At 42.0% G+C, this 104,183-nt stretch overlaps 2 protein-coding genes across 14 annotated transcripts; one reads left to right on the forward strand and one right to left on the reverse strand.

Annotated features, from left to right (window-relative positions):
• Positions 1-24,497: 24,497 nt before the first annotated feature.
• On the forward strand, positions 24,498-37,314 carry HNRNPH3 (heterogeneous nuclear ribonucleoprotein H3). 6 transcript variants are annotated; one of them, XM_066243972.1, is made up of 10 exons: positions 24,498-24,636; positions 29,506-29,640; positions 30,125-30,263; positions 30,746-30,930; positions 31,374-31,460; positions 31,750-31,865; positions 34,220-34,355; positions 35,703-35,798; positions 35,887-35,979; positions 36,096-37,314. In XM_066243972.1, the coding sequence occupies exons 2-10, from the start codon at positions 29,529-29,531 to the stop codon at positions 36,170-36,172; spliced, it is 1,041 nt and encodes a 346-aa protein (XP_066100069.1). In that variant the 5' UTR covers positions 24,498-24,636; positions 29,506-29,528; the 3' UTR covers positions 36,173-37,314. The 6 variants fall into 6 exon arrangements, with proteins under 6 accessions (XP_066100069.1, XP_066100067.1, XP_066100071.1 ...); XM_066243970.1 differs by having other exon boundaries at positions 24,523-24,655; XM_066243974.1 differs by having other exon boundaries at positions 24,523-24,655; positions 30,746-30,885.
• A 672-nt stretch (positions 37,315-37,986) lies between these two features.
• RUFY2 (RUN and FYVE domain containing 2) lies at positions 37,987-101,857 on the reverse strand. Of its 8 annotated transcripts, none has more exons than XM_066242671.1 (18): positions 101,762-101,857; positions 98,968-99,141; positions 95,610-95,727; positions 90,729-90,830; positions 80,954-81,077; positions 80,696-80,757; positions 77,739-77,804; positions 73,034-73,103; positions 70,219-70,320; positions 69,971-70,087; positions 67,457-67,624; positions 64,225-64,322; positions 61,301-61,420; positions 53,917-54,046; positions 52,942-53,036; positions 45,398-45,446; positions 40,156-40,233; positions 37,987-39,992 (listed from the first exon to the last, which is right to left on the reverse strand). In XM_066242671.1, exons 2-18 carry the CDS (start codon positions 99,095-99,097, stop codon positions 39,849-39,851), a joined length of 1,773 nt encoding a protein of 590 aa, XP_066098768.1. In that variant the 5' UTR covers positions 99,098-99,141; positions 101,762-101,857; the 3' UTR covers positions 37,987-39,848. The 8 variants fall into 8 exon arrangements, with proteins under 8 accessions (XP_066098768.1, XP_066098770.1, XP_066098766.1 ...); XM_066242673.1 differs by lacking the exon at positions 101,762-101,857 and adding an exon at positions 101,404-101,629; XM_066242669.1 differs by lacking the exon at positions 101,762-101,857 and adding an exon at positions 101,151-101,241.
• Between the last annotated feature and the right edge of the window lie 2,326 nt (positions 101,858-104,183).

Raw genomic sequence — 104,183 nt, forward strand, 5'->3', positions numbered from 1 at the left:
AAATTTGGCCTCAACTCAAATCCCATGGTTACAAAATTGACCCACCACCACTGGTTAAAAAGACTACGTTGATACTGAAACTTCCTAGGAATGAGCCTTCCTAGCACTGTGAGACCACACTAGCCAGCCAAAAGATTGGTCCTTTAGAATTACTTATGGGCGGGATGACGTCAGAGTAATGGCGGAGTAGGAAGCGATACCAATAAATCTCCCCCAAAACTCAACAAGATCTTCAACCAGAAACAGAAAAACCTATACTTGGAGCTTCCAGATTCTTCGCAATACACCCAAAGGTATGATTGAGTGAAAAATTGGCTAAATATATAACCAAACCCCGAAGGAAATAGGGAGTAAGAAATGCTCCGCCTTCCTCACTAACCTAAACAGGGCGGCTTTCTCTGGTAACTGTGAATATAGAAACTGAGGCGGGCAAAGGGGGTGAATAGATCCAGGCCGCCGCAGCAAAAACGGCCGAACCAGGCTGTGGCTCAGAGATCCAAGCCGAGGAAAATCTGATCCTGTGGCAACCCGGGCAATACAAGCTAACACTCGCGCCAAACCCAAACAAAGAAAGACAAGCGGAGCGGCCATTTTACCCGGTCTCCTGGTCGGTGCGCAGTTAGTGGAAGAGAGATTTCTTCCTAAGCCGCGGAAGTGGGTGCCCGTGTTGCCCCACGGAGAGGCAGGGTCAGAGGCCTTTCTGTGGGCTGAGGGCAGAGTCTCTGGGCAGCCCCAGCGCCCTGGGAAAGCCACGCACGGGAGGGAGTGAGAACTAATTCCAACGGTGGAGATTTTCCGTGCTGTAGGGTGTTTCACTCAGAGGGAACCGCAGCCGGCCTCATATCCTGGTTTGCGCGCGCAGATAAGGAGTGAGCGATTCCTCCGAGTGCCTCGGCAGTGCGCGCCCGTGTTATCGCACAGAGGGGCAGAGTCAGGGGCCTTTGTGTGGGCCAAAGCGGAATCTCGGGCCGCCCCAGCGCCTTGCAAAAGCCGCACACGGGGACGGAGCGAGACTCAATTCCAACGCTGCAACTTTTCCCTGCGGTTGGGGGTTTCACTCAGAGCGTGAGACTGCTGGCCGGATATCCTGGTTGCAGACAGTGAGTGAGAGTTTCCTCCAAGCGCCCCGGAAGTGGGCGCCCGCTTGTGTTACCGGATAGAGTGGCAGAGCCAGAGGTCTTCGAGTGGGAGGAAAGCCCGCCTGATTATGCTAGCAGCTCTGACTGACTGAGCCTTACCCAGAGCCCTGTGCTGAGTGGAAAAAGAGTGGGGAGTTGCCAGCAATTTGAGCCTCTTACTATCCAGGCAGAGGCAGCAGCAACCCCATACCTGGACTATCAGGCTACTAATTGAGGAAGGAAAGACTAGGAGAAAGGCTCCAGGAACACGGACTCTCTCACTGTCGGAGCCTATAAATGCTAATGAGCCTCGACTCCCAACGAGAATAAAGCACAATACATGACATTGCCATAGAGACTTATCAACTGCAAACCTCTACCTGAGCGTGCCAAAGGGGCAGAACCCGGGGTACAGAGTCACCGACCAGGAAGAGGGAGAGAATAGAATTACTTATGACCAAAAGGGAGAAGAGTGGACTGAAAAAGGATTTCTATGCAGTAGTGGCATTCAAATAATTTAACAACTTCTTCTCTGCCCTACTGACTTTTTTAAGTATAAAAAAAAACTGATATACCAAAAGGTAGTTTATTATTTCATGCATTTAATACTTAAATAAGCCTGACCTGTGGTGGCTCAGTGGATAAAGCGTTGACCTGGAAATGCTGAGGTCGCCAGTTCGAAACCCTGGGCTTGCCTGGTCAAGGCACATATGGGTGTTGATGCTTCCTGCTTCTCCCCCCCTTTCTCTCTCTCTCTCTCTCTTTCACAATCTCTCTCCTGTCTCTCCAAAAAAATGAATAAATAAAAAGTCTAAAAACTAATAAAAAAATAAAGATTAAAAAATACTTAAATAAAAAAATACTTAAATAAGAATAAAAGAGGTTCACACTGGATTGTTATTAGAAAGAGTTTTAAAATATTAATGAAAAAATATTAACTAATACCTGACAAAAAACAATAAAACTGTTATTTAAGAGATTTCCAATGACAGCTTGTCACCCCCTGGTTGTTTGGCACTTTTTCTCTTTACATTTTTTATTTGTTTACTGAAGTAACAAACGTGAGGGAATTCAAATGTAGTATTTCATCAGAAATATAATGAGTTTTATGAAATAAATAAAATACTACAAGCATAGTTTCGTCAAATTTTTTTTTACCTATGGATAGAATGAACATTACTACAGGCACTTAGACAGATGAACGGTAAAAAAGAGTAAGAAATGTAAATTTGTGATTTCCACATTGGGTGGCTGCCCCAGCGCCCACCTTAGAGAGAACCCTGATTACAAGTGCCATTTTAACAACTGGTTCCCTGAACTCAACAAAAAAATTAGGTATCGGTTCTGCCGAACCAGAGTGAACCGCCTGAATCCCACCACTGTTTCTATGGAAAGTATCCTAAATGGGCAGGTCATGGTGGGCAGTCATACTTCATATAACTTTTTTTTTTTTTTTTTTTTTGTATTTTTCCGAAGCTAGAAACGGGGAGAGACAGTCAGACAGACTCCCGCATGCGCCCAACCAGGATCCACCCGACATGCCCACCAGGGGGCAATGCTCTGCCCTCCCAGGCGTCGCTCTGTTGCGACCAGAGCCACTCTAGCGCCTGGGGCAGAAGCCAAGGAGCCATCCCCAGCGCCAGGGCCATCTTTTGCTCCAATGGAGCCTCGGCTGCGGGAGGGGAAGAGAGAGACAGAAAGGAAGCAGAGGGGGAGGGGTGGAGAAGCAGATGGGCGCTTCTCCTGTGTGCCCTGGCCGGGAATCGAACCCGGGACTTCTGCACACCAGGCCGACGCTCTACCGCTGAGCCAACTGGCCAAGGCCCCTCATATAACTTTTTAGTAAAAGGTTTGTTTTTGCCTTAAGCAAGTCTTATCCATTGTTTCTGTACATCTAGGTTAACACAACTTGATCTGGATCACTGAAGTCACTGGTGCAAAACCCCAGACAAGTCCAGTAAAGGCACATACGCAAAGCAACTATGAGTTGATGCTTCTCTTTCTCACTCCTCCCTTCAAAGCACATCTTTAAAAAAAAAAAAAAAAAAGGAAAAAGAAGCTATAACCATCCTCAAGAAGCTCTGGCTAGGTGGCTCAATAGTAGAGTGTGGACAAGTCATGGGTTTGATCTCTGGTGGGATAACAAGTTAATGCTTCTCTCTATCTCTCTCTATCTCTCTCTCTCCCCCACCCCTCCCTAACCAATGGGGGGGGAAAATTTAAGCACATATTTTTTTAAATTAAATTTTCTTGGGGTGACACTGGTTAATATAATTATACAGGTTTCAGGTGCCCAATTCTACAGCACATCTCCATAACCATATTTGTGTTCACTCCTCCCAAGCCTGCCTTCATCCATCATCATTTACCCCCACAACCCTCCTCCAAGAATGCATATAATCTTGTTAACTATCTTGTAATCCAATCCCACCTTGCTTTTTCCCAACTCCATGTAATCTTCACGTCCCCTCCTTAATTTCAAATGCATAAAAGCTGAAAAACTCATTCTGGGGAGCATTTGAGATCCTGCTACCCAGCATATGTCATCAGTTTGGCTCAAACTCTTATTAAAGTTCAAATAAACCAAAGCATGATGGACGGAGACTTGACTTGGGTGGTGAACACAAGGCAATGTACAGATGATGTACTATAGAACTGTACGCCTGAAACCTGTATAATTTTATTAACCAGCATCACCCCAATAAATCCAATTAAAAATAAATTTAGCCCTGGCCGGTTGGCTCAGCGGTAGAGCGTCGGCCTAGCGTGCGGAGAACCCGGGTTCGATTCCCGGCCAGGGCACACAGGAGAAGCGCCCATTTGCTTCTCCACCCCTCCGTCGCGCCTTCCTCTCTGTCTCTCTCTTCCCCTCCCGCAGCCAAGGCTCCATTGGAGCAAAGATGGCCTGGGCGCTGGGGATGGCTCCTTGGCCTCTGCCTCAGGCGCTAGAGTGGCTCTGGTCGCAACATGGCGACGCCCAGGATGGGCAGAGCATCGCCCCCTGGTGGGCAGAGCGTCGCCCCTGGTGGGCGTGCCGGGTGGATCCCGGTCGGGCGCATGCGGGAGTCAGTCTGACTGTCTCTCCCTGTTTCCAGCTTCAGAAAAATGCAAATAAATAAATAAATAAATAAATAAATAAATTTAAAATAAAACAAAAACAAAAGCCAAGCTCTACAGAGTAACATACAAACTCCTTCAAGATCTGGTTACTACCTATTCCTTTCATTGATTTTAGTGTTCCAATTGCATAGAGTTCACACTTCCAAGTTATTTCCTACCTCAGTGTTTTGGATCCTACTGTGTCCTCAGCCTTCAATGCCTTTTCTATTTTTCACAGACCAATCAAATTTTATTTATCCTCTAACTTTTAGCTCAGGAGTTATCACCTTCAGAAAGCTTTCCCTAAAGCCCCAGGTCGTGCTTATGGTCCTATTCCATGCTCCGCAAACACTCTGTTTTCTCTATCTGATCACTTGCTATATATAGTTAACTATTATTTATCTATGTAATGGTATGTATCTACATGCTCCTGAAAGTCAGAGACGGCTTCACTTTATGAACTTTCCTTTTTGTGGACTGAAACACATAGACTGACCTACTAGGAATTCAGTAATACCCTCAAATCAATTTCCACTTTATTAAGAGTAACCACACCTATCTCTATTGGAAAAAGAGGAATATATTACATGTGAAATATTACTTATTCTGTACACAGATGATACTTGATATTTATATGAGTTCACAGATTTCCCTGGAATAATTTCTCCCCCAACACGGTGCTTAAGACATTGTACTTACCAAATAAAATTCTATTAAATTCACTGTTGAAATGAGTTTAACAGGAACAAACCACATTTATTAACAATAGCATGACAAGCACACATGAAATAAGATGGGACTAGAATTATTATTTCAACTATTAATCTCTACCCTATATTACAACCTAACAGCCCATTTTAGTGGTTAAGAAACTGAGGTTCAGAAAAGTTAACTGCCTCAGAATCAAACAGCTGATAAGTAAATGTCAAACCCGGGTTGGAACCTAGGCCTGTCTGACTCTTTGATTATAAAAACAATTCTAAATTTTGCCATTGATGTTCTTCATAATCTTTGGAGCTTTACTTTATCTCCTGATTCTTCTGTTTCTTGGTCCACAACAAGAAATATGCTAAGTGATGGTGAAAATTAGTTACTTAAAGTGCCTCTACTCCCAACATGACCATTATTGTTTGTACACTCAAAGGTATAGGTACACATATTATTAAACCTATATTTCTACCTACCAGTCAGAAGCTTAAAATCATGTATGTGGAAGGGTGAGAAATGGCCTGTTATTCTATTATCTGTGCTGATTTCTAAGTTATTAATATGCTTATGACACATTAAAAGCAGTGCAATAATCTGATTTTAATTCCTTAAGCAGCTATCATTTATAGCTGTTTTCCCTGTTCTTTACATTAGTCCACTGCAACAGAAAGAATGTTCAATAATCATAATTATTTTCAAAAATTAGGGAGTGTGTTAGGTGTTTTTTTCCTTTTAAATTTCCATTTGCTAAAACCACATGTATATAGTCAAATAATTTTTGATAAAGGGGCCAACAACACACAATGGAGAAAAGAAAGCCTCTTCAATAAATGGTGCTGGGAAAACTGGAAAGCCACATGCAAAAGAATGAAACTGGACTACAGTCTCTCCCCCTGTACAAAAATTAACTCAAAATGGATCAAAGATCTAAACATAAGACCTGAAACAATTAAGTACATAGAAGAAGACATAGGTACTCAACTCATGGACCTGGGTTTTAAGGAGCATTTTATGAATATGACTCCACAGGCAAGAGAAGTGAAGGCAAAAATTAATGAATGGGACTACATCAGACTAAGAAGTTTTTGCTCAGCAAGAGAAACTGATAACAAAATAGACAGAAAGCCAACTAAATGGGAAATGATATTTTCAAACAACAGCTCAGATAAGGGCCTAATATCCAAAATATACAAAGAACTCATAAAACTCAACAACAAACAAACAAACAATCCAATAAAAAAATGGGAAGAGGACATGAACAGACACTTCTCCCAGGAAGAAATACAAATGGCCAACAGATATATGAAAAGATGCTCATCTTCTTTAGCTATTAGAGAAATGCAAATCAAAACGGCAATGAGATACCACCTCACACCTGTTCGATTAGCTGTCATTAGCAAGACAGGTAATAGCAAATGTTGGAGAGGCTGTGGAGAAAAAGGAACCCTCATACACTGTTGGTGGGAATGTAAAGTAGTACAACCATTATGGAAGAAAGTATGGTGGTTCCTCAAAAAACTGAAAACAGAACTACCTTATGACCCAGCAATCCCTCTACTGGGTATATATCCCAAAAACTCAGAAACATTGATACGTAAAGACACATGCAGCCCCATGGTCATTGCAGCATTGTTCACAGTGGCCAGGACATGGAAACAACCAAAAAGCCCATCAATAGATGACTGGATAAAGAAGATGTGGCACATATACACTATGGAATACTACTCAGCCTTAAGAAATGATGACATCGGAACATTTACAGCAAAATGGTGGGATCTTGATAACATGATACGAAGAGAAATAAGTAAATCAGAAAAAACCAGGAACTGTATTATTCCATACGTAGGTGGGACATAATAGTGAAACTAAGAGACATTGATAAGAGTGTGGTGGTTACGGGGGGGGGGGGGAGGAGGGGGGAATGGGAGAGGGAAAGGGGGTGGAGAGGGGCACAAAGAAAACAAGATAGAAGGTGACAGAGGACAATCTGACTTTGGGTGGTGGGTATGCAACATAATTGAACGACAAGATAACCTGGACTTGTTATCTTTGAATATATGTATCCTGATTTATTGATGTCACCCCATTAAAAAAATAAAATTATTAAATAAAAAAATAATAATAATACTGGCAATAGGAAAAATAATTTCCATTTGCTTATTTAGTGTATAATTATTTTTTTTTAGTGTATAATTATTAAAACTGGATGAGACCTTTGGATTTTCCTAGTCCCAGATGAACATTTATATGACTTAAAGAATTTAAAAAGTATTAAGAATGTTAACTGTGTAATTAAGCCTTGTCTTCAGAAATAATTTTGAATCATGACAAGGAAGATCACTTTTCTAAAGACAATAAATCAGCGGTTCTCAACCTGTGGGTCATGACCCCGGCAGGGTCGCCTAAAGCCATCGGAAAATACATAATGCATATCAGGTATTTACATTCTGAATCATAACTGTAGCAAAATTACAGTTATGAAGTAGCCACCAAAATTATTTTTTGGTTTGGGGTCACCGCAACATGAGGAATTGTATTGCAGGGTCACGGCATTAGAAAGGTTGAGAACCACTGCAATAAATAGACATGATATAAATCCAAGAGCAAGCATTTCATAAAACGTTAGTAAGACAGATTTAGAGTTCAAAAGACATTAACTACCTTAATGAGACACACTCCTAGAAACTTATTTATAAGTTTTGCTATGTTTAGCTTATATGCTTTTCATATAGGCAAAAAGATTATGTTAATCCAGTTTTCACATTAGTTTAGAATGTCACTGGGGGTATGGGAACAGCTATCTTAACCAATTTTTATTTAATATGCCTTCCCTTACGCAGAAGAGTAATCTCTTTTGATTTCTTTATCTTTCTCTTTCTCTCAGGCTCTGCATGGAATTTTCCTCTCCTGTGATCTTGAGGGTGTAATACATGATCACGTGTTCATTGTCTAGTTTTCCCCTGGGTGGTGTGAGTACTTCTATTTCCTTCACCTTTTTCATCTTTTCTCTCATAATGGCCTCTAACAAGATCCTCTCCAGGATCCCTCTGATCTCTATGTTAAAAGGAAAGCAATGAAATGACTGAAAGAAAGACACAGAGAAAAAAAAAATATCCCCAAAGCAGCTGGGAGCCCTAAGTTCCAGCCATCTCTATGGAAACAATTCCACAGAGCTCCATCTGGAAACAATTCTGTAGGGATCACCGGAGCCGTGGTGAGTGTGTCTCACCAAGACTTACAGGGTTCCGCTTGCAAATGGTGGCAGTAGTTAGACAGACAGTTTGTAAAAGTAAAATAGCAAGTCAAATAAAAATTAGTTTTACCCCTATATTGTACTTTAAAAACTCAAAACTTCCCACATGTTCTAATGATAAAAAGTACACTAAAGGAATACATGTACTAATTTCAAGTTCTTCCTAAGCATTCACACTGGCAAATTGCTGAGTGCACAATACAAAGAAATCATGGCCAAAGAAAACATCAAGGTGCGATGGTAAAAAGCATTACAATGTCCACAACCACACAAAGTAAGCATGTGGAAAGACTGCCAAACTCTATCAGGCAGTAAATAGATTGTTTGAATTCAGGCAAGGAGTGAAAGAGATTACAGAATTCCATCTGCTAACTCAGGTGGAAAGCCTGAAAGGATATGACTTGAAACGAGGAAAGAACTCCATCTAAAGTGTGAGATCTTGGAATTTTACTGATACAGCAATTATTTTTTTAAAAAGGGGGTGGGAGTGCTCAGTGTCAGTGACATCAGAATATCAAGTTTCAGGCCTGTTCAAAAGTCTTCAGCCAATAACTTGTTAAATGTAGATCTCCTGAGATGGTAACTCCAGTATTTGTTAGGGGTAGCAACTTTAATTGGCCTAAAATGATGTTTACTTAAGACCATAGCTCCTGAAGTAAAACCATATGGGTTCAAATTCTAGCTTCTCCTACTAGATACGTGACCTTGGGAAATTTCCACTAGATGTGTAACCTTGGGCAATTGTTTTTTCACTTCTCTGTAACTCAGGCACTGTATCTGTAAATTGGGAATACTAGTAATTACTATCATTCATGGTTGTTAGGAATCAGTGAATGGAGCACAGAACCTAGCTCAAGGAAGTTTTTAATATATGTGAACTATTGTTATTACATTGTCCTGGTTTTGTTTTTCTGGTTTTTGTTATGATGACCACACTGTACCTTCTCCCTTTTTCTAAAAGGTATTTTTGAGAGAGTGGGCTCACAAAAGGCAGTACAGCACTATGGCTTAGCCAATTCTTACCATCCCACAGTTGTTTTATGCAGGTTTAAGGATGAACTAAAACCATGAAATAGAAGTGTCCATTATCTGAAAATAACTGGCTTCCTGTGTCCACCCTACACACTTCAGATCTCATGGGAGGAGGAAATTTATTCAAGCTTCTCTACTGCTAACAACCCTTTGGTCCCTTATCCTAGTGGTCCCCAACCTCCGGGCCACGAACCAGTACTGGTCCGTGGGCCATTTGGTATCAGTCCACAGAGAAAGAATAAATAACTTACATTATTTCCGTTTTATTTATATTTAAGTCTAAATTATTTTTTTATTTTTAAAAAATGACCAGATTCCCTCTGTTACATCCATCTAAGACTCACTCTTGATGCCTGTCTCGGTCACATGATACATTTATCTGTCCCACCCTAAAGGCAGATCCGTGAAAATATTTTCTGACATTAAACCGGTCCATGGCCCAGAAAAGATTGGGGACCACTGCCTTACTCCACCTCCTATCCCACCTCTCAAGGCATCCTAATGTCTCTAGTACTAAGAACAAAGTCTGACTGGGTATTGAAGTTCTACAAGCTAGTTTTGCCCACACTTCCAACCTACAGGAACAACCATGTGCCCAAACTCACTTCCTTCTCTCCCTCTCACTTTATATTGATTCCTACATTTGGACTTATACTTGCATTGATTTCTTTACCAGTGCTGCCCTTGATCCTTCCCAGCTTCCATTTTAAAAAAATTAAAATAAAGTGATTAGGTGTCACTAGGAACGTCAGTAGTATGAGAGCACAACCACAAAATACTTATTACAATAGGTGTCACTTGTGAGGAGGGAGCAAGCCTTCTTTCTCCCTTGAGAGGGGAGAAACCAGAAGAATACAACAGAAAAGAGACAGCAGGGATAACTGAGTCAGCCAATTATAAATTAACTATAGCCCATAGTTGCCTAAATGGTTGCTTAGAGTGCTTGCAACACAAAGCAAGAGAAGCAGGATCTGTATGTAGCTAGACCATTGATCTAGAAACACCTTCCCCCCTGCTGACCCCAGCAAAACTCCCCCTCCCCTCTCCTTGAGTCCTAGAAAACCTTAAACAAAGGAATCACATGCCCATTCCTAAATACTGTAAAGATCTATAACCTGGAAGAAAATCTAATTTGGGGAGCTCGTGCTTTGGAGCTACTATCCTCACGTGCTCCACTGGCTACTAATAAATTCTCCTTCCTTCATTAATTAAGTTGTCTGAGTGTCTCCTCCATCAGGGTCATTTTCCTGCAACAGATTTCTCCATTGGCTGGGAAGCAAGGAGGAATGAAACCCGTGTTTGGTGGACTTTGGGTACCCCATAGAGGAGCCCCCTGTAGATGCGCCCGCTGGGTGTGCACCAGGGATTTCCCAGTGTGAACACCTCACAGGACAGAAGGAGAAACCCCATCTGCCAGTCCCAGCAAGGATCAGACAATGGAGGAATGAGAAAACGAGGGCACGTCAGAGCCATGGTAAGGCATACTGGGGACATGTTAGCTAGCTGAGGTCCTGTCCACCGGGCAGAAGGGAGGCCTGATCACCCTCTAGAGTACTGACTGATCACCCTCCACAGGTTAGGAGTGGTGACTGATCACTCTCCACAATTTAGTAGTGGTGACTTGTCACCCACCAGAGGTGTGGGGGGTGGGCCCCAGAGGTTAGAAATGGTGAATCATCACCCTCCATTTATTGTAGGAGGTTGTATGAAAGAAAGTGAGTGCAGAGTGAATGAGACAGACACTGAGAGAAGGTTCCAACTCTCTCCCACAAGGCTAAAGTGACTGTTGAGTCCTGAACCACAGTTCCGTATGGCGCCTCATACAGCTAAGAGGCAGAATTGTATGCTGATGGTTTATATCAGCCTGTCAAAAGCCAAGAGGGTCTGCTATCTCTGTAAGGGGAGCGGCTGGTGACGGACAAAGCAAGTGACATCCCCCCAAGTTTCCCCTACTTTACCCCCAATCCCTTCTTGTGGTGTGACTGGTGATTGTCTGGGAGGCATGGGAGGTTCACAGGGAAAACCTACTCCCTGGCCACAATGATCAAGAACTTTAAAAAGGGTTCTCAGGAGATTACAGAGTTACTATGTCTCCAGGGAAATTGGGGACCTTGTGTGAACTAGAATGGCCCACTTTTGGGGTGGGGTAGCCAGCAGAAAGGAGCCTGAATAGGTCCCTTGTGCAGAAAGTGTGGGAGGTAGTTACTAGAAATCCAGGTCACTCTGACCAGTTTCCCTACATAGACAACTGGCTCACACTGGTATCGCACCTCCCTCTTGGCTTAGAGGCCAGGCTTCCAATGTGTTAGTACCAAAGGCAGGGAAGCGTTCCACCAAACCTAGAGAGCCGCTGCTGCTGCCACCGCCAGTGCCAGAAATCTTAACCTCTAGTGAACCAGGCACAGCAAAAATGTTGGCTCCCCCACTTTATGTACCAGCAACACTTTATGTACCCTTCCATACCTGGCTCCCCGCCTACCCCAGACACTGCTGCTGACTCAGGCCCGTCATCACTGGATCTGTCAAGTCCCAGCATAAGCACACCGGAGCTGGAGATGCCTCCTACTGCCCCGCCAGAACCAGGTCCAGGTTCTCCTCCCCTAGCTGCAAAGTTGCCCTCAAAGGCAGTGTTCGGAGTACAGATGCCTCTGAGAGAAGTGAGGAACACAGTGATGAATGAGCAGGGGCACATGGTAGAATGGCAGGTGCTGGTGTACCAACCTTTCACCACCACCGACCTCCTCAATTGGAAGCACCACACTCCCTCTTATACAGAAAGGCCTCAGGCCTTAATAGATCTCATGCAGTCCATATTCCAGACCCACAATCCCACGTGGGCGGATTGCTATCAATTGCTCCTCTCTCTGTTCAACACAGAGGAAAGACGCTGAATAATACAGATGGCAATTAAATGGCTAGAGGGAAGTATTCCTGAGGAGCACCGGAATCCCCAGGAATATATAAGGGTCCAGATGCCAGGAGAGGATCCTAAGTGGGACCCGAATGTAGAAGGTCTGAGATGGCTCAGGAGATACAGAGAGGTTCTACTCCAAGACCTCTGGAAGGGAAGCCAGAAGGCCACTAATATCAACAAAGTGGCAGAGACTTTGCAAAGGGAGGATGAAAGTCTGGGTGACTTTTATGAGAGGTTATGTGAGGCCTACAGGATCTATACTCCTTTTGATCCAGAAAGTCCAGAAAACCAGAGAATAGTTAATATGGCCTTTATCAGCCAGAATGCAGGAGATATAAAAAGGAAGCTCCAGAAATTAAAAGGCTTTGCCGGGATGAACATTTCCCAACTCCTGGAAGTAGCCAATAAGGTCTATGTCAACAGAGAGGTTGCAAGCAGGCAGGAGGATGAGTGCCGAATGAAGAAGAAGGCTGAGCTCATAGCTGCTGCCCTTCAGCACAAGGGCAAAGGAAAGCCTCCCCCGTTTGAAAACAGAAAGAAGGCAGGCAAGGCAAAGAAAGAACAGTCAGGCAGGACACCCTGTGGCATGATCAGTGTGCCATCTGCCAAAGAACCAGTCATTGGAGAAATGAATGTCCTAGCAGGGACAAGGGGGAGGCGTGCTTGCCAGCCACTTCCAAAGGGGAAAACACACTGTTCAACATAGCTAGGGAATCCCTCTTGGACGGAGGGCGACTGGACTCAGGGACCCCAGATGAGTCTATGATCCATATGATGGTAGGGAGCCAACAGATAGACTTCCTGATTGATACAGGGGCTAAACACTTGGTGGTGACCCAGACAGTAGCACTGCTCTCCACCCATAGGGTGGACATTGTAGGAGCTATAGGAAAATAGGCAGAACAGGCATTCTGCCTGCCCTGTAAATGTACTATAGGAGATCATAAAGTTATGCATCAGTTTTTGTACATGCCTGACTGTCCGGTGACCTTGTTAGGATGCAATCTGCTAAGAAATTAAGGGCTACTATATCTTTTGCTGACAATGGCCAGCTAGACTTGCAGGTGCCTAAGCCTAGGCTCATTCTAACTCTGTCCCCAGAGAGGAGGAGTAGAGGATTTTTGCCTTTTTGCTACTGAGTCTGGGAAGCCACTCAGCCAGAGACTGACTCAGAAATGGCCCAGAGAATAGGCTGAGGATAATCCTCCCAGGCTTACAATAAACCAAGTGCCAGTGTAGAGAGAGTTAAAGCCTGGGATACTGCCTGTCAGCCAGAAACAATACCCAATTCCTAGAGAAGCCTTAGAAGGAATCCAGGTGCATTTACAGAGGCTCAGCATAATTATCCTGTGCCAATCACCCTGGAATACTCCTTTGCCCCTTCAGAAAACCGGGAAACAATGATTATTGGCCAGTACAGAACTTGAGAGTTGTAAATGAGGCAGCAGTGACTCTACACCCAACAGTGCCAAATCCTTACACACTCCTAAGCCTCCTCCCTGCCCGAGTCTCCTGGTTCTCTTGCTTGGACTTGAATGATGCCTTCTTCAGTGTAAGACTGGCTCCTGAGAGTTGGGAGCTATTTGCCTTCCAATGGGAGGACCCAGCTACAGGGGCAAAGGTGCAGTACACCTGGACTAGGCTTCCGCAAAGGTTCAGGAACTCTCCCACCATCTTTGGGGAGGCCCTCGCTCAGGACCTCCAGCGGTTTCCTGCACAAGACATTGGCTGTGTCCTCCTTCAGTGTGTGGATGATCTGTTGCTGGGTCATGAGACTCTCCAAGGATGTGCTCGGGAAACAGATGAGCTTCTACCCAATCTAGAGAAGAATGGATACAAGGTCTCGAAAAAGAAGGCCCAGATCTGCCAAAGGCAAGTAAAATACTCGGGATTCATTCTCCAACAAGCAGAGAGGAGGCTAGGAGTGGAACAGAAACAGGTTATTATTCAGAACATCCTGGTCCCCACCACAAGGAGATAAGTTAGAGAGTTTCGGGTGCAGTAGGATTCTGTCATTTGTGGATCCCCAACTTTGCAGTTCTGGCCAAACCCCTTATGAAGTTACAAAGGGGTGAGAAAAAGAGCCCATGGAATGGGGGCTGGAATAGGACTGTGCTTTTCAGACTCCTAACAAGGAATTACAAGTTGCCCCAGCAGTATGTCTTCCTAACCTAGCAAAACCTTTTGTGCTGTACATCTTGGAGAGGTATATCAGTGGGTATATTAACCCAGGACTTGGGATCATGGCCTAGACCAGTAGCCTAGGTCTTCAAACAGCTAGACAGGGTTGCAAAGGGCTGGCCACTATGCTTGAGAGCCTCAGCAGCCACAGCTATGCTGATACAAGAGTCAGACAGACTAACTTTGGGACAAGACCTAAAGGTGCGGGTGCCGCATGCAGTAGTGACTCTGATGAATGCCAAAGGACATCACTGGCTCACTAATAATACATACCAGGGCTTATTATGTAAAAACCCCAAACTGATAATAGAGGTAGGTACCACTTTAAATCCAGCAACACTGCTCCCAGTGAATGAGGGAAAGCCACAGCACAATTGCTTAGAAGTGTTTGATGCAGTATACTCCAGCCAGCCAGACTTACTAATCAACCCCTAAGAGAGCCCAACTGGGAGCTGTATGTAGACGGAAGCAGCTCTCTCAACTCAAGGGCAGAAGAGCAGGCGGGTTATGCAGTAGTGACTCTAACAGAGACTACAGAGACACGGCCTCTACCCCAAAGCACCTCTGCTCAGTAGGGCAATCTGCTCAGAGTTGATTGCCCTAACTCAAACCTTGGAACTCAGTTAAAGAAAAAGAGTAAATATCTTTATGGATTTTTGTTTTGCCTTTCTCAATCTCCAAGTACATGGGGCAATTTACAAAGATATAGGACTCTTAACTGCTGGGTGCAAAGATCTTCAATATCCAGGAGAAATTCTCCAGCTGCTGGAAGCAGTCTGGAAGCCAAAACAAGTAGTAGTGATCCAGTGCCAAGGACCCAGGAGGGAAGAACATTAGAAGCCCAGGGAGCCTGACCAGGCGGTGGCGCAGTGGATAGAGTGTCGGACTGGGATGCAGAGGACCCAGGTTTGAGACCCCGAGGTCGCCAGCTTGAGCACAGGCTCATCTGGTTTGAGCGGGAGCCCACCAGCTTGAACCCAAGGTCACTGGCTCCAGTGGTGGGTTGCTCGGTCTGCTGGAGGCCCGCGGTCAAGGCACATATGAGAGGGCAATCGATGAACGGCTAGGGTGTCGCAACACGCAATGAAAGTCTGGTGATTGATGCTTCTCATCTCTCTCCATTTTTGTCTGTCTGTCCCTGTCTATCCCTCTCTCTGGCTCACTCTCTGTCTCTATAAAAAATAAATAAATAAATAATAAAAAGAATCCCAGGGAAATGCCAGAGCAGATGCAGAGGCAAAGAGGGCTTCTATGCTGCCCTACCACCTTGCTTTTCTAGCCCCTTTCATCTCATGGGCTCTGGATCTTGCACCCAAATATTCTGAGGGGAAAAAAGGTAGATAGGAAAAAGGACAAAAGAATTGAAAGACGACTGGATACAGCTGCCAGATAGTAGAGTTGTCATCCCCTACCAATTGGGACTGGCAGTAGTCCAGGCTTTACACATTGCCACCCATCTGAGACAAGAAAAGACAGAAAAACTTCTATGGAGGTATTTCTCCATCCCTCTCCTAGCAACCTTAGCCAAGACAGTCAGCCTGCGCTGCCCAACCTGCCTCCAGAACAATGCAAAACAAGGACCTTCATTTCCCCCCATATCCAGTCTTACAGGGCACCCCCACTTTGAGGATGTACAGGTAGACTTCATCAAGGTACCCAAAATCCAAGGCTACCAGTACCTGCTGGTGCTAGTATGCACCTATTCAGGATAGGTAGAAGCCTCCCCCATTCGGACTGAAAAGGCTAGGGAAGAGACCAGGACATTGCTCAGAGAAGTTATCCCAAGATTTAACTTCAGATAGTCTCTGACAATGGTCCTGCCTTTGTGGCGAAAGTAGTGCAAGAGACAGCTCAAGTCCTGAACATCACATGAAAACTTCACGAGATATACAGACCTCAAAGTTCAGGAAAGATGTAATGCATGAATAGAACTTTAAAGTTAGGGCTTATCAAGTTATGTCAGGAAACAGGTCTTAAATAGGTGCAAGTTTTACCTTTAATTCTGTTCAAAATTCAGTGTATCCCATCCAAGAACTCTGGGTACTTACCTTATGAGAAGCTATACAATAAGCCTCTCCCAATATTACATAGTTTTCCGGGGACCCCCAAGAACTATGAGAAACAGAACTACACAGGCAATTAGAGGCTTTAGGCAAAGTAGCCTGTACCATATCCAACTGGGTACTAGATAGGGCTCCAATCAGTTTGTTTGCCCCTGTCCATTCTTTTTCCAAAGGAGACCAGGTGTGGGTCAAGGACTGGAATCCAGCTCCCATCTGACCCAGGTGGAAAGAAAAGACCCTACACTGTGATCCTGACCACTCCCACTGCTGCCAAGGTAGAAGGCATACCTGCCTGGATTCACCACAGCCAGCTGAAGCCTGCAGCCTCTGCAGAGATGCCCTCATGGACAGCAGAGACAGACCCCCACCAACCCCTGTAAGTTGACTGAGAAAGACAACATGCCCTGCTCTAGCCACAAACCAGAAGCTGGCTGATCCATGCACAGCCAAAGCCTGAGGAACCTTGCCATGGGGCTCCTTATAATTGGACTCTGGGAAGGGAGGGGAACTCGGGCAGAGGATTGTGAACTATGTATCCATATCACCAAGAAAAGTCAAAAGGTCTCCACCACCTTGCTTTTCAATAGCTTCTAGAAGTGTAAGGGAACTCAGAAAGGGACTGTTACCTATAATCAGTCTCAATATTCAGTATGTGACTCAGGAAATAATCAACCTTATTTTTTTATGACTCCACAGACCCTCTTACTGAAGTAGTGTTTGAGGTAAAAAAAAAAAATAGCAAAGAGAGGGAGGAGTCTAGGGTTAGAAAGACAGACCAGCCCTGGCCGGTTGGCTCAGCGGTAGAGCGTCGGCCTGGCATGCGGGGGACCCGGGTTCGATTCCTGGCCAGGGCACATAGGAGAAGCGCCCATCTGCTTCTCCACCCCTACCCCCTCCTTCCTCTCTGTCTCTCTCTTCCCCTCCCGCAGCCAAGGCTCCATTGGAGCAAAGATGGCCTGGGCGCTGGGGGTGGCTCCTTGGCCTCTGCCCCAGGCGCTAGAGTGGCTCTGGTCGCGGCACAGCGACGCCCTGGAGGGGTAGAGCATCGCCCCCTGGTGGGCAGAGCGTCGCCCCTGGTGGGCGTGCCGGGTGGATCCCCGTCGGGCGCATGCGGGAGTCTGTCTGACTGTCTCTCCCCGTTTCCAGCTTCAGAAAAATACGGGGGAAAAAAAAAAAAAGAAAGAAAGACCAACCATAGCTCAAAGTACAGTCAAAGGAAGCCCAGAACAAATCACCCTAAGGTTTAATACATGTGCCGCTATGGGTCATACAGAAAGGGGGTCCAGGTCCCCTGACTAGGAGAGAAGCTACAGGATAAATAATATGTATACACTGTATGTACTAAGAATGTGAGACTCTATTATAAAAAGAATTTCTAGAGTCTCAAAGGGGGGAATGAGAAGGGAACAAGCCTCCCTTCTCCTTTGAGAGGGGAGAAACCAGAATAATACAAGGGAAAGGAGCCAGCAGGGATAACTGAGTCAGCCAGTTATAAATTAACTACATCCCATAGTACCATAAATGTTTGCTTAGAGTGCTTGCAACACAAAGCAAGAAAAGCAGGATCTGTATGTAGCTACAATCAGTGATCTGGAAACACCTTCCCCCTTGGTGACCCCAGTGAAACTCCCTGTCCCCTCTCCTTGAGCCCTGGAAAACCTTAAACAAAGGAATCACAAGCCCATTGCTTAGATACTGTACAGGTATATAACCTGTATCTAATTCGGGGAGCTCGTGCTTTGCTACTACTAGCCCCGCACGCTCTGCCGGCTACTAATAAATTCTCCTTCCTTCATTAGTTAAATTGTCATTAGTTAAATTCTCCATTGAGGTCGTTTTCCTGCAACACTTGTAGGTGCAACTTTCTAGGATGCAAAGATCGTGAGCAGCTGATCAGTCACTCAGGTTATAGAGTGCGGGAGATGAAAGGCAGGAGGAATGCCAAAGCAGAGGAGAAAGCGAGGTCTGATTTGTAGAAATGTCGTAGGGAGGCAATCAATCAATAAGCCCCTACAAATGAGGCCTGCTGTGGGGGTGGCAGGCCCGCAGTGCAAGCACCAGAGAAGGGAGGAGCCCCAGCCAAAATTTGGGCTGGTGGGCACATTTGAATCTCCTCAGCATTGAAACACTCCTATTTCTCCTGCACACTGCAAACATTGTGGACAAGAAAAACCCTGTTTGGTGGCAGAACCACGTGGCACCTCTCCACGCAAGTGACCCTAGGGTAAGGGCGGGGCCTTCATGGAATTTGGTTTTGGTGGGACCGAGGACCAGAGAACTTTTCCAAACCATGATAGCCCAGTTCCTTCAACACATGGTGTCAGGACCACTGCTACCACTTTTCCTGCAAGAGAGACCAGAAAGGTGATAGACTCACTCGGAGTCCGAAAGACCAGTGTCACAGGCTTTACTGAGAGAAGACCTGCTGGGCTGTCTCATAAGGGAGAGCAGCCCCCAGTTATCTAACAGGTAGACTTAAATAGGGGATTTGAAGGTGGGGGTTGGTAGTCATTAAGGAAAAGTGTATCTTCCAGCGATTTATGTAAGATCAACTGTAAGTAAAGCAGGGGACCTTCCACAGCCAGGTTAGTCACCCGGATGTCCAGGGGGTCGTGACCTGAAACATCCAATTTATCAGTGTCCCTTTGTCCAGTTAAGGGAGGAGGGGGTCATGACCCCCACCTACAACTCTATCATTTCAGCCTTTTTTTTTTTTTTTCCTGAAGCTGGAAACAGGGAGAGACAGTCAGACAGACTCCCGCATGCGCCGGACCGGGATCCACCCGGCACACCCACCAGGGGCAAAGCTCTGCCCACCAGGGGGCGATGCTCTGCCGCTACCAGAGCCACTCTAGCGCCTGGGGCAGAGGCCAAGGAGCCATCCCCAGCACCCGGGCCATCTGCTCCAATGGAGCCTCAGCTGCGGGAGGGGAAGAGAGAGACAGAGAGGAAGGAGGGGGTAGGGGTGGAGAAGCAGATGGGTGCTTCTCCTGTGTGCCCTGGCCGGGAATCGAACCCCGGGGCCCCCTGCACGCCAGGCCGACGCTCTACCGCTGAGCCAACCGGCCAGGGCCTCATTTCAGTCTTTTGTTATATGATTGAGGGGTGATGATCATTTTTTTTTTTAATTTACTTACTTTTTACAGAAACAGAGAGTGAGTCAGAGAGAGGGATAGACAGGGACAGACAGGAACGGAGAGAGATGAGAAGCATCAATCATTAGTTTTTCATTGCACGTTGCAACACTTTAGTTGTTCATTGATTGCTTTCTCATATGTGCCTTGACCGCAGGCCTTCAGCAGACCGAGTAACCCCTTGCTGGAGCCAGCGACCTTGGGTTCAAGCTGGTGGGCTTTTGCTCAAACCAGATGAGCCCGTGCTCAAGCTGGTGAGCTTGGGGTCTCGAATCTGGATCTTCCGCATCGCAGTCCGATGCTCTATCCACTGCGCCACTGCCTGGTCAGGCGATGATCATTTTTTTTGTAGCTACTTCCTGCTGGTAAGGGGATGCGAGTCACAGGAAGGGACACTGGCCTCGGGCTGCTATGGCGAAGTACCGAAAGTCGGTGACTTGGAGTAACAAGAGTTCATGGACAGTCCAGTTAGTGAAGGCCTTTAGGGGGTCCTGGAGGAAACTAGAGAAAAGGTGCAGGAGACAGAGACTACATGCTAGAATGACAAAAATGAGAGTGAGTGGACCAATAAATGGTAGTAGCTTTATAAAGGCAGCATTGATAGGTCTAGATGGATTTCGAGGTTCGTCCGGGTACCCTTTTGTGGCCTCATAGAGTAGTTTTGCAAGGAGGCTGTAATTGGGGATCCATGATTGGAGGAAACCAGCAATTCCTAAGAAAGAGAGGAGGTCGGTTTTGGGACAGGTATTGATGCTATGAGGCCTTTTCGGTCTGTAGTTATTTCCTTTTCGTTGTGAGAGATTTGTACTCCTAGGTAGGTTACAGTGGGTTGGGAGAGCTGAACTTTGGAAGGGGATACTCGATAGCCTTTTCTGGCTAGGAGATTGAGAAGGAGAGAGGTGTCTTGTAGAGACTGTTTGAGGGTAGGGCTGCAAAGCAGGATGTCACCGACGTATTGGATGAGGGAACTGTGGGGTAGAGGAAGTAGTTGGATGTCTGCAGCTAACGTTTGGCCAAAGAGATGAGGACTATCACTGAAGCCTTGGGGCCGAACAGTCCAAGTTAGATGTTGGGTATGCATAGTATCAGGATCAGTCCATGTGAAGGCAAAGAGATTTTGACATGTGGATCTAGAGGAATGGTGAAGAAAGTGTCTTTAAGCTCTAATACTGTGAAGAAGGAGGACGAGGAGGGGATTGAGGATAGGATGGTGTATGGCAGTGGTCCCCAACCCCCGGGCCATAGACCGGTACCGGTCCGTGGGCCATTTGGTACTGGTCCGCAGAGAAAGAATAAATAACTTACATTATTTCCGTTTTATTTATATTTAAGTCTGAACGATGTTTTATTTTTTAAAAATGACCAGATTCCCTCTGTTACAGCCATCTATGACTCACTGTTGATGCTTGTCTCGTAAGTTCGACAATTATATTTAAAAATACCACAGTTTTTACGCCGGTTGCATAATTTTATTTTGTGCATTTATCCATCCCACCCTAAAGGCTGGTCCGTGAAAATATTTTCTGACATTAAAGCAGTCCATGGCTTTAATGGTTGGGGACCATTAGGTTGGGGACCACTGGTGTATGGGTTTGGAATGGCTGGGGTAATGGGTAATGCTGCTGAGTTAACAGCCCTGAGGTCTTGCACTAAGCGACAGGAGCCATTGGGCTTTAGAACAGGGAGTATGGGAGTATTGAAAAGGGAATTGGTTGGTTTTAGTAATCCCACCTGGAGGAATTTCGAGATTAAGGGTTTGAGACCCTTTAGATGGGTTAGAGAAATGGGGTGTTGGGGAATAAAGGGTAGGTGTTGGGATTCTTGAGATGAATAAGGATGGGAGTGTGATGTTTGACAACTGAGGGTTGGGAGGTGTCCCAGATTATGGGATTTCCCTCCTCTGAGAGAAGTGGAAGAGGATTGTGACCGAGTCCGTGTCTGCCGCCAGAAACAGGAGAATATCGGCTGAGGAATTGCTATGTGTAGTCGTCAAGGTTAGGGTCGTTTGGAATTTGGAGAGGACATCTCTACCTAGCAGTGGGGTAGGACATTGTGGGATGACTAAGAAGCGGTGAGTGCATTGTATGTCCTCTATAGTGCATTGAGTTATTAAGGGATTGGTTTTAATTCCCGAGACTCCAATGATTGCTGTGTTGGAGGTGGTGAGAGGGCCGGAAAATTCAGGGAGGGTGGAAAAGGTGGCCCTGGTGTTCTACAAGAAAGGAGATAGGCTTACCTGCCACACGAAGTTTTACCCTGGGCTCGCGGTGTGTGATGAGAATCGGGGCCAGCTGCCCAGGGCCCCTTCACTCCTCTGTCGCCAGTCCCAGAAAATCTATTAGAGATCCGGGTGTGGGATTTGTTATGGGGAGGCCCTTTCAGTGTCTGGGACAATCTACCCCCCAATGTCCCTCAAGGTGACAGTGAGAACAGGGACCTGGAGGGGGTTGGGGATTAGGGCAGTGCTTAGCCCAGTGGCCATGTTGTCTGCATTTAAAGCAGGGCCCCGGTGGGTCTGAAGAAATTCCAGAACACCCCTTCTGCGGGGTTTTTGAGCCTGCTGGAGGGTGTCCTCAGAGGGCCTTCGGTTGCATGAGGTAGTTTTCCTGATCTCTCCTCTTCCGGTCCTCCCTTTCCTGTTCCTCCCAGTTATGAAATGCTTTAACTGCAAAGTTTAGGAGATCCCTTTGGGGTGTTTCCGGCCCATCCTCCAACCTTTTAAGTTTTTCCGAATGTCTGGGGCGGATTGAGATATGAAGTGGGAGTGTAAGAGAACCGTGCCGGCCGGGGTTGTCAGGTCTACTCTAGAATATTTTTAGAGAGCCTGGGATAGGCGTTCAAGGAATTCTCCAGGGTTTTCTTGGGGGCGCTGGACAATTTCCTTGATTTTTGTCATAGTTTACAGCCTTATTCGCTAATTTGTTTAATGCTTGGAGGAGGTAGTCAATCATAAGTTTTCTAGCTGTCCTATTTTGGTGGTCTGTTTGGTAGCTCCAGTGAGGGTCTGTGTTAGGAACTGCGGTGGTACCTATGGGATTGGGATTATTTCTAGTATGGGCCTCATCTGCGACTTGCTGGGCAGTAGTCCAGACTCGGTCCTTATTGGAGGGAGTGAGGGAAGAGGTTAGGATTGTGCCATGTAAGGTCATGCGATTGTGTAAGGTATTTGAATTCTTTTATGTAAGTGTCTGAGTTGGAGGAAAAGGAGCTGGAGTTCAACTTCGGATACGTCAGAGAGAAAGGGATGGAGACTCCAATGATGCCTTCTGCCTCCGCCACCTCGCATAGTGGATAGAAACCAGCCAGGTGTGGGGTTTGAGAGGAGGGTTGTGCACGAGGTTGATCAGGAGGTCGAGGGTGGAGGTTAGGAGGGGGAAGCGGAGGGGAGGAGAAAGCTGGGGAAGTGGTTTGGGGCTCTGTGTCGGGGTTATATGGGGGAGGAGGTTGAGGTGCTGGTGATGGCACCACGTGGTCAGAGGGGTCAAAAAGATCAGAGTTTAGAGGAGTGCTGGAGGAGGATGGGGAGAAGGGCTTCTTGCTAAAAGTATTTGGTAGGTTGAGCAAGAGGAACAGGGGGTAGGCCTGGCTTGTGGTGGTGCAGTGGATCAAGTATAGACCTAGAACACTGAGGTCACTGGTTTGAAACCCTGGGCTTGCCTGGTCAAGGCACATATGGGAGTTGATGCTTCCTGCTCCTCCCCCTTCCTCTCTCTCTTCTCTAAAACAAAAAAATGAATAAAACCTTTAAAAAAAAAAGAGGAACAGGGGGAGGGTAGAGATTGGAGAAAGAAGAAAGCCTGCACATAGGGAATTTATGAGGCCTTCCCTGTCCGGTGGCAACAATTATTGAGATCTTTGAATGTATTGTAATCGAAAGTACCATTTTCTGGCCATTGGGAACCATTGTCTAGTTTATAGTGGGGCATGGTGGTTTGGATTGAGAGGTCCCCATGGTAGATAAAGGAGGTAGACGGGAGTTGGGGAGGAAGAAGGAGCATCCCCCTTCTTCCTCTTCCAACCGTAGGGAAAGGAAGGTGAAGAATTGTCGGGTCGCACCGGGAGAATTCAGTCCCAGTGAGAAAGAGGTTTCTTGCCAGGCGCCTGGACTTCCAAAAATATAAGTCCGAGTAGACAAGAAACCCCGAGGTCTACCTCCCCAGATTTTTAGGGTGAAAAATTTGGAAGAGCTCCTACTGGAGGGAGGAGAGGTGAAGAAGGATCCCTAATCCTGGTCCCGCAGGGGTTCGGAACAGGGTCACGGAGCCGGCCAACCTACCCCCACTCCCAGGACCAAGCAGAATCAGGGAGTAAGCCCAGAACGAGCTGCCGCTGTCCACCCGCCGCTTTCCTGGTAGCAAGCTTGGGTGAGAGCTGGGGGATCGTCCAGGCAACCGGAGCCCCGTCCGGGGTTTGGCACCAAATGATAGAATCAATCGGAGTCCGAAGGACCAGTGTCACAGGCTTTACTGAGAGAGGACCTGCCAGGCTGTCTCGTAAGGGAGAGCAGCCCCCAGTTATCTAACAGGTAGACTTAAATAGGGGATTTGAGGGTGGGGGTTGGTAGTCATGAACGAAAAATATATCTTCCAGCGATTTATGTAAGATCAACTGTAAGTAAAGCAGGGGACCTTCCATCCCGGGTTGACTACCCCCCGGGTGTCCAAGGGGTAGTGACCTGGAACATCCAGTTTGTCAGGGTCCCTTTGTCCACTTAAGGGAGGAGGTGGTCACGGCCCCCACCTGCAACCCTATCAAAAGGTGGGCTCTGAGAATTTGATAGCTGTACCTTCGCCAAGAAGGATGGAACTTTCCACCTCTCTCTCCGAGCCACTACCGGCCTCTCTCGACCAGCGCGCAAGCGTACTCTCGCGGCCCGCGCCAAGCGGAACCGACTCTCGCCTCGCGAGAACGCGCCGGCCGCTCTCCGTTGCTCTCGCCCCACCCACCCCTCGTCGCTCGCCCTCTCCCATCCCCCCCCCAGCCAGTCTCTTTGCTGCGCAGCTCCCTTAGCGGTTGCCTCCGGCCGGAGACGGTTGGAAGGACCGTTGTGGGGAGCACTGCACGAGGCAAGCGACTTCTTCCTTCGATCCGGACCCAGCGAGCACCGGACTCGCCGCTGCTGACGCTCGACAGGGTATCTGAAGTAAAAGGGGGTAGGTTGGGCCGGCGGTGTCAAGAGCGGAGTCGGGAGAAGGACGAAAGAGATGGGGCGGGGGAGGGGGGAAGTGTGGAGGTCGCCGCTCGGAAGCGGCCAGGCTGCGCCTCGCAGGCGATCTCCCACTTCAGGGGGCGGCATGTCTGGGGGAGGACTCGGTAATGTGAATCCTGTGAACGAGCCGAAGTGGGGGTCAGCCAGCATTTTCCCTTTCCCTGCTGGCTTGGCCTCCGCCATTTTGGGTACGGTGGCGCGGCCACCTCGGCTTCCCGCCCTCCCTTTCTCCCTACTTTTTGTCCCTCATCTTCCGAAAGCTGCATAGAAGGCGGAGGGTGGTCAGAGCGCCCCGGAGGGTGAGGGTGGGAGCGGGGCGAGCAGGGAGAGGCCGGGCCGCGGGGCGGGGGCGGGGGCGGGCCCGGGCTGGCGGGCGAGCTCCCGGTGGAAATGGCGCGGGACGGGCCGGCCTCCCTTCCTCCGCAGTCTGCTGGTTTACCTGGGCTGGCGAGACTGCGAGCGGCTTCTGACGCAGATTCTCAAGATGAGTGAGGCTGGAGCTGGGGGAGGAAAGCCAATGGCGACGAAGGCGCTCAACTCCCCAACCCAGGACAAAGGAGAGGGCCTCCTTTGTAATCGCCGCCCGGTGGCGAAGGGTTTAGGCCGGGCTTGGCGGCCGGGCGGGGAGGCGGGGGGAAGGGGCGAACTCTCCCTAGCTCTCTGGTCTCTAGGGCAGCTAGATAAACGAAAAGTCTCCGGGGAGGAATAAAGGACGCTTAGCCGGCCCTTATATTCCAGATTTGGAACTGCGAAAAGAGTACGTACTCATTTTCCAAAGAGTTATTTTTTCTTTTTTTCACGCTTACCTTAAACGTATGTAAGGACTTTGTGGGTAATTGTTTTGTAAGCAGATAAGTGGGTGGCTTATTTCAAATAGGAATGTGAAATGGGCATATTTCAAATAGGTCGTACGGGCCCAGTGAAATAAACTGTTTATGTGATACGGCTTTTTGAACCTGGGGGGGCGGGGTGTGATGCTTGACAGTGGTTTGGGGTAGTTTGGCCCGTATTGGGTTAGAATTTGGGCGTTTTACATTTGGGGAAGAGTTAATACAGCCAGTGATGGCAAAATGTGTGTGTGTGGGGGGGGGGGGAATTTCGTTACTGTGCGAAGATTCTTTTGGTACTAGGTTGTAGAAGTAAAATTACTTAAAAATACAATTGGGGGTTATTTTCTTTTGGCGGCTATGCGTGTTTTTTATTTAGTGTAGGACTATGCTACTTTCTGACCAAGAACATAGGCCTACTCAACAGAAAGAAACTGAAAGCCAGATCCATATGACGTGACGATTTTTGGTCCTTAGAACACAGGAGAATTGGGTTGGTGATGTTCACTGAAGACAGTAGGAGTGGGACAGGCAAGGCCTGAGAATAATTCGTATCAAATTTATTATTGGCTTTTCCAGCTTTAAGACGCCAACAAAATCACAAAAGTAACAAAAAAGGCAAGCCAGAGTTTATAATGTAGTATATGATATAACAGCATTCCTAATTGGTTGTCTTAGAAATCTTTTTTCTGCCCTCATCTGTATCATACCCTGGAAATCCATGTAATTGCACTTAAATTTTTAAATAACCATATTCTTTTTTGGTGTCCTCACTTTGGTAAACAAGCAACTGAATGTGATAACTTTGTTTTAGAAAAGAACTCATTCATAATCCTTTTCAGTGAACTTAACCTCCTTTAGGTATTAGTGGTGTGTGTTTTTTTAATTGAGCAAGTAAGTACATTGGAAGGTGGAATGATTAAGATTTTCCTGTTTGGTTAAACATCACCAATATTTTGCCAAAATTTGAATTTCGGTCTCATTTTATAGGATGAGTGGGCTATCGTTTAGAAAATTATTAGGAAAAAAGTTATTTACTGAAGCATCAAAACCTTTACATAGCATACTTAAGAAGATAGTATAGTGTAATCTCTTAACAAAGGAATTTTATGTTTCATTTGGCCGGTTAGATGCTTTGTCTAACAAACTAAAGTCACCATACAAGACTGACCAAAGTCCAGATATTTCAACTGCTGATATTTTTAATTGGTGCTAACGCTTTGAAAAATTAAAATAATTGTGATTAGCCATGATGCTGTTGCAAAGAAATGGTGAGATGGATTATCCTAATTAATTAGTAAGAATATTTAGGTAGTTTCTTGGACCACTTTAAGATATTAAAGCAGATTGTCTTTTTGTATGTCTTTCGAGTTCGTCTTGATTTTGTTTCATAAGTAGAATTCTAGGCTCAAAGTTTGGTGCTTTCTTTTTTCTTGTGTTCTCTTCACCCTTGGGATAGGGAATCGCCCTATTAAAAGTTTCTGATGAATCTGGCTAACTTTTCCCTTTAAAGTTGTAAATTTAGCAGGGTTTTGTTTGTTTTTTATAGATGTAATACTTTGTTGTTTTTCTACAGGTCTGGTTCATATAGGCTGATCTGAGAAAACTAGTTTGCTTGTTAGTTCCTTCAGTAAAGATAATTCCTATTTTTTTTGTATTTGTTTCCAAAACAGTATCTTCGTATTGAAAATATGTGCGAAATGATAAAAAGCACACCACATAATTCACAACAGATTAGATTGATTTGCAAAGTTTTTAAATTTTTCATGAAGTAATGAATGTGTCATGTTAAATCTCCACTTTTTTTCCTATTCCATCTTTAACACCCTTTCTAAGAAACAGCTACTATTTAAGTTGGTGCTATTTTTTATAAAAAGAAAATGGTAGATCTTCAAACTGTTTAACTTCTTCCCCAAAACTGATTTGGGGCCTACTTTCAGGGCTACTAGAATGGTATTTTTAAATCATCTAGCTAATAAATACTATATAAGCATTTCCAGAAAGGCTCTCTTTTTCTGTCTGGCTTCCACAATTTCTAAAGAAACATGAAAACTTGTAACAGTGTTTATTTCCTTTTAAGACTGAGACTACTTTTCTGTCTTTTAAGATTCAGTTATTATGCTTTTGTACCTTTCATTAGTTCTAATTAATAGCTTTAATTCCAATAACACTGGCCACCACTGAATGGTTACAATGCCACAGATGAAGAACTGAATGATTCTTAAAATGGTCAGCTGAAGTCCAGGCACCACTGCTTGTATTTTACAGTTGGACATAGCAGCTAAGTAATTTGCTTATATTGTGTAGCCAGTGAGCGACAGACTAGGGATTCATACGCAGTTTCTTTTCTCTTAAAAGTTCATACTAGTTATTTGTATGCATAAAGAATTAGTTGTGCCCTGGCCAGGTTGCTCATTTGGTTACAGCTTCATCCAAATACACCAAGGTTGTGGGTCCAATCCCCAGTCAGGGCACATACAAGAAACCATCAGTGGAATGAATAAATAAAAGTGGAACAACAAATTAGTGTTTCTTTTTTTTCTCTTCTGTCCCCTCTGTTCCCCCAAATCAATAATTTTTAAAAGAATTAATTGTAATGACAGATAAAAATGCATATTCTTGCATTTTGAGATCTCGTCTAGAGTGGCACCTAGGATTTTTGGTTTAAGATAAAACAACAGAACAGGTACCAGAGTTAATTTGTACACAGAGATGATTTGATTTATAACCACATTTGGGAAATTCTACATTAGCTTATGAATGCGTGAATTCTAGAAAAAATAAAATTTTACTCCTTGCAAATGCTGCACCTAACAGCTGCACTGGTAATTCGATTATGTGAAATTTAAATATTAATACTGTTGGTATGAAATATAATTCTTGAGCATAAAGGAATCAAGTGAACAACCTGTTTTGTTTACAGGGGAGGAGGTGGTGAGGGAAAGTTTTGAAATAATCAGGTGAGTAGGATTCCTACAGCTGCATAATGAAATTTATATGCTCTGGTAAGTTTCTGCAGCTGAAGGACTTCTGCATTAGCCTCTTGAAAGTGTTTTGGAATCTTAAAAGGAAGGATGGTTGTCTAGGGAAGGGAATTGGGTGGGTGGGTTCTTTTTGGAGGGGAGAAAGGCCTTCTGACTGTACCCTAATATTCTTTTTAATGTGAATGTATTGTCATTTTTTTAAATTTGTGTCTAAAAGTAAAGCAGTGAGTAAACTGATTTTTAATATACTATCTCCAATAACTTCCCAAACAGGTTACTTCAAAAAACACTGAACTTTGAAAAGCGTTCGCTTTATGTGGCCTTTCTTCCTCCATTGTAAAATTTTACCTAATTTAGTCATTTTAATCTTGGGAAGTGTTTGAACCAGATTTAGTGAAAATAGAGATATGAATTGCCCCCCTCTTCAAAAACAATTTGAATATGTTTAGAATTCTAGTGCCTCTGATAAATTACTTTTGTGATGCCATTTTTTTTCTAAATCACTTGGGCTCTTACTGTTGGGGACAATAGTACTTACTATGTGCAACTTTTGAGTAGTCAAGTTTTAAAGACTGCAGAACTATTCAGGTGAATGATGAAACCTGGAAAATGTGAATGGCATTTTGAGAGATGAGGAAGAAGCAGAGTTGATAGTAAATGATAAGATTGAGAAATCAGGAGAGTTTGAAGACTTACAGTGAAATTATGTAAGTTTTCTTAATATTAGGCGATATATATATTTGATCCTTTGCAATTGAGTACTTTTTGTTGGGAGGGGTCGGGTCTCACTGCCTTTTCCCAATCTTTTTATGCCTATCCTGAAATAGAAAGGTGTTGTACCATTGTATTGTAGCATTGTCCCTGGAGTCATTGAGCTGTATAGTATTTCACATTTCCTGTTGTGCACTACTGAGGGGTGTTTCTTCAATACTTCTGACAAGAGTATATTTTGATTAACTTCTTTATGTGCTTATTTTTTATAGCATTTAAATCAAACGGTATTGAGATGGATTGGGTTATGAAACATAATGGTCCAAATGACGCTAGTGATGGGACAGTACGACTTCGTGGACTACCATTTGGTTGCAGCAAAGAGGAAATAGTTCAGTTCTTTCAAGGTACCTCTAGTATTAGTCAAAGTTTAGTAGTATTTTAATTTTATAGTTTATAATAATTTGCAAAACTCATTTGTTTGGGGGACTTTTTAATTAGAGTATGATGTCTTGGTTAATATATAGCTAGGAAATTTGCTCCAGTAATATTCAGTACAGAATGTGTAGAATGTAAAGCCTAACTAATGTGAAGTAAACTTGAGAGTAATTATATATGCTGAAATGAACCATGAATAGCATATGGAGCATAAATTTTGAGCTTTTTAAAATGTAATATAGGTGGGGTTTTGAGTGTAATTTAAAGACACTGGTTGCAAAAAGTATGTAATCCAGTATTTAGAAAAATCTTCCGTTTGTATAATGGGGTGATGGGGAACTAAGCATTTTGTTTTGTTTTATTTAGACTTGTTTTAAATATTTGATTCAGATGGGAATGTTTCAGCCTTTAACACTGTTCCCCTTGATGGGGTTATTTGTCCTTGGGTTAAAGGGTTGGAAATCGTGCCAAATGGGATAACATTGACGATGGACTACCAGGGGAGAAGCACAGGGGAGGCCTTCGTGCAGTTTGCTTCAAAGGAGATAGCAGAAAATGCTCTGGGGAAACACAAGGAAAGAATAGGGCACAGGTGGGGATGGAGAGTTTGGGATGGTGTTAAATTTTTATTTTTGGGGGTTGTGGGTCACTGTTGCTTAAATGGGGGGGTAACAGTAACATTTTTCTGGGGTCGTTTAAAAGAATTGATAAATTTAACTTGGAAACTACAGATTTGGGTGGGGAATTAATGCTAATAGTTTGCTTAAATTAAAATTAGACTGTTTCCATTTCTCTGTAGGGTGTTGTTATGTGCTTTTGTATAATCAACTATTTTCTCTAAACACCTATCATGTACTTAAGGGAACGTGTTAAAATTATATTTCAAATGACTAATTTGTCTATGTAAAATTTAAGTTTATAGGTGTAAAAAAATGTTAACTTTATGGTGTATTTAGGCAATTTAAATTGGGTTATGTATCTAGATATAGAAAAATTTACTGTATTTTGCCCAAGAATCTTATTTACTCTAATACATTCCAGCTGAAACCTGTACCTTAAACCATTTTTAAATAGGTATATTGAGATCTTCAGAAGTAGCAGGAATGAAATCAAAGGATTTTATGATCCACCAAGAAGATTGCTGGGCCAGCGACCAGGACCATATGATAGACCAATAGGAGGAAGAGGGGGTTATTATGGAGCTGGGCGTGGAAGTATGTATGACAGAATGCGACGAGGAGGTGATGGATATGATGGTGGTATGTGTATCTAATGAACAAAGGTTCTGTTGTCATTTTCTTAATGTTCCTGACACTTTGTCAAGAAATACAGAAATGGCATTAATTTCAGTACCTACTAGGTTTTAAAACCTGTTCATGAAAATAACAGATTCCATGACCAGCCATGGGACTTGATTGATGCACATATTGGCACCTGGATAATGTATACAGAAATTAAAATGAAGATATTGGGCATGTTATGACATTCTCTGTTTGGTATCAGGGTGAAAATTCATTTAGGTGTCTAAATGTATCCTTTTGAGGTTTTTTAACTTCTACCCAGTGTTAACTGCTTTTTTCACATGCCGGAAGTTGCAAACATAATAATTGAGCCAAACTGCTTACTGCTAAGTATGCTTTTGTAAACTGTATTATAAAATTTATCTCTTTAAAGTGTATTTATGTGTTCTCAAATTACACAGGTTATGGAGGTTTTGATGACTATGGCGGCTATAATAATTATGGCTATGGAAATGATGGCTTTGATGACAGAATGAGAGATGGAAGAGGTAAACTAAATACTAAAGACACTCATTTGTAGGTGAATTTTAGTATTTGCCTTACAACCACTTTTAGTGGTAATACAGATGACATAAAGTCAACTCAGGCATATATTACTGTATTCCACATAGAGTTTTGTACAGATACTTTCTGGTAAATTCTCCATTTGATGTTTAGAACAACTAGTAAGTGTGACAATCTTGGGGTTGCCAGAAAGGTGTAAATAGGAAAAGATGTGTGTAGGGGAGAAATGCTTTTCTACATGTATCTGTTCATAATCTGGAAGTGTTTCTTTAGGTATGGGAGGACACGGCTATGGCGGAGCTGGTGATGCAAGTTCAGGTTTTCATGGTGGTCATTTTGTACATATGAGAGGATTGCCTTTTCGTGCTACTGAAAATGACATTGCTAATGTGAGTAATTTCAGTAATTAATGGTTTTATACTAATCCTGCTGTCTAAATTTTGAAGCATTCTCTTTTTAGCGAAAGAGGGACAGACAGACAAGAAGGAAGAGAGATGAGAAGCATCAACTTGTAGTTGAGGCACTTTTTTTTTTGGTTCATTGATTGCTTTTTCATACGTGCCTTTAACAGGTGGCTCCAGTCAAGCCAGCAACCATGAGGTCATGTCTATGATGCCACACTCAAGCCAGCAGCCTCGGGGTTTCAAACCTAGGTCTTCAGTATCCTAGGTAGACACTATCCACTGTGCCACCACCTGGCCAGGCTGAAGCATTTTTAATATTCTCATCTTTATGGTTTCAATATCAGAATCCCTTTAATGTGAATGTGTTTCAAGTAGTTGATGAATATTTTTGTGTCCATTGTATGCTGACCTACATGGGATTTTAGCAAGTCAGCCTGACCTGTGGCAGCACAGTGGATAAAGCATTGACCTTGAACTCTGAGGACCTAGGTTCGAAACCCTGGGCTTACCTGGTCAAGACACATGGGAATTGATGCTTCCTGCTTTTTTGCCCCCTTCTTCTTTCCTCTCTCTAAACTAATACAATCTTTGAAAAGAAAGAAATTAGCAAGCCTAGCCTCTGGGAGCTCAGTGGCTAGAGCCTTGACCTGAAACCTTGGGCTTGCCTGGTTAAGGCACATACAGCAAGCAACAAGCAAGCAATGAACAACTAAAGTGAAGCAACTATACTTCTCGATCCCCTCACCCTCTGTATCTTTACTAAAAAATTACTGAGCCTGACCAAGTGGTGGTGCAGTGGATAGAGCATTGAACTGGGATATAGAACCAGCTTCAAAACCCCAAGGTCCCCAGCTTGAGAGAAGGGTCATTGGCTTGAACGAGGGGTCACTTGCTCTGCTGCAGCCACCGGTCCATCGTGTCCCATGTTGGACCCCCCTATCAAGGCACATACAAGAAAGTAATCAATGAACAACTACGGAGCCACAGTGAAGAATTGATGCTTCTCGTCTCCCTTCCTATCTGTCCCTCTCCTCCTCCTCTCTCCCTCCCTGCCACGTCACAAAAAGTTTAAAAAAAATTAGTGACTGATCAGCATAGAGTGGGTGATATATATATATCTCCAAAGTGAGAATTGGGGGAGGGGTCAGAGTCCCTCATGTGTTTTAACAGGGATCCACCTGGCATGCCCACCAGGGGAAGATGCTCGCTCTGGGGTGTTGCTCCATAGCAACCAGAGCCATTCTAGCACCTGAGGCGGAGGCCGTGGAGCCAGCCTCAGTGCCCGGGCCAACTTTGCTCCAATGGAGCCTTGGCTGTGGGAGGAGAAGAGAGGGAGAGTGTAGAAGGGTGGAGAAACAGATGGGCGCTTCTCCTGTGTGCCCTGGCCGGGAATCAAACCCAGGACTTCACATGCTGGGCCGACGCTCTACTGCTGAGTCAACTGGCCAGGGCAAGTGCGTGATTTTTTAAAGTATAAATATGTTAATGAGAGAAAAGTTGAAGTAGTTTGGTTTGACTTCTTAGGTTTATGTGATGAGCTGAAAATAGTGCAAGTAGGTGCTGCTATTGATTTGAAATTGGTTCGAGAATCAGCAAACTTCAGCCCATGAGTCATCTAGTCGCATGCATTTACTTATTGAGTAGTTGGCTCCCAGTGGCCTACAAAGCCAAGAGTATTTACTGTCTATCTCTTTTGGGGTGGGGGAGCTGACAGAGAGGAAGGGAGAGAGATGAAAAGCATCAACTGGTAGTTGCGGCACCTTAATTGTTCATTGATTGCATTCTCATATGTGCCTTGACTGGGGGGCTCCAGCTAAACCAGTGACCCCATGCTCAAGGCAGCAACCTAGGTCTGTGAACCTGGGTCCTCAACATCCCAGACTGACGCTCTGTCCATTGCATCACTGTCTGGTCAGGCTAGTATCTAGCTCTTAAAGAAAATTTTTGCTTTTTCTGGGAACTAATTGGTCTAAGTTCCTGGTGCTTTTTAGGATCACTTAAACCTGGTTAACTTGTGATTAGAACTAAGTGATATATTTTGTGAGTCATCCATCCATATATAGCTGGTAGGTTTATTAAACCTCAATCGTTCTGAATCATGAACCCAATTTCAAATACCTTTCTTGGGAGTGAGGGTGGGGTGCTTGTTCTTCCTCTCAGTAGTAGGTTATGAGACTTTCATCTGTTTAGGGTAAACATTCTCTAGCTTAAAAATATTTTCCTTCACAAATTTAGCTTTACAGCACAGGGCAATAGAGGGTTTGTTTTAATGGATAAGGATAAACAAAAGCATGTGGTAATTTCAGTAATGTAAATATAACAAGCTTTCCTTTCTTTAGTTCTTCTCACCACTAAATCCAATACGAGTGCACATTGATATTGGAGCTGATGGCAGAGCAACAGGAGAAGCAGATGTAGAGTTTGTGACACATGAAGATGCAGTAGCTGCCATGTCTAAAGATAAAAATAACATGCGTAAGTAGTAATGTTGGCGTGAAATCCTGTTTCCTAGGTGTGAACTTGTTTCTCATAGTAAGTTCAGACTTTACTAAAGCATTAATTCAGACTTTTAATACTTGACAGATTATTATAGGGAGAAATGGTATGTTACATGTACTTGCCTGAGTTCCCCTGCCCTTGAAAATCAATACTTCTTAACCTGTACATTGATCAACTTGGATAAGTTATTCCTGCATGTCTTCAGTTTTTTGTTTTTGTTTTACAGGGACAGAGAGAGGGATAGATAGGGACAGACAGGAACAGGAACAGAGAGAGATGAGAAGCATCAATCATAAGTTTTTTGTTGTGACACCTTAGTTCATTGATTGCTTTCTCATATGTGCCTTGACCGCAGGCCTTCAGCAGATTGAGTAACCCCTTGCTCGAGCCAGCGACCTTGGGTCCAAGCTGGTGAGCTTTTTTTTGCTTAAGCTGGCGACCTCAGGGTCTCGAACCTGGGTCCTTCCACATCCCAGTCTGATGCTCTATCCACTGCGCCACCGCTTGGTCAGGCTTATCTTCAGTTTTTAAGCCATTAGATTTCACCTCAACCAGTGATTCTCTAATCTGGCTACACATCAATCACTCGGTACTTAAGTTTTCCTGGACACTACTCTTAAGATTCTAATTCAGTTCTATGAGTGGGCCTGGGATTTTTAAGAAGTATATACCAGCTGGTTTTGTAATAATCAGTCCTTTTTATAAATGAAGAAACTCAGTCTCCAAAAACTTTCTACTTGTTCCAGGTTACACAGTTTGAATTAAACCTGGATTTTTTTTTTCTTTTCTGTATTTTCCTGAAACTGGAAACGGGGAGACAGTCAGACTCCCGCATGCGCCCGACCGGGATCCACCTGGCATGTTGTCCACTAGGGGGCGATGCTCTGCCCATCCGAGGTGTCGCTCTGTCGCGACCAGAGCCACTCTAGCGCCTGGGGCAGAGGCCAAGGAGCCATCCCCAGCACCCGGGCCATCTTTTGCTCCAATGGAGCCTTGGCTGCAGGAGGGGAAGAGAGAGACAGAGGGGAAGAGAGAGCCAGAGAGGAAGGAGAGGGGGAGGGGTGGAGAAGCAGATGGGCGCCTCTCCTGTGTGCCCTGGCCGGGAATCAAACCCGGGACTTCCGCACGCCAGGCCGATGCTCTACCACTGAGCCAACCGGCCAGGCCGTAAACCTGGATTTTATCCCTGTACAGCATGCAGTTTTTTCACTCCCCTTAGAATCTGTATTTACCAACATACATTTAGGTTGATACTAGGTAGTCAGCCTTTTAAAATTTGATCCATCTTTTCTTTCTCCCGATACTCTTTTTTTTTCCCTAAAGAACATCGATACATTGAACTCTTCTTGAATTCCACTCCTGGAGGCAGCTCTGGAATGGGAGGCTCTGGAATGGGAGGCTATGGCAGAGATGGAATGGGTATGTAAAGGTTTTTGTTGTTTTTGTTTTAAATAAATGTAGTTAGATACTTAATGATTGACCTCAGACTTCTTTTTTTCCCTTTAAGATAATCAGGGCGGTTATGGATCTGTTGGAAGAATGGGAATGGGGAACAATTACAGCGGAGGATATGGGACTCCTGATGGCCTGGGTGGTTATGGTAAGTGTCGTTGGTTACTCTGGTTCAGTTAGTTAGTCCCCCTATGTGGTACAGATTTATCTTCTTCTAAGATTTATCTTCTAACTAAATGATTCTTAATGTTTTTTTTCCCTAAGGTCGTGGTGGTGGAGGCAGTGGAGGTTACTATGGGCAAGGTGGCATGAGTGGAGGTGGATGGCGTGGAATGTATTAAGAGTTTAACCACCAACATAATAGTCCTGACAACAGCATCTGGTCTACTAGACTTTCTTACAGATTTAATTTCTTTTGTATTTTAAGAACTTTATAATGACTGAAGGAATGTGTTTTCAAAATATAATTTGGTAAAGCAACAGATTGTGATGGGAAAAATCTGTTTTCTGTAGGTTTTATTTGTTGCATACTTTGACTTAAAAATAAATTTTTATATTCAAACCACTGGTGTTGATACTTTTTATATACTAGCTACTCCTAAGGATGTGCTGCTTTCATAAGATTTGGGTTGATGTATTTTATTAGCTCTACAAGAAATAAGTAGTACAGTGTAATTTTAGAGGACGGTGATTCACCTCTGCAAAAGCTGTAGGTCTTAATAAGCAGACACCTGGATAGAGCCTGGAAAAGAGTTTAACTCTTGTTTTCTCTTGGACAGTACTGTAAACATAAAGCCTAAAGATGACTTTAGATGGTTTGAGGAGTATACATTCTGCTAATTCTATATTAGTCTTTTTCAAATGTCACTTATTAGGCACAGCTCTGAAGTGATGAACAAAGTGAGAAGTATCTGGATTTCTGAATATTCATAATTGTGTTACCCATGGATGGGAGTGTTAGAACTTTACATTCTAGCCCTAGATTTTAGAATAAAATCCCTTCAGCACTTGACTGAAGAACCAAAAAATGTCCAAAAAGTGATCATTGTAAGTTATCTCAAAAATGTCTCCAACTAGGTTAAGATTCGAAGTAACATGAGAATTCAGTACAAAGGTATTTTTACTGTGTTTATTTCTCAGAGATGTATTTTTATTTTCAGCCCAATAGTTAAAGCATATGTTTTCTTAACTGTATAAATACCTTTAAAAATGTAAGAGGCAAGTCCATGTTGTCTTAATGAAAATGAGAATCCTACAGTTGGATTTTGCATCTGATATCTGTTTGGAGTTTTAGAGCTGTTGTGTTTAAAAATACTGTATGTAGCAAGGAAACGGTGCTTTTTACTTTTAATCCCTTTGATCAATATGGCTTTTTTCCAAATTGGCTAATGGATCAAAATGAAACCTGTTAATGTGAATTCAGTTATTGAACTTGTTTTTGCTAGAAATGTTAATATAATAAACATCATTGTGGGACATAATAGTATGGTGTCTGTCCTGGAATGCTTTGTGTCAATCACTGGTTAAATGCAAGGTACTAAATATTGATGATGAGACAAGTAAGTCCTAAGAAGTGATTTCTGCTTTAGAGAAGGTAGCTGAGAAAACCTAAGTGGAGCAACTACAGCAATGATTTCTGTACCTACTCCATTAATTACCCATTTAAGTGCTAGCCTCATACCACTTACATTTTTAGAGATAAAGTGCTTTTATTTTTCCCATGGGTTTTTTTTTTATTTAATTTTTTTGTATTTTTCTGAAGTTGGAAACGGAGGCAGTCAGACAGACTCCCACATGCGCCCGACCAGTATCCACCCGGCATGCTCTGCCCATCTGGGGTGTCGCTCTGTTGCAACCAGAGCCATTCTAGTGCCTGAGGCAGAGGATCCTCAGCGCCCAGGCCAACTTTGCTCCAATGGAGCCTTGGCTGCCGGAGGGGAAGAGAGACAGAGAGCAAGGAGAGGGGGAGGAGTGGAGAAGCAGATGGGCGCTTCTCCTGTGTGCCCTGGCCAGGAATCGAACCCAGAACTCCTGCATGCCAGGCCGACCCTCTATCACTGAGCCAACCGACCAGGGCCCCATGGGTTCCCTATTATAATCTCTAGGCAGTAAAAACCTAACATGTTATCAATGAAAGTTGCCCTTCTTAAGCAGGTTAACTTTATAGATCTTTTATTTGGTTTATAAAATTGATAGTTAAAACATTGCAGGGGAGAAGAATTACAATCACAATTCCTTGGCACCGTGATAGCATTATTGTACCGGCTGGAGGAAGAAATGTATGTGAAGTTTATTGAGATACTTGTGAGGACAAATCAGACTTGAAAAGTAAAAGTGAAGGTTCACAATCACAAAATACAAATTGAAAATTTTTAACATAAACTTCCAAATCGGTATAAATTGCTTTTTAAAAAGAACCAAACTAAATGGAGCAAGTTGTTTTGCTGTCATAAAAGCCTGCCTACAAAAATCTCAAAGCAATTATATGTGAATTTTTAATGGCAAAGAATTTAAAGGGGTAGACTAAAAGTCATGGGTAACCAGCCTTGGAATTTAAACAAAAATCACATTTTAATGTTCTAAGCACAGTAATAAAAAATACCTAGTATTTGAAATTTTTCCTTTTTGCTTATTCTCATTTTCATCAATCATAAAAATGTTAATCCGTCCCACCAATACAAAAGTTTCAAGAATATAATTTCTCTTGAATATTTCTATCAGCATTCAAGAAAGACCACCTAAAAATCTGTCAGTTCTGAAGACCTCAAGTTGGATTATGGAGAAAATCTTCAAGTAAAATATTAGTTTCATACTTTGGGAATTTAGAAAAATAACTTTTAAGTTTAATGAAAGTATGTGCTCTGAGGAAAGGATCCCACAGAATTAGAAACCCATCCTAGGGGGTAGGGAGATGGTTATGATTAAATTCACTAAATGTAATGCTCCTAGGAGTAATGTAAGGTTATTCTAATATATTTGAAAGATTCACAGGTTTAAAGTGCATGGCTAAAATTTAACTTAAGAAAAAAATGAGTCCCTAGTGGTGATGCCATTGAAGTGATTGTGTACAAGGAAACTTGCTTTTTACAGATTAAATTCTTGGTATGCAATTAGCAATATAACGAGATTAGTGTTCAATCTCATGCTTGAAGTGGGTGGTTCAAGTATATATTTCATGGCAGGGCTGAAGACCACGTCTTCATCTGCTAATTGACCCTGGCTTAGAGGTGCTTAGTATATGGTGAATTTTTTATTCTATACTACAGCATTAGACCACTACTTGCAAAGTTAACTGGAAAGATCTTCAAGTAGCAGCTTAAGGTAAAAAGATGATGGTTTTACTTCCTATCAAAATAAAAGGAAGCCCAACAACCTCTTTAACCCACTGTATGAAAGGTATCAGCAACTACAACACTGATTTTAGAAGAGGAACAACCAAAAGGCAACGTTATAGGGTAAAATTTTGACCATTTCTAATGTAAAGTGGACAAAGGAAGGAAACAGGAAAGGGCCAAATAAAGAGTTGACATCTTGCCACGCTAGTGGAAAATGTGTTGAATTGAAATATTAACACTTGTAAAAAGTTCTACACGTTTCCAGTCTTTTCTCTAAGAACCATGAAGCTTTAAAGTGCATTAAGGAAATTACAGGCACCATCAAATACCAACTTGATCTAGAGAATAAAACAATCTGAAGCCCTGTTTTTAAGAAGGCCTTTATAAAATAAGGCAAATGTGTGTTAGCTATGCTGTCGGCCTTTCAATGTCATTTGTTACATGATCATTACAAGAATTAAAGTTATTTTAAAGCATGCCCTGTTGAAAATTCTTTTTTGAATAATGGGAAGGAAATGCCACATTATACAATTTAGTAATTCCCATGAATTGAATGTGAAAGAAAACTAGTACCAATATTGTCTGAGAGCTGCTTCAGAAGGGCTGTCTGAGTATGTTGTGCATGTGTTCATAACATTTCATGGTAGGTACTTTAATACAATGAGGATTTAGTTCTGTAGTCTTACGGCAAATTAGATGAGCATCTCTGAATCAGCAACGCATGGCAAGAATCACAAACCCGTACTGGCTTTGGTGAAGAAGGCAAAGGCAGTTCGTTGTCAGAGCAAGCATTACAGAAAATTTCCCCACAGTTTCTACAGTGATGCTATTAATTGGAAAAAATAAGAGAAAAAACACTATGAATAAAATTAAGTCATATTTGCACCAAAACTTTTCTGTCGTGCCTGGAGGGATGAAAAGGGGGAGAGTTTTAAGTGGGGGAGGGTTAAGAGTTCTGCACCAAAACTTGAATTTTCTACTTCCCTTACCTTTCTCTTAGAGAGTGAAAATTCCTTTTCACACAGCTTACAATGTGTTGCTTCTTTGTCTTTCAACCAAACCAGTCCCTAGAAGGAGTAAAAGTATATTAATACTCAAATTTAAAATTACATATGGGGCCTGACCAGGCAGTAGCGCAGTGGACAGAGCATTGGACTGGGATGAGGAAGGCCCAGGTTTGAGACCCCGAGGTCGCCAGCTTGAGCCCAAGATTGGTCTGCTGAAGGCCCATGGTCAAGGCACATATGAGAAAGCAATCAATGAACAACTAAGGTGTTGCAACGTGCAACGAAAAACTGATTGATGCTTCTCATCTCTCTCCATTCCTGTCTGTCCCTGTCTATCCCTCTCTGTCTCTGTAAAATAAATGAATTTTTAATAAAAAAGAACTGATGCTCCTCATTTCTCCCTGTCTGTCTGTCTCTATCTGTCCCTCTGTCTCAAAAAAAAAAAAAAAAAAAGAATATATATATATATATATATATATATATATATATATATATAAATAATTAAAATTACATATGGGAACATTTCACAGGAATACATAAAAAGTCAAAAATGAATCCTTTTCCTGACCAGGTGCTGGCGCTGTGGATAGAGCATCGAACTGGGATGCAGAGGACACAGGTTTGAAGCCACTGTTACTAGCTTGAGTGTGGGCTTACCAGCCTGAGTGAGATCATAGACATGATTCCATGGTTGCTGGCTTGAACTCAAAGGTCACTGGCTCTCCTGTAACCCCCCAAGTCAAGGCACATATGAGAAAGCAATCAATGAATAACTAAGATGCTGTAATGAGGAACTGATGCTTCTCTTTCCCTGTCTGTCCCTCTCTGTCACACACACAAAAAATCCTTCTGTCCTCCCTGACCAGGTAGCTCCATTGGTTAGAGCAGGGGTAGTCAACCTTTTTATAACTACCGCCCACTTTTGTATCTCTGTTAGTAGTAAAATTTTCTAACCGCCCACCTGTTCCACAGTAATGATGATTTATAAAGTAGGGAAGTAACTACTTTATAAAATTTATAAAGCAGAGTTACAGCAAGTTAAAGCATATAATAATAATTACTTACCAAGTACATTATGTCAGATTTTCCCTAAGTTTGGCATAATAAATCTTGATAAAACAACTTACTATAGTTAAATCTATCTCTTTATTTATACTTTGGTTGCTCCGCTACCGCCCACAATGAAAGCTGGAACACCCACTAGTGGGTGGTAGGAACCAGGTTGACAACCACTGGGTTAGAGCATGGTCTGAATATACAAAGCTTGCTGATTCAATCCCCAGTAAGGGCACACTCAAGAATCAGCCAATGAGTACACAGATAAGTGGAACAACAAATTTATGTTTCTCAGCCTGACTTGTGGTGGCACAGTGGATAAAGCATCGACCTGGAATGCTGAGGTTGCCGGGCGTCAAGGCACATATGGGAGTTGATGCTTCCTGCTCCTCCCCCCTTTCAGTCTCTCTCTCTCTCTCTCTCCTCTAAAATGAATAAATAAAAATTTAAAAAAAAAAAACTTAAAAAAAAATTTGTTTCTCTCTACCTTTCTCTAAAATCAGTAATTTTTTAAATGAGTCCTTTTTCTCTGAGAGATACTGAAATAATTGTAGATAAAATGTGTGAACTTCAAAATAAGGGAGAGAAGGGATATGTGTATGTGTTGAATTTAAAACAAAACTGCCCATACACTGGTAAATATTGATACTTGGTAGCGGTTTGTTTTACTTTCTACAATTATGTGTTTGACTATTTCCATGATAAAATGTTTTTAAAAAATAAAAATGTATTACAGGTGGGAGATTTTTTTTGGTTTTTGTTTGTTTTTCAAGAGGGACAGAGGAAGAGAGAGATGAGAAGCATCAATTCTTCTTTGTGGCACCTTAGTTTTTCATTGACTGCTTTCCCATACGTACCTTGACTGGAGGGGGAAGAGTGGGCTGCAGCAGAGCAAGTGACCCCTTGCTCAAGCCAGCAAGCCTGCAGCTCAAGCTGATTACCTTGGGGTTTCGAACCTGGGTCCTCAGCATCCTAGGCTGACACTCGATCCACTGCCACTGCCTGGTCAGGTGGAGTTTTCTTTAAGAACTTTAAAAATTATCTAGTCCAACAACATTTCAGGATAAGTTTTCACTATGTGTAATGCATCTGAGTTGGGCATTAGGTATACTTTATACACAGTAATTCCCTAAAACTTGATGAGAATTTGGAAGTCAGAGTTAAAACCTCACCATAAATTCAGTTTTACATGGCCATTCATTTCCCTCAAGTTCTATAATTCACAAATTTAATAGCTACTATGTAAACTACTTCAGTAAAGATATATATACATCTTAAACAGGTGAGAGTTAACTTGGTATCTAAAATTTCTAACTTAACTTCCACCCCGTTTTTGTTTTTGTTTTTTAGGGAGAGAGCGGGGAGGAGAGAGATGAGAAGCATCAGCTTGTAGTTGCATCACTTTAGTTCACTGATTGCTTGTCATAGAGCTCAAGCCAGCGACCTTGGACTCATGATGATCCCTACTCAAGCTCAGGAAGTGGAGGAACTGTCACCTATAAAGTACCACTGGGGCATAGGGATCTTCATCAACTAACTAGAGAAAAATTAAAGCAAAAAGCCCACAGATAATGTTCCCCTAAATCTTGAATTTCCTTAAAAGACTTCTGACAGAATTGTTTGAAGAATGAGAAGAAGAATTTACAGGAAAAATTACAAGGTTAACTTCAGGTAGTTTTTGTTCTACAGTCTTAATAACTGGCACCTCTTTTCTCATAGCAGAAGTAAATGGTATTGGTTTAATGCACTGGAGATAGTCTAAGTTATCTTAGAACAAAGGATTATAAGAAGTGAATGTTTAAAAAAAATCTAGATAGTTCAGACAAACACCACTTGCAAAGAAAGAATCAAATTATTTGAATCAAGGAATATATTTTTAAATCAAAATGTGGGACCCTAAAAAATCCAATCCAACCTGAACACCATAAAAAGGGAAGTGACTTGCCCTGGCCAGTTGGCTCAGTGGTTGAGCGTCGGCCCGGCCTGTGGATGTCCCAGGTTTGATTCCCGGCCAGGGCACACAGTTCAGAAGCGCCCATCTGCTTCTCCACCCTTTCCCCTCCTTCAGCCAAGGCTCCACTGGAGCAAAGTTGGCCCAGGCACTGAGGATGGCTCTGGTTGCAAAGGAGCAATGCCCAGATGAACAGAGCATCGCCCCCTAGTGGGCTTGCAGGGTGGATCCCAGTCAGGTGCATGTGGGAGTCTCTCTGCCTCCCTGCTTCTCACTTAAAAAAAATACCAAAAAAAAAAAAGATTTTATTTATTGATTTTTGAGAGAGGAAAGAAAGAGAAGGGGCAGGGGAGTAAGGGACAGGAAGCATCAACTCATAATAGTTGGTGGTAAAACTTTTAAAATTACATTTTGATTAAAGTTATTTAAAAGAGAATCAAATCAGCCTGACTAGGCAGTGGCATAATAGATAGAGCGTCGACTTGGGACACTGAGGACCCAGGTTCAAAACTCGGAGGACTCTGGCTTGTGCACAGGCTCATCTGGATAGAGCATGGGGTTGCTGGCTTGAGTATGGGATCACAGACATGACCCCATGGTCACTGGCTTGAGCCCATAGGTTGCTGGGTTGAGCAAGGGGTCACTTGCTCTGCTACAGCCCCTGGGTCAAGGCACATATGAGAAAGCAATCAATGAACAACTAAGGTGCCACAGTGAAGAATTGATGCCTCTCATCTCTCTCCCTGTCTGTCTCTCTGACTGTCTCTCTGTCTCTGTCTCTGTCAAAAAGAAAGAAAAAATAAGAGCAAAATAAAGGCATATGCAGATATGCAAATTCTTAAAATCTTTATCTTTGTTTATCATATTCCAGGAAGCACTGGAATGGGGATGCATTGACCAAAACAAGAGAGTAAAACAAGAAAAGTTATGGGGTTCAGGTAATAGGAGCTCTAACACATGAGAAGTGTAAAGGGAATTCTAAGAATGGCAGCAAAGGGAAATGTCAGGATGGGGTGACCAGACTACACAGGAGTAGAAGAGAGCAGAATACAAGAAGGATGACTCAAAGGACAAAAGAGCTAGCCAATTACCTGATTCATTTACCATGTGCAAAACTTATATCAAGAAGCATTTTATAGAGGTATAAGAAAACACTGACGTTCAAATACAACTAAGTTTAAAAAGTAAAAGGCAATTAACTCCAGAGGAAATAAGTAGTTGAAGAAAATATAATCCCAATATACTAGTTGGCCCAACAAATAACAATATTTAAATAGTCATAACGAATAATATACATTAAATGAATTCCACAAAAACTTCTACTTAATTATACTGGGAGGATAGTTAAGAGAAGACACCGATGAGAATGAGCAAACCTCATCCACCATGTTAACTCCTCACCCACCATGCTAACCACCAATTGATAGGACTGAAATAGACAGGTCTTAAGTCAAGAGCAAACTGTATTACTGTATATTGTCTAGAAATAGGGTGATAAATGTCCAAAGAAACAACTAAAAGAACTGAAAGTAGCTCCCTTCAGGTAGTAGGAACTAGGGTGAATATGGGATAAGAGGATGAAGAACAAAAGACTACTACCATTATTTAAGTTTCTAGCACTATTTGACTTTTTAAATTACTTTCATGTAACACTTTGATAAAAAACAAAATTGGTAGCTTTGTTCAGGAGGAAGCCACTTGTCACTGAAGTACTCACAGAAACTTTCTCCTACATTATAAAAGGCAGTCTTGCATCCAGATACATTCAGAACTATATACTGATAAACAGTACCTGTCATATATTTGAACCCACCCAATATACAAAGCAACCCTATGCAAAATCATAAACCCATTTCAGAAGAGGAAACATTTCATGAGGACATGTGCCTGAAGGTCAAAGACTGATGAGTAATATACTAACATAGGAACTCAAGGATTCTCCAATTCAAAGGTAATTTCATTCTATCATGCCACTTTGTAAAAAAGCGGAAAAAATTATTTCCAAGGTCATTTCAAACACGAATATAATTAAAATGTGATTCTAAAGGTAGGGAAGAGCTGGATTCCCATCACCCAGGCTCCTCATTCAGTGTTTCTGCCTCTATCAGTCCTAGGATTTGATAATAATACCTTATATTTATATAGGGCTTTACCTCCTAGTGAAGAATTTCACATGTATCTATACTTTTCTACTTGAGGAAAACATTTTCTACTCACCTGCAATGCTTTGTTGGCTTCTTTTATATCTTCTATTTTAAGTTTTGATCTAAAAAGATGACAGTTCCAAATTTCAGTAATTCATTAGAAAGATACTGCTTTTATACAGAATATAAAATTGTACATACCACATGATTATAATGATCTTTGGCTAGTGGGATATTTTATATCTCCTATATTTTCTAAATGTCCAAAGGCAAAAATGTTTTTAAATTTAAAAATTGCTTTTTTAAGAATATTGGCATTTTCATGTGATTATGACAATATTAATAATTGCTTTCATTCGTTGCCTTATGGTATGCCAAACACAATGCTATAAACTTTGCACACATAATGTCATTTAATCTTCCAAAGAAACTACTTTAAAGATGAAGAAAGGAGAGTTTTGATGAGGTTTAGTCACTTGTAACAGGTCACAGAAGTGGTAACTGGGGATTCAAACCCTGGTCTGTGTAACCCAAAACCCACATGCTACCACAATGCACATTTGTCTACTAGCAGATGCAAAAGTGGAAAAATTAAGATACAGTAGTAATACTTTTTCTTTTTTACATTAAATGTATTGGAGTGACATTGAATAAAAGGATCATATAGGTTTCAAGTGTGCAATTCTATGACATGATCTGTATATGTACTATGTGCCCACCACCCAAAGTCAAATCATCTTCCGTAACCATGTGTTTGATCCCTTTGACCCTTTACTACTCTCCCCCCCTTCCCTCTGGTAACCAAATTCTGCTGTCTGTGTCTATGAGTTTCAGTTTTATGTAATACTTTTTCTTTTGAAAATACATGTTAATGAACATGCCGATTATAAAGAGCACTACAATCCCACTATCCAGAGATGATAATCTCTACATGTGTGTTTCAAATGTAATCATTATTGACAGTTTTCCATAACCAGCTCTTTTCACTTAGCATATCTCCTAAAATGCTAAGAGCTACCAACTTATTAAGTATCTGCCACTAAATGGTTACATGTAAGTAATTTATGTAATTACTCTTGAACTTTCAACTTGTTTCAATTTTTTCTGTCATAAAAATTATTCATTAAAATTAGAATTACCAGAACATTTATATTATTTTTCTTAGAACAAATTAGAAATGAAACTACTGGTTCAAAACGTACATAAATAAATACTTAAAGTCTCTGCTACCACAGCAGAACATTAGGACCTCGCTTCACTCTACAAGTGCTCTTTGTTCCAAGACATACAACAAAGTGTGAGTCTTTTATCTGGCTTATACTGACTCTTACATTGAGAATAATCAGTGTAAAATTACACAATGTAAAAATATTAATGGAATAATCAAATTTGCTTAGCTAACTTAACTACAAAATCTGCCCAAAGACCACTGATGCTGCTGGGAATAATGGCCCAAACAGTAACTGTGCTATATTAAAAAAAATTGAATATGGCCCTGGCCGGTTGGCTCAGCGGTAGAGCGTCGGCCTAGCGTGAGGAGGACCCGGGTTCGATTCCCGGCCAGGGCACACAGGAGAAGCGCCCGTTTGCTTCTCCACCCCTCTGCCACGCCTTCCTCTCTGTCTCTTTCTTCCCCTCCCGCAGCCAAGGCTCCACTGGAGCAAAGATGGCCCGGGCGCTGGGGATGGCTCTGTGGCCTCTGCCTCAGGCGCTACAGTGGCTCTGGTCGCAACATGGCGATGCCCCAGAGGGGCAGAGCATCGCCCCCTGGTGGGCAGAGCATCGCCCTATGGTGGGCGTGCCGGGTGGATCCCGGTCGAGCGCATGCGGGAGTCTGTCTGTCTCTCCCTGTTTCCAGCTTCAAAAAAAAAAAAAAAAAGAAAAAGAAAAAAAAAATTGAATATGGAATGAAAGTAGCTTACTGGCATTTGCTACAGAAACACTTCATGCAAATTTACAGGTGTTATATTGCCAGTTAAAATATCTTCATTCACAAATACGGACTCTAAAAACCCTACCCCTCTCTGATACAAACTGCCAAATACCACTGACCAGAATCCACTGACCAGGGGTGGTGCAGTGGATGGAGCATCAGTCTGGAACACCGAGGATCCAGGTTAGAAACCCCAGTCACTGGCTTGATAAGGGGTCACTGGCCCCCGTCAAGACACATATGAGAAAACAATCAATGAACAACTAAGGTGCAACAACTATGAGTTTGATGCTTCTCATCTTTCCCCCTTCCTGTCTGTCCATCTGTCCCTCTTTCTCTCTCTCTCTAAAAAAAAAGAAAAGAAAAAGAAAAAGGATAGAAAATAAAGGTTGTATCAGTTACAAGTCCAAGAACACCTTCTTCTTCTCCCAGACAGGGGGAAAGACAGATATCCCTATTATTCATTTTAAATAGCTTTTGTTTAGGAACATGTATTTAAGTGTGTAAAAATATCTGACTATGGCATGAAAACAGCATAGAGAAAGGTACAAAAAACATGAGGCACCTTCCCCCTCTGGAGCACGCCCGGCCTTTCCCTCCTCCTCTCCTTCCCCTACAGGTGTGCACCTTCTAAATTCTAAGGAACCCCTTGAGACTTGCAACCAAAGGAGCACTGGGCAGTGGCAGCTCATCCTGAGCTAACCCCCTGAACCTGTCCCCAAGGCCCCCCTTTCTCTCACTCTCTGGTGTCCTGACAGCAGCCCCACCTCAGCTCTCTCCTGTTGCTTCTTCCGTCCTAAGCTCTTCATTCACTGAATGTCCCCAGATTTAATAACATACTCTCAAAATTAAAAAAAGAAAACATGAGAATATAATAAATGTAATACAATCAATTATGACACTGTAGGAAAACATCCATAAATTATAACAAGCCTCGCCTGACCAGGACGTGGCAGAGTGGATAGAGCGTCGGCCTGGGACGTTGAGGATCCAGGTTCAAAACCCTGAGGTCATCGGCTTGAGCGTGGACTCATCTGGCTTGAGCAAGGGGTAACTGGCTTGAGTGTGGGATCATAGACATGACCCCCTGGTCACTGGCTTGAAGCCCAAGGTCGCAGGCTTGAGCAAGGGATCACTTGGTCTGCTGTAGCCCCCAGTCAAGCCACATATAAGAAAGCAATCAATGAACAACTAAGGTGCCACAACGAAGAATTGATGCTTCTCATCTCTCTTCCTTCCTGTCTGTCTGTCTCTATCTGTCCCACTCTCTGACTCTGTCAAAAAAAAAAAAAAACTATAACAAGCCTCTGACAATCCTGAAACCCCTGCTTTTGAGGGAAAGAAGTATAAATGGTTTCTTTATACAGAAAGAGTAGTATTAATTTAATTGTTCCATTTACTTGTGCACTCAGATTGCTTCTATGTGCCCTGAGGGAGCAAGTGAGGGGTTGGCAGACCCGTGACCTCTGGTGTGCCAGGTTGATGCTTTATCCACTGAGCAACCTGGCCAGGGCCAAAATTCTCTCTTGATAAGAATCTTTCAATAGGAAAACATAAGTAAATATTGCATTACTAAAGTATAGTATTTTTCTAGCTTCGTACAGTGGCAGTATCACGGCCAATGAGGTTTATCCAAGGCGCAATTATTGCTAAAAGTATTTTTCTAATTAATCATTTACATTTAAAATCAGAGGATCAGAATGTAAGCATGGGAGAGTAATTTTCAAATCCAACCTGCTCCCCTTACAGACAATATTCTGGTTGCTGTGAGGAAAGGCACTGTACGAGGTGCGAGGTACTTTCACTTATTCTCAATTAGGTGTTTTTTGTTTGTTTGTTTGTTTGTTTTTTGTATTTTTCTGAAGCTGGAAACGGGGAGAGACAGTCAGACAGACTCCTGCATGCGCCCAACCGGGATCCACCTGGCACGCCCACCAGGGGCGATGCTCTGCCCACCAGGGGGCGCCCCTCTGGGGCGTCGCTCTGCTGCGACCAGAGCCACTCTAGCGCCTGGGGCAGAGGCCAAGGAGCCATCCCCAGCGCCTGGGCCATCTTTGCTCCAATGGAGCCTTGGCTGCGGGAGGGGAAGAGAGAGACAGAGAGGAAGGAGGGGGGGGGAAGCAAATGGGCGCTTCGCCTATGTGCCCTGGCTGGGAATCGAACCCGGGTCCCCAGCACGCCAGGCCGACGCTCTACCGCTGAGCCAACCGGCCAGGGCCTCAATTAGTTTTATAACTCTAATTTTCAAAGAGAGAAATGGGCTTAAAGAGGTTAAATAAATGACCCTAAGTCACACAGCTGGTAAATGGTAGAGGAACACTAATTCTGTGACTGACATTAATGAATATTAATTTTTAAATTTAGTCATAACTTGAAAGTGCAGATCTTGAACGGTAAGTTTAAAAACTTCTGAAGTATTAATTTTCCTTTTAACAAAATTAAATGTTTCATATTCTTGTATATGACCTTCCCTTACCACTCCCCATTGTAAATAACACCCAAACGGTTTACACAAGTCTAAAGCCAATTCTGGTAAATTAGGAGCAAAGGTTAAAAAGTACCACTTGGGGTGGAGAATGCACAGTGCACTATTACAGATGATGTACTATAGAACTGTACTCATGAAACCTGTGTCATTTTATTAACCAATATCACCCCAATAAATTCAATTAAAAACAAAAGGTTAAAAAGTATTGACCCAACTACAGGTCTTCATCAATAACAAATTTTTAAAGAGATATCCATCCATCATCTTTTGTATCAAGGAGGAATTTGTATTTATTTAATTTCAGTCTGGTAACATGAATAATCATAGGAGAAGGAGGATGAAGACGAGGAGTACATCAGCAGCAAAATGGTACAATCTGAGAAAACTCAGGGCCATTGGTCCTTCCTCCAATCCTGATTAAATTCTTGTCACCGCAGACAAGAACTAAAGTTGATAAAGTTAAAATATGTTCTGATTCACAACTGGCCCTACCCATGTCTTAGGGACTGTGGGTCTCAGAATTGGGAAAAGAAAACTACTAAAGCTGCACCATAAAAATTCAAACTTTAGCAAGGAAAAAAATATATATATATATCATAAATGAAGTAAAAAGACAAATGAGACCCTGGCTGGCTGGCTCAGTAGATAGAGCATCCACCTGGCATATGGCCATCCTGGGTTCAATCCCTGGTCAGGGCAAACAAGAAAAGTGACCATTTGCTTCTCTCCCTCTTCCCCTCCCACAGCAAGTGGCTTGATCGGTTCAAGTGTCCACAAGGGTGCTGAGGAGAGCTTAGCTGGTCCCAGAGTCAGCCTCAGGAGCCTCAGGTAGAACCTGGTCAGGGTGCATGAGGGAATCTATCTCACTATCTCCCTATTTCTCACTATAAAAAAATGGGGGGGGGGGCTATCCAGGTCCTAGACGGATAGCACAGGTGGTTAGAGCATCATCCCGAGGCATAGTGGTTGCTGGTTCAATCCCCGGTCAGGGCTCATACAGGAACAGCTCGATGTTCCTGTCTTTCTCCTCTCCCTTTCTCTCACTAAAATCAATAAAAATTAAAAAAAAAAGACAAATGATAAACTAGAAATAAAAGATATACGCTGTGTACAACAATTAATTTACAAAGGTCCCATAAGAAAAAGATGAGATATCCAACCAAAAAATGTGTCAAGTATATGAACAGGCAGTTTACAGGAAATAAACTGCAACTACAAATAAATATAGATGTTCAACCCTTCTAATGAGTAAAGAAATACAAATCAAACAATATTTTCAGCCTGACCTGGCGGTGGTGCAGTGGATAGAGCATCACACTGGGACGCAGAGGACCCAGGTTCAAAACCCCAAAGTCACCAGCTTGAGCGCAGCCTCATCTGGTTTGAGCAAGACTCACCAGCATGAGCCCAAAGTCACTGAGCAAGGGATTACTCAGTCTGCTGTAGCCCCCTAGTCAAGGCACATATGAGAAATCAATCAATGAACAACTAAGGTGCCGCAACGAAGAATTGATGCTTCTCATCTCTCTCCCTTCCTGTCTGTCTGTCCCTATCTGTCCCTCTCTCTGACTCTCTCTGTTTGTCACAAAAAAACAACAACAATATTTTCAATTATCAGACTGTCAAAAACATTCTCTCTTACTTCCAGAAGGGATCTAACATTAGAGATATAGAGCAATTTGGCACTATAAAAAATTGTTAAAAAAACATTCTTTTTGGCCCAGCAATCGCATATAGAAACTTACTCTTTAGATATACTCATTAAAGTATATCAAGCTATATCAACATACACATATAATGATGTTCACAGTACTGGTTATTTAAAAAATTAAAAACAATTTTTTAAAAATTAGAAACAGTTTAAATGATAGCACATTCATCCTAAGGAATACCTTTATGTACTGATATGGAAAAACCTCTAACACATATTCTTAAGTAAGAAACCCCACAAACTTCAGAAAAACATGCACATAAGGGAGTTACACAGGGATTAGATATGCAGTCAGTTTACAATGAAAAAATTTAGTAGTCAAAATAATTCTTGAAAATTCCTTAAATAGCCCATAACATTCAGTATAGTCTGTTGGGTGTATCTGACATTGAGCAGTAATTTTCATGCAAACTAAAGTTTGAGAAACAATGAACCAGACTAAAGGAAAAAACAAAAGTCTGGACAGTCAAAACATCATGCTTTTAATAAAACTATAAAATTTCCAGTATTGAATGAGAGATGGGTGAAAAGTAATACATATTCCTTGTTTTACTATTTTAATCCATTTTAATATTAAACCTTTATGATCTTAATAAATGTAAATATATTAATATATTTATTTTTGTTTTGGGAATTGTTCACTGTTGAGTCCTAGCATTTAGAATAGTGCCTCGCACATAGCAGAACCTCAACAAGTATTTGTCAAATGAATGAGTGGGAAATAAAGTAACAAACACTTAGCACAGGCTCTGGCTCAAAGTGCTCAGTAAATGAATGTCAGATTTTAATTGAAGTCTTACTTATCAGAATCATAATGCAATTGTTCTGTAAATTTGTAGAAATAAAAACTGTTATCTCTTTGAAACTGATGTTTTCTTTTGCGGTTTTAGTGAACTACTCTTTCCTCTGCCCTTGGAAACTGGTCTCAAGACTTCTTAATGGAATCCTATCTTTAGCAAAACACAGACCATATGAACAAGGAGGAATATGTGAGACAAAACACCATTTCTCTTTCTTGTCTTTATAGGAACTCAACACTTCACTGCAATAGAACCAACCACACTTGTATGAAGCTAAGCTCCTACTCACTCCAGATGGGATAAAACACCCTTCACTTCTCACAATGTTGGCTCCTTCTCAAAACACTCTGAAAAAGCTGTCTCCAGATATTATGAAAATATGGCTTCTGTTTTTCTGAGAAAAATATATTAAATTAAGTCCTGAATACTCTGGTTTAAAGAAATTAAACAAGAGTCTTAGCTTTCATCTCCTAAAAAACATATAGAGCTAAGATCCAATAAAATGAAAACTTTTAACAAAATCTCTCCAGCCTACAGTCTTACTTGATAATCTTCAAAATATTTTTTGTTTTGTTTTTAATACTTCATATCTTTCTTTCCTATATTTAAACTTTTCTGACTATTTAGTTTGGCACACTTTATAAAAGTCAATGACTACTTAGTTGAAGGAAAAAAGAGAAATTACTCGCTAAGTTTGTTGCCAAGTTCTTGAAGAGCTTGCTCCTGTTCATGATATATTTTTTTCAACTGCTGATTTTCATCCTGGAGGTTAAGGAATTCCTTCAAAACAATAATAAAACAGAAAATGTAATTTGAAAGAAACAGACTGTATACATACCATTAATTAGGAACACAAATCCTTTACTTTTTATAAAAACAGAATTATTTGTCCAAAGCTCTTTCATAACTGCTCTATCAACTATTTTTTATTCTATTAATCTTCTGACATTTTTAAAGATGACTAGTAAATTGTTTCCTTAGTACTAATGCAAATTATGATTTGATTCTTTTAATTTTTTTTTTTTTTTTTTTTAGAGAGAGAAATACAAGAAGGGAGAGAGATGAAAAGCATCACCTTGTAGTTGCAGCATTTCAGTTGTTCACTGATTGCTTTCTCATATGCGCCTTGACCAGGGGGCTCCAGCTGAGCCAGTGAACCCTTGCTCAAGCCAGCGACCTTTGGGGTTCAAGCCAGTGACTATTGGACTCAAGCCAGGGATCATGGGGTCATGTCTATGATCCCACACTCAAGCTAGTGACCCCATGCTCAATCCAGATGAGGCTTTGAGCAAGCCAGAGACCTTGGAGTTTCAAACCTGGGTCCTCAGTGTCCCACGTCGATGCTCTATCCATCCACTATGCCACCATCTGGTCAGGCTGATTTAATTCTCTTTTAAATAACTTTCATCAAGATGTAATTTTAAAAGTTTTACCACCAGCCTGACCTGTGGTGGTACAATGGATAAAGCCTCAACCTGAAATGCTGAGGTCACCAGTTCAAAACCCTGGGCTTGCCTGGTCAAGACACATATGAGAAGCAACTACTATAAGTTGATGCTTCCCTTTCCTCTACCGCTTTTCTCTCTCTCTTTCTCTCTCCCTTCTCTAAAATCAATAAAATAAAATCTAAAAACAAAACAAAACTTTTACCACCATTTACTTTTTTAAGACTAATGATTTGTTGGGTCTCATTTCTAAGATGAGACAAGGCATCTTTCTCCTTTTGAAGATCTTCCTGCAAAGTCTGCCTCCATTCCTTTTCAATCTTCAAATCAGTTTCCAACTGCACCCTTAAATGACAAAAAATAAACAGAAGCTCAATACTACTGTTCACATGACAGTGATGTGTGTTCTTCAATAAGAGTATCTTTTTGGTTGATTACTTCTGCCTTTATAAGTCATTTCTTCATATCTTTTTTCTCATAAATATTTTTTTGGTAAACAAATTCAGCAGCACAGAGTTTTCTGATCCCAGAATACCAGTTTCATTGTCAACTACAGAAACTTGCTAAACAATAATCTGTCACTTATTAATTCTGTATACATAAATGCTGTATAAGTATATAAATGCCTGGAAGGTCACTACAATATTACAACTGGTCACAGTTGACTACTACAACTGGTTATAGCCTGTACAGAGAAACACGGGGGTTGGTTTTAATTATTTATGTACGGAAAAACGTGGGGGTTTTAACTATTTACAATTCTGTGCCATGAGAAAATTTTACAATAAACTAATGAAAAGTACTGTCCTGATATAATAATTACAGCAACCACTAAATCAATTTAACATTAGTAATAGAAAAATTAATTCTGGTGCAGAGAACTACTTTTCAGATTACTGCTGGAAGCTGACCAATTACAGGACAGATGTGACTAAGGAGACACTCGGGGGAAATCCACATTGCCTGGAAATACCAGTTCACATCTGAAAGCACTATTTCACCATTCTACCAACAGGCAATAGCTGGCAACACAAAAGTAGTAAAATTCCTACATTTAAGGATGACCAAAAAAATAATAATTTCAGGCCCTGGCCGGTTGGCTCAGCGGTAGAGCGTCGGCCTAGCGTGCGGAGGACCCGGGTTCGATTCCCGGCCAGGGCACATAGGAGAAGCGCCCATTTGCTTCTCCACCCCTCCGCCGCGCTTTCCTCTCTGTCTCTCTCTTCCCCTCCCGCAGCCAAGGCTCCATTGGAGCAAAGATGGCCCGGGTGCTGGGGATGGCTCTGTGGCCTCTACCTCAGGCGCTACAGTGGCTCTGGTCGCAACATGGCGACGCCCAGGATGGGCAGAGCATCGCCCCCTGGTGGGCAGAGCGTCGCCCCTGGTGGGCGTGCCGGGTGGATCCCGGTCGGGCGCATGCGGGAGTCTGTCTGACTGTCTCTCCCCGTTTCCAGCTTCAGAAAAATGAAAAAAAATAAAAAATAATAATAATAATTTCAATAATTATTGCTTATAAGTAGGTATAACAGGAGAGGTATGTGCTAATAATGCTACAGTTTCTAATTTTTTTATATTTTAATTGCAATATATCATAATATGGAGAATATTACATTATTTCAACATTTTGTTAATATTTTTATGACTTGTGTTTCCTCATTAAAATTAGCATTTCCATTTACAGCCACATTCTTTTTTTACTATTTTACTACAAATTTAAAAGGAATACAGATGGACAGGTATAATGTTACTAACATTCAAGTAACCAAAAGTACAGAGTGCCTTGCTGAGTGGCCTTATCATCCAGAATCAGAAAAAATTGAATGAAAAAGCAAATATAAATTTTTATTTTTAAGTTACTATAAACATATTGTCATATGTTGACAACCAAAGGCAGAAAATCATATGCCTAACCAGACGGTGCCGCAGTGGATAGAGCGCTGGCCTGGGATACTGAGGACCCTGGCTCAAAACCCCAAGGTCACCGGCTTGAGTGTGAGCTATCCAGTTTGAGCAGAGGGTCGCTGGCTTGAGCATGGGATCATGGTCATGACCCCATGGTTGATGGCTTGAGCCCAAAAGTCACTGGCCTGAAGCTCAAGGTCGCTGGCTTGAGCAAGTAGTCACTGGCTCGGCTGGAGCCCTGCCCCTACCTCCCCACCCATCAAGATGGAGGAAGCAATCAATGAACAACTAAGGTGCCGCAACTATGAGTCGATGCTTCTCATCTCTCTCACTCCCTTGTCTGTTTGTCTCTCTCTCTCAATCTCTTGCTAAAAAAAGAAAAAGCAGAAAATCATAAAAAAAATAAAGGGGCAATATAAAGATTTTAAATTTGTAAATAAGAAAACCACTATAAACAATGTTTAAAAATTAATAAACCTTAGAAAACATTTTCATTATATGTTAAAAACCCAGAGTAAATACATAAAGAGCTCTTACCAAAAAAAAAAAAAAAGCTGAACACAAGAAAGGGAAAAAATAGATATAAACTGGTAATTCACAAAATAAAGAAATGCAAGCTATCACTCACAGTCAAAGATATGCTAACTCAAACAGAAAGTACAATTTTTCAGGCTAAAGGATCTGTTTAGGTTTACTGTGATATGATGGTGTGTAGACCTGTATTAATTGATAGGACACAATGTCCACGATGAAGTAAATACGTAAAACAAGTGACTAAAAAGCATGTAGCATGATCCTCTTTCTAAAAAACAATATCTACGTAATATCAGTATAATGTAATACCAAAAATAAATAAATAAATAAGGATAGCCATCAAAATGTTAACAAAAAAAAAAGTCCCAACAGCCCATCTCTACAGATGGCTTCTATTTTTCTGAGCCATCAGGGATCCTCCTGATCTCCAAATTGTTACCATGTTTATGATCACCAAAATGCACCGAGAGAGAAAATTACTTTCACAGTTTCAGGAGGGACAGACATCTCTCTGCAAATAAACCCACCTCTTATTGACTAGGTCAGCCCTATAGAAAAGGGCCAGATCTCTATAGCATTACTTAGATCTTCCTTTTGGTAGCTGCATCATTGCAGAAAAAATATATATTTGTCTTAACTACATGTTTGTCAACCTCTAGAAAAGTAATTCAGTAACACAGAGAACCAGGGTTTCAAGATTGTATTCTAGTTATTGGCAAAATGTCCTAGTCTGGCATTTCCTGTTTTTCATTTGGCAAGGCACAGGGACTTCAAACAAAACTCTTGGCATCACTAATAAACCTGTTGACTTAAATGCTTCCTGAGATTTTTGTTGCCAAGGGAGCCCTGAAAGTACTGGTAGTCCTTTTGTGAACATCTTAAAATTAAAAGAAAATGCTTGCTGAGTGTTTCTGGGGGTTTTGTATTTGTTTGTTTATTTGTTTATGAGGGGGAGGGGTTGGTTTCACAATGTACAAATGTGCAAGTTTTCAACAAAGGTAATATTTCCTGCCCTAAAGCCTTATTCTATATGCCAATTTCTCCAAATGTTATTTCTGTGATAATTAAAAAGAACTGAGAATCCTGGTTCTAGACAAGACAGAATAAACATATTTCCTGCAACGAAGTACAGTTAAAAACCCCAGACATGGCCCTGGCCGGTTGGCTCAGCGGTAGAGCGTCGGCCTGGCGTGTGGGGGACCTGGGTTCGATTCCTGACCAGGGCACATAGGAGAAGCGCCCATTTGCTTCTCCACCCCCCCCCCCCCCTTCCTCTCTGTCTCTCTCTTCCCCTCCCGCAGCCAAGGCTCCATTGGAGCAAAGATGGCCCGGGCGCTGGGGATGGCTCCTTGGCCTCTGCCCCAGGTGCTAGAGTGGCTCTGGTCACGGCAGAGCGACGCCCTGGAGGGGCAGAGCATCACCCCCTGGTGGGCAGAGCCTCGCCCCTGGTGGGCGTGCCGGGTGGATCCCGGTCGGGCGCATGCGGGAGTCTGTCTGACTGTCTCTCCCCGTTTCCAGCTTCAGAAAAAAAAACCAAAACAAAAAAAAACCCAGACATGCCTGACCAGGTGAAGGCATAGTGGACAGCGTGATGACCTGGGACGTTCCAGGGAGGGAGGGAGTCAAATTGAAACCTAAGAACTGAAATATAAAATAATCTCACTGGATGGGCTCACGAGGAGAATGATGAGGAGGAGGAAAGAATGAACATACTTCAAAATAGAAAAATAGAAATTACTTAATCTGAACATAAAAATTACTTAATCTGAACAACAGAGAGAAAACAGACTGAGAGATAAAAACAGTGTCAGAAACCTGTGGGACTATTGTAAAAAAGATCTAACATTCATGTTAGTAGAGTCCCAGAGGAGAAAAGAAAGCAGGTGGAACTCAAAAAATATCTGAATGGCAGCCCTGACCACATAGTTTGGTTGGTTAGAACATCATCCCGAGGCACAGAGGTCAGGGTCCACACAAGAACAGCTCAATGTTCCTGTCTCTCTTTCTCTCTCTCTTCCTTCCTCTCTCACTAAATCAATAAATTTTTTACAATTTTTTAAAAAATCTGAATGGCCAAAAGTTTTCCAAATTTGGCAAAGATAAACGTAAAGATCCACAAAGCTGACCAAAGCCCAAACAGAATAAGTCAAAGAAAGAATCTTGAGAATAATTAGAACAATTCAAATGACAGTTTATTTTTCACCAGAAACTATGAAGACTAAAATAAAGTGGCACAACACTTTTCAAGTGCTGAACAAAAAGAACTGTCAACTCAGAATTCTAAGGATATCTTGAAAAATATCCTTCAAAAATGAAAATGAAATCAAGATGTTTTCAGATGAAAAAGCAAGAAAACTTGTTACCAACAGACCAACCCTCAAAAAATGGCTAAAGGAAGTTCTTCAGACACAAATAAGGAAACTTGGAACATCAAAAATAAAGAACAATAAAGAGAAAATTTTCTAAATAATGTTTAAAGGTTGAAGCATAAACTATAACATTGTCTGATGTGCTTTTCAGTATTATGTAAAGGAAATATATAAGCAAATTATATTATAAGGGGAAGAGAATATAAAGTGGAGGTAAGGCTTCTGTACTTCACTCAAAGTAATAAAATGTTGATACCAGTATACTGAAAAGTTTCAAATACACAATATAAAATGTAGAACCACAAAAAATATATATACAAAGAGACTCTGGCCAGCTGGCTCAATGGATAGAGTGTCAGCCTGGTGTATGGACATCCCAGGTCTGATTGCTCGTCAGGGCACAAAGAGAAGGGACCATCTGTTTCTCTTCCCCTCCCTCTTCCCCTTCTCTCCCTCTTCCCCTCCCACAGCCAGTGGCTCAATTGGTTCAAGCGTTGGGCCCCAGGTGCCAAACATAGCTCAGTTGATCTGAGCATTGGCCCCAGAGGGGGGTTGCTGAGTGGATCCCTGTCAGGGCACATGCAGGAGTCTGTATCACTATCTCCCCTCTTCTCACTTAAAAATAATCTGTATAAAGAAATATACTAAAAAACACTACAGATAAATCAAAAAGGAATTCTAAATGATATTCAAGTAACTCAAGGGAAAGCAGGAAAAGTAAAACAAGAATAAAAAAGAGAAAAATAAAACAACAGACTTAAGCTATAACATAAAAACTATTTCACTAATTATAAATGTGCTAATTACATCATTAAAAGAGAGACTGGCAGATTAGATAAAACCAAAATTTTAGAAACTACTTCAAATATTAATATAATGACGATTGGGCTGAAAGTAAAAAGATAGAAAATGAGAATATTAATCTTTTGTCTACTATATGAAAACACTAATCAAAAGAAAGCAGAAGTGGCTATATTAATTCAGATAAAATAGGCTTCAGAGCAAGAAAATTACCAGACAGAGAGGCTCATTGTATAATGATAAAAAGGTCAGTTTACTAAGAACACATAGCAATCCTAAATGTATAGACACTATTCAACAGAACTTCAAAAGGAACAAAAACTGTTAGAACTGAAAGTAGAAATACCTAGGTCCACAATTATAGTTGGAAAACTTCAACAAATCCTCTTTCAATACTGATAGAACTACTAGACAGAAAATCAGTAAGGATGGAGAAGAATTTAACACCTCAAACAACAGATCTAAAGCAGCTTGGCAAGTTACACATCATATGTAGCATGTGCTCTTGTTTAATGATCTGTTAAACAGACTACAAAACTAACTCTATTGTCTTTTTATAACAGAAGTGATACATATTTACTGGGGAAAATATTGATGTTTATAAAGTAAAAATTAAAATATCTCTGTCAAGCCTGACCAGGCGGTGGTGCAGTGGATAGAGTGTTGGACTGGGATGTGGAAGGACCCAGGTTCGAGACTCCAAGGTCGCCAGCTTGAGCGTGGGCTCATCTGGCTTGAGCAAAAGCTCACCAGCTTGGACCCAGGGTCGCTGGCTCCAGCAAGGGGTTACTCAGTCTGCTGAAGGCCCACAGTCAAGGCACATATGAGAAAGCAATCAATGAACAACTAAGAAGTCGCAACGTGCAACGAAAAACTAATGATTGATGCTTCTCATCTGTCTCCATTTCTGTCTGTCTGTCCCTGTCTATCCCTCTGACTCTCTCTCTGTCTTTGCAAAAAAAAAAAAAATAATAAATAAAACTGTTTATTTAAAATATCTCTGTCAATCAGCCATCACTCCCCTGAAATAATCATTCCTCAGAATCTGTATTCTTTGAACTCTTTTCTATGTATATGTAAGTATATACATATTCAGTTTTAATTTTATAAAATATAGGATCATACTTAGCATAGCATACTGTCTGAAACTTGCTTTTGTTTTCCAACTCAATGACATGTACTGACATCCTTCCTAGTTGGCTACATATCTATCATATGATGTACTCATAACAATGTTCTCAGAAAACATCACGTTAATAACAGATGTTCCTTTTATCTATTTTACTTATATATACATGGAGTTACAAAGGCTCATTATACTTAGAATTTAGAAACATAAATGCCAGATTAATGTTAAACAACAGAAAGAATTACTCTCCTTGAGCAAAAAGATAGCAAGATAGTTGAAAGTGCTTTATAAATAAAAAAGGTAGTAAAACCATAAGTTTACATCATAAGTATGTTTTCTAATTTTTTTTTTTTAAGCAAGAGGGGGGGGGGGAACGGAGAGGGAAGGAGAGAAGAGGGACTGACAGGAAGGGAGAGAGATGAGAAGCATCAACTCATAGTTGCAGCACTTCAGTTATTCATTGATTGGCCTTGACTGAGGGGCTCCAGCCCAGCCAGTGACCCCTTGCTCACACCAGCGGCCCTGGGCTTCAAGCCAGCAGCCTTTGGGCTCAAGCCAGTGACCATGAGGTCATGCCTATGATCCCATGCTCAAGCTGGTGACCCCAAGCTCAAGGCAGATAAGCTGACGCTCAAGCCAACGACCTCAGGGGTTTCGAACCTGGGTCCTCAGCATTCCAGGCCAATGCTCTATTCACTGTGCCACTGCCTGGTCAGGCTAATTTTTTTTTAAGGCGAACTACACAATCCAGGTGGCATCATTAAATAAATGAAAATATAGGTATTTTACCAGATGTGTAAAAGAAAGGGGGGGCAGGTAAAAATTATGTTAATAAGTATATTTTTCCAAGAATGGAATACTCACAGCTGTTTCTCTTTTTGAGAGATCTGTTTCTGCAGACTGTCGGATTTACTCTGACACTCCTGTAGGTGTTTCTTGTCCTCGTCTTCAGCTTCCATTTGCTCCTTCTCTGCTTGCTGCAATCTGGTGTAATTCAAATCAACTTTGGGTAAAACTGAGGCTAGAACTAGGGTGTAAAAGGGTGAAGAAGACAAATAAAAGAAAAATGGGGAAATAGAAACATTTCTAAATGAAAACAAAGTTTGAGGGAAAACTCACAAACTCAAACGTGAAAGAGCCACACAATGTCTAGAAATTGTTTTGTGATTTTTTTCAATATAACATATAATATGCCCAAAATACTATCTTCAAATTTGTTTTATTTCTTGTTCATAATTAACAATGCAAAGCAATACAGCCTTTACCACTTTTGTAGAGCATAATGAATCAACTTTCAAAGTAGAATAGGTGTGCTACTGCCTTTTTACAAAACCATGAAAGGCATAGTACCTGCCTCCACTACGTGAAGAAGCCGCATTGCTCTATATTATGTTAGGATGTGTATGCCAGGAATCAAGTGTGCTAACAAGGCCAAGAGCAAAGACCTGCAATTACTTCAAATAATCGCCTAGTCCTCCCTATAGGATCATTATGCATTTATTAATTATATCAAAGCTTTATTTATACATGTGTGTGTTTTAAGATTTAAAAAAAATTAGTACTAGATTCTATTCTCTAGAGATTATTTTTGTTCCTTGTCATAGAATTTTAAAAGTTAGCTGACAACGTGATTTTCATTTTTTCTGTTTATACATCATTGCTTCTCCCTGTGCTCAGCTCCACTCCCTCCTCCTATGGCCATCTAGGATTTCTTAGATTTAACTTCAATATTTTTATAAGAAAATAGCTCATGGCCCTGGCCGGTTGGCTCAGCGGTAGAGCGTCGGCCTAGCATGCGGAGGACTCGGGTTCGATTCCCAGCCAGGGCACACAGGAGAAGCGCCCATTTGCTTCTCCACCCCTCTGCCGCGCCTTCCTCTCTGTCTCTCTCTTCCCCTCCCGCAGCCAAGGCTCCATTGGAGCAAAGATGGCCCGGGCGCTGGGGATGGCTCTGTGGCCTCTGCCTCAGGCGCTAGAGTGGCTCTGGTCACAACATGACGACGCCTAAGATGGGCAGAGCATCCCCCCTGGTGGGCAGAGCGTCGCCCCATGGTGGGCGTGCCGGGTGGATCCCGGTCGGCGCATGCGGGAGTCTGTCTGACTGTCTCTCCCTGTTTCCAGCTTCAGAAAAATGCAAAAAAAAAAAAAAGAAAATAGCTCATAAGTATTCAAGAGACATGAATTCCTTGTAGGGAATCCTAAGAGAAATTTCTATTCAACTAACCAAAAAAACTGCCTCTTCTTTTCTTCCTTAAAATCATACCAATGGGGGCAATCCTCACATATTTCAGAAGTATAAATGCCACTTCCAAGTAAAAACGAATAGCTAAATTTAAAATACTAACGTGGGGGTGGGGGACCCAAGTGTTTTCTAATGTTATAGAAACTAAAAGAAAAGTTAGAGTGAGGTAGGCCTTGAAGCTGTGCTGTCACAGAAGAGAGCTCAAGGAAACTGGAAACGTGAGACGCTAAAGCACAAGACAATGGCCAATATGGGTTACAAACTATTTTAAATATATTTTAAAATTCATAGAAGAGCCATTAAGCAAAGAGTGGACCAACAGCGGAAAAGAAATCTGTGCCAACACATTGTGAAACCAAAGGTTAACTTATTTTTAAACAATTTTTATATTTTCCATCAAAAAGTAGCTAAAAAGATAAAACTGCATTTTAAAATTCTGACCTCCGATGGTCAATACTCAAAATCAGCCCATGTGCACAAGGTTTGAGGGATGTGGTTTTGGAAATCTAAGTGCACCCACTCTGCTTCACGTCAGTGTATTAACCATAGCAGCTGATCAAGAAGTGTACAGGGTCCCTAATACCCTTTCAGAAGACCTAATAGCATAAATTCCTTTCTATTTAACATATTATAAAATTGTTGATTCTCTTTTAGTCTATTTAAATACAAGTGGTTTTTAGAAAGATATATCTTTGACCAGCTTGTACTGGTCCTGAGTGTCACTGCTGGCACTTTTCACCAATGACATTGCAATTGTCCTAGTTTGAGTTAACAAATCATTGTCACTTCATAATGGAATGGACAGAAATCAAAGACAGAAAAAGGTAATAAAGATGTCCAAAATGTAAAAATAGGGATAAAGAAAACAAAAAAGAAAAAAGAAGAAAGAGGATGTCAATAAAAGAATATTCATGTCAATAAAGCAGTAATAGTTATGTTTTTCATAAGTAGAGTCAAAGAAAGTAATGATAAGACATATGTTGACACCAACATGACAGGTCAATGGAAATACATTACATTTTCCAACAATAAAAGTGAAAAATGCCAATATAAAACAATTCAATTTAAACAAAATTATTTCTGGGGTTGGGTTAAGGGTCCTAGCGCAAAGAGGAACAACTAAACTGTCAACTCAGGAAGCTTGATTTCAGATAAAGAGATGGTGAGTAACAAAGAATATGACAATCAATAAGCATGGAAATCAATCGAGGATAAGTCCACCATGGATTTAGTTCATTTTACAATTTTTCAAGGTTTCTGTTTGTGTATTTCTTTTATGTAATGTAATAGATTGAACATAAAATTGCTGATATTAGGCCTTTAAAAAAACACACCATAAAACGGCTCAAATGAATCAGCCCAATATAGAGCAACTTGATTCCATGCAACAACCAAAACAAAAAAGGCAAAATTCTGCTGGGCTTAAAAAAACCATGACCTAATTAATCTGAGTTTCCCTAATGGTTTTTGCAGCAGGTGTCAGAGTCGAGTGAAGACAAGGGGAAGGAAGAAAGGAATAAAGGAACTAAGACTGGAAATGCTGTACCTTTGTTCCAGCTGCCTCATGGCTACAGTGATTTTACTGGTTTTTTCTTCTAACCGGGCAATTAGTTCATTTTTTTCTTTCAAACTATCTTCGGAACCCTATTTAGAAAAACACAAAAGCTATAGTGGTTTTGATTTTTAAATCTGAATATTTGTAAGTTTTGTATACCATTTTGCTATGAGACTGTTACTTAGAAATGAGCAGAGTTAATTTGTAGATTAAAATACTACCATGATATAAAGCAGTAATACTATTAGATTTCATTTAAAATATAGTAAAGGAAAAAAGCCCCACCAGCCTTTAATGTTTTTAGAAGACAACAAGATCAGTTCTTATCAAATATGCTGTTTCTCAAATTAAATTTTAAAGGGATTTTGGCAACAAGTGTATTTTAAAATGTCACTATATTAGAGAATTCATAATCATTACAGTAGAGCATTTCAATCAAAATTATATCTTTCTCAAGTCTACCATATTTCTCCATGTATAAGACCCTTCCACGTATAAGATGCACCTCAATTTCAGGGCTTGAAATTTGAAAAAATATGTACAGTGGTCCCTCATCTGTCGAAAGGGTTAGGTTCTAAAACCCCCCGTGATAGGCAAAAATCAGCAAAACAGAGACTTTATATTTATTTTATTATTTATATACCATATTTTCCGCTCCATAAGATGCACTTTTCCCCCCCAAAAGTGGAAGGGAAATGCCCGTGCATCTTATAGAGCCAATGTTCATTTTTTTAAGTTGCTGCAGGGCGCTGCACCAGTAAATATATGTAGAATGAGCGCCAGCAGGAGCGTAATCATATCCGCCACAGCATCGTGCAGAACCCCGGCATCTGCTGAGTGATCTCCTGGTTCCAGTTTCCACAGTTGCATGCAGCACAGGGGGAAGGTGAGCCACGTTGTGTGGGCGCATTCACCTGGCATCACGAGGGCAGACGTGAGAGGAGCGCTGCAGGGGTGGAGGGCTGTGCTGCAGCTGCTGGGCTCTGTGTGAAGTGCTGACGTCACTTACTGCCCTATTAGTGCTCGACCAGTTTAGAGCACATATTAGCAAAACCACAAAAAAAAACTTTAAAAAAGTGAAGACTCATCTAACTGTAATTCCTGGGGTTCTTACCAGCCAGTTGCAACCTCTCAACGTTTCCATCAACAAACCGTTTAAAGTCTTTATGCAAGAAGAGTGGAACAAGCCCTGGCCGGTTGGCTCAGCGGTAGAGCGTCGGCCTAGCGTGCGGAGGACCCAGGTTCGATTCCCGGCCAGGGCACACAGGAGAAGCGCCCGTTTGCTTCTCCACCCCTCCGCCGCGCTTTCCCTCTCTGTCTCTCTCTTCCCCTTCCGCAGCCAAGGCTCCATTGGAGCAAAGATGGCCCGGGCGCTGGGGATGGTTCTGTGGCCTCTGCCCCAGGCGCTAGAGTGGCTCTGGTCGCAACATGGCGACGCCCAGGATGGGCAGAGCATCGCCCCCTGGTGGGCAGAGCGTCGCCCCTGGTGGGCGTGCCGGGTGGATCCCGGTCGGGCGCATGCGGGAGTCTGTCTGACTGTCTTTCCCTGTTTCCAGCTTCAGAAAAAAAAAAAAAAAAAGAAGAGTGGAACAAATGGATGGCTGCTGGTAATCATGATCTGACACCAACTGGGTGAATGAAGAGACCCTCTATCACTCAAGTTTGTGAATGGGTGAAAACATCATGGCAGTCAGTGAAGAATGAAACCGTGGTACGGTCATTCAAAAAATGTGGCATTAGCAATGCTTTAGACGGCACTGAAGATTGCATCATACATGAAAATAACTTCATGAACCTGAAGCACCAATTGTGTCCTCCTTTGAAATCAGTAACTTCTTTTTCATCAGCAATTCTTCTTGCCTCATGCTGAACCATATTTGTGGACACGGGAATTCCAATTGTCCTTTGCTCTTCAATCCATATCTTCAATTCCCTCTCTAAATCAAGCCATTTTGCTGACTTTGTTTCGTGGCCTTCTTCTGCCATGGTGTTTTCAGTAGGGTTTCTTCTTCCTATAGCCAGTCTTGGATTGATTTCTCAGTTGAAGGAGGACCAAACTGACATTCAGCAGCACAATTTCCATTCACTTTTGCAAACGATCCCTTTTAACTTGAATTCAGCACTGTACGAAAATTTTTTCTGAGCCATTTCAGGACAGAATGTGGCAAAACGTAACCTACCATAATATACTGGTAACAAGTGCAAAACAATAAGTACAAAGACAACAAGCACACACGCAAAAAACCCCAGAAAATGCAAGTAAAAATATCTACACCCATTGTATAAGACACACCAAGTTTTTTTGTTGTTGTTTTTTTAATTTTTTTTTTATTTTAATTTTTATTTATTCATTTTAGAGAGGAGAGACAGAGAGAGACAGCGAGGAGAGAGAGACAGGGGGGAGGAGCTGGAAGCATCAACTCCCACATGTGCCCCGACCAGGCAAGCCCAGGGCTTCGAACCGGCGACCCCAGCATTTCCAGGTCAACACCCTATCCACTGCGCCACCACAGGTCAGGCCCACACCAAGTTTTTAGACCCCAAATTTTTCAAAAAAGGGTGCATCTTATACATGGGGAATATGGTATACTATATAAAGAAGTTCAAAAAAATGACTGGTATATTTAGATTGAGTTTTCCCAAAAGATTTAACCTTTATACTGTTAATCTTTCAGCATTAAAAAACAAAACCAGATAGGTGATTGTTCTTTTATACTTTTGTCATTGCTATATTTCTTAAGTTTCCATTTAGGGGGGAAAAAAACCTCACTGCTTTTTTTTGTTTTTGTTGTTGGAGAGGGAGAGAGAGCAACAAGAAGGGAGAAGCACCAACTCTTAGTCACTTTAGTTGTTCACTGACTGTTTCTCATACGTGCCTTGACCTGGGGCTCAAGTCCAGCCAGTGACCTCCCGCTCAAGCCAGCAACCTTAGGCTTCAAGCCAGCAACCCTGGGCTTCAAGCCAGTGACCTTTGGGCTCAAGCCAGCAACCCCGGGCTCAAGCCAGAGACCTTGGGATTTTGAACCTGGGACCACAGCATCCTAGGTTGACACTCTATCCATTGCACCACCAGTGGTCATGCAAAATACTCACTGCTTTTTACAACCAATACAGCACAGTTAAAATAAGTAAGTTCATCTCTTAAAAACTAAATCCTCTATACAAATACTTCATTTTCAACTTATATAAAAAGAAAATCTGAGAATTTAAGAACATTCCTTACCTGCAACTTTTGATACATCTCTATGTTAATTGCTTTAACTTCCTCTAGTTGTTGTCTAAGGCCTATCAGAGTATCTTGTTTCTCATGGATATCTTTTTCCAGCAACTTCATGGCAAGTTCAATCTCATGTTTCATACTAACTTGTACTGCTAGCTCATTCTCCACATCCTGTAATTGCAACATAACCACTATTCATATTCCTTTACAATGTCTAAATCAGATACACAACAGTTAAATGAGACCAAGAAAATGTTTCTATTCAATATGTAAACTACTCCTTTTGATTTATAAGCACCACTAAAGGGAATCAAGCAGGCCCTATAACAACATTCTAAATATTTTCAAATGCAAATTTTGCTAAAATGAAAACATTTAATAGACTGTCAATTATCACTATTCTACTGGCTAAAGAATGAAGCATTTTGGCCCTGGCCAGTTGGCTCAGTGGTAGAGCGTCGGCCGGGCATGCAGGAGTCCTGGGTTCGATTCCCGGCTAGGGCACAAAGGAGAGGCGCCCATCTGCATCTCCACCCCTCCCCTCTCCTTCCTCTCTGTCTCTCTCTTCCCCTCCCACAGCCAAGGCTCCACTGGAGGAAAGTTGGCCCAGGCACTGAGGATGACTCCATGGCCTCCACCTCAGGTGCTAGAATGGCTCCAGTTGCAATGGAGCAACTCCCCAGAGCAAGAGCATCGTCCCCTGATGTGCATGCTGGGTGGATCCCAGCTGGGCACATTCGGGAGTCTGTCTGTATGCCCCCCCTGCCCCGCCCCCAACTTCTCACTTTGGGGGTAAAAAAAGACAAATAGCAAAGAGGATGAAAAGGCTGGCAATACTCTTCTTGACTCGAATGATACTGAAATGGGTATAATTCATTAAGATATACAATTGTATTTCTCTTATTTTTTAAAAAAAAAATTTTATAAAGATTTTATTTACTGATTTTAGAGAGAGGAGAGAAAGAGAAAAAGGTAGGGGGTGGAGCAGGAAGCATCAACTCATAGTTGTTCCTTCTCGTATGTGCCTTAACGGGGCAAGCCTGGGGTTTCCAACCTGTGACCACAGCATTCCAGGTTGATGCTTTATCCACTGCATCACCACAGATCAGGCTAAAATTGTATTTTTCTGTAGGTATTATATTTCTTTCTTTTTTTTAGCGAGAAAGGCAGAGACAGAGAGAGACAGACAGGCTGGAAGGGAGAGAGATGAGAAGCATCAGTTCTTCACTGTGGCACCTTAGTTGTTCATTGAGTGCTTTCACATATGTGCCTTGATGGGAGAGAGGGGCTACAGCAGAGCGGGTGACCCCTTGCTCAAGCCAGCAACCTTGGGCTCAAGCCAGCAATCTTGGACTTCAAGCCAGAGACCTCTGGGATCAAGCCAGCAACCATGGAGTCCTGTCTATGATCCCATGCTCAAGCCAGTGACCTCACATTCAAGCCAGATGAGCCTGCACTCAAGCCAATGACTTTGGGGTTTCAAACCTGGGTCCTAGGTCCTATGCATTCCAGTCTGACACTCTGCCCACTGTGCCACTACCTAGTCAGGCCAGTAGGTGTTATATTTCATAATTCCTTTTTTTGTAAATTTATTCATTTCAAAGAGGAGAGACAGAGAGAGAGAGAGAGAGAGAGAGAGAGAGAGAAGGTGGGGAGGAGCAGGAAGCATCAACTCCCATATGTGCCATGAACAGACAAGCCTAGGGTTTCAAACTGGCAACCTCAGCATTCTAGGTTGATGCTTTATCCACTGCGCCGCATGTCAGGCCATAATTCCTTTTTTTTTTTTTTTAATTAAGTGAGAGGAGGGAAGGCAGAAAGACAGACTTCCACATGTGCTCTGACCAGGATCCACCTGGCAAGCCTCCTATGGCGATGCTCTGCCTATCTGGGGTGCTGCTCCCTTACTCAGCAACCAAGCTATTTTTAGCGCCTGAGGAGGAGGCCATGGAGTCATCCTCAGTGCCCAGGGCCAACTTTCTCAAGCCAATCGAGCCATGGCTGCAGGAGGGAAGAGAGAAGAGAGGAGAGAGAGAGAGGGGGAGAGAGGGAGAGAGAGAGAGAGGGAGAGAGAGAGAGAGAGAGAGAGAGAGAGAAGTAGGAGGGGGAAGGGTGGAGAGGCAGAATAGTCACTTCTCCTGTGTGCCCCGACTGAGAATCGAACTTGACACATCCACAAGCCCAGCAAATGCTCTACCACTGAGCTAACCAGCCAGGGCCATATTTCATAATTTAAAGGGGTAAAAAAGAAGGTTAATTTAAAATATGATTTTACTAATATTTGAATACATCATTCTATTCTATTTCCTTTTCTGTAATGCTGGTCACAAGCTATTCATTTCACAAATACAGATTTTAAGTTTAAAAAACACATACAGTGGGAGCTTAAATATTTGAGGGAATTAGGGAATGAGATTGATAGCTACCCCACACCAAAGAAGAAACAGGCTGAAAGAGACTTGAAGTAGTGCTTGCTTAAGGGTAAACTGTTATTATTATTTGCTAATGTAACTTTACCTGTCTTAACTGAGATTCATCTCGAAGCTGCTTTCTGGCTTCATTGTACATTTCATCTAGCCCCTGCCGAGAATGCTTATATGTTTGAAGCTCAGTTTCCACATCCACTTTGGTAACCTAGGAAGGAAACTTTTTATTCTATAATAGCTACTATTAATACAGCATAGAAACACCCAGTCATTACAAAAGACCCAAAAAGTAACAATTTCTGACACAAGACAGTTTTTTTGCAATCAATCTATACTTACCTCCAGATGCTGCTGTGTTTTCATTAAAATCAATTTATTCTCACTTCGTAATTGATGATTTTCTTCTTGGAGTTTAATGATATTATTCTTTGCTATTGCTAACTAAATTATGGAACAGGAGCAAGAAAAACATTTTAAACATCTTTATTTATACTTGCTTTATAGGTTATGTTCATGGATACCAATAATAGAAATTAAAATTCTAAAACTAATAAAAATGTCTTACAACTACAAAAACTTTCATAAGAAATATGTGCTCCTATTATCCGAAGATACCAATAAAAAATTTACTAATTTCTCCTATTTCCTTCTGTTAGTTGATATATATTCTGTTAATCAAAACATACTATGCCTATCTGGTTTACAATATGTCCTGAATACAAAGTGCCTGAGTAAGCGTATAAAGAACTATGCGTTAAACAATAAAACTGTAAAGGTGGGTAAAAACAGAAACATCTACAAGGAAGAAAAGGTTTTGCTATTACTGAAAATGACATTCATGATAACCAAATAATACCCTGTGAGAAATGGCACATTGAGTGACCATCGCAAATATGAGACTGCTCTCATCATCAGTTAAACATGAATGGTTAAGTGGCTTGGCTCTGAGGCCCAGAATAAAAAGAAGGGTTAGGAAAGGAAAGTAGGGACCACGCCCCAATGCTGGCTTGCAAATAAATTTCTGAATAATTTATCAAGGAAACAACTTGAAATTAACAGTGTGCCTAAGGCCAAAAAGAGGCACAAACCAGTAAACAGCTCTCTCTAATGGTCCAAAACTATTCAAATGAAGGTGCATTCTTTTTCCCCCTTTTTTAAGGTTGGAAAAATTACTTTATGAAGACGTAAGAAGCACTGAGTATAATTAAACTGTAATCCAGAGTTAGATACAATTCCAAAATAAGCTATCATAGATGAGACCATGAAATTTCCTAATACTTGATTTTAATTACATTGAGCTAATTTTCTAAAACTCAGAGGAAGCAATATTTATGGTATGTGGAGTAGTTATGAAAAATCGGGCATCAGGTATATCATGTATGTATATCTGTGTTTGTGTGCACACACACCTATCTCCCAAGAGTATATGAACTAGGAAACAGGTGATGCACATATCTCAGCATTACTAGAGTGCAGAGTTTGAGACTGGGATTTATATATGCTTTTCAAAGTGTGGGGTTTAGAAAAGAAGACATGTTGTTTTCAAAACCTGAAGGTTTTCTCAGGACTGAAGTCAAAACTGTAACTGCCACAAAAGAGAAAAAGAGGGAAGCTTTTCTTTGTCTGAAGATGCATTTTTTAGAAATTTATTCATTTTAGAGAGAGACAGAAAGAGAAACACAGCGAGAGAAGGGGGGGAGGAGCAGAAAGCATCAACTCCCATATGTGCCTTGACCAGGCAAGCCCAGGATTTCGAACCGGCGACCTCAGCGTTCCAGGGCGATGCCTTTACCCACTGTGCCACCGCAGGTCAGGCCTGAAGATGCATTTTTAACTGCAGCCATAAAATCATGTGTTCCCTGATTTTAAAAAATTGGGCGAGTTTTAAAAGAAATAAGAATTTTAATTAACATAGAAAATAGGGTCCATAGTACTAATAAAACAATTTCTTCCTCTACCCTAAATTAGTCTGAATATAGAAAGCAATACTTTCATGCTTTCATGACAGGTTTTTAAAAACTTAATGTGCTCTGGCCGGTTGGCTCAGTGGTAGAGCGTCGGCTGGGTGTGCAGGAGTCCCGGTTTCGATTTCTGGCCAGGGCACACAGGAGAAGCGCCCATCTGCTTCTCCACCCCTCCCCCTCTCCTTCCTCTCTGTCTCTCTCTTCCCTTCCCGCAGCCAAGGCTCCATTGGAGCAAAGATGGCCCGGGCACTGAGGATGGCTCCATGGCCTCTGCCTCAGGAGCTAGAGTGGCTCTGGATGCAACAGAGCAATGCCCCAGATGGGCAGAGCATCGCCCCCTGGTGGGCATGCTGGGTGGACCCCAGTCAGGCACATGCGGGAGTCTGTCTGACTGCTTCACCGTTTCCAACTTCAGAAAAATACCAAAAAAAACCCAAAAAAAACTTAATGAAAAAGTAGTATTAAAAAGAGAGCTAATGCCTGACCTGTGGTGGTGCAGTGGATAAAATGTCAACCTGGAATGCTGAGGTTGCCCGTTCAACACCCTGGGCTTGCCCAGTCGAGGCACATACAAGAAGTAACTACTATGAGTTAATGCTTCTTGCTCTTCCCCCTTCTCTCTCTTTCTCCCTCTCTAAAATCAATAAATAAAATCTTTAAAAAAAATTTTTTTTAACTTTCAGTGTTTATAAAAAAAAGTGAGTGCTAAAATAAGTTTCTGGTTCTGGGACTACCAGATAGCCACTTTGACAATGCAAGGAGCCAGAGCACATGGGATGGATTTTCCACATGGGAGGGTGAAGGAAGGGTGGGTCTGATCTTGCTTCAAAAGAAAAGCAAGCTGAACAATGGAACAAGTGAGAGAGTGTCATTTTAGCAGAAAATTCTAACTACAGGTGATTCCACTATTGAAATTCAGGTTATCCAGATTTGAAAATGAGAAGCACAGCTTATTCATAGAAGAGTATGTATGAGTTTCATCTTTGAGGCCCATTTCTAGAAGTTGAGTACCTTGAAACTATTCAGATTTACCCGAGATGTGTGGTTTCTCTCAAACTTCTCAATTACAATTATATTACAAGTATTCCATCATAATGATGAAATGTATGTGTGTGTGTGTGCTATAGATGAAAAAGGATTGCAAATATTAGGTCCATAAAAGACAATTATACATGGCTGGATGACAATACCTCTTCAATCAGCTTCGTATTTGACTTTTCTAATGAGTCAACTCTTGAATGGAGACTGCTGACTGTGCTGCTGAAATTAATAAAGAAAAAACTCATTCAAAATCACACGAACTCACAAAGGCAAGAAAAACTGTTACCCTAGACTCTATGTTGAGTGACATGCACCAACTGCCCTGTCTGAATTTTTGGGTGTGGAAAATATCAAGTTGGACAGCTTTAGCCAGAAAAACAATAAAGACTGTAGCTGCCCTAGCGGTTGGCTCAGCGGTAGAGCGTCGGCCTGGCATGTGGGGGACCCGGGTTCGATTCCCGACCAGGGCACATAGAAGAAGCGCCCATTTGCTTCTCCACCCCCCCTCCTTCCTCTCTGTCTCTCTCTTCCCCTCCCGCAGCCAAGGCTCCATTGGAGCAAAGATGGCCCGGGCGCTGGGGATGGCTCCTTGGCCTCTGCTCCAGGCGCTAGAGTGGCTCTGGTCGCAGCAGAGCGACGCCCCGGAGGGGCAGAGCATTGCCCCCTGGTGGGCAGAGCGTTGCCCCTGGTGGGCGTGCCCGGTGGATCCCGAGTCTGTCTGACTGTCTCTCCCTGTTTCCAGCTTCAGAAAAATACAAAAAAAAAAAAAAGACTGTAGCAAGAGAGTCAATATTTCTATTAAAATTTCATTTGATGCTGCTCAATATTTATCTTCTTAAGATTCCTTTTATAGCCTGACTTGTGGTGGTGCAGTGGATAAAAGTGTTGACCTAGAATGCTGGGGTCACTAGTTTGAAACCCTGGGCTTGCTTGGTCAAGGCACATATGAGAGTTGATGCTTCCTGCTACTCCCCCCACTTGTCTCTCTCCCCCATTCTCTCTCCCTCTTTCCTCTCTAAAATGAATAAATAAAATCTTAAAAAGAAAAATAAAACAAAAATGGCCCTGACCGGTTGGCTCAGTGGTAGAGCATCAGCCCACCATGTGGAAGTTCTGGGTTCGATTCCAGTCAGGGCACACAGGAGAAGCAGCCATCTGCTTCTCCACACTTCCCCCTCTCCTTTCTCTCTATCTCTCTCTTCACTTCCTGTAGCCAAGGCTCCAATGGAACAAAAGTTGGCCCGGGTGCTAAGGATGGCTCCATGGCCTACGCCTCAGGCACTAGAATGGCTCCAGTCGCAATGGAGCAGCTGCCCAGATGGGCAGAGCATCGCCCCCTAGTGGGCATGCTGGGTGGATCCCAGTCAGATGCATGCACTTCTCACTTCAGAAAAATACCAAAACCCCCCCAAAAAGATCCCTTTTATATTTAAATTATAATTTTTAAGAAAATTCCACACAAAGATTACTAAATACTGTTTAAACTAAATTTAAAATTATTTTTTAAAGGATGAACTTCAAATGTCCATTTTATAATGAAGTGGCTTAATGAAACTTATAAACAGTGTTCATCAACAGAAGCCCCATACTGTTCCCCCTCTCCACTTCCATAATAACTTAAAGACCTTCAAAGTCACTTAGTGTTGAGAAGTGTGAATATGAGATACCTAATATCAGGTACCCAGTCAGCCTGAGGCTAAGCAAACACCCCATCTTTCAAGGATATAGTCATGTCAGGTTATACCACATGAACACAACTGTTTTTGCATTTTTGTCTAAATCAATCAAGGCTGGACATCATTGCACATTTTACTAAGTCTAATTTTCAAGGCCTGCTTGATTTTACCATTCCAAACTTTCTCTAATAAAATGTAGTATGTTGTATACATTATAGTAAAAATGTGTAACAGGTTTAACATATTTGATACCAGTCTCAGAAACAACTATTGGCATAGTAGTTGAGCTGTGAAACAAGAAAAATGTTTTCTCATTCATATTAAATAATTTTTAAATATAATCATTCTTAGGCAAACAACTTGAGTTTTTCACAAATAGCCAGGGTATCCTGATATGAGATTAACGCACTAGAAGATCAAAGACCAAGATAATATAGTCCCTGCGTTTCTACTTTCTAATTGTGTCACCCTTGTAAAACCTTTTTGAGCTTCAGTTTCCTTACCTATAAAATCAGACAATAATACCTGCCCTACCTTATGTGAGAATGAAAAAGTAATCAAAGAAAGCACTTTTGAAAAAAATAAACCCTCAACAGTGGTTTTCTTTGAGTGAGGGATATCAGGTGAATTCTACTTTTATCTGCTTTCTATACTTTCAAAATATTATAAACATATAAGATATATAATCTACTTAGAAAAACAATGAAACTTTTTAATACATAAAATATTCAAGGTAAGGCCCCAGTATTACAGTCATTGATTAACATACACATAATTTAAGAGAGACTGAGAAAGTTCATTTGCCAAATGGAATAGACTCTAAGACAGACTGTTGAGTAAAGTACAGAATATTGAAAAAAAAAAGTATATCACCTTATGTGTAAAGAACTGGGAGAAGGTGAAAAATATAAGAAACTATATGTATATTCTTGTTTATTTGCATAAAGTATCTGTGAAGGCATTCATCAGAACCTGAGAGAGAAACTAGATGGTTGGCCATTATGGAAGAAGGAGACTTTTCCTTTAATATTTGTTTTAAAGTTTAAACTATGGGGAAATATTACCTGTTCCCAAGAAAGTAAATAAATCAGCAATACAAGGTCACACTTAGAAATACAATGTCAGAAATACAAACTACAAAATACACATGTATATACCTATATATTTCCTATGATATCTATTATTAAAACTCCTTGATTAAAAAAAAAGACACTTGGCCCTAGCCAGTTGGCTCAGTGGTAGAGCACTGGACTAGTGTGTGTGAATGTCCTGGGTTCGATTCCCAGTCAGGGCACAGTGGAGAAGCAACCATCTGCTTCTCCACCCCTCCCCCTCCCCCTCCCCCCCCTCCTCTCCACTCCCCTCTTTCCCTGCTGCAGCCATGGCTCAATTGGTTTGAGTGCATCAATCCCAGGCAGTGAGGATGGCTCTGTGGAGCCTGCACCTCAGGCACTAAAAATGGCTTGGTTGCAAGCACGGCCGCAAATGGGTAGAGCATCAGCCCAGATGGAGTTACCAGGTGGATCCTGGTTGGGGTGCATGCAGGAGTCTGTTTCTCCATCTTCCCTCCTCTCACTTGGAAAAGAAGAAAAAAAGAAAAAGAAGAAGACACTTGTCTGACCTGTGGTGGCACAGTGGATAGGGCATTAACCTGGAATGCTGAGGCCATTGGTTTGAGATGCCAGGCTTGCCCAGTCAAGGCACTATAAAAGCAACTGCGAATAGATGCTTCCCGCTCCTTTCTCCCTCCCGCCTTTCTCTCTCTTTCTCCTCTCTTCAAAATCAATAAATAAAATCTTAAAAAAGAAATGACTCATACAAGATCTCTTCTTTCTCTCCAACTTCAAAGGGAAAGCAAGAGATCCAGTTTATTAGTTTTTCTACAATAGGAAAATGTTGAATTGTATTTCTTTTATTGTAATACATGTTTTTTTGTTTTGCTTTTTAAATTTTTTGACACAAAGAGAGTCAGAGAGAGGGACAGATAGGGACAGACAGAAAGGAAGGGAGAGAGATAAGAAGCATCAATTCTTTGTTGCAGCACCTTAGTTGTTCACTGATTACTTTGTCATATATGCCTTGACCAAGGGGGCTACAGCAGAGCCAGTGACCCCTTACTCAAGCCAGGGACCTTTGGGCATAAGCTAGCGACCATGGAGTCACGTTTGATCCCACGCTCAAGCCAGCGACTCCGTGCTCAACCTGGTAAGCCTGTGCTCAAACCAGATGAGCCCACACTCAAGCTGGCAACTCAGGGTTTTGAACCTGGGTCCTCTTCATCCCAGTCCAATGCTCTATCCACTGCACCACTGCCTGGTCAGGCCTGTACTACATGTTTATTATGTAAAATTCAGAAAGTACAGAAGAGTATAAAAAATAAAAATTATTCATAATCCCATTATCCAGAGATAGCCATTTTTTTTTCATTGTTCCTTTTAACTAATAAAAACAGTCCATTCCTAACTATGTAGCAAATATTCACTATATATGTTACATAGTATGGTAGCCATAAGCCATTTGTAGCTACTAACAAACACAATGTGACTAGTTGAAATAGAAATGTACTGTGATATAAAACACATATTAGATTTTGAAGATAGTACTAAACAATTAATATAAAATTTATCAATAATTTTTATATTGATTACATGTTGAAATCATAATATTTTGGGTATTTGGAGTTAAATAAAGTATATTTTTAATTAATTTCATGTTTCCTTTTTTAACCTTTTTAATGAGGTTTACCAGAAATTTAAAATTACCTATATGACTCACATTATACTTCAGAACTGCACTATAGTATTTTACAAACAGATCTTAGAAATTCTTCCCAGAGAGAGTATTCCCTGACAGTTTTAACAACCAGGTGACATTGTAGGGAGAGAACTTCCACCATGGAAGATGAAAGCTACATTTATACATAAAGCCCTTTGAAGTAGGAAAAATGAATTATTGAACCATCAAAATGATATAAACCTCCACCCTACCTAGCTTTTTTCTTAAGGATACAGGGGTAAATTTGAAATTATATTTCTAAATTCTCTGAAGATTCTATTTAAAAATCTGACTCTGAAAATGAATTATTTCCAATAATTCTCTATAACCTTAATTTTGATTTTCTTTATCTCCTCACCCTTTCTCAAAGAGGTGCAGAAGGAATGGGGTTCACAATACTTACTTCAGTTGTCTATTTAGTTCTTCAACATAATTCTTCTGGTCTAATATGGCAGCAATTTGAACATTCCTAAAAGGAGGAAAAGTAGTTTTGTACTAATTGGAAAGGTCTTGAATGTTAAAAATGTCTAAATAATCTAAAATTACTGTAAAAAATATCTAGGTCATTTAAAATTGTTCTAAAACCATTCTAATGAAACATTATTTTGTGCCCTGACCAGAGAGCTCAGTTGATTAGAGCATCATCTTGAAGTACCAAGGATGCTGGTTTGACCCCTGGTCAGGGCACATAAAGGAAAAGCTTGATGTTCCTGTCTCTCTTACTCTCCTTCTTGCTAAAATCAATAAATAAAAAAATTTTTTTAGAGCCTGACCAGGCGGTGGCACAGTGGATAGAGCGTCGGACTGGGATGCAGAGGACCCAGGTTCGAGACCCTGAGGTCGCCAGCTTGAGCGTGGGCTCATCTGGTTTGAGCAAAGCTCACCAGCTTGGACCCAAGGTCGCTGGCTCGAGCAAAGGGTTACTTGGTCTGTTGAAGGCCCATGGTCAAGGCACATAGGAGAAAGCAATCAGTGAACAACTAAGGTGTCACAATGAAAAACTAATGATTGACACTTCTCATATCTCTCCGTTCCTGTCTGTCTGTCCCTATCTATCCCTCTCTCTGACTCTGTCTCTGAAAATAAATAAATAAATGTTTTAAAAACCTACACATTATCTTGCCTTTAAACTAAAATTCAACAATCTTTATAATCATGTAGTAATAAGCTGTATACTAAATAATTATAGTCCTCATTAAGTAAATTACTTGCTAATACTAGCTCCATTAATATATTTAAAAGATTTTTGCATCAGTATGATTTTTATTAAAGTATACTGACATATAACATTGTGTAAATTTAAGGCATACAATACATTGATTCAATAGTTTTATATATGATATGATTGCCACTGTTGCAATAATTATAGATTAAGTATATTTTAATTTTAAACACAATAGATCTTAAAATAAACTAGCATACATAAGCTTGTGAATAAGCTTCATCCCTTTTATCATGAAACACAGCTAATTAACTTTATTTATTTTTTAAGAGAGAGAGGGAGGGGGGAAGGGAGAGCGAGCGAGCGAAACATCGATTTTTTATTCCACTTATTTATGCACTCATTGGTTGATTCTTGTATGTGCCCTGACCAGTACTGAATCCACAACCTTGGCATATTGGGACAATGCTCTAATTAACTGAGGTACCTGGTCAGGGCCCACAGCTAACGATTAAAATGGGTCTTAGGACACCGTGGCTAGATAGCTAAGTTGGTTGGAGCATCGTCCTAAAGCACAGAGATTGCAGGTTCAATCCCCAGTCAGGGCACATAGAGGAACAGATCTATGTTCCCCTCTCTCTCTCTCTCTCTTTCTTTCTCTCACTTCCTCTCTCACTAAAATCAATAAAAAAATTAAAAATAAAATTTAAATGGGTCTCAGGAAATACAGGTATAACCGAAGTTATACATCATACAAAAGCTTCCTTCCAAGTGGTTTTTGCTTTGTAAAGTTTGTAAATAGAAGTAAAAACTAACAAAGCAAGAACTACACACAAATTAAGGAAATAAAAACCACATTGTAAATAGATAGACCTCATACTGATTTATAAAGAGCTTCAATAGTTTGACCTGTGGTGGCGCAGTGAATGAAGTGTCAACCTGGAAATAGTGAGGTCACTGGTGTGAAACCCTGGGCTTGCCTGGTCAAGGCACATATGAGAAGCAACTGCTGTGAGTTGATGCTTCCCGCTCCCTCACAGATACACTTCTCTCTCTCTCTCTCCTCTCTTTAAAATCAACAAATAAAATCTTTTTTTTTTTTTTGAGAGAGAGAGAGAGAGAGCTCCAGGGGTAGCCAAACAGGAAGGGAGAGAGAAGAGAAGCATTAACTCATAGTTGCAGCACTTTCACTGTTCACGGATGGCTTTCTCATATGTGCCTGTACCGGAGGGCTACAGCCAAGCCAGTGACCCCTTGTTCAAGCCAGCAACCTTGGGCTCAACCAGAGACCAGCTATTATCCCATGCTCAAGCCAGATGAGCCCATGTCAAGCCAAGCAACCTTGGTGTTTCGAGCCAGGGTCCTCTGCAGTCCCAGGTCAATGTTCTATCCACTGCACCACTACCTGCTCAGGCTAAATAAAATCTTTCAATAGAAAAAGAAAGCAACATTAAAAAAATGCATGTGAGCCCTGGCCATTGGCTCAGTGGATAGTGTCCGCCCGGCGTATGGACACCCAGGGTTTGATTCCCAGTCAGGACACACAGGAGGAGCGACCATCTGCTTCTTTCCCTGCCTTCCTCTTCCCCTCCCATAGCCAGTAGCTTGATTGGTTCAAGCATGGCCCTGGGTGCTGAGGAAGCTCAGTTGGTCTGAGCAGGTCAGCCTCAGGTGCTAAAAATAGCTCAGTACTTGAGCATCAGCCCTAGATGAGGTTCCTGGGTGGATCTCAGTGGGGGCACATGCAGAAGTCTGCCTCACTATCTCCCCTCCTCTGACCAAAAAAAAAAGGCTCTGACCAGTTGGTCCAGTGGTGGAGCATCAGCCCAGCGTGTGGATGTTCTGGGTTCGATTCCCAGTCAGGGCACACAGGAGAAGCACCGATCTGCTGCTCTATCCCTCCCCCTCTCACTTCCCTCTCTTTCTTTCTCTTTGCCTCCTACAGCCATGGCTCAACTGGAGCGAGGTGGCCCCGGGCACTGAGGATGGCTCAATTGCCTCACCTCAGGTGCTAAGAAGAGCTCAGATGCTGAGCAATGAAGCAATGCCCCAGATAGGCAGAGCATCGCCCCCTAGTGGGCTTGCCAGGTGAAATCTGGTTGGGGCACATGCAAGAGTCTATCTCTCTGCCTCCCCTCCTCCTCTCACTAAATATATATATATATAAATGCACGTGAAATAATTTAAGAAAATCATACCTTTCTTTATTTCCAATTTCATCTTCATTCTTTAAGTACATGGAAAAATCAATCACTCCAACCTGAATTTATAAATAAAGTTATTTCTATTAAAAGGGGAGAAATATCAGAAGTACCTTTAACATGCAACAGAATTTCATTCTCAACTTATCTTAACTTTTTAAGAGCACTGTTTACAACTCAGAGTAATCCCTGGATCAAAGAATAACAGTGCAAATTTAAAACATTCTACATTTGATACTAGTCATTTTTACTTACTTGTGAGTCTAAATCCTCTCCTTTTACACACAGATTAGCATCTATCACATTCAGGCCAACCAGCAGCCCAACTATTACTGCTCCTTCTTCTTCCATCATTAGGGCATGATACTCATAAAATTCACTGTGAAAATTAAAATAATAAAAACCTTAAATCACAAATTTATTTCAAAAACTAAATTTTCAAATCTCAGCTCCTTATTACAAACATGGAACCGAAAAATATTAGGTATCTTCGACCTGTGGTGGCGCAGTGGATAAAGCGTCGACCTAGAAATGCTGAGGTCGCTGGTTCAAAACCCTGGGCTTGCCTGGTCAAGGCACATATGGGAGTTGTGCCAGCTCCTCCCCCACTTCTCTCTGTCTCTCCTCTCTCTCTCTCTCTCTCTCTGTGTCTCTCCCTCTCCTCTCTAAAATGAACTTAAAAAAAATTAGGTATCTTCAAATTAGCCCTTCTATATTGAATCATTTAAAATTTTTGAGATTTACATGTCTATACAGAAAACGTCTGAGAAAGAGACTAAAGGAGATAAAATTGAAAAAAAAATGTTGAATGAGAAAGAAGAGAAGCAAAGAGAAATTAAAAGAGAAAGAAACATCACTGAGACCTGGGATGTTTGTGACCCTCAGAAGACACAGTAACTATTACTGATCTGATTACAACACCTTTTTTAATGAAGTTTATTTTATTAATTTTAGAGAAAGAGGAATGGGGGGGGTGAGAGAGAGAGAGATGAGAACATCAACCTGCTCCTGGATGTGCCCTGACTAGGTATCGAACCGGCAACCTCTGCTCTTCCCGACAATGGTCTAACCAACCAAGTTATCCAGCCAGGGCTGATTATCCTTTTTATTACAGTTGACTTTTCAATTCTAGTACTTATTAAGACCCTTGGCATAAAGACTAAGGTGAGGAAATGAACATATGAAACATTTCAAAACCTACAGTCAAGTCAGTGCATTTGATATATGTATTGATATGTTACCAGAAAACCAATAAAAGATACTTATGGAACTCTATATTCTAAGAAATGTTCAAATAAGAGACATGTGAAAGAAACTGGACAGTTTAAAAACTAATACTTCAATATTCATATTAAAAAAAAGTTATCACTATCATGCCTTCCCATAAACTTCCATGTATAGTATTTAATCACTTCAGTTAACCTTTAGAATATTATTGAGAAATTGCAAGTGCTTAAAGTATGGTCATTCTCATTTTAAAAATAGGAAAACCACCCTGGCCGGTTGGCTAGTGGATAGAGCGTCAGCCCCAGCATCTTGATGTCCAGGGTTCAATCCTCAGTCAGGGCACACATGAGAAGTGACCATCTGCTTCTCTCCCCCCTCCCTTTACCCTTCTTTCTCTCTTCCCATCTCACAGCCAGTAGCTCAACTGGTTAGAACTAGGGCCCTGGAAGCTGAGGATAGCTCAGCTGATTCCAGCTTAGGCCCCAGAAGGGGGCTGCCAGGTAGATACTATCAGGATACATGTAGGAGTCTGTCTGTCTCTCCTCTTCTTTAATTAATTAAAATAAAATAAAACATAGGGCACTCCCGTGAAGGAGAGGCAGAAACCACAGCAACAGCCCCAGAGGACAGGCACAGAAAACGCCCATACCCAAACTCCCTAGGCAGCAACAGCAGAGGGGGTGGCTGGCCTGCAGACAGACCACACCTTGGGAACACAGAGGCCACACCCAGTGGACTCCAGTGGCCAAAACCTTCTTTTACACAGACAAAATGAGAAGGCAGAGAAATGCAACACAAATGAATCAAGAGAAATCCCCAGAAAAGGACCTGAATGAGTCAGATAAAACCATTACCAGATGCAGAGTTGAAAATAACGATTGTTAGGATGCTCAAAGATATTAGAACAACAATAAATGGTCATTATGACCATTTAAATAAAGAGATAGCAAATATAAAAAAGAACATTGAAATAATAAAAAAGAATCAGTCAGGGTCCTGGCCAGTTGGCTCAGTGGTAGACCGTCAGCCTGGTGTGCAGGAGTCCTAGGTTTGAGTCTCAGCCAGAACACACAGAAGAAGCGCCCATCTGCTTCTCTACCCCTCCCCCTCTCTTTCCTCTCTGTCTCTCTCTTCCCTTCCCTCAGCCAAGGCTCCAATGGAGCAAAGTTAGCTTTATGGCCTCTGCCTCAGGTGCTAGAATGGCTCTGGTTGCAACAGAGCAATGCCCCAAATGGGTGGAGCATCGCCCCCTGGTGGGCACGCCGGGTGGATCCCGGTTGGGCGCATGCGGGAGTGTGTCTGACTGCCTCCCCATTTCCAACTTCAGAAAAATACAAAAAAAAAAAAAATCAGTCAGAAATGACAAATACAATATCAGAAATGAAGAACACAATGGAAGGAATTAAAAGCAGGATGGATGAAGCTGAGAATCGAATCAGTGAGTTACAGGACAAGATAAATGAAGCACGGAAGCAGAGCAGAAAAAAGAAAAGAGACTCAAAAAGTCTGAGGAAACTCTAAGAGGGCTCTGTGACAACATGAAGAGAAATAACATCCGCATCATAGGGGTTCCTGAAGAAGAGAAAGAACAAGGGATAGAGACTTTGTTCAAACATATCATAGCTGAAAACTTCCCTCAATTAAGGCAGGAAAACATCTCACAAGTTCAAGAAGCACAGAGAACTCCATTAAAGAGAAACTCAAAGAAATCTACACTAAGACACATCATAATCAAAATACCGAAGTTAAGTGATAAGAGAAAATATTAAAGGCTGCTAGCGAAAAAAAGACTATCACCTAGAAAGGAGCCCCTATAAGGATGACTTCCAACTTCTCAACAGAAACACTTGAGGCCAGAACGGAATGGCAAGAAATATTCAAAGTAACACAGAAAAAGAGCCTACAACCAAGACTACTTTATCCAGCAAGGCTATCATTTAAAATTGAAAGAGAAATAAAAAGCTTTCCAGACAAAAAAACACTAAAGGAATTCACTACAACCAAACCAATGCTGCAAGAAATGCTAAGGGGCCTGTTGTAAACAGATCAAAGGAGAAAAAGAATATAGCAAAAGAAGAATACAGTTTTAAAGAATAAAATGGCAATAAACAACTACATATCGAAGAAAATAATTTTTTTTTTAAAAAAATAAAATAAAAAAAAAATAAACAACTACATATCAATAATAACCTTAACATCGGCCTAGCGTGTGGAGGACCCGGGTTCGATTCCGGCCAGGGCACACAGGAGAAGCGCCCATTTGCTTCTCCACCCCTCCGCCGCGCTTTCCTCTCTGTCTCTCTCTTCCCCTCCCGCAGCCAAGGCTCCATTGGAGCAAAAATGGCCTGGGCGCTGGGGATGGCTCTGTGGCCTCTGCCTCAGGTGCTAGAGTGGCTCTGGTCGCAACATGGCGACGCCCAGGATGGGCAGAGCATTGCCCCCTGGTGGGCAGAGCGTCGCCTCTGGTGGGCGTGCCGGGTGGATCCCGGTCGGGCGCATGCGGGAGTCTGTCTGACTGTCTCTCCCTGTTTCCAGCTTCAGAAAAATGAAAAAAAAAAAAAATAATAATAATAATAATAACCTTAGGCCTGACCTGTGGTGGCGCAGTGGATAAAGCGTCGACCTGGAATGCTGAGGTCACCGGTTCGAAACCCTGGGCTTGCCTGGTCAAGGCACATATGGGAGTTGATGCTTCCTGCTCCTCCCCCCCTTCTCTCTCTGTCTCTCTCTCCTCTCTCTCTCTCCTCTCTAAAAATGAATAAATAAATAAAAATTTTAAAAAAATAATACCCTTAAATGTAAATGGATTAAATGATCCGATCAAAAGACATAGGGTAGCTGCATGGATAAGAAAACAGGATCCATACATATTCTGTCTATAAGAGACACACCTTAAAACAAAAGATGCACATAGACTGAAGGTAAAAGAATGGAAAAAATATTTCATGCAAATGGAAATTAAAAAAAGCTGGGGTAGCAATACTTATATCAGACAAATTGGACTTTAAAACAAAGGCTATAGCCTGACCTGTGGTGGCACAATGGATAAAGTGTCAACCTGGAAACACTGAGGTTGCCGGTTCAAAACCCTGAGCTTGCCTGGTCAAGGCACATATGGGAGTTGATGCTTTCTGCTCCTCCCCCCTTCTCTCTCTCTCTCTCCCCCCTCTCTATAATGAATAAATAAAATCTTTATAAAAAAATTTAAAAAATAAAAAAAACAAAGGCTATAGTAAGAGATAAAGAAGGTCACTACATAATGATAAAGGGAGCAATCCAACAGGAAGATATAACCGTTATAAATATCTATGCATCTAATATAGGAGCACCTAAATATATAAAGCAGACTGATGGATTTAAAGGGTGAGATCAACAGCAATACTATAATAATAGGGGATTTCAATACCCTACTAACATCACTAGATAGATCCTCAAGAAAGAAAATTAACAAAGAAACAGCAAACTTAAAGGACATACTAGATCAAATCGATTTAATAGATATCTTCAGAACCTTTCACCCTAAAGCAGGAGAATATACATTCTTTTCAAGTGCTCATGGTACATTCTCTAGGATAATCCAAATGTTAGGGCACAAAAGCGGTCTCAACAAATTTAAAAAGATTGAAATCATATTGAGCACTTTCTCTGATCACAATGGCATGAAACTAGAAATCAACCACAACAGAAAAACTGGAAAATATTCAAACACTTGAAAACTAAATAGCATGTTATTAAATAACGAATGGGTTAACAATGAGATCAAAGAAATAAAAAAATTCCTAGAGCCTGACCAGGAGGTGGTGCAGAGGATAGAGCATCAACTTGGATGCAGAGGACCCAGGTTCGAGACCCCAAGGTCACCAGCTTGAGCACGGGCTCATCTGGTTTGAGCAAAGCTCACCAGCTTGGACCCAAGGTTGCTGGCTCAAGCAAGGGGTTACTCGGTCTGTTGAAGGCCAGCGGTCAAGGCACGTATGAGAAAGCAATCAATGAACAACTAAGGTGTTGCAACGTGCAATGAAAAACTAATGATTGATGCTTCTCATCTCTCTCGGCTCCTGTCTGTCTGTCCCTGTCTATCCCTCTCTCTGTCTCTGTAAATAAATAAATAAATTTATTAATTTTAAAAAATCCTAGAAATGAACGATAATGAGCATACATCAACTCAAAATTAATGGGACACAGCAAAAGCAGTCCTGAGAGGGAAGTCCACAGCATTTCAGGCATACCTCAAGAAGCTAGAAAAAGCTCAAATAAACAACTTGACCCTGCATCTAAAAGAACTAGAAAAAGAACAGTAAGTAAAGCCCAGAGCTAGTAGAAGGAAGGAAATAATAAAGATCAGAGCAGAAATAAATGACATAGAGGCTAAAGAAACAATACAGAGGGTCAATGAAACCAGGAGCTGGTTCTCTGAAAAGGTAAACAAGATCAATGAACCTTTAACCAGACTCACCAAGAAAAAAAGAGAGAGGACTCAAATAAAATTAGAAATGAGAGTGGAGAAATAACAACTGACACAACAGAAATACAAAATATTGTAAGAAAATACTATGAAAAACTGTACGCCAAAAAACTAGACAACCTAGATGAAATGGACAAATTCCTTGAAACATATAGTCTTCCAAAAATTAATCTGGAGGAATCAGAAAACCTAAACAGACCAATTACAACAAATGAGATTGAAACAGTTATCAAAAAACTCCCAAAAAAGAAAAGTCCTGGGTCTGATGGCTTCACAAGTGAATTCCACCAAATATTCAAAGAAGAACTAACTCCTATCCTTCTCAAGCTATTTCAAAAAATTCAAGAGGAAGGAAGACTTCCAAGCTCCTTTTATAAGGCGAGTATAATTCTGATTCCAAAAGCAGACAAGGACAACACAAGGAAAGAAAATTATAGGCCAACATCCCTGATGAATTTAGATGCTAAAATCCTCAACAAAATATTAGCAAACCGGATCCACAATATATGAAAAAAATCATACACCATGATCAAGTGGGATTTATTCTTGGGAGGCAAGGCTGGTACAATATTTGCAAATCAATCAATGTGATTCATCACATAAACAAAAGGAAGGAGAAAAACCACATGATAACATCAATAGATGCAGAAAAAGCATTTGATAAAATCCAGCACCCATTCATGATCAAAACTCTCAGCAAAGTGGGAATACAGGGAACATACCTCAACATGATAAAGGCCATCTATGACAAACCCACAGCCAACATCATACTCAATGGGCAAAAATTAAAAGCAATCCCCTTAAGATCAGGAACAAGGCAGGGGTTCTCCCTTTCACCACTCTTATTCAACATAGTTCTGGAAGTCCTAGCCACAGCAATCAGACAATAAAAAGAAATAAAAGGCATCCAAATTGGAAAAGAAGAAGTAAAACTATCATTATTTGCAGATGATATGATATTGTATATAGGAAACCCTAAAGTCTCAGTCAAAAAACTACTGGACCTGATAAATGAATTCAGCAAGGTAGCAGGATATAAAATTAATACTCAAAAGTCAGAGGCATTTTTATACACTAACAATGAACTGTCAGAAAGAAAAATTAAGGAAGCAATCCCCTTCACCATTGCAACCAAAAAACTAAAGTACCTAGGAATAAATTTAACCAGGGAGATTAAAGACTTGTACTTGGAAAATTATAAAACATTGATAAAAGAACTCAGGGAAGATACAAACAAGTGGAAGTATATACCGTGCTCATGGTTAGGAAGAATAAACATCATTAAAATGTCTATATTACCCAATGCAATTTATAAATTCAATGCAATACCAATTAAAATGCCAATGACTTACTTCAAAGATATAGAACACATATTCCAAAACTTTATATGGAACCAAAAGAGAACACGAATAGCCTCAGCAATTTTGAAAAGGAAGAATAAAGTGGAAGGTATCACACTTCCAGATATCAAGTTATACTACAAGGCCATTATACTCAAAACAGCCTGGTACTGGCATAAAAACAGGCATATAGATGAATGGAACAGAACTGAGAACCAAGAAATAAACCCACACTTTTATGGACAACTGATATTTGACAAAGGAGGTAAGAGAATACATTGGAGTAAAGACAGCCTCTTCAACAAACGGTGTTGGGAAAACTGGACAGCTACCTGCAAAAAGAAAAATGAAACTAGACCACCAACTTACACCATTCACAAAAATAAACTCAAAATGGATAAAAGACGCCTAGCGTGCGGAGGACCCAGGTTCGATTCCCGGCCAGGGCACACAGGAGAAGCGCCCTGTGTGCTTCTCCACCCCTCCGCCGTGCCTTCCTCTCTGTCTCTCTCTTGCCCTCCCGCAGCCAAGGCTCCATTGGAGCAAAAATGGCCCGGGCGCTGGGGATGGCTCTGTGGCCTCTGCCTCAGGCGCTAGAGTGGCTCTGGTCGCAACATGGCGATGCCCAGGATGGGCAGAGCATCGCCTCCTGGTGGGCAGAGTGTCGCCCCATGGTGTGCGTGCCGGGTGGATCCCGGTCGGGCGCATGCGGGAGTCTGTCTACTGTCTCTCCCTGTTTCCAGCTTCAGAAAAATTAAAAAAAAAAATGGATAAAAGACTTAAATGTAAGCCATAAAACCCATAAGCATCTTAGAAGAAAACATAGGCAGTAAGCTCTCTGACATCTCTCGCAGCAATATATTTGCCGATTTATCTCCACAGGCAAGTGAAATAAAAGACAGGATAAACAAATGGGACTATATCAAACTAAAAAGTTTTGCACAGCTAAAGACAAACTACACAATGGGACAAAATATTTGACAATATGTCTGATGAAGGGTTAATAACCAAAATTTATAGACAACTTGTAAAACTCAATACCAGGAAGACAAACAATCCAATCAAAAAACAGGTGAAAGAAATGAAGACACTTCTCCAAAGAGGACATACAGATGGCCAATAGGCATATGAAAAAATGCTCAACATCACTATTCATTAGAAAAATGCAAATTAAAACCACAATGAGATATCATCTCACACCAGTCAGAATGGCGCTCATCAACAAAACAACACAGAACAAGTGCTGGCGAGGATGTGGAGAAAAGGGAACCCTCCTATACTGCTGGTGGGAATGCAGACTGGTGCAGCCACTGTGGAAAACAGTATGGAGATTCTTAAAAAAATTAAAAATCGAGCTTCCTTCTGACCCAGCTATACCACTTTTAGGAATATACCGCAAGAACACCATAGCACTGTTTGAAAAGAAGAAATGCACACCCATGTTTATGGCAGCATTGTTCACAATAGCGAAGATCTGGAAACAGCCCAAGTGTCCGTCAATGGACGAGTGGATTAAAAAGCTTTGATACATATATACTATGGAATACTACTCAGCCATAAGAAATGATGACATGGGATCATTTACAACAACATGGATGGACCTTGATAACATTATACTGAGCGAAATAAGTAAATCAGAAAAAACTAAGAACTATATGATTCCATACATAGGTGGGACATAAAAATGAGACTCAGAGACATGGACAAGAGTGTGGAGGTTACAGGGTGTGGAGGAAGAGAGGGAGGGGGTTGGGGGAGGGGAGGGGCACAAAGAAAACCAGTTAGAAGGCGACAGAAGATAACTGGACTTTGGGTGATGGGAATGCAGCATAATCAAAAGTCAAAATAACCTAGAGATGTTTTCTCTGAACATATGTACCCTGATTTATCAATGTCATCCCATTAAAATTAATTTTAAAAAAAAGTAAGGTGGGCAGGGCCACCAGATAAAGTACAAGACATCTAGGTAATTTTAAACTTCAGATAAACAACAAATAATTTTTAGTATCAGTATAGTCTATATAATACCTGAGATAAACATAATAAAAATTATTTGTTAAATTTCCATTTAAAAAATAATAATAATAATAAAAAAACATAGGAAAACCAAGATGTACAACTGCAGTCACACATACAATAAAAAATGATCTAATTCTCCAGAATATCAGAGGGATACTCTAAAAAAACAAGGGGATAAATGGAGGGGCCACCATGAACCCATTGCTTTTGATAACTGATTACATTACTTTGAAAGTCTGTCTTAACCATTTGGAATTGGCCTTCAATTTAAACTGAAGATTTTAAAAAAATAAAAAATAGAGGACTTGGCTGGTGGCTCAGTGGATAGAGCATTGGCCCAGTGTATGAACATTCTGGGTTCGATTCCTGGTCAGGGCACACAGGAGAAGCGACCATCTGCTTCTATCCTCCTCCCTCTTGCCCTTCTCTCCTTCTTCCCCTCCTTAAGCCAGTGGCTCAACTGGCTCAATTGTGGCCTGGGGCGCTGAGGATAGCTCTATCAGAGCACAACAGCCTCAGGCACTAAAACTAGCTCAGTACTCAAGCATTGGCCCAACATGGGTTGCCAGTGGATCCCGGTCAGGGCACATGCAGGAGTCTGCCTCACTAAGACCCACAACACAATCAAAGCAGTAGTTTGGATGTTCAAGATCTAAAAAGAGACCTCTTGGAGTAAAGCCCCAAATTCCACTATAAATTTTTATTCATAGAAATAACTGTGATTCTGAAAAAAATGTGTATTAGGCTTTTAAAAATGAAACTAACTTAGATATAAAGCTTGTTATATTCATTTTTCAGGCTAGTTCCTTATTAATGTTATGTCCCCACCATGATTTTCTCACTCATTTTGCTCCTCACTTTATTTTATGACATCTTATTGTATTTTATAAATCCTTTTTTACTACATCTTCAGTGCTTTCTAGAATACAGGATATAAATGAAATAAAAAATGAAAATGAACCAATTTAAGGGTACTAACCTCAAGAGATCCCTCTGAATAATTAAGCAACGAAGATAATCAGCCATTTTTTTTTGCATGAGGGCTAATCGAAGCCACGCTCTTGCACGACCCAGGGGGGTCCTACAAAAGCAAAACCAATTGGTAAGAAAACAGTACCAGACCAAAGATAATGACTCTGTGTTCTACCTCTGTTGAAGTACACATTAAAAAAGAAAAGAAGTAACTTATCACAGTTTTGTCTTCATCTCTCTAGTTTTAAGCCAGCTCTGTGAGCATGCAAACCAATCCCTGAGAGCTATTTAAGTCTCTAAGGTAAATATGCACCTGCAGAACGTCTAGGTACCACTTTATGCCTTGGAAGAAATGACTCTCTAAAAAGTGAGAATATTTCTACAAGAAATATTTAGTCAGAATAAGCTTAGCCTTCTAAAACTGAATATGCAAAATTCATCAATAGGGCAGTATAATGCCTTCAAAAAATAACTGATATTATATCCGAACATAAAAATAGTAACAGCTTGACTAGGTGGTAGTGCAGTGGATAGACCATAAGCCTGAGAAGCTGAGGTCCCAGGTTTGAAACCCGGAGGTTGGCAGCTTGAGCACAGGCACATTTGGCTTGAGTGTGGGCTGACCAGCTTGAGCAGGGGGTCGCCTGCTTGAGCATGGGATTATAGACATGACCCTATGGTTGCTTGATTGAGCCCAGAGATTGCTGGCTTGAGCTCAAGGTCATTGGCTTAAGCAAGGGGTCACTGGGTTGGCTGGAGCCCCCCACTCAAGGCACATACATGAGAAAGCAATCAATGAATAATTAAGGTGCCGCAACTATGAGATGATGTTTCTCATCTTTCTCCATTTCTGTCTGTCCCTCTCTCTTTTGCTAAAAAAAAAAATTTTAATCATAACAAAGCAAAGGAGGTACCAAGTTCGGAATTAGAGAGAAATTACCAGGCTGCTTGCTATTTTTTAAATGTTATTTTTTTATCCAATTGTCCTTAAATATTAAATCTCATACCTTTTATCCAAGTTCAATCATTTAGTAAAATTACAAGAAAATCTAACAGAATATGCATGATTTTTTAAAGGGAAAAACACATTTTTTTGTTTTCTTATTCAGAGAACATTTTGGCAGGTAGTATGGAAAGAAACTTAATCTTCACTCCTAAAAGTTCATTAGTTTCTTATGGCTTAACCTTTTTTTTTTTTTTTTAAAGACTTTATTTATTCATTTTAGGGGGGAGAGAGAGAGAGAGAGAGAGAGAGAGAGAGAGAGAGAGAGAGAAGGGAGGAGCAGAAAGCATCAACTCCCATATGTGCCTTAACCAGGCAAGCCCAGGGTTTTGAACCGGCGATCTCAGCATTCCAGGTCGACGCTTTATCCGCTGCGCCACCACAGGTCAGGCTTAACTTTTTTTTTTTTTTTTACAGAGACAGAGAGTGAGTCAGAGAGAGGGATAGACAGGGACAGACAGACAGGAACGGAGAGAGATGTTAGTTTTTCATTGCGCGTTGCAACACCTTAGTTGTTCATTGATTGCTTTCTCATATGTGCCTTGACCGCGGGCCTTCAGCAGACGGAGTAACCCCTTGCTGGAGCCAGCGACCTTGGGTTCAAGCTGGTGGGCTTTTCTTCAAACCAGATGAGCCCGCACTCACGCTGGCGACCACGGGGTCTCGAACCCGGGGGTCCTCTGCATCCCAATCCGACACTCTATCCACTGCGCCACCGCCTGGTCAAGCTGGCTTAACATTTTGATAAACACTAATCTTCAGAACATATTTTTTACATGTGTAGAATTTAGCTTTTTAAAAATAATATGAGCCTGACCAGGTGGTGGCGCAATGGATAGAGCATTGGACTGGGATGCGGAGGATCAGGTTCGAGACCCAGAGGTCGCCAGCTTGAGCACAGGCTCATCTGGTTTGAGCAAAAAGCTCACCAGCTTGGACCCAAGGTTGCTGGCTTGAGCAAGGGGTTACTCGGTCTGCTGTGCCCCCACAGTCAAGGCACATATGAAAAAGCAATCAGTGAACAACTAAAGTGCCACAACAAAAAACTAATGATTGATACTTCTCATCTCTCTCCGTTCTTGTCTGTCTGTCCCTGTCTATCCCTCTCTCTGTCTCTGTAAAAAAATAAAATAAAATAAAATAACAACAATATAAATATGTATTTCCATTTTAAAATAAAACCAATCTTATACTTCTCTTTTTAAGAGTTAAAATTCCCTTATCTTTGTTAAAAATCACTATACTGGGCCCTGGCCGGTTGGCTCAGCAGCAGACCATCAACCCGGCATGTGGAAGTCCTGGGTTCAATTCCCAGTCAGGGAACACAAGAGAGGCAACCATCTGCTTCTCCACCCCTCTGCCTCTCCCTTCTCTCTCTCTTCACCTCCTGTAGCCATGGCTCAATTGATTCAAGCGCACTGGTCCCAGACTCTGGGGATGGCTTGGTGGAGCTGCTAAAAATAGCTCAGTAGCAAGCAGCCCCAGATAGGCAGAGCATCAACCCCAGATGGGGGTTGCTGAGTGGATCCCGGTCAGGATGCATGTTCAGAATCTGTCTCTGTATATCCTACTCTCACTAAAAAAAATTTAAAAATCACTATATTGGCCCTGGCTGGTTGGATCAGTGGATAGAGTGTCAGCCTAGTGTGCAGACATCCCAGGTCAATTCCCGGTAAGGGCACAGAAGAGAAGCAACTCTGCTTCTCTGCCTCTCACTTTCCCCTTTCTCACCCTCTTCCCCTCCCGCAGCCAGTGGCTACAATGGTTCAAGCATCAGCCCCAGGTGCTGTGGACAGCTTCATTGAATGGCAGCCTCATGTGCTAAAAATAGCTTGGTTGATTCCAGCATCAGCCCCAGACAGGGGTTGCAGGGTGGATCCTGGTTGGGAAACATGCGGGAGTCTCTCTATCTCCTGTCCTCTCAATTAAAAAAACAAAATCACTATACTTAATCTACCACTATAAGAAACATCAAGTGTTGCTATGTTGTATACCTGAAACTAATACAAAATAATTATGAAATGTAATTGAAAAATAAAATAATAAACTATAAATTTTTTTTTAAATAAATAAAAATAAGAAACATCAAGTATAATATTACTTGCCATCTAACTCTAAAACTGGGATTGAATCCTGGCTTTGCCCCTTATTAACTATACTTCTCTAATCTTTATTTTTCATATCTATACAATTATTATAATAATAATCTCTATCCTACAAGACTGATTTAAACACTAAATGAAATCATTCATGTAAAATAACTACTCTATTACTCTGATAGTGTTTAATAAATAGCAGCTACTTACTTTTATCACTCAATTAAGTACAACTTGCAAACATCTGGATGCTGTGATAGCCAGAAAACACTATGATATTGCCTATAACACACAAACCCTAAATTATACACCTATCTAAAAGAAAGCAAACTGATGATCTGACAGAAAATGCAAAGCGTCTAAAAAGCATCTTCTCATTCAGAAGAATTAAGTAAGATGAACTAATTACATTTTCTTTTCTTTTTCTTTTTTTTTTGACAGTGACAGAGAGAGTGTCAGTGAGAGGGACAGATAGGGACAGACAGACCAGAAGGGAGAGAGATGAGAAGCATCAATTCTTCGTTGCAGCACTTTAGTTTCTCATTGATTGCTTTCTCATATGTGCCTTGACCGGGGGGTTACAGCAAAGTGAGTGACCCTTTCCTCAAGCCAGCAACCATGAGGTCATGTCTATAATCTCATGCTCAAGCCAGCGACCCCCCACTCAAGGTGGTGAGCCCGTGCTCAAACCAGATGAGCCCACACTCTCAAGCTGGCGATCTTGGGGTTTTGAACCTGAATCCTCTGCGTCCCAGGCCAACCCTCTATCCACTGTGCCATCGCCTGGTCAGGCGGGAACTCTTACATCTTAATCATATCCCAAAAAATGTAAGACCTTACTTAGCCTTAACAATACTTTATACCTGTAAAATTAAAATAATCTCAACACTCATGAGTTATTAGCTAAAATAGTCAGCTTTTAAGACATTTCATATACATTTGACTAGTGAAACAGGCAGGTGAAACTATAGGTCCCAATTTTCAGAGAAAGTAATTTGCACATGTCCTATGTTATATAAATGGCCTATCTGAAAACTCAAATCTCCTGAGCCTTTGCCAGATTTAGCCTAAATCACTCCCCAACAATTGTTACTGACTGCCTATTGCAAAATATTTTAACACTCAGGAAACAGAATGACTTACAGTTTCCTGCAATCCAATGCAGAACTGATTATAATAAAGGAATGACTATTGTGATAAGAATATAAAAGAAAAAGCAGCTAATTCTTACTGAAAGGGCTAAGAAAAACCATAAAAGAAATGAAATTTGAGCTGAACCATAAAGAATTAACAGAATTTGCCTGACCAGGTGGTGGTGCAGTGGTTACAGCATTGGACCAGGACACAGAGGACCTAGATTTGAAATCCCGAGGTCGCTGGCTTGAGCATGGGCTCAACCGGCTTGAGAACAGGGTCACTGGCTTGAATGTGGGACCACAGACATAACCTCATGGTTGCTGGATTGAGATCAAAGGTCACTGGCTTGAAACCCAAGCTCGCTGGCTTGAGTAAGGGGTCACTTGCTCTTCTATAACCCCTAGGTCAAGGCACATATGAGAAAGCAGTCAGTGAACAACTAAGGAGCCACAATGAAGAATTGATGCTTCTCATCTCTCTCCCTTCTAGTCTGTCTGTCGCTATCTGTCTCTCTTTCTCTCTGTCACAAAAAAAAAAAAAAGAATCTTATTAGGAAAGAATCAAAGAAGGCTACTTAAGGCTCAGAGAAGATAAACTAGAATGTGAGACACTTTTAAGTAATTGGGAATGAACAAGTAATAACAGTACTTACTTAAGACCAGGTAGATCCCGGACACTGGCCCCTATTTCCTCTGCTTCTGGGTACAGCTTCTCCACAAGTTCCAAAGGACCCCAGATAGTTTTGTTGTAACTCAAAAATGATTTTCTTACTGAAAAAAGAAAATATAATGCATACTTCAACATATGTATATAACTGTAATGACTTCCTTTTAAATATTTAGTTACAACATACAATTACTCAGAAACCTTACCTCTTGTGTCACTACACAATCCTGTTCATCAAGAGCCTGTTAATCAGGCTCCTGACAGTTTCCTTATCAGAAACATGCACCGTGGCCATTCTTTCGTATCAGAAATATGCAAGCAGGTAATTACAATAAAATACAGGGCTCTGCCTGACCAGGCGGTGGCACAGTGGATAGAGCATCAGACTGGGAGGCAGAGGACCCAGGTTCGAAACTCCGAGGATGTCAGCTTGAGCGTGGGCTCATCCGGCTTGAGCACCGGCTCACCAACTTGAGTGCAGGGTCACTGGCTTGAGCATAGGATCATAGACATGAATGACCTCATGGTCACTAACTTGAGCCCAAAGGTTGCTGGCTTGAAGCCCAAGGTCGCCAGCTTGAGCAAGGGGTCACTCACTTTGCTGTAGCTCCCCAGGTATACAACATATGTTAAATGTCAATTATATCTCAATAAAAATAAATAGAACTTTGAAAGAAAAAGAAATGAGTATGTTAATAAAATCACAAGAGTTCCTCAAATTTTGGTGCCATGGCTCCTTCTGAGTTTGAAGTATATATTTTTAAAACCATGTCTAAATAAATCTCCTCTTTTGCTTTTTACATTTTATAGGGGCCCCCAAACTTTTTACACAGGGGGCCAGATCACTGTACCTCAGACTGTTGGAGGGTCGCCACATACAGTGCTCCCCTCACTGTCCACCAATGAAAGAGGTGCCCCTTCCGAAGTGCGGCAGGGGCCGGATAAATGGCCTCAGGGGGCCGCATGTGGGCTGTAGTTTGGGGATGCCTGATACACTTTCATGCACCATAGAGCTTCTAAGCCCTCCCAACCTACCAAGGCTCCTAGTACAAACAAGATACCAAGCTTCTTTTGCTTTATAATAGTCACCTTAGTAAACAACTATTACTCACATAGTCCCCTCATAGTTGATGATCATATGAATTAAAGACCAAACTGTTAACAACTCTTGTTATAAGTAGTTATAAGTAAAAGAACAGTTATTATACAACATATAGCCAAATATAATACAAATATTTTAAACATAATTCCATACAAACTGTATAGAAGAATATAATATTCACTATTACCATCATTTTCAGAGAGCACTCACATTTCTATACTAACTCAATCCAGAAGAAAAATTTTCTAGATATGTTCCCATTCACTACAAAGGTTTGTATCTCAACAATTATTTTAATGTATTTGCTCAACAGGGCTCAAACTAGCATAAAGAGTTCCTATCAGGCCCTGGCCGGTTGGCTCAGCGGTAGAGCGTTGGCCTGGCGTGCAGGAGTCCCAGGTTTGATTTCCGGCCAGGGCACACAGGAGAGGCGCCCGTCTGCTTCTCCACCCCTCCCCCTCTCCTTCTTCTCTGTCTCTCTCTTCCCCTCCCACAGCAGCCGAGGCTCCATTGGAGCAGGGTTTGCCCGGGCGCTGGGGATGGCTCTGTGGCCTCTGCCTCAGGCGCTAGAATGGCTCTGGACGCAACAGAGCGACGCCCCAGAGGGGCAGAGCATCGCCCCCTGGTGGGCAAAGCGTCGCCCCTGGTGGGTGTGCTGGATGGATCCCGGTCGGGCGCATGCGGGAGTCTGTCTGACTGTCTCTCCCCGTTTCCAGCTTCAGAAAAAATCGAAAAGAAAGAAAAAAAAAAAGAGTTCATATCACCCGTGGCCAGTAGGCTCAGTGATAAAATGTCAGCCCAGCGTGTGGATGTCCTGGGTTCAATTCCTGGTCAGGGCACACAGGAGAAGCGCCCATCTGTTTCTCCATGCCTCCCCCTCTTGCTTCTTTCTCTCTCTCTCTTTCCCTCCTGCAGTCATGGATCAATTGGAGCGAGTTGGCCCCCAGTGCTGAGGATGGCTCTATGGCCTCCACCTAAGGCGTTAAGTAGAGCTCGGTTGCAGAACAACACAGCAATGCCCCAAATGGGCAGAGCATTGCCCCCAATTAGTTTGCTGGGTGGAAGGCAGTTGGGGCACATGGGGGAGTCTCTCTCTGCCTCCCCTACTCTCACTGAATTAAAAAAAGAGTTCACATCAAAATCACCAAACTTTACATTATTAAAATACTTATGTCTTAGAAAATTGAAACCACCCTGGCTGGATAGCTCAGTTGGTTAGAGCATCCTCCCAAAGCACAGATTACCAGTTCGATCCCCAGTCAGGGCACATATAGGAACAGATCGATGTTCCTCTCTCTCTCTCTCTCTCTCTCTCTCTTTTCCTGTCTCAATGAAATCAATAAATAAATTTTTAAAAAATAAAAATAAAAAAGAGCCTGACTTGTGGTGACGCAGTGGATAAAGTATCAACCTGGATTGCTGAGGTCACTGGTTTGAACCTGGGTTTGCCTGGTCACACAGTACATGAGAATTGATGCTTCCTGCTCCTCCCCCACTTCTCTCTCTCTCTCTCTCCTAACTAAAATAAATAAATAAATAAAATTTTTTTAAAAAGAAAATGGAAACCAATTCATAGTATGTTGAAAATATTTTAAATTAAATATGCTTTTTTCTTTTTTTTTAAGATTTTATTTATTCATTATGGGGGGGGGAGAGAGAGAGAGAGAGAGGGAAGGAGCAGGAAGCATCAACTCCCACATGTGCCTTGACCAGGCAAGCCCAGGATTTTGAACCGGCAACCGGATCCACCCAGCAAGCCCCCTATGGGGTGATGCTCTCCCCATCTTGGGCTGTTGCTCTGTTGCTCTCAGCAACTATTTTTAGCACCTGAGGTGAGGCCATGGAGCCAACCTCAGTGCCCGGGGCCAACCTGCTCCAACCGAGTCATGGCTGCGGGAGGAGAGATGGAGAGAGAGAAGGGAAAGGGGGAGGGGTGGAAAAGAAGATGGTCACTTCTCCTGTGGAATCAAACCCAGGACATTCAAACAGTGGGCCGATGTTCTACCACTGGCCAGGACAAATTAAATATTCTTTTAAACCAAGCACTAACAAGTAAGCATTTTCTAAGACCACCCACTTCAAAACATAAAGCAGTAGGGTATTTTCTTGCAAAACTAACCCAAGTATTTTAAAATATAAAGTAACAGTAATTATGGCCTCAAAAAAAAATTACATTTTCAAGATTGCTTAAGATGGGGGGGTTAATTCTAAAGTTAATTAATTTTTAAAAATTTGATGATACCTTTAAGACCATGTTTCAGACAATGTTCCATAACAACAAAGAACTGCTGCAAGGGGGGATAGTCGGAATCCAAAGTGCGGCCAAAGCTTAGAGCGGATTCAATGAGTCCTTTGATGCTCAGTTTAGCCATGTTTAACAAGTTTGCTCTCTCCACAGCTGTGGGGTCTTTTGTAGCTGAAAGCACAAGAAAGATGTCCAACATCATTTGCAAGACATAACACTGAAAAATAATACAAACCTGCCCTGGCTGGTTGGCTCAGCGGTACGGCATTAGCCCAGAGTGTGGAAGTCCCAGGTTTGATTCCCAGTCAGGGCACACAGGAGAAGCGTCATTCTGCTTCTCTACCCTTCCCCCTCCCCTTTCTCTCTCTTCCCCTCCTTCAGCCAAGGCTCCATGGGAGCAAAGTTGGCCTGGGCACTGAGGATGGCTCCAAGGCCTCTGCCTCAGGCACTAGAATGGTCTGGTTTCAGCGGAGCAATGCCCCATGGGCAGAGCATCGCCCTCCCCCTCGCATGCCGGGTGGATCCCGGTCGGGCGCATGCGGCAGTCTGTCTGTCTGCCAGCCACCCTCCATTTCTCACTTTGGAAAAATACAAAAAAAATTTTAAAAAAATATATACAAACCCTTTCCTTTCCTAAAACCAACATGGCTTATTTTTCCATGGTCAATAGTCTTCCCAACTAACCTACACCCCCAGTTAACTTCTCTTCATATCTCTCTAACATACACTATAGAACTCTATCGTGTCCACTCCAGTCAAAGCTTCTGAATTATTCTCAAATCCTGAAAATTGGCTGTTCTCTGGTCTTTATTTTACTTTTATGGTACCCCTTCAGGGAAATGAGGTTTTTATAAAATGACTTTCTGAAGGGATAAGTTTGGACTAGTAGACAACATGTTTAAGGGTCTTGTGCTAAAGGTGGATAGGTGGAACCATCCAAGGATGAATTTCAAGGGAAAAAAAGGTTCAGAATAAACTGACAATAAAAGATAGTTAAAATTCTAAGATTCTACCCCGTATTATTCATAACAATCATAACAGGTAAATAAAAACACACTGACACATAAGAAGATACAGGAGAAGCCATTCAATTTCACTCATTTTAACTCTATTTTTCCATTATAATTGTCATTCTATGTTTCAATGACTCCTTCATTTTCCCAAAGGAAATAAAAACAGGGTCCAGTTTCATATTAAGGTTCCCTGCCATTCCAAACAGCTGATTTAGGTGCATAACAAGTTAACAGATACATTTTAAAAACTTATTTCAATTGATAATTACAATGCACAAAAATATTTTTTCTTTCCCACAAATTTTATTTTCAGTTTACTTGGCAATTCAGATGCTTCTGCATAGTCTCATCACTTTTGTGAGCGTCAGGAATATTGTCAGCAAACACAGATGACACAATGGCGTGCAGAAAAATGAAGCACTGAGTAAAGCATTTCATAACCTCTGACAGTTTACTAACCCAAGTAAACCAAGGGTCTGTTTCTCCCTCACGGAACAAAAAGTCCAGGTTCCCAATGATCTGGTATTCTAGTTTTGACCTTAGGTAGCCAGACATGAAATGCAAACAGCTACACTTGCTACGACCAAACTAGTAGGTGGAAAATCTCCACACACATTATTTCTTCAAATCTGCACAGTACTATGACTCCCTCTTTTTTTCAGGGACGAAACCACTTGATGTTTCATTTCATAATCTATGGAAAGTCTCCATTTTTCTTAACAGTGACCATCACAATCCTAACATACGATGCGACAACCAGACAAAGGGCTCCTTTGCAGCCGCCGGGAGCAGGTCGGTGCTGGGCGCCAGCAGCTTCCTCGTACAGGAGCGTCTGCACCCCGGCCGCGCCCCGCCCCGCCCGAGCTCGCAGCTGCGTCCTGTGGGTCGCGGTCCCTAGGCCGAGCCAGGGCCAGTACATCTTGCCCCAGCCGAGCACCCATCCGTGTCTCCCAGTCGTTCCCCAGCAAGGCTGCCCAAAAGGCGAAGAGGGCTCACCCGGGGTCCTGCGCAGCGTCGCTGCCCCCCTCCCGCCCTCCGCCTCGTGCTCCCAGGCCAAAAGCTGAGATGCATCTCCCCTCCGCCACCCCCAAACCTGAGAAGTCATCGCCCGACCCACTGTCCCCCCGACCCGGGAGCGGCACCACCGCCGGCCCAGTCCTCGCTCACTGGAAGTCGTCGGATTAAGAGCCCTTGACCATTAGGCCTTAGAGCCGGGGCGGAAGGGAACCAGCGACGACCGCGCGTTGCCATGGTGACCCCGCGCACCCCCGAGTCTCCCGCTGCCCCCGCCCAGCCCCTGGCCCGCTCCGGCCTCAGTTCCGACACGGAGGCCACCGTGCCCACCGCCCCGAGTACTCTGCGTCCGGCCTTCAGCCCAGAACGCAGGGCCCAGCATCCGCTGTCAGCCCGCTCCCCTTACCCATGGCGACAGCGGCGCAGTTTCGGGCGGGGACTGTCCGGGCCGCGCCAGCAGCCCCCTTCAGATGCGCGGCGGCCGCCAGGGCGTCAGCGACCAGGCCCGCCGCGGCCCACAGCGCTCCCGGCGGCGGGAGGACGCCCGGCGGTCCCGCGGCGCCGCCAGGGAGACAGGGGCCCCGGAGTCTGCGGCAGGCAGAGAAACCCGCCCTCGCTAAGGAGAGAAACCCGCCCTCGCTAAGGAGAGAAACCCGCCCTCGCTAAGCCTCCCGGCGTCCAGCCGGGCCGGAAGGAGGAGGAGAAGGTGGTGAGGGAGGCCTGTGGAGCTGAGGGCAGGACCCCGGTCGGAACCGGCCTCTCACCCCTGGCTCGGACGCAGCGCTGAGGATCACGTCTTTGGGGGCCGAGTCGGTGCAGTTTCCATCCGCGGTCCGGCTGCGTATAACCTGACCGCTTCCCTGCCGTCTTCACAAACTCGTAGGAGATCAGAAGTATTTAGAAAATGGTCAATAATTAACGGTCGGCAGAAATCTACTGAACTGTTTACAAATCACGACGTTCAAACCAGTAAATACTGGTTTATAAAAAGCAATGAGTATACAAGACTTACGGAGGGATCACTTCGTAAATTATATAAATAACCACTGTGCTGTACGCCTGAAACTAATATTGAATGTCAACTATAATTGAAAAAAAATTTAATGATGTAAAAAAGCAATGAGGAACGATTTTACTAACCAAAGAAAACACCTATCAAGATTAAGCAAGTTTTCTCATGTCAGGGATGAGAAAAACCTCATGGTCAGATGACACTAGGTTAAAGTTATATCCGTTTGGGAAAAGTGAGCTATTATTATTACCTGGTTAGATGAGCAATTGCTAGAAATAGACCGAGATATTTCGTAGAAATGGGTCGATGTTTTCTTATCACTTTGGCCACTATCAAGTCTTATTATGCTTCTTTACTGCTTTTGATTTTTAATTTTATTTATTTTGAATTTTATTTATTGATTGATTTTAGAGAGGAAGGGGAAGAGACAGACAGACGTTGATTTATTGTTCCACCTAAATCTGTGCACTCAGTGGCTGATCTTTGTACCCTGTCCAGGGATCTAACCCGCGCAACCTTGGCCTATGGGGTACATTGCTCTAACCAACTAAGCTACCGGGCCAAGGCTTTAATTGTATTTATTATGAGGTAATTATACATAGATAAAATGTATAAAAATTTACATAGTTTAAAGAATCATAAACAGCTTGGCATCCGCAACCAGATTAAGCTAGCATAGGACAGAGTCATCCTCCCTGAGAACTGCCACTAGGCACCACTCCCTCACAATCCCCCTAGAGTGCCCTGGCCGGTTGGCTCAGTGGTAGAGCGTCGGCCTGGCATGCAGGAGTCCCGGGTTCGATTCCCGGCCAGGGCACACAGGAGAAGCGCCCATCTGCTTCTCCACCTCTCCCCCTCTCCTTCCTCTATGTCTCTCTCTTCCCCTCCTGCAGCCAAGGCTCCATTGGAGCAAAGTTGGCCCAGGTGCTGAGGATGGCTCCATGGTCTCTGCCTCAGGCGCTAGAATGGCTCTGGTCGCAACAGAGCGACCCCCAGATGGGCAGAGCATCGCCCCCTGGTGGGCATGCCAGGTGGATACTGGTCGGGCACATGCGGGAGTCTGTCTGACTGCCTCCCCATTTCCAACTTCAGAAAAATACAACAAACAAACAAACAATCCCTCTAGAATTAAATACTATCAGACTTTTTTTTATTTTATTTTTACTCATTTTAGAGAGGGGAGGGAGAGGGACAGAGAAGATGGGGGAGCAGGAAGCATAAGACTCCCATATATATATATTTTTTATAAAGTTACTTCTCTCTTTTTATTTTATTTATTTTATTATTTTTATTTAATTTTTTTACAGAGACAGAGTCAGAGAGAGAGAGAGATAGGGACAGACAGACAGAAACGGAAAGAGATGAGAAGCTTCAATCATCAGTTTTTTGTTGTGACACCTTAGTTGTTCATTGATTGCTTTCTCATATGTGCCCTGACCGCGGACCTTCAGCAGACCAAGTAACCCCTTGCTCAAGCCAGCGACCTTGGGTTCAAGCTGGCTACCTCAGGGTCTCGAACCTGGGTCTTCCGCATCCCAGTCCGACGCTCTATCCACTGCGCCACCGCTTGGTCAGGCGACTCCCATATATTTTTTGATCAGGCAAACCCAGGGTTTCAAACCAGCGACCTCAGCATTCCAGGTTGATACTTTATCCACTGTACCACTACAGGTCAAGCTTTGCTTTTTGGGGTTTTTTCTTTAAGATTTTTATTTATGGATTTTACAGACAGAGGAGGGAGTGGGACAGAAGTATCAACTCAAAGCTGCTTCAAATTTGTTGTTCATTGATTGCTTCTATATGTGCCTTGACCAGGCAAGCCCAGAGCTTCCAACATATAACCTCAGCATTCCAGGTCCACGCTTTATCCACTGTGCCACCATAGGTAAGTCTATTGTGACTTTTATGAGAATTATTTCCTCGCTTTTCTGTATGGTACTACTAGTAGTAGGATTCAAATAGTAATTTAACAACCAGTTCTCTGCCCTAATGACCATTTTAAATATAAAAAAATGATATACTGTGCTCGCTTCGGCAGCACATATACTAAAAAAAAATGATATACTGAAAGGTAGTTTATTATTTCATGCATTTAATATTTACATAACAATAAGAGGCACACAAAACTTGATTATGTTTTAAGAGTTTTAAAATATTAATGAAAAAATATTAAA

The sequence above is a fragment of the Saccopteryx bilineata genome, chromosome 9, assembly GCF_036850765.1.
Source record: "Saccopteryx bilineata isolate mSacBil1 chromosome 9, mSacBil1_pri_phased_curated, whole genome shotgun sequence".
Lineage (NCBI taxonomy): Eukaryota > Metazoa > Chordata > Mammalia > Chiroptera > Emballonuridae > Saccopteryx > Saccopteryx bilineata.

What these genes read in the sequence shown, in the direction of transcription:
- RUFY2 (XM_066242668.1), bottom strand. Translation starts at nt 99,172, where the DNA reads ATGATGTTGGACATCTTTCTTGTGCTTTCAGCTACAAAAGACCCCACA. An exon ending in TCTGAAACATGGTCTTAAAG is followed by an intron (nt 95,728 to 98,967) that starts GTATCATCAAAT and finishes TTCTTTTTTCAG; the next exon opens with TAAGAAAATCATTTTTGAGT. An exon ending in ATGAGGCAGCTGGAACAAAG is followed by an intron (nt 61,421 to 64,224) that starts GTACAGCATTTC and finishes GAATTACACCAG; the next exon opens with ATTGCAGCAAGCAGAGAAGG.
- HNRNPH3 (XM_066243972.1), top strand. Translation starts at nt 29,529, where the DNA reads ATGGATTGGGTTATGAAACATAATGGTCCAAATGACGCTAGTGATGGG. An exon ending in AATAGTTCAGTTCTTTCAAG is followed by an intron (nt 29,641 to 30,124) that starts GTACCTCTAGTA and finishes CTTGGGTTAAAG; the next exon opens with GGTTGGAAATCGTGCCAAAT. An exon ending in CTGAAAATGACATTGCTAAT is followed by an intron (nt 31,866 to 34,219) that starts GTGAGTAATTTC and finishes TCCTTTCTTTAG; the next exon opens with TTCTTCTCACCACTAAATCC.